Source organism: Phoca vitulina, unplaced genomic scaffold, assembly GCF_004348235.1.
Source record: "Phoca vitulina isolate PV1807 unplaced genomic scaffold, GSC_HSeal_1.0 scaffold23, whole genome shotgun sequence".
Taxonomy (NCBI): Eukaryota; Metazoa; Chordata; class Mammalia; order Carnivora; family Phocidae; genus Phoca; species Phoca vitulina.
This window is the reverse complement of record NW_022589726.1, coordinates 14428105-14565393: the sequence shown is the minus strand read 5'-3', so window position 1 is coordinate 14565393 and position 137289 is coordinate 14428105. Positions and strand designations below refer to the sequence as shown.

At 50.0% G+C, this 137289-nt stretch overlaps 11 protein-coding genes across 20 annotated transcripts in view; 7 read left to right on the top strand and 4 right to left on the bottom strand.

The window, feature by feature from the left end:
• Positions 1-11526, bottom strand: part of R3HDM2 (R3H domain containing 2) — a 153818-nt gene extending 142292 nt beyond the window's left edge. Inside the window, exon 1 of one of the 4 annotated variants that reach the window (XM_032421010.1) lies at positions 11444-11526. The gene's annotated coding sequence lies outside the window, so the exon portion shown is untranslated. The remainder of the gene's footprint in view (positions 1-11443) is intronic. The other 3 variants (XM_032421012.1, XM_032421011.1, XM_032421014.1) reach the window with 3 other exon arrangements.
• A 2665-nt stretch (positions 11527-14191) lies between these two features.
• INHBC (inhibin subunit beta C) lies at positions 14192-24284 on the top strand. Its single transcript, XM_032421141.1, has 2 exons — positions 14192-14763; positions 22941-24284. Exons 1-2 carry the CDS (start codon positions 14451-14453, stop codon positions 23684-23686), a joined length of 1059 nt encoding a protein of 352 aa, XP_032277032.1. The 5' UTR covers positions 14192-14450; the 3' UTR covers positions 23687-24284.
• A 3846-nt stretch (positions 24285-28130) lies between these two features.
• On the top strand, positions 28131-29901 carry INHBE (inhibin subunit beta E). The gene is given in 3 exon segments (XM_032420944.1): positions 28131-28603; positions 28866-29410; positions 29412-29901. Coding segments are annotated over 3 exon segments (1056 nt in total). The 5' UTR covers positions 28131-28305; the 3' UTR covers positions 29625-29901.
• Positions 29902-32477: 2576 nt separating this feature from the next.
• GLI1 (GLI family zinc finger 1) lies at positions 32478-42623 on the top strand. Its single transcript, XM_032420872.1, is given in 15 exon segments — positions 32478-32555; positions 32802-32931; positions 35722-35845; positions 36075-36167; positions 36438-36633; positions 36899-37043; positions 37388-37477; positions 37568-37705; positions 38037-38090; positions 38092-38187; positions 38748-38912; positions 39221-39451; positions 40058-40325; positions 40736-41481; positions 41483-42623. Coding segments are annotated over 13 exon segments (3318 nt in total). The 5' UTR covers positions 32478-32555; positions 32802-32931; positions 35722-35748; the 3' UTR covers positions 42482-42623.
• A 208-nt stretch (positions 42624-42831) lies between these two features.
• ARHGAP9 (Rho GTPase activating protein 9) lies at positions 42832-50362 on the bottom strand. Of its 2 annotated transcripts, XM_032420705.1 has the most exons (18): positions 50047-50362; positions 49522-49745; positions 48331-48555; positions 48035-48148; positions 47739-47843; positions 47437-47498; positions 47214-47304; positions 46922-47017; positions 46612-46776; positions 46546-46554; positions 46280-46421; positions 46068-46175; positions 45633-45731; positions 45129-45206; positions 44932-44985; positions 44544-44678; positions 43727-43832; positions 42837-43125 (listed from the first exon to the last, which is right to left on the bottom strand). In XM_032420705.1, the coding sequence occupies exons 1-18, from the start codon at positions 50360-50362 to the stop codon at positions 42954-42956; spliced, it is 2301 nt and encodes a 766-aa protein (XP_032276596.1). In that variant the 3' UTR covers positions 42837-42953. The 2 variants fall into 2 exon arrangements, with proteins under 2 accessions (XP_032276598.1, XP_032276596.1); XM_032420707.1 differs by lacking the exon at positions 46546-46554 and having other exon boundaries at positions 42832-43125; positions 46678-46776.
• Positions 50363-53572: 3210 nt separating this feature from the next.
• MARS1 (methionyl-tRNA synthetase 1) lies at positions 53573-70111 on the top strand. Its single transcript, XM_032420440.1, has 21 exons — positions 53573-53743; positions 54459-54549; positions 54711-54789; positions 54868-55002; positions 55345-55420; positions 55669-55841; positions 56016-56122; positions 58136-58252; positions 58395-58598; positions 59381-59582; positions 61681-61755; positions 66018-66188; positions 66357-66452; positions 66583-66700; positions 67090-67303; positions 68133-68264; positions 68380-68484; positions 68560-68746; positions 69379-69450; positions 69703-69795; positions 69895-70111. The coding sequence occupies exons 1-21, from the start codon at positions 53635-53637 to the stop codon at positions 70039-70041; spliced, it is 2703 nt and encodes a 900-aa protein (XP_032276331.1). The 5' UTR covers positions 53573-53634; the 3' UTR covers positions 70042-70111.
• On the bottom strand, positions 70062-74554 carry DDIT3 (DNA damage inducible transcript 3). The gene is made up of 4 exons (XM_032420444.1): positions 74404-74554; positions 71613-71660; positions 70731-70888; positions 70062-70640 (listed from the first exon to the last, which is right to left on the bottom strand). Exons 3-4 carry the CDS (start codon positions 70866-70868, stop codon positions 70272-70274), a joined length of 507 nt encoding a protein of 168 aa, XP_032276335.1. The 5' UTR covers positions 70869-70888; positions 71613-71660; positions 74404-74554; the 3' UTR covers positions 70062-70271.
• A 2029-nt stretch (positions 74555-76583) lies between these two features.
• MBD6 (methyl-CpG binding domain protein 6) lies at positions 76584-83949 on the top strand. Its single transcript, XM_032420439.1, is given in 14 exon segments — positions 76584-76752; positions 77798-77861; positions 78037-78173; positions 78476-78578; positions 78709-78871; positions 79097-80149; positions 80330-80916; positions 80918-80992; positions 81272-81425; positions 81610-81779; positions 81908-82321; positions 82428-82480; positions 82700-82763; positions 82908-83949. Coding segments are annotated over 12 exon segments (3024 nt in total). The 5' UTR covers positions 76584-76752; positions 77798-77861; positions 78037-78060; the 3' UTR covers positions 82983-83949.
• An 84-nt stretch (positions 83950-84033) lies between these two features.
• Positions 84034-98582, bottom strand: DCTN2 (dynactin subunit 2). 3 transcript variants are annotated; one of them, XM_032420441.1, is made up of 16 exons: positions 98299-98493; positions 97307-97375; positions 93551-93559; positions 91083-91088; positions 88620-88716; positions 88384-88445; positions 87963-88061; positions 87334-87494; positions 86989-87139; positions 86588-86653; positions 86336-86374; positions 86079-86156; positions 85920-85991; positions 85589-85691; positions 85386-85477; positions 84034-84487 (listed from the first exon to the last, which is right to left on the bottom strand). In XM_032420441.1, the coding sequence occupies exons 1-16, from the start codon at positions 98332-98334 to the stop codon at positions 84401-84403; spliced, it is 1227 nt and encodes a 408-aa protein (XP_032276332.1). In that variant the 5' UTR covers positions 98335-98493; the 3' UTR covers positions 84034-84400. The 3 variants fall into 3 exon arrangements, with proteins under 3 accessions (XP_032276332.1, XP_032276333.1, XP_032276334.1); XM_032420442.1 differs by lacking the exon at positions 93551-93559 and having other exon boundaries at positions 98299-98492; XM_032420443.1 differs by lacking the exons at positions 91083-91088; positions 93551-93559 and having other exon boundaries at positions 98299-98582.
• Positions 98583-101481: 2899 nt separating this feature from the next.
• Positions 101482-131403, top strand: KIF5A (kinesin family member 5A). 4 transcript variants are annotated; one of them, XM_032420493.1, is made up of 31 exons: positions 101482-101871; positions 113782-113869; positions 113980-114053; positions 114462-114566; positions 114808-114856; positions 115465-115520; positions 115763-115850; positions 116131-116255; positions 116757-116861; positions 116991-117139; positions 117244-117392; positions 117717-117892; positions 118829-118897; positions 119288-119494; positions 119799-119945; positions 120499-120687; positions 121055-121172; positions 121528-121592; positions 121703-121812; positions 122174-122275; positions 122814-122874; positions 123112-123183; positions 123341-123445; positions 123971-123991; positions 126041-126257; positions 126370-126405; positions 126516-126669; positions 126978-127060; positions 127470-127497; positions 127963-128077; positions 129142-131403. In XM_032420493.1, the coding sequence occupies exons 1-30, from the start codon at positions 101743-101745 to the stop codon at positions 128039-128041; spliced, it is 3156 nt and encodes a 1051-aa protein (XP_032276384.1). In that variant the 5' UTR covers positions 101482-101742; the 3' UTR covers positions 128042-128077; positions 129142-131403. The 4 variants fall into 4 exon arrangements, with proteins under 4 accessions (XP_032276384.1, XP_032276385.1, XP_032276382.1 ...); XM_032420491.1 differs by lacking the exon at positions 123971-123991 and having other exon boundaries at positions 101650-101871; XM_032420492.1 differs by lacking the exon at positions 126370-126405 and having other exon boundaries at positions 101650-101871.
• Positions 131404-134119: 2716 nt separating this feature from the next.
• Positions 134120-137289, top strand: part of PIP4K2C (phosphatidylinositol-5-phosphate 4-kinase type 2 gamma) — an 11865-nt gene continuing 8695 nt past the window's right edge. Inside the window, exons 1-2 of the mRNA XM_032420571.1 lie at positions 134120-134419; positions 136983-137080. Coding sequence (XP_032276462.1) covers positions 134246-134419; positions 136983-137080 — 272 coding nt within the window. The 5' untranslated portion in view covers positions 134120-134245. The remainder of the gene's footprint in view (positions 134420-136982; positions 137081-137289) is intronic.

Sequence of the window (137289 nt, the reverse complement as noted above, 5' to 3'; positions counted from 1 at the left end):
GTGAGTCCCTATAATTATTATTTTTTTCTTTTTTTCCTTCTCCCCCTCCCTGTAATTCTTATCTTTTTTTAAATTTTTTTAAAGATTTATTTATTTGAGAGAGAGAAAGAGAGGCAGAGCACAGAGGGAGAGGGAGAAGCAGACTCTCCACTGAGCAGAAAGCCCGATATGGGACTCAATCCTAGGACCCTGAGATCATGACCTGAGTCAAAGGCAGACACATAACTGACTGAGCCACCCAGGTGTCCCCTCCCTGTAATTCTGCACTGAAAATCTATCATCTTTTCAGGGGGCCTCATTTGGCAGAATGCCCTTATTGTGGGCATTGAGCAAAACACAAGTCAACAATAAAGGACAAAATGAAAGAGAAAACAGAATTTTGTGGCCTAGAACACATAATGGACCTGAATAGATCCTATGTCTGGATCCAGCCAGTCCACTAAGTTGAAAAGACAACTGCCATTTCCCAACCAAGAGACAGAAAAGCAGTTATGAAAGCAATGTTAATTCCAAAGGAAAAAAAGGAAGAAAATAGAGCACACAGAAATAAAGCGGCGTTTTCTCATAGCCAACATTAACTTCAATGCTGTTGTGTTATTTAACAGCACTGGAGAACATTATTTAGAGACTAGTAATTTGATCACGTTTAATACAGACAGTCCTTCTATGAGATAGGCTATGCTTACTGACTGTGGCCACCAAGCTGGCATAAATAAAACTCAGGTACATGGAAAGTATGCTCATTAATATCTGCAGATACCTCTTTGTCCCTCTTCTGTATTATTAAGATTTTTTTTTTTATTCATTTGAGAGAGAGAGAGAGAGAGAGAGCATGTGAGAGCATGAGCAGGGGGGAGGGCCAGAGAGAGAGAGGGAGGAGCAGACTCCCTGCTGAGCAGGGAAGGCCGATGTGGGGCTTGCTCCCAGGATCCTGGGATCACGACCTGAGCCAAAGGCAGCCACTTAACTGACAGAGCCATCCAGGTGCCCCCCTCTTCTGTATTATTAGCTAAATACAGGTGGAGTAAAATACTGAAGCTAGCTTAAGAATACATTAAATGGAGCTTCAGTCTCAAGTGTCCACATTTTTTTTTTTTTAAGATTTTATTTATTTATTTGAGAGAGACAGAGATAGTGAGAGAGAGCATGAGTGGGGAAGAGAGGGAGAAGCAGACTCCGGCAGAGTAGGGAACCTGACGCGGGACTCAATCCCAGGACCCTGAGATCATGACCTGAACCGAAGGCAGATGAACATTTTAAATTTTAAATCAATAGATGTATCAAAAAGTATTACTGTACCTAACCTTTAGAGATACCTCCAAAAGTAAGTTTTCCTCTACCCTAAAAGGAAGCAGACCATCAACTCCATTCTACATATGAAGACACTGATTCAGTGCAATTATTGAGATTAAACTCAGGAAAGCATCAGAGAACTTCAAACAGGGTTAAAAATTCAGAGTTTTAAACAGTGGCTTTGATTTTACTTCTCATAAAGCCTATACAGAAATCAAACAAATCTGTATTCTTTCAATAGTCCTATCTTGCTGATCAAATATACATAATTTTTCAGCCATTACATTCATTCAAAAAGAAACAAAAAATATTTCTGCACTACCATAAAGGGAAAATACTGCAAGTATAAAACCCTATTTTGACTTCATAATCAAAAATACTGACAGGATGGAGAGTAAAACACAAAGAATAAATTTTAAACCAAGTAACTCTGAAGGGAAAATAAAAAGATTAGAAAGGGGTATAAGTAATATAAGGTTGAAGATACTATGATAATAGGAAAGGTAACACTTTGATGGTACAATCAAGAAGGGTAAAAATTTAGTTCAGGGTTTCAGTTACTGGCCTTAGTATAGCTCTGGTCCAAATCAAGACTCAAACAATGATCTCTCTTGGGTATGGCATTAGCTAGGAGAGGCAAAACTGGCAAAATCACAATCTAGAACATACCCCTCTAGAACATATGCCTCAAATCATCTAGTTTCTTTCTTTCCTTCTCTTCCTTACAGTTAGTAGAGGAGTAAGACAAAAATCACATGTTTTAGAGAGCTCTTTTGGCACAGGAGAGATCACGATCCTAGCAAATTTAACTTCAGTGTGAGCAGAAACTCAGAATGGAATATGAAGAGAGAAATATGATAGGGTAAAGACAAAGGGGAACCCAGCTTTGTGGAAACTGGTTCAAAACAGACAGAAAAAATAAGAGGTTTAGGATGCCTTGAAAGGGATCCAGAACATGATACCCAAACCAGTGAAGGTTTTTGTTTTTGTTGTTTTGGGGAACAGAGGCATTCAGAGGAAACAATGGTTTATCCAAGGCAGCAAGGTGAGAGAACAGGGAGGGTGAAAGAACAAGTAATTTATCTGTAGCTGATGCCTAAGCCTGAAAGCAAAGGAAAGACAGCAAAATATAAGGCAGGTGAGGTTAAAACACCCAGGTTAAAACAAATCAAAACAAAACAAAACAAAAACAACCTTTGTACTGGGAGCAAAAAGAAGACATTAAAAGGTTATAAGCAGGGGCACCTGGGTGGCTCAGTCGTTAAGCGTCTGCCTTCAGCTCAGGTCATGGTCCCAGGGTCCTGGGATCGAGCCCCACATCGGGCTTCCTGCTCCGCGGGAAGCCTGCTTCTCCCTCTCCCACTCCCCCTGCTTGTGTTCCCTCTCTTGCTGTGTCTCTCTCTGTCAAATAAATAAATAAATAAATAAATAAATCTTTAAAAAAAAAAAAGGTTATAAGCAGCAGAAAAATAATAGATTTTAGTCTTCTTTTGGCTGAAGGGTACAGAACTAAATGAAAGATTAGAAGGAGCAAGACTAGGATAGGAAGGCCAGTTAAAGCCCATCACAGTTACCCAGATGAGAGAGGATGGTCTCCTGAACTAAGAAAGTGGCCATGCTGATGGAGAGAAATGCAAAGATTCAGGACAGACTAAAGAGGTAAGTGTCTACGTAACTTATAATTACTGGGTGTTAAAGAGTAAGGACTCGGGGGCGCCTGGGTGGCTCAGTCGTTAAGCGTCTGCCTTCAGCTCAGGTCATGATCCCAGGGTCCTGGGATCGAGCCCCGCATCGGGCTCCCTGCTCTGCGGGAAGCCTGCTTCTCCCTCTCCCACTCCCCCTGCTTGTGTTCCCTCTCTAGCTGTCTCTCTCTCTGTCAAATAAATAAATAAAATAAAATTTAAAAGAAAAAAAAAAGAGTAAGGACTCGAGTTTAACATCGAGGTTTCTTGGCTTATGCACCTAGGTGGTATCATTAACAGAAAAAAGAACTCAGAAGAAAAAATTGCCATGGAAAAATTATTTTTGCTTTAGTCATGCTGAATCTGGGATGCTAGGTAACAATCAAATGGAGATATTGAAGAGACCACTGAAGAAATGAGCCTAGAGCTCAGGTGAGAGATCAGAACTGGAGACACAGATTCACAAGTTGTCAGCTTATAGTAATAGATGCTAAGTGAAGCCATCAGAGTGTATGAGACTGACTGTGTAGAGCAAGGTTTTTCTAAATGTCATCCAAGACAACTGACCAGAGACATCAGAAACACTTGTAATGTTTGTTAAAATACAAACCCCATTCCAAACCTACTAAATCAAAATCTCTGGAGGTAAGACCCAAGAATCCACATTTCATTCATTCATTCAACAAATGTGTACTGAGTGACTATTCTAGGCCCTAGGAATACAGCAGTTATAAAATAAGTAAGGTCCCTGTTCTCATAAGGCTTCTAGGTGTGAACCAGACTACAGACAAAAAAACAAACAAGGTAACTTAAGATAGTGGTAAGTGCTGTGGAGATAATGAAACAGAAGAATGTGATAAAGCACAAAGGGGAGGTTAATTACTTTGTATAGGTGGTCAGGGAAGATCTATGGAGGAAGCATCTGAGCTGAGATTTGAAAAATAAGAAGAGGTAAGGCAGGTGAAGATCTGGGAGAATAACATTTCACGCAGAAGGAATTTGAAGTACAAGCGCCCTGGGGACCTTAACTGTAAGAACAGTTAAGTGTAATACAAGTTAGGTCAGAGAAGCTAGCAGGGGCCAGATCCGGAAGGCTTTTGTAAGCCTTAACAAATTCTCCAAGAGATGCTTATGCCATTTAAGTTTAAGAATGAGAGATAGCCAAAATTCAACAGAAATCTTAAGGAAAACACACACTAAGAGGTGAGAAGGAGAAAAAGAGCCAGGAATGCAAGTGGAAAAGAAATTAGTGTCACTGAAACATTTCAAGAGAGGGGTCAACAGTGACAAATGCTGCAGAAAAACTGAATAAAATAAGGATAAAAAGGATGAACAAGGTCTACCATGTTCTTCCCATTGATTTTGATGGCTGCGGGGAGCTGCCTCCACCAATAGCATTAGAAACACTAAGTGCCCACTTCTTGTGTGGGTATACATTCACCTGCTACCTACCCATAGCACACTGTTTCCTGGACATTATCAGCTGGTTACTGTCCTAGATTTTCTTCTTCCCTTTTCGCACAGTCACAAAGGAAGAGTAAGTAAAAAGAACAATTTGTGAGTATAGGGAGAAAATGTATTTCAAATGTATTCATTATTAAATTTCAATTGTCACTGCCTTGATTACTTTCCTCCTAATTCTCTGTTACGAAGCTTATAGAAGCTTTCACAAATCTAATCCACCTAGTTCTCCAAGGGACAAAGAATTACCTGATGCCCATAATGCTGCTCACATGCCAAAACCATGCATAAATTCTTACAAATGACATTTGCAACAAAAACACTGCCCCCACAAAAAATATGAACCACATACTTGGAAAAATTTTTTTTTTTTTTTTTTTGAAAATTTGGTCTTTTAATATAAATGTTGACACCACTTTAAGGTCCAATGAGCTTCTAGGAAAGAGAAAGTGCTTTGCAGATATGAATATGGTTTTGATCATTAGTAATAATAAACACTGCAACACAAATATTATCAACATGAAATATACCAAAAGCATCCATACAAGGAAGATAACAAAGTGGCAAAGGAAACTAGTTAATGAACTTAAAACAGTCTATATTCTGTACATCAGACAAGAACTATATAGAAGACTAGTAATGGTTGGGGCACCTGGGTAGTTCAGTCACCTGAGCATCCGCCTTCGGTTCACCGAGCCCCGCATCAGGCTCCCTGCTCTGCAGGAAGCCTGCTTCTCCCTCTCCCACTCCCCCTGCTTGTTTTCCCTCTCTCGCTGTGTCTCTGTCAAATAAATAAATAAAATCTTAAAAAAAAAAAGACTAATAACAGGAGCAAAATTATCTCCAAAAAATCTAGATAGAAGTTGACCAAAACCTGACCAGCTTTTTTTCTCCCACTACAGATTCACAATTAACAAATGCCAACTAGAAATAAACTGAGTTCTTTTAAAACCTGCTAATGCTTCATTTATTCTTATATTCTAGTTCTATAGGATAAGGACTTAAGCTGAGATCTTTCAGAACCTCTAGGTAATTGTATGGGTACCACACTATAGTTTTTACTTGCTTGTAAAAGATTTTGAGATACTCAATAGAAAAAAAAAAAAAGCTGTAAAACATACTATTAACACCTATAGAAAAATGGAAGAATCAGAACACTGGTCTCAGGGGAGAGACCTTACAGGAACACCACCAAGTGTCATTATTTTCCCCAAGAAAATACCCAAAAATGACTGCAAATTGTATCCCAGGAAAAATCGAAGTCTTTGACAATTTAGAAAAGTCAGAGTGTCAACAAGTAAGCAAGCAATCAAAGGGAATGAAAGATTCTTGATGCTTTTGTGGTTAACAAACTGAGGAATAGAATAAAATGAGTCCTTTAAAAACACCAGAAGTGTTTTCACTATTAGGAGACATGACTACCTGAGGCTTTTGCACCTTTTCTCTCATCTCTAATTGGAGTTCCCAATTTGAGAAGTTCTTTTTTTTTTAAAGCACAGGAAGGCACTCTGGGAAACTTACTGTCAGACCTAGAAAGCTGAAACAGCTTTCCCAGTATAGGCTCAAACAACCGAACAACTCACAAGAGACCCTGCAGAAAATCAAAAGAACACCTGGATTTAGTAAGCATCCCAGAATCTTTCCTATCATACTTCCCAAGTGAAAATGATGAAATCACCAGAGTATTGTAATTAAGAGCTTTTAACATCAATTTTTTTTTAAGATTTTATTTCTTTCAGAGAGAGAGCACGAGCAAGCATGGAGGTGGGGTGGGGGAGAGCAGACTCCCCGCTGAGCAGGGAGCCCAACATGGGGCTCGATCCCAGGACCCTGGAATCATGACCTGAGCTGAAGGCAGACATTTAACCAACTGAGCCACCCAGGCACCCCAACATCAATTTTAAGTGTTGGCGAAAACAGATATATGCTAAGGAAATCTAAGGGAACTCAAAAAGGAGTTAAAACAGATCAAGGTTAAGAAATCTTTCCTATCGGGGCGCCTGGGTGGCTCAGTCGTTAAGCGTCTGCCTTTGGCTCAGGTCATGATCCCAGGGTCCTGGGATCGAGCCCCGCATCGGGCTCCCTGCTCCGCGGGAAGCCTGCTTCTCCCTCTCCCACTCCCCCTGCTTGCTCCCTCTCTCGCTGTGTCTCTGTCAAATAAATAAATAAAATCTTTAAAAAAAAAAGAAATCTTTCCTATCTCTGTTTTCAGAAATGAAGTCAAAGTTAGTAAGGAATGACAGAGTAACTTCATTGGAAAGATGGGACACGTGCTACACTGCTAACCTAGCAAGCATGGGGGCACCTGGGTGGCTCAGTTGGTTAAGTGTCTGCCTTCAGCTCAGGTCATGATCCTGGAGTCTTGGGATCGAGCCCCACACCAGGGTCCCTGCTCAGGGGGGAGTCTGCTTCTCCCTCTGCCCCTCACCCCACTCATGCTCTCTTTCTTGCTCTTGCTCTCGTTCTCTCACTCAAATAAATAAATAAAATCTTTACAACAAAAATAAATAAATAAACAAACTAGCAACCATGGTAAGAACAAAAGTTAACCAACCACTGAAAGACTATTAAGTTAAATGTTTTCTACACAGAGAGTAAGGATACAGCTGGAGGAAAATACTGAGGCCACCGTGTATGAAGAAGGTCTCTAAAATTAGACCCAACTGTATTCATGCATACACATTCAAGCCATGAGTCCAGTTATTTTTCCTACTTGTAAATTGGCAGCACGTTCCACACAAGGACACTCAGAGTCCCTTATCCAGTCTTACAAGGAAGCACAGAAAAACCTTTAAAAAAAAAAAAAAAAAAAAAAACAGCATACACAGTTTCACAAAATTCTCTCCTCTGCACTTCCTGGGATCATGCAACCAAAATGCAACACTTTTTAACCCTTCCTCAAAATATGCTTTTTCCTGAAAACTTTCCTTGAGTTCATGAAGAGATCTGGCACAGGAATAAGCACTGCATCATTCAGAAATCATTACCTACACTGAAACATTGTCAGTACTCAGTATTATCTATCAGAGCTGAGAACATGGTATAGAGATGTTTAAGTATCTCTAGAGTATGAGAAAGACTTCCTAGAAACTTTGTGAAAGGATTTAAAAGAGGACAACAGAAGTTTAATAGAAATATTTATCAAGCTACCTATATTATGTCAAATTATTCACAAAATAAGAACTACTAATCTATTTCTGATGCTGTTACTTCTTTACCCTAATATCAGAACCACATCCAGTCCAAACAGATAGAAGATCCCCAATTCTTCCACCCTCCCACAAACTGTTCTCTCATAGGCCTGGCAGCTTTCAATGTCCTGACAAAGGTTTAAGCAAAAACTTTAGGCTTTGCCACCAGCATTCCCACAAAATGTTAAAACCCCTATCTCACCCCCTTTGCCTTCCTAAGCTGGAGAACAGTGGCCAGGACTGCCACAAAGAGAAACCTCATCTAGGCCACTCTAGCCAGAAGGTCAACAAAGGTAACAAATGCGCCAACCAAGAAATGAGAAAGGAAAAAATAAATGAGGGATAATCCACAGAATTCAGGAGGCCTGCTCCTTTTCTCCTCAGACTTAATATAGAATTTAGTTGCTAAAAATGCCCCCCCAAAATGGATTTATGAAAAAAAGGATCAGATGTTCCCCAGAACGAACCACTCCATCATTGTTAGAGAAAGCTATTCTCATAGTTTTTGAGCTCAACTGGCTCCACATGAATGGGGGAAAAAATATAACCCATAGAGCCCACACTGTAAATATTAATATCTTCAGTCTACTGAAAAATTCAAAGGGGAACCAGCCTGTTCAGTGCCTTGGGGCCAAAGAGGTAAGGATGGTAACTCTCATCAGGGAAGTGAACACACATCAAGGGAGGAACCTAAAGCGGGAGGTAAAAATTCTAGTCACATGAGATCTTAATATAATCTTCCTCTAGGACCACCAACACCAAAGATCCCCTATGCTTCATCCTCTCTGCCTTCGAAGTGCTTTCATTCAATGATCTGAAAGCACAGGACTTCTGTCAAAAAGAGAAATGTGGCAAGAAATGACAGAAAAAGAATCTCAAATTCTTCCAATGAGTACCTCACAAAATCCTAGTGAAAATTCATTCCACACCTCCAAGGACAACCCATCATGATCAAAAATTCATGACAAGGAGAAAACCGTTGAGCACCCAATGCATGGTAAGTTCTATGCTAAGTGCTGAGGACACAGCAATTAACAAAACAAGACTATTTACTCTCATTAAGCTTACTTTCTAGTGGGGGACACCAAACATAAGTACGTTATAGGTTGCTAAAGAGTAAGGAGAAAAATAAAGCAGAAAAGTAGGATAGAGAATTATGTAAAGGGTGGGGGGGTCTGCAATTTAAATAACCAAGGAAATGTCACGTTTGAGTGACATTTGAATAAAGAACTGAAGGAGGTGAGGGGACAAAGTTATGCGGCTTTATAATGAAAAAGTGATCCAGGAAGATCTTGGGAGTAAATGCATAGCCCCCGAGGCAAGCAAAAGTGAGCCTGGTGTGCTCAAGGAAGGGCCAGGAAATCACAGGAGTATATTGGGGAGGAAAGGATGTTACAGGTCTAGGGCTTTAAAGGCAATTGTAAAGTCTTTGGTTTTTATTCTGAAAAAGCAAGGAAGCTATTTCCCCTTCAGACTCCTTTTTTCCATTAAAAAATATCAGGCACCCTATTTTTACATACGCGAATTTTTTAATTTTTGTTTTAAATTGTGGGGATTGGGGTGCCTGGGTGGCTCAGTCAGTTAAGTGTCTGCCTTAGGCTCAGGTCATGATCTCAGGGTCCTGGGATGGAGCCCCACATTGCATGAGCCCCGCATTGCACTGGGCTCCCTGCTCAGCGGAGAGTCTGCTTCTCTCTCTCTCTCTCTCCCTCCCTCTGCTCCTCCCCCTGGCTTGTGCTCTCTCTCTCTCTCAAATAAATAAAATCTTTAAAATAAATAAATAAACAAATCGTGGAGATTTATAATATAGATCTTACAGTGGACACAAAGACAGCTGGAACTGTAACTCTGAAATTTAACTTTTGCTGACAGTTCATCAGACATTGCAGAAAGATTCTCTGTCCCCTCAACCCTATGGAGAACAGCAATGAGGGAAGAAAAATACAACTAAAAAGTGAACTGAATTAACCTAACCTACCACTTGGCACCCCTATTTAACTCATTTTTTTTTTAAGATTTTATGTATTTATTTGAGAGAGAGATTAAGAAACAGCATGAGAGGGGAGAGGGTCAGAGGGAGAAGCAGGCTCCCCGCAGAGCCGGGAGCCTGAAGTGGGACTCGATCCCAGGACTCCGGGATCATGACCTGAGCCAAAGGCAGTCGCTTAACCAACTGAACCACCCAGGCACCCTATTTAAGTCATTTTTGTTTTGAAGGCTCCAGAAAGAGAAAAAAAGGAAATACTGGAGAAAGGAAATGGAAGAAAAAAAAAATGCATGAGAAAGAAAGAGGAGCCACTAACAACTAATTCAAGTGCCAATTTGACCATCCAAAAATACAATAAAATGCTAGGAATGTGTGATATTCTGGAAGTAGAACTGTCACCTCCTTCTTCCCCAGTCTCCATGTGCCCACCAACATCAGACAGAACTCAGGCTTCTCTATTTCAGTTAAGTCTATTTGAAAAAAAATTTATACAAGAACATTCATCCAACTGGGATCTGAATTTAAATTTTCCCACACCAACAAAAACACTGACTCGGAAAGCTATCTGAGTCCCCATGTTCATAGCAGCATTACTGACATTGGCAAAGTCAGGAAAACAACCTTAATGTCCATGGATGAATGAATGGATAAAGTTGTATATATGTATGTATATATGTATATATATATATAATGGAATATTGGCCATAAAAAATGAGGAAATTCTACCATTTGTGACAAACATGGATAGGCCTCGAAGGCATGTAAGTCAAAGAAAGACAGTGTACGATCTCACTTAATGTGGAATCTAAAAAGACAAACGAAAAAAACAAAACACCAAGCTCATAGAAAAAGAGATCAGACTTGTGGCTACCAGAGGCAGAGGGTAAGATGAGGGGGAATTGGAGGAAGGCGGTCAAAAGGCACAATTTTGTTATATGTAGTAGGGATGTAATGTACAACATGATGACTATGGTTGCCACTGCTATGAGATTTATAGGAAAAGCTGTTAATAAAGTAAATCCTAAGAGTTCTCGTCACAAGGAAAAAAATTTTTTTTCTCTTTCCTTTTTTTTATTGTATCTATACAAGAATGGTGGATGTTAGCTGAACCTATTTCTATTTCAACAATCATTTTACAATATACGTAAATCAAACCATCATGCTATGCTGTGTGCCTTAAACATAAACAGTAACGTATGTCAATTATTTCTCAATAAACCTGGAAAACATGTCTCATCATTATCCAAGAACAATTCACTGAGTGAATAATTATTCTGTGGAGTCACCAAAATCAGTAAGAGTTTTAAGAGGCTCAAGAGTGAGTTACGAGCCTAAAGTAGGCCCAACTTTTAAGCTCCAGAAACATCTCCCTCTATGTTCCAACTCGGATCCCTGTCCTCTAATAACTCGGATACCGGCATGATTTGAAACGCTTCAACACCTTTCCCTCCCATTTTTCCAATGCTCGAAGGAAAACGGAAACCCAAGAAACACATGGAGCTAGTCACCCCCAAGCACTACAAGGGCGCAACAGTTTTTAGGTCCCACCGCACAGGCCACAGGTGGCGCCAGCCCCCCGCCCTCTGCCCCGCGCCCCCCATTCCCCCGCTTCTCGCCTGCGCTCCCCGCGCACACTCGGGGCGTCTCGGGCCTCGGGGCCGTCCTTCACGGTGGGTTCCGGCCCTGCCCCACCGCCCCCAGGCCCGGGTAGCTCCAGCGCGGGGAACCCAGGCCAGGGGGGCCTCCGCCCGCCAGCCCGCGCGGCCGCCACGCCCCCTCCCCACGGGCTGCCCGCGCCGCCCGCCCCCTCGGCCGGGAGGTGGCCTCACCTCACGCGGGCCGTAGCGGGGAGGGCGCCCGCGTCTCCGCCCGCCGCCCGGGCCCACGGCCGCTCGGCTGCGGCTCGGCCCCGACGGCCGGCGGCGGCGCGCTTCTGGGGGCGGGCTCTTCTCGGCGGGGGTTTCCCCAGGGCCCAGGGCGGGGGAGCAGGGGGGATTGGGGCGGGGGAGGGGAAAGGGGCTTGGGAAGGAAGGGGGAGAGGGGGAGAAAAGGGGGGAACCAAACCCGGAAAGGGAGAAAAGGGGGGAGGGGGAGAATCAGAAGGGAAGAAAGGCCCAGAGTCCGCCCCCCGCTGCGGCCTGCGCGCTACGTCACCACGTCCGGCGTAATCGTCAGCGCGTCCTGCGCCCCGCGCGTCCCTGCTTCCTCTGTGCCTCTCTCCACTGCTGCAGACGCCCGCTACCTAGTCACCCACTCGCCCCGGCTAGCCACACGCTGTCCTCCCCGGCACACACGCACACGCCAGCGCCCTCGCTCGCTCCCTCCGCGTTACCTGTGTCTCGAGTCAGCAGTCCAGATCCACTGCGATCCTCAGTCCTCAAGTCCATGAAGCCTGTCAGATTCACCCAGGATTTAATTATTGTAAAGTAATTTAAGTCTACAGAGCACTTTCAAAATAGCCTTTCACTTAGGACAGTAACTCCTGCAATAAATATTTGTAGTATAAATGGACAAAGATCATGTAGTAGGTGGATATCCGTTTTTTTCAGATGTAAAAATTTAATTCTATAAAAAGGTTTAAGTCCATCTTATTAAAATCACTTACCACCCCCTTCCAAGATACAGTTCTTTTCCTTAAGAGTCATTTGAGTTTGCAACCTCCCCCATTCTGTCCGTTCTAGGCAGAATCAATTTAAGTTATTGATCAGATGGACTTGGATCATTTACTGACCAACTCCCTCAAAGAAGAACTGTAGTCTTACATTGATAGAATTTGGCTATTAAATATTTACTATGTTGCAAGAACTGCAGTAGGCAAAAAAATAAATAAATAATTACAGTACAATGTAAGTGCTATAAATAGAGATATGTTCAATGTGCTGTGGAAACAAGGAGCAATTGGTTGTTAGAGGTAAGGGAGATGGAGTAAGCTACAGAGAAGTTATGTGCTTTGTGCCTTAAACATATATGGTGATGTCTGGTTAATTTTCAATAAAACGGGCAAAATTCCCACACCTTTAAACACTTATATAATAGATCAGGCACTGTGTGCAATGCTAGGAATATAAGGTAAGCAACAAAGATGACTGGCTAAGTGACTGCACTGCAGACAGAGATTAGGGGCATGGCATCTAGGAAAGAAGAGCCCAGAAGGGCAAATATTGGTGGAAATATTTGGCCCACAAACAAACCTGCATAGCAGAAATAATAAATTTTTGTTAAGAACTTGCTCTGTGCCAGCCACTGTAAGCGCTTTACAAAATTATTTAAATCTCAAAACTCTGAAATAATCATTACAGATCTATAATCCCATATTCGAAGTCAATAGGGCCAGACATGTTTCAGAATTCAGAAAATTTCAAGTTTTAGAAAGGTAAAATGATACACATATTGTATATTATGTAATACCCCCAGGGGCATCCCATAATCAAATAATTGATATTTCTGGAGTAAAAATGTATAGTAGTCTCAGTACATTTTTTTAAAAGATCATAGATAACCTCCCCTCTGTTCAGTTCACCATATGAGTTACAAAAAAAAAAAAAAAAGTGTATTATGGGGGTCTTTTGGATTTTGGAATCATGGGTAATCATGTTTCCCATTTCTCCAATGAAGAAATGAAAGCAAGAAAGTTCAAGTAACTTGCCTAGAGTCACACAGCTAATAAAAGGAAGAGACAGAATTTTGACCAAGGTCGTCTGGTTTAAAAACTTATCCTCCTGGGATGCCTGGGTGGCTCAATTGGTTAAGCGCCCACCTTCGGCTCAGGTCATGATCCCAGGGTCCTGGGATGGAGTCCCACATCAGGCTCCTTGCTCAGCGGGGAGCTTGCTTCTCCCTCTGCCTGCTTCTCCCCCTGCTTGTGCTTTCCCCCCCCCCCCCGACAAATAAATAAAATCTTAAAAATAAATAAATAAAAAATTAAAATAAAAACCCATCCTCCTAACTCCACCCACCATTCCTGCCAGGTAAATCCCTACTGTGGGAGCACAGGCCCTTCCCTGAAGAGCCACTGGTGAGGAACTTTGGAGAACCAGGGATTCTGAGAAATCTCAAAATTCCCTTTCCTAAATAGAAGAATCCCCAAAGGGTGAGCAAATCTAGCTCTCAAGCCCCTTTCCCACCTTCAGACTTGCCCCTGCAGATACAGAAGACCTGGCTAGAACACTTCCCCTCCTTTCCCTTAGCCTTCATACTGGCTAGTTTTGAGCCCAGTGGGGTGGGGATGGGGGGGTAGCTAACAAAGGAATCTGCATTACAAGCCTCAGGAAGGGAGGAAGGGGGCAGTGGGGCTTTGAGAAGTACCTGGCAAAGGAAAATGAAACTCTTGTTATCTGCATGACAATGACATAAAGTGCCCTGCCAAGGACCCCTCTTATTTGAGAGTCACTTTTTAACGCTCTGTCTTAAAACCTCTCGTCTCTCCCTTTTCCTCCAGGCTTCCCAGCAAGGCCTTTGATCTGAAGAGGAATTTCATCTCTAACCTTTGTCCCCAGGTCTGGCAGCTTCCATGGGTAACCCACTGTCTCCCAGCACTGGCCCAGGGACATTTCTTTCCCCAAACTAAACAACCTCCCCTCACATCCCCCACTCTGTACTTTCACTGACTGTGTGTTGGAGGCTTCTGCCAAGTTCTACCTGTAACTGGCTTCATCTCTCAAGTCAGATGTTTGGCGGCTCTATCCCCTGCAACAAGGAGCCATGCCAGCTGGACACACTCTCCTTCCAGGGCCCCTGGCGGCCAGGTTGGAGGTGAGGCTGCAGCTGCTGAGATCCTGAGCCCCAGTTTTATGGCTCTGTCTCAACCGTATCACTGAAAGAGGGCCTCCTCCAGCAATGATCTCCTCATTACTCCTGGCCTTCCTATTCCTGGCTCCAGCCCCAGTGGCCATTCCCAGAGCTGACAGCCAGTGTCTGGCATGTGGAGGACCCGCCGTGGACCTGGATCGTCAGCGGGAGCTGCTTCTTGACCTGGCCAAGAGAAGCATCTTGGACAAACTGCACCTCAGCCAGCGTCCAACACTGAACCGGCCTGTGTCCAGAGCTGCTCTGAGGACTGCGATGCAGCGCCTCCGTGGGCCCCCGCAGGGGATGCTTCCAGAGGCTGACGGGGAACAGGAATATGAGATCATCAGCTTTGCTGACACAGGTGGGGTCCTGTTCTATAGATCTTCCCCCAAGGATGGAAAAGTCTCCTCCCCAGCCTAAGCCCTGACTCCCTCCCCCAAACCCTCCCAACTCTTGCTTGCCATGGCCTGTAATCTAATCCCAGGCTCCCACACCCTACCCCACCCCCTGCTCCCTCTTATTTAAACTTGACCATTGGGCAGCTGGGAAGTGGGTAGATTTCACTTCTTTTGAGACTGGCTGCCCGCATGTCCTCTGGCTCCCACAAACTTCCACAGGCTGTGGCATGAGCTCATCCACTTCCTGGGCCTGGACCCTGAGGCTGGGAGCTGGGGCGTCTGTCCGTTCTCTGGCCCCTGTCTCCCCCAACAGCCAGATGCCTCATCTGAGTAAAAAGGGGAAAAGTAAAACACCAGGACTACAATACTCCTCCAGCCTACCCTTGCTCCCTCATCTTAATACCTTGGGTCCTCACATCAGAACAGGGTCAAAATGGGACTCAGAAAAGTAGACAAAGGATAGAAGATGGAGGAGAAGGAAGAGTTACGTCCAGAGAGGAAAAAGGAGTTGGAGAATTTAGTGGGTAGCTGGAGAGACAGTCAAGAATTTGGAGACGGGACCCTAGAAACAACACAAAGTGATCTCTTTGGCCTCTGAGCTTCTTGCGAGCTCTTCCTTGGGTCTGGAAGGTCCTTCCCATTCCTGGCCCCTTTCCCCTGGTTAGCACCTACTCCCCTCCGCCTTCAAGACCCAGGACTTCCATCCTCAAAAAACCCACCCTGACCTGAGGGTGAGGGGCTCCCTCTCTGGTGGCTCCCCTACCCTTACTCTGAACCTGAACTCTGTGTGGAATTGCCTATTTCCAGGTTTTCTGTGAAGTCTGTCTTCCCGTAAATGTCGACCCCTTGAGGTCAGGGACTGTCATTTAGTCCTCATGTTATCACCAGAAGTTAGTGTATAGTAGAAATAACTAACACTTACATCATATTTACATTATTCTAAGTTTTTTACATACACTAACTCCTTGAGATCCTTGCAACAATCCAGTGAGGCAAGTACTATTGTTATCCTCATTTTAAAGATACTGAAACTGTGGGGTGCCTGGGTGGCTCAGTCAGTTAAGCATCCAACTCTTGATTTTGGCTCAGGTCATGATCTCAGAGTCATGAGATTAAACCCAGAGTTTCGAGCTCAGTGGGGAGTCTGCTTAGGGATTCTCTCCCTCTGCCTCCCCACCCTCAGGTACACTCTCTCTCTCAAAATAAATAAATAAATCTTAAAAAAAAAAAAAAGATACTGAAACTGAGGCACAAAGAGGTTAATTGGGGCACCTGGCTGGCTCAATTGGTAGAACATGAAACTCTTTTTCTTTCTTTCTTTCTTTTTTTCAAGATTTTATTTATTTATTTGACAGAGAGAGACACAGCGAGAGAGGGAACATAAGCAGGGGAGTTGGGAGAGGGAGAAGCAGGCTTCCCACGGAGCAGGGAGCCCGATGTGGGGCTCCAACCCAGGACCCTGGGATCATGACCTGAGCCGAAGGCAGACGCTTCACGACTGAGCCACCCAGGCACCCCAGAACATGCAACTCTTGATCTCGGGGTCATGAGTTCAAACCCCACATAGAGCAAAAAGCTTACTTTAAAAAAAAAAAAAAGTTGAGTAACTTCTCAAGGTCACGTGACTAGTAAGTGGCGGAGCCAGACAGCCTAGCTCTGGAACCCACGACCTTGACCACTACGCTACTCTGCTTCTCACGAACATACTAGATGCTCAATAAGCATCGGTTGCATTAAACAACCAAACCATGCTGTAAGTCAGTTTGACCACAGTGTAGAATCTCCAGTGATGTATGAGACCCTATTTTAATTCAAAAGGGGTTTCTGCCTATGACTAAAGATTTATTTATTTATTTGAGAGAGAGCAGAGCATATACTTGAGGGGGGATGCAGAGAAGGAGGGAGAGGGAGAGAGAGAACCTTAAGCAGGCTCTATGCCCAGCGCAGAGCCCGATGGAGGGCTTCATCTCATGACCCTGAGATCATGACCTGAGATAAAATCAAGAATCCGACGCTTAACCAACTGAGCCACCCAGGCGCCCCTGCCTAAGATTAAGAACACAAACTCTGCAGCCAGAGAAGCCTGGGTTCAAATCTTTGCTCTGCTGCTAATTACTGTGTGACCTGGGTTGTTAATGGTTTTCTCATTTGTAAAGTGGGGATAATGAGAGGATAGTTGAGAGAATTAAATGAACTAATACAGGTAATGTTCTTAGAAGGTTAAGATAGGAGAGAGCAAGAAATCAAAGACTCAGTTCCTACCCATGAGGGGTGTAGTTGCCGCTTCTGGGAATAAATTAATTAGAAGGTAAGGCAGAATGAAATAATGCTAGAGGAGGGCACAGAGCTTGCTAGGCCAGGGGTTATTCTTTGGGTCCTAGTGAGACAGGGAAGTCTTTCAGAAGACTGCAAATGGACTGGCGTTGTACAATAAGTTTGGCTTCAAGGGGTAGAGAATGGTAAACAACATTCTAAATGGAGGGGAAAATGTGAGTAAAAGTCTGAAGGAGTAAACTGCATTTGGAGTTGAAAAGCAGCTTGGTGTGGATGAGCACACGGTAGACAGATGACCATGAACCATGACTCCTTTGAACACCAAGATTCTGGGTTTTTGTTTTGTTTTTGTTTTTTTTTTTTTTTTCACTTTTGTATCCCTGACACCAGTTCCTGGCAACATTGTGGCAACATGATGCCCACCCGCATTTAGTGTGCCTGCCTCATCTCATTTGATCTTCACAACCACACCATAAAGTAGAGTTTATTATTCCCATTGTATGAAAGCAGAAACTGACACTCAAAGAAGATCATTTACATGGCCAAGGTCATACAGTTTGCAGGGGGCAGAATTCAAACACCGTTCTCTCTGACTTCAAAGTCTATATACTTTCCACATATTTGCTCATCAGTGAATGAGTACAACATTCAGCTGGAGGGGGCCTGATCTGAGGTGACATTTGGAAGTGAGAATGACTGATACCTGGATTCTACCTTTTGCATTTAATATGTTAGCTTGAAGTTTTTATTCCAATTTAAGCTATCATCCATCCACACAATAGTGAAAGCAAGACCTGAGTATGGTTCATGCTGGAGGAAGGAAGAGAGAGCTTGGGACTCTGGGGAAACTGGAGTGGGGGCGTTCAGTGATGTCCTGGAACTGGCTCATACTGGCTCATGAGAACAAATTATGAACATCTCCCAACTCCGCATCCAGTGATGTCACATTAATAGTTTGAAATTGGCCGTGGTGGGAGAATTTATACCACAGAAATTGGCAAACACTACAAATTGGGATTTATTTCCCTCTGGAATCCAGTTGTTAAACATTTACCAGCACACTACTGCCTGTGACCTAAAACTACAAGTAATCTGCCTCCCACACATCGAACATACAATGCTGACACAGGGACAGGATCACAATAATAGATACCCCTGTTCAACATGGGAGACAGGGGAGTGTTGGACACAGAACAGTCACTGATCCATGAAAGTTCTGATATCCAGCCAGGCACATATCTCAGTCTACCCCAAATCCAGAATTCCCTTGGTTAGGGCTTAGTTCTGCTCCCTGGCAGGATTTTTCTCGCCTCTTAAGGAGAGCCCACCAGTGCTCTCCTTGCCTTCTAGATCTACTGTCTCAGCCCTTGGCTCACCCTCTGAGATGTCTTTCCTTTTAAATAGGAAATGACCTGTGTCTGTGGCTGAGCAGTTTTCTCAGCCTGCTTCCTGCCCAAAGAAGTTGGGGGCCCAGAGACCTCTTTTCATTTTGAATCATCTCTGTCCCTTTTAGTCCAAACTGGTGCTGCTTTCACTACTAAAATTCTCTGTAAAACCATGTGGGCCATCTAAATAACAAATTGCAGTCTATTCAGTTAGACAAAAAGGCACTCAATTTTATCAAGACAGACCCATCTTTAGGTTGCAAGTCAGGGTGTTATGGGTTGATATTCCTAAGATTCTTAGAAGCCCTTTTGTCTAGTTGAGAGGATCTATAGAACATCACCTTAAATTTTTTTAGATTTTAACAAAGGTATTAGATCTTTAAAACGGGTCTTACAGTTGACCCTTTATTAAATGTTTTGATCTTAACTCTGAGGCCTATTTTACTGGCAATCCCCTGGATTTGATTTTTGCCCCAAGACCATTTCTTACTTTAAGAATCTTTTGCCAGACAAAGGTGAGGAATGAAAAAATATCTTATTGTTCAATCTAGCAGGTCCTGTTGGAAATATTTTCTCTAAATTCTTTTTTTTTAAGATTTTATTTTTATTTTATTCATGAGAAACAGAGAGAGAGAGAGAGAAGCAGGGGAGAAGCAGGCCCCCCGCAGAGCAGGGAGCCCGAGGTGGGACTCGATCCCAGGACCCTGGGATCACGACCTGAGCCGAAGGCAGACACTTAACTGACTGAGCCACCCAGGCGTCCTTATTTTCTCTAAATTCTGCTTGAAAATTGAACAGTTCCTTTTTTAGTTCATCTCACTCCTGAAATGCCTTATCATAGGCAGCTAAAATAAGCCAACTGGCACTTTCAGCATTCTGCCTGGAAATATCTTTAGCTAAATTCACAACTTTGTTAGATACCATTTCTAGCTTCCAAGTTACCACAGATGATAGCCAATACATAACACAGGTTCCCCTTTCTCCAGCTTCCGAGAGCAATTTCCTCACTGCTCTTCCTACCTCCACTAGCAGTGTCCTCACCATTCTTCCAACCTCTGCCTGCCACCCAGTCCCAAGGCCAAGGCTACATGTTTTAGGTCTTTGTTACAGAGCACCTTACCTCTGTTACTAATTTCTGTTTCAGTTACCTATTAATATAACTAATCAGCGCAAACATAGAGGCTTAAAACAAGAAAATCGGTCATTTCTGTGCTTTGACTGGACTTATCTGGACAGTTCTTTATCTCCATCTGAGGAGTAGCTGAGGGCACAGAGGCAACCGCATTCAGTCAGGAGCTTAGGGGCCGGACCATCTAAGATGGTCTCTGATCCTCAAAGTCTCTCTCCACATGGCTTCTCATCATTCAATAGTCTAGCCCAAGTTTCTTTAAAGCATGCTGGCTGGCTTCCAAAAGGGCAAAGCATCATTGTGTAAGTACTTATCAAGTTTCTGCTTGCACTGTGCATGCCTGTGTCTCATTGGCCAAGTCAAGTCACACAGCCATGCCCGGACAATATGGAAAGGGACTGCACAGAGCCATGAATATTGGGAGGTGTTGTTCACTGGGGGCCAACAATGTAATAGTCTACCACAGCCCCTGCTGGTTATGTGTCTGTGTACCATAACTAGGGTAACTTAAGAGGTTCTAGTGGTAGGGGCGCCAGGGTGGCACAGTTGGTTAAGTGTCTGACTCTTGGTTTCGCCTAAGGTTATAATCTCAGGGTCATGAGATCGAGCCCTGCGTCTGGTTCCACGCTCAGCATGGAGTCTGCTTGGGAGTTTCTCTCCCTCTCCCTCTGCCCCTCCTGCTTGTGCCCTGTCTCTCTCCTTGTCTCTCTTTCTCTCTCTAAAATAAATAAGTAAATCTTTAAAAGACAGAGAGAGATTCTAATGGTGGGGTGCTTAGTGACATAGCGAGATTAGTTGCACCAATCAGACTTTTCATCTAAGATTTGGGAATTGGGACACTGGAAGATCGTATCACTTTAGTTCGGAAGAGCTGATAAAAGATTCTGTAGACTCAGGAGATGGGGCTACCATTTTAGGACCTACGGAAATTAACAAAGAAGCGGAAGAAGTAGATCCGCAGAAAGAAGAATGGAATAGACTTACTTAGAGAGACCAAAATGAGAGACGTCATGTTGACTTTGAGAGCTGTCAAGAGCAGACTTATTCCTGACTTTCCAATTCACATGAAGCCTAGCTGAACTTTATGTTCATTCAACAATTGTTTATTGAGCTTATTATGTACTAGATACTAGAGAGAGTGGTAGACCATGCAGGCATAATCTCTACATTCATGGAGTTTACATTCTAGATGGAGGGGCAGGGGGGGAGGAGAGGAGGGGAGGAGAAGTACATAATAAACAAATGAATGAAAAAACAAGATGACCACGGAGAGTGATAGTAGCTATAAAGACAGTTAAGCAGGACGATGTATTAGATGGAGGTAGAGTTGAAGGCTGCTTTAGATAGGTTAGCCAGAGAAACCTCTACAAGAAGGAGACATTTGAGCTGAATGCCAAAAAGAAGCCAGTCAATCAAAGATCTTGGAAAGACATTTCAGACAGGAGGAAGCACAAGTGCAAAGGCCATGAGGTGAGTCCATGTTTAGTGAGTTCAAGGAACAGAAAAGAGCCAGTATACGTAAAATATAGTCATTAAGTGGCAGAATACCTAATCATACAAGTTTTCTGTGTTAAGGGGTTTAGATTTTATTCAAATAGCAATGGGAAGCCTCTGAAGGGTCTTAAGCTGAAGAGATTAAGCTGATCAGATTTATGTAATAAAATGCACTCTGGCTGATATATAGAGAATGGTTTGGGGGACAAGAGTGGACCACTTGGGAAGCTATTGCTATAATTCGAGAAAAAGATGACTGTGGGTTGAACGAATATATAGTAGAGGAGATGGGGATAAGTGAAATTATTTTATGAATTGGAGGTAGAGTTGGCAGATCTTGCAGATAATTTTATTTTCTTATTTTTTTAAGATTTTATTTATTTATTTTGAGAAAGTGTACACAAGTGGAGGGGAGGGGCAGAGGCAGAGGGAGAGGAGGAATCTCAAGCAGACTCCATGCTGAGCACGGAGCCCGATGCAGGGCTCCATCTCATGACCCTGAGGTCATAACCTGAGCTGAAATCAAAAGTCAGATGCTTAACCAACTGAGCCACCCAGGCGCCCCAAATCTTGCAGATAATTTTAAAGTAGGGGGTGAAGGTAATCAAGGTTTTGGCTTAAGCAATGCATTTATAGGGAATTAGGTTGGAGAAGGAATAGGTTTGGGTTGGGGGGAATAAATCTAGAGTTTATCTTTGAACATGAAAAGTTTGAGATATCACTAGATATCCAAATAGATTATCAGATCAGCAGCTGGAAATACAAGCCTGAGGATTAGGGAGAGGTCAGGGCCAGGGATATGTATTTGGGAGTCATCAGCATACAGATGGAATAGAAAGCCATGGGAATTGATGAGATCCTTCTGGAAAAGAATATATAGAGAGAAAAGAAGGGAGCTCAGGACCTTCAACATAGAGAGGTCAGGCAGAGGAAGAGGAGCTGTCAGCAAGAGACCCAGATAAAGTGACCAGAGTCACAAAAGCCAAGAGAAAGAAATATTTCAAGAAGGAGGGAATGATTAAGTGTGTCAAACACTGCTTAAAGGTCAAGTAAGATGAATATAAAGAGACGAAACCATTGGATTGGGAAATATGGAAAGTGTCGGTGATCCTGACAAGAGCAGTTGCAGTGGAGTGGAAGGAATAGAAACCCAATTAAGGTGTTTCAGTAGGGACAGAGCAGGGATGAAGAGAGAAAATTGGACAAGAGTAATAGTGACAGGGAGACATACATAGACAGAATCATTGTGGTGAGAGACTGGATATGGGGAATGAAGGGTTGCTCATAGGGTTTCTAGAGGTGATAAGGAGGGTAGTGGTGCCCCAATTTTAAGAACAGAAAGAGGGGGTAAATAGGAAGGAAAAGAATGATTTCCACTTGGGAAAAAACTGATTTTAATGTGCCAGCAGGATATTCATGTGACAAAACTAAGCAGTTAGAAATTTAAACCTGAACCTTGTTGATTCCCAAATCTATACATCCAGTCCAGAGGTGCAAAATGGTCTGGACTAGACCTCCAGATTTGGGAATCATCACCATAAAAATTGTGTTGGCTGACCATGAGTGTGGGTAAGAACTCCCTTCAGTGTAGAATAAAAGGAAATGAAGGTCAAAGACAAACTTTGGAGAACTCTTGCATTGAACGGATAGTGGGAGAAAGAAAAGCCAGCAAAAAAAAATCAAGGAAGAATCATAAGAGTTGTGTCATAGAAGCCAAGAAAGAAAAGATTTTCAAGAAAGAAAGGGTGGCCAACAATGCCGAGTGCTGCAGAGGGTTCAAGTATGCCGAGAATAACGAGGTAGCTGGTAGAATTCATACTCAGAAGGCCACGGTGACTGGGGCTTCTTGTGTCCACAGGCCTCTCCAACACCAACCAGACTCGTCTTGATTTCCACTTCTCCTCTGATAGAACTGCTAGTGGCATGGAGATCCAGCAGGCCAGCCTCATGTTCTTTGTACAGATCCCTCCCAATACCACCCGGACTTTGAAGCTGAGGATCCTTGTGCTAGGCTCACGTGACACCAACCTCACCTTGGCCACTCAGCACCTGCTGGAGGTGGATGCCCGTGGCTGGCACCAGCTCTTCCTGGGGCCTGAAGCTCAGGCTGCCTGCAGCCAAGGGCACCTGACCCTGGAACTGGTACCTGAAGGCCACGGAGCCCAGAACTCAATCATACTGGGTGGGGCTGCCCATAGGCCTTTTGTGGCAGCCAAGGTGAAAGTTGGGGGCAAGCACCGGGTTCACCGGCGAGGCATCAACTGCCAGGGTGGGTCCAGGATGTGCTGTCGACAAGAGTTCTTTGTGGACTTCCGTGAGATTGGCTGGCACGACTGGATCATCCAGCCTGAGGGCTATGCAATGAACTTCTGCACAGGGCAGTGCCCAATCCACGTGGCAGGCATGCCTGGCATTGCTGCCTCCTTCCACACTGCAGTGCTCAACCTTCTCAAGGCCAACACAGCTGCAGGTACCGCGGGAGGGGGCTCATGCTGTGTGCCCACGGCCCGGCGCCCCCTCTCTCTGCTCTACTACGACAGGGACAGCAACATTGTCAAGACTGACATACCTGACATGGTGGTCGAGGCCTGTGGGTGTAGTTAGTCCATGTGTGGATGGGCAGCCCAACACGGGGTAGGCAAACATGCCCTCACAGTGGTACCCTTCCTTGAGAGGAGGGAATGACCCCATTACTGCCTCTGTCCAGAAGGAGGGCTCCTTCCTGAGCAACCTATGGAAATTATCCCAACTGTGGCTTGAGGGGATCTTCATCTAAGGAGAGTCACTGTACCGTCCTCATGACCACCAGTCTCTCTCCTAGGGCATAGTCTATCCAGCAAGCCTCACAGGCTCAACTGCCACCCAGGGACTCTGATCCACCTGCAGCCGTGAGCAGTGCCATCTAGTTCCCAGGCAAAGCCACCCATAGCCCACCCTTAATCCATCCCATAACCCACTGTACTTCCCCGCTCTTCCCACTTGATGGCTGTCCGACTTGATGGCATCCCTCCAGGATGAGCTGACCCAGCCCCTTCCCCTGATTTTCTGGATTACCAGAGAGCCCCTTCCTTGGATTCATTGGAGATTAGATCACGGCTGTCCAAAGTTACTCTTCTCTGTATCTTGAGCCCTTTTCTTATTTGCGCTGGTGGGCTGCTAAGGCTCTCTTGGCACACCCTCATCCATTCTTTGTCCTTCTCTGCCCTGTTCTTCCCCCTTAAGGGCTGACTCACCTGAGCTCCTTTGGCCCCTGGCTTCCTGCTGAATTTGACTAAGGGCAGACACAAGCAGGAGATCAAAGGATAGGAGGAGACAGAGGTCAGGATATTTCTTATTCCTGTTCCCTCTGCCTAGGTGCCATGTGTCTGTGTGACTGTGGCGGTGGTCTGTCCCTACAGCTCCTATCTGGCTCCCCCCTGGCCCCAGTTCTTCCCAGGTTCTGACATCACTGCTTCTGCACTAGGGGTTGTGAGGGCTTTCCACTCTTGCTAGTCCCTGGGGGCCTCAACATGCCTCCTTGGTTCCCTTAACCCTGCCTACACCTCCATAAATAAGGTCTTCATTAAGTCTTCTTGGTGATGCAAACACAGACAACTGAATGGTTCTTTCGCCTCTTGCCAGGACCCTGGCTGACACCAAGGATGACACACAGTCTACCTGCCTGGCCCACTTCTGCTCTCTCTCACACAGGCTCCTCAGGGCCGAGCTACTGTGTCTATCCCACACTTCGTGCTTCTTCCTTTCCTAGGCTTCCTCCTCTTCTTTCTTAGGCCTCCTCCTACCCCCCAGAACCATCTTTGCTGGTCTCAGAGCTAATAAAGACTTAGGTTTTATCTGTTCTTCTCCTCCCTCCATACTCACTCCAAGAGATGAGACAGATCATTGCTCAGTCAGCAAGTAGGCTGACATCCTGGGAGCACACATGTGGGGGGAAGCAGAGGCACGGCTCAGAGCTGGCGGCCTTCCCTCACTGACCCCCAGGGCTCCATCCAGGAGACCTGCCTGGAAACTGGAACTGGCCAAGGGCCACTTGCATGGGACAGGGAGAAGGGAAATAAGAAATGGAATGAGGAGGGGGGGGTATTTGCTCTGAGACTGGGTCCTCTCTAGACCTTTGCCCTTCTTTCCCCATCATCTCCTCCCTTTGGTTAGACAGCCCTGAACCATGGGGTCGATATTGTCTGCAGCCCAAGGCCGAGTTTGCGCAAAACTCACGTGTCCTTTGGGTAACGTGATGTCTGTGTTTGCTCAACGTATAACCCCCTCCTCCCAGGGTCTGAGGTCCCTGGAAGAGGAACCCCAGAGGAGAAAGTCTGAAAGGGATCTCCTTAGGAGACCTGCAGATCTGAGCTGTGGGGCTTCCTGAGCAACCCACAGAAGTCATGCCACTTTTGCCTTGAGGAGATCTTCATCTAAGGAGAACATCTAAGGAAGTCTTATGTGCCCCTTCCTTCCCCTTCCACAGTGTCTCCCCTCCCTATAAGCCACCCCTCCCCTAGATCTGACCTCTCTCCCTCCAACTCCAGCTTCAGTCCCCAGGGCCAAGACTAAAGTGAGGTGAAGTAAGGCAGTCCCTTTGGGGGCAAAATTGTAGGGGGTTGCCAAGAAATTCATCCATTGAGGTTAATAAAGCAGCCCATTCCCTGGGAAGCTGGTCAGTGCTAAGCCAATGCAATGTTTTTAAAACAGCAAAATGAACGCGAAAAAAATCCGTGATGAACAAAACAACAAATTTTAAAATAAATACAGAACCGGTATTAACTTCCTTTCTTTTTGGCTCTGCCTTTTGTTAAAAGGGGAAAGAGTGGGTCTGTCTTCTTCCAAACCTTTGCTTCCAGATCCTCTTGGCCCCTAACTCTAGACTGTGTCAGGCTTTTCTCATGTGGGCAAGATAATCACTCGGGCTTCTTCTCCTTTCTTACCCGCCCCCAAGCCTGTCCCTTCCCCCCAGCACCCAACCAGGTTGGTGGTAGGGCGGGCCTGTGAGGCAGATGGCTGGGGTATTTATAACCTGGGAGCACTTCTTGGGGAAAGTGACTAAGATGCTAAGAACATATTTATAGCTGGGTTCTGACGTAAGTGTCAGTGGGGAGGTAGGGCCAGGCCAGGCACAGCAGCAAGAGGGTAGGAAGAGCCGAAAATTGGGGGCACCTGATAGAGAGTAGGGGAGAAGAGGGGTCAGCGACTCCTGCAGCCACTTGGTGCTGCTTCTCTTGACTCTGTCTCCTGGCCCCAACGGGTAAACCCTCTGAGACACCACCATGGGCAGAAACTTCTTTGCAGTTCGATGTTCCAGACCCCAGAGGTAGAGGGCTGTCACTCACCAGCCTCAACCAACAGAGAGGTTGCTCAGAGTGGGGGGACAGAACTGGACAGAGGGGCTTGAATATGTTTCTGCCCGGGGAGAAACGTAGGAAGAACAGAATGGTCTAGAAGTCTCCTAGTCCCTTCTCTCCCCACCCACCGCCGCACAGTGCCCTGAGTTTCTAGGAAGAGCCTGGCGCCCGTCATCAGGTTCCATTGGCACGTGTCAATGCGACAAGGTCTAAAACCAAAGGTAGAAGGGATGTGGGGCCTGAAGACAGCTTCTGCTCTCTGGTAGGGGCGAGAGGGGAGAGCACGGGGACTGGCTTCTGTGTTTTCTGTAGGAGAGGCGGGGTCCCCAGAGTGAGAGGCTGGAAAGCGCTCTGCATCTCCCCATTCCTCTGAGCAGCCCATTCCCTGGGAAGCTGCTCCGCCCTAAGCCCCCTGCCGTCCGGTGGCACTACACCGCCACATGGTGGACACTGGCGGTACTGAGGCCCGGCCCCCGAAGCACCACTTTCAGCCCCTGGTGCCAGACCTAGTAGCCTCTTGACAGTCCCCACTGGCTACATAGGCGGGAGGTTAATAAAACAGAGCCGGGGCACATTTCCAAATCACACTCACTTCCTTCTAGCTTCTTGAAGCAACTGGGGCATAAGGAGAAAGGCTAACATGAAGTCTACCCTTATAAGTTCGAGGTGGAGGGGCCATGGCCCTCCCATTTAGTCAGCAAGGAAGTGTGGTAAGGAGGGCTGGGATTGGAACTGAGGTCACTGCATTCATCTTGCTCTGCTCTTCAAAGTCCTTAGACCTCCCATTTCCCGCCCTCTTTCACAGAGGCCTCGCATCACTTCTAGGATGCCCTGAATTTAGGTAACTCTCACAGTCCCCTTAAAGAGAGCCAGCAGCTGGGTATGGGCCCTCCCAAGTCCCATGCCCTTCTGTCAGCCTTGATGGACTCTGCCCTGCTGTAAGATTGCATCACCGCCACCCCTACCCCTCTGGGTTTCCCCAGACATCGCAGTAATGTGCCCCCCACCCCCACCGTGCTCCAGGCCCCCTCCACGTTGTGCTCCAGTCCAACTGGACTCTGGGCAGCCAGCATAGGCAGGGTCAGGAGGTGACTTCCGTGCCCCATGGCACTGCCACCTTGGCCTGGGCAGGAGGACTCCATTCCTCTCCGCACCCCCCCCACCCCCGTCCCAGCCCTGTTGCTAGGAAGAAAGAGACCAGAGTTCTCCCTCCTGCCCAGAGACCCTGGAGAAATAACCAGTGGAACTCAACAGCTGCCTCATAAGAACTGCTGCAGCAGAGGTGTCTGGGTAAGCTGGAAGGACCAGAGGTATGGGAGGAAATTGCCCTCCCCACCTTGCCTCTATGAGTCCCTCCCCCGAGCCCCAGACCTTGGGGACTGAGCATGTGAAATCATTCTCTTTCTTGCATCATGCATGTCCACATTGCCCCCCCCACCCCCTTACACCTACCTCAAACTCAGTGACCAGGCCAGATGGTGAAACCCGAGCTCCCGGGGAGGGTGGGGGGGACCTCCACCCCCCTCAGGGCCCTGATCGGCAGCACAGCCGGCCAATCCTGGGGCTCAGAGGGTAGGTCTGCTGGCTGACCACTAAGTGGGGGAGCCCCAGGTTTCGGCTCTAAAGAGGCCCAAGTCGGTAACCAGCCATGAGCTGTGAGGGTCAAACTGGCAGACTGCGCTAAACACAGCCACCCATTGGACCATCCGCATACTGCCTTCATGAGTCCCGGGCCATAGAAGACAGGTGGCTCTACCCTTGGCTGAGGGTAGGTGTGGCACGGCGGTCTGCTGCTCTGCCCTCATTGGCTTCCCCGCAATCAGATCAACAGAAGGAGCAACTGCCATCTGAGGCTCCCGACCCAACCCAGGGCCATTCACCAGGAGCATGGGGCTCCCTGACATCCAGCCCCAGCTGGTGCTGCTGTGGGCACTGGTGTGGGCACAGGGGGCAGGGGCTGCATGTCCCTCCTGCGGAGGCCCCACGCCGGCGCCCCAGGCAGAACGAGCTCTGGTCCTGGAGCTAGCCAAGCAGCAGATCTTGGAGGGGCTGCACCTGACCAGTCGTCCCAGAATAACTCACCCTCCACCCCAGGCGGCGCTGGCCAGAGCCCTCCGGAGACTGCAGCCAGGAAGTGTGGCTCCAGCAAATGGGGAGGAGGTCATCAGCTTTGCTACCACCACAGGTGCGTTAAGAGAGAGGCAGGCAGAGAGCAGACAGGGAGAGGGAGGCGGAAGGGGACACTGACAGAAAAGGCAGACGGAGCAGGGTGTGGGAGGAGGGAGGACAGAAGAGGCAGGGACGGGTTTCGGAGCACGGAGGACACAAGGCAGTCCCCGCGTCTTCTAAAGGAGCTAGGGAGAGCAGCGGGCGGGGCTTGCAGGGGTCTCAGAGGGGAGCTCCATCCCTGCTCACATTCCTCTGTCCCTTCTCCATCTCTCTGGCAGGCCCCTCCACCTCAGCCTGCAGCTCCGTGCTCACCTTCCACCTGTCCACAGCCCAGTCCCACCACCTGTACCACGCTCGCCTCTGGCTGCACGTGTTCCCCACCCTTCCTGGCACTCTTTTCTTGAGGATCTTCCGATGGAGTCCAGGCAGCGGGCACCAAGGGTCGCGCACCCTCCTGGCGGAGCACCAGACCACAGCCCCGGGCTGGCACGCCCTCACTCTGCCCTCTAGCGGCTTGAGGGGTGAGGAGTCCCCTGTCCTGAAACTCCAGCTGAACTGCAGACTCCTAGAAGGCAACACCACCTCTGCCCAACAGCCTCGGCAGCTCCTGGACACGGCGGGAGACCAGCGGCCCTTCCTGGAGCTTAAGATCCGGCCCAGTGAGCCTGGAGCCGGCCGGGCCAGGAGGAGGACCCCCACCTGTGAGCCTGAGACCCCCTTATGTTGCCGGCGAGACCATTATGTGGACTTCCAGGAACTGGGATGGCGGGACTGGATCCTGCAGCCCGAGGGGTACCAGCTAAATTACTGCAGCGGACAGTGCCCCCCCCCACCTGGCTGGCAGCCCCGGCATTGCTGCCTCCTTCCATTCGGCTGTCTTCAGCCTCCTCAAGGCCAACAACCCTTGGCCCTTGGGTACTTCCTGCTGTGTCCCTACTGCCCGAAGGCCTCTGTCTCTCCTCTACCTGGACCGGGATGGCAATGTGGTCAAGACAGATGTGCCCGATATGGTGGTGGAGGCCTGTGGCTGCAGCTAGCGAGAGGACCTGGGGATTTGGAGTAAAGAGATCAGTTGGGGGTTCCCAGGCAAAGGGCATCTGTGGTGGGAGACATTGCCTGATCCACACCCCCACCTAATGGGTGGGGTGGCAGGATGACCGGGGTGACCCCTAGGGGACCCAAATGGGCACTTGTCCATCCAGACTCTTGCCTATTCCAGGCTGGTTGATGTGTGGGGAGATGGGGAAAGTGTGTTCTCTAAAGGAGTCTCCCCAGAAAGCTTGATTTCTGACCTAAGCCCCCTGAGAAGGTGGCAGAGGTGAGGGAGGGGTGAAGGGAGGGAAGGAGAAGGCAGAGAAAAATTACTTAGTCTCTCGCAAGAAGAGAAAGTCCTCAAGTGAGGGAAGCAGGCTTGGGACAGGGGAACCAGGCTGGCCCAGGGTAGGAACTGTGGAAGAGCTTTCAGGGAGGGTCAAGAAGGAGATGGGCAAGGGGCTAAGAGGAGGTGGTTAGGAGAGCCCCGGAAATGGGAGCCGGGAGAGAGGGGTACTGAGCCTAGGAAGTTCCCTGGTTTTTCCCAGTGTGGGGGACAGGACCCACCGGGGAGACTAATGTTTATCCTTTCCTTAAAAAAATGAGGGGGAAAATCAACAAGTATGAGTTATAAAGAAGGGCTGGGGTGATAGTCCAGAGGGATAGTTTGCAAGGTGAGGTCTGGGGACCCCTGGGAGGTCCCTGAGACCATTTCAGGAGTGTTCACAGGATCAAAACTATTTTCATAATAATACTAAGATGGTATTTGCCTTTTTGATTTTCATTATCTCAAAAGTATACAGTGGAGTTTTCCAGAGGCTATGTGGCATGTGATTACATCATTTTTCTGACATCATTGTTAATGGGATATGTGCCTGTGTATTCTTGTGTTACAGAATTCTTCAGTTTTAACTTCTAATATAGTAAATTAACATGAACCACATAAACAAAAATTCAATAAATTTCAAGAGTATAAATGCGGGGTGACGGGGTGGCTCAGTGGGTAGAGCATACGACTCTTAATCTCAGGGTTGTGAGTTCAAGCCCCACATTGGGCGGGGAGCCTATTTAAAAAAGAAAAAAAGAGGGGCGCCTGGGCGACTCAGTCGGTTAAGCATCTGCCTTCGGCTCAGGTCATGATCCCGGGGTCCTGGGATCAAGCCCTGCATCCCACTGGGCTCCCTGCTCAGTGGTGAGTCTGCTTCTCCCTCTGCTCCTCCCCCTTCTTGTGCTCTCTCACTCTCTCTCAAATAAATAAATAAAATCTTAAAAAAAAAAAAAGAGGGTAAAGGGGTCTTGAAGTCAAAATGTTGGAGAATCACTAATCTAGAGACCCGGGTGAGGGGGAAAAAGGAGTGTGCTCTAAAAGAGCTTCTCTGAAAGAAAGGACCACTGACTGGTCTTGCCTGACCCTCTGGGTATAACTGGTGTCTGGGCCAAAGTCATATGGGGGAGGGAGGGTCAAATAGAACTCCTTATCTGTCCCCCCACAGTCACTACCTATATTTGTAGGGCCTCAGACCTCTTTCTAGTTTCACCTTTTCCCCTTGACCCTCAGTCTGAACAGTTAACCTACTAACTCTCCAGGCCTGAGGAGGTGGTTCTTGGAAGCAGAGCTAGGATGTGGGAGGTCTGTCTGAGGGGTGACGGGAAAGGACGGGGCTCCTTTTCCTCACCACGTTTTCTCCCCTTTCTCATAAAGAAAGGTCAGACAGACTAAAACAGCTGCCCCTTCCCCTGCATCCTGTCACTATAGCAACACGAATCCGAAGGGACAAGACACTCCCCTCTCAGACACTACTGTTCTGCACTAGCAGCCTCTTCTAGTGTGCCTTTCCGTTTCTTTGGGCTCATACAACCCCCCCCCCCCGGGCTCCTAACTGGGCTTTGGTGGGGGGACCTGTCAAGCCTCCTACTCTCAGCTCCCCCGTCTTCTCCGCTTCCAGACGCCGAGAGAGTGTCATGTTGCAGAAAGGCCAGCAGAGGGAGCAGACAGCCTGGAATTGCAGAAAGCGGGCAGCACAGAGGTGCGGAGGTGCCCGCAGTCTCCAGAACTTGGAGATGAAGTAGAGCGGGGGTTCTCCGCGGAACAGTGTTTCGGTCACGTCCCGGGGTACCTTAGTAACCTTGTGAACAGCATACTCTGCACCCAGAGCCTCAGCCACTGCTCCTCTCTTTTATGCTCTATAGACCCTTCACTTCTAAGCCAACTGTGTTCCAGTCTTGTTTGCACCAAACCCCAAATCTGTACTGACCCCTTCATGTTCCATTGAAAGAGTGAGGCCAGCAGATAAACTACAGGATGGCCGAATGCTCAGTTAGCACCAACCAAAGTCGACGACGCTACCTCCAATATTATCTTTCTCGGATGAACTTTTTCGTCGCCCCCCCACCTCCCAATATATTTCTTAGTTTTTTCTGGCTCGGGGGGGTGGGGGGGAGGGCTCTTCGTGGGCAGCCGATCCAAGGATCCATGCCGGGATTTATTGCCCACCACCAGCAGCGTGTTCGGGGGGGGGGAGGCAGTATAGGGTCCCTCAAGGGAGGGGGAGGATCCTGGGGGTCCTGGGGGTGCAATAAGCCCGGCACCCCCTCTCTTGCTTTCAGCTACCCCGCCTCATCCTCCAGAACGGCAAGAGGGAGGGAAGTAGAAGGGAGGTGAGAGGCGAGCGGGAAGAGCGGCGGCGCGCCAGCTGCTTGAGCGAGAAAAAGTTTTTGCAAAAGGGAAAAAAAAAGTTTGCGCTTCTCGCGGGTGGTCCCGGCTCGCGGCCCGGCGGGCTGGGCCGGCGGGAGGGCTGGCGGCCAGGTTAGGGGGGGTGGGAGTGGCACTGAGGCTGCGCTGCCGTGGCCCTGTCCGCCCCCCCTCCCCACCGCACACCCCCCAGCCCAGACTCCGGCCCTGGACCGCGCATCCCAAGCCTTGCGCCCAGAAGGAGGTGAGAAGGGGGGCAGGCGGGGGACCACCTGGGAGCAGTGGGGGAGGGGGCCCGAGGGGATGCCCTGCTTGCGAGGGACTCTGCCCAGCCAAAAGGGAGACCTGGGGCACAGAGGCAAAAAAGGGGTGGGAGAGCCTGGGGTGAGATATAGAAAGTTTGAAGAATTTTTTCGTTTGTATCTCCCTTTCTCTGTATCTTTTTTTTTTTTTTTTTTTCCTTCTGACAGTCTCTGTGTCTCTGTCTCAGGCAACCGTGGATCTCTTTGTCTGTCTCCGCCTCTCCCATATATTAGAAACATCTCACTTTCATGAGGTTGGGATGAAGAGGCTGGAGGGCCGGCTAGCTGGAGGTCTGCGTGGTAGAGAGGGAACTCCAGGTGTGTCCTGAGCGCCGGCAGGAGGACGTCAGTGTTTCTGGAAGGAGGGAACAGCTAAGGAGAGAGCCCTAGGTGGGGTGGAGATGGGTGTGTGTGAGGCGACAAAACCGGCGCGGGACGGCTCGGCTTGAACCCCTGACCTGTCTTGTGACAGATGTGCTTGCTGGTGCATGCGTTCTGGGGAAAAGGAGTGCCTTCTGTTTTAGGAAGGGGGCGGGAGGGCCCAGCGTCTCGTTTAGGCCCTGGAAAGACTTCTCAAGGAATAGGGACTCCTGAGTCCCCAAGGGCTGTGGTCAGGGGGCTTAGGAGGAGCCGAGGAGACCTTGTCTTGACCCTCTGACCTCGGGACCACCAGGACAGCTGGGCCAGCCGCAGGGAGACCCCTACTGGGACTGGGCGGGACCACTGGCCACGGCCTGCCTATGTATCCCGGTTGGAACCCCCTCCCCAACGGGAGCTGGGGGCCGAGGCCCCTCCTCTGGCTCAGACCACCCTGCCTGCCCTTGCTCCCCGCTCTGAAGCCTCTTTCAGGCCCGGTGACCCCGAAACAATCCGCCCTGGGCAGCTAGCTTTGGGGACAGGATTAGGGAAAGGGGATCCCATAGTGACTGGGGACTTAAGGTTTTGGGGGCTGGAGAACTGGGGTCTTCATAGGATAGGTCTTTACTGTCCAGTGGAAGGAGAAGGCGGGGCAATTTCCCGGGGGAGTTGTAAGGGCCGGAATTAGGGTGGTTTTCCCTATGGGGGCGGGGTCCGGAGACACCCCCCCCCTCAATTATCTGCACGGCATCCCCAACCAGGCGGTACAGACCCCGCCCTTGACGTCACTAAGGGGTTCCCGGGGGTCTGGAGGGGTTAACCCTTGGGAAGCCAGCTGTGATAATCAGGAACCTAAGGTGTCCTGACCCCTTCCCTCCGCCCATGCACACCTTATTTTATTTACCCAGTCACTTTCTGTCCCTGTAGTTTCTGGATTCTTCTTTCTTTTCCACCCCGCCACGGGGACCCCCACGCTCCAACAGTGCCCCCCGCCCCCCGGGCGCCACTGCCAGCTTTCTGGATGAACTGAGGGGAGGAGGGAAGAATGTGTCCCGCCTCCCAACTACACCCCCCCCCCCCCGCCCTCCCTCCACCGCGGCTCGCTCTACTGGGCTCCCGGGGCGGGAGGGGGAAGCGGAGCCGTCTGCAGCCAGAGCCTGCGGCGGCGACTTGGGTGGGCCGAGGAGGCACGGGGGCGGGGAAGGCGGGACTGGGAGAAGGGGGGCGGGGCCTACTCCTGGGAGTTGGGGAGCGGGGGTGCGAGGGGGACTCTGGAAAATAGGGAGACACAGAAGATGATTCAGGACTCCAGCAGGGCAACCCTAGAGCTCCCTGCCCCATCCTGCGCTCTCATCCACACTCCAGAAAAACTTAACCGAAGCTGGAAAAGTTGGCGAAATTTTCCTGTCACTAGTGTGAAGGGGAGACGTGGGTGGGCTGTAGCACGCGTGGGCGAGGAGGGATGTCGCCCCATTTCCATCGCGGCTCCCCTGCGGCTGGGCAGTGGCACGGGAAGATGACTGAGTAGGCACGTTTGGGGGAGTCTCTTTAGTGTTTGGGGGGTCGTTTGCGAGCCCCTGCCTCCTTCTCCTGGGTGAGTCATAGAGGAAGGAGGCGGGAGAAGTGTCCCCCCATCCAGCTGCCAGCCAGCTGTGCCCCCCCCCACACACACACACAAAGTGCCAAGGTCGAGTTGGGAGGTCTTGGATGCGGGATCCAGCTCTCCGCTGGGAAAGGAGGAGTTAGGAAGGGTACAATCCAGGCTGCGGGGCTTGGGCTGGGTCATGGGGTCCGGGTTCCGCTCCCCATCTTACCCCGCCCTCACCCAAAATCCCAGCATCCCGGGATCACCCACCGCGCCGGCCGGCCCGCTCCCGGTCGTTCTCCACCCTACCCCGCCCCACCCCACCCTCGGTCCCGGGAGACCGGAAAACCCGGGGTGGAACAAAAACTGGAGTTTGAGGAGAAAAGCGGACAGCCGAACCCTCTCCCTCACAGCTCTTCTCTAATGGATAATGACTTTGTTTTTTCATTCTCTCAAAGCCTTCTCTTACAGTCCTTTCCTGCTCCCCCAAAAGAGACCAAGTGAGGTGGGCGCCCAGATTCAGACTACCCCAGGATAACACCAGTTTCCACTCTTTGTACTCAACAGGCCCGGGAGGCTCCGCTCAGAAACCTTATCCCCTTCTATACACAGTTTTCTGCCTTAGAAAAAGGCAGATCGTCTGTGCTCCCTCCTGGCCCCACCAGCCTCTCCGTCTGGGCTGTGGCGAGAGCTCCCTCTGCTGGATACTGGAGAGATTGTAGACGGCCTGTCGCTGGGCAGGAACAAATGAAGGCAAAGGGGCTCAGCATGAGTTCCCCCATCCCACCCCTCAAAGCTGGCCCATGGTCAGAGCAAGAAGAAATAGAGGGCCATGGCATAAAATCACTTGAGGCTCATACAGGCGCAATTAGTCCATAACACTCCCTCCTAAACACACACACACACACACACACACACACACACACACACACACACGAGAGCTTAGACCACCCAGGCAAAGATCCCACTCAGTTCCCACAAAGATCCTCAAGACAGCCTCTGCCTCTTTGGGACGCCTTTCCTTACCCCCCTGGCTGAGTGATGCTCATTTCACTTTGATCTCCCGTGGCAGATGTCTTAGAGGTTCTACACCTGAATTAGTTATCTGACTTTCCTTATTTCCCTCCTGCCTTTATAACTTGCACATCTCCCTTCCCCTCCTGCAGTGTCCCCACACTCTCCTCTGAGACACCATGTTCAACCCGATGACCCCGCCGCCAGTCAGTAGCTATGGCGAGCCCTGCTGTCTCCGGCCCCTCCCCAGTCAGGCCCCCAGCATGGGGACAGAAGGTCAGTGCAAATACCAGTCTCCAGGCCTTGAGGCCTGGCGGCTCTCTCAGCCAGCCCCAGGGATCCTTCTTCCATCTCCTACCCCATGCCAGTCTCTAATCCACAGAAGATTCGAGGCTCTATGTCGTATAGGCTTGGGATATGGGATCAAGCCTCTCCCGGGGTTTCAAGGTGAGGCCTTATGTGCCCCCCATTCCCATTCCCCATTCTGGCTATCTCTCTTTTCTAGGACTGCCTGGTCTGCCCTTCTGCCACCAGGCCAACCTCATGTCTGGCCCCCACAGTTATGGGCCAGCTAGAGAGACCAACAGCTGCACCGAGGGTGAGGCCTCAGGCAACATCTCTTCCCTTTCTGCCTCTCTGGGACTTGCTCTAAAAGAGAAAGTTGCGGGGGGAAGGCAGGGGATCTCACTTGGGAGAGGAAATGCTTGGAGATCGGAGCCAGGGGTCAGAGCATGATCAGGTCACAGATGGGGTCAGTAGGGCAAAGCAGTCAAGTGTCATTGTTTTGTTGAGAGTCAGGACCCATGGGTTGGGTGGAGGGAGACATCCCCCCATTTACCATAGCTGTCTCCCCTGTTTCCTGCCCCAGCCCCACTCTTCCCTCCTCCCCGAGGTTCAGTCAAGTTGACCAAGAAGCGGGCACTCTCCATCTCGCCTCTGTCAGACGCCAGCCTGGATCTGCAGACAGTTATCCGCACCTCACCCAGCTCCCTTGTGGCCTTCATCAACTCACGCTGTGCATCTCCCGGGGGCTCCTATGGTCACCTCTCCATCGGCACCATGAGGTGCAGAGAGCCTTGGGCTAAGAGGCCCCTAAAGACCCTACCAAACCCCACTAAAAGCCTCAAGCCTTCCAAAGCACCTGACTCTATTTGAATCCTTATCATTTCAAAGGTGTTGAAGCCCTCTTCGGGTGCTTCCCTGGGCCTGCCTCAACCCCATCCCATACCGTTTTTCAGAGACACTCCAAAATAGCCCAAGGACTCCTGAAATTCTTTCAGATGATAGTCCTAAGTAACTGCCTCTCCTCCTCCTCCTCCCCCTCCTCAGCCCCTCTCTGGGATTCCCACCCCAGATGAATCACCAAAAAGGGACCTCGCCTTCCTTCGGGGTCCAGCCCTGTGGTCCCCATGACCCCACTCCAGGTGGGATGATGCCGCATCCTCAGTCCCGAGGACCCCTCCCAGCTTGCCAGGTGAGAGTCATCATATTGCTGCCCAATTTCCCTCAGCTCAGGGAGGGTGGGTGGTGGACTCTATGGGGAAAGGTGAAGGAAGGACAGGGGATCGAAAAGTTCTCGGTAGGAGAAACATAAAGGGGTATGGTTGCTGGGGTTCACTCCTTGGGGCTGAATCAGCCTCTTCCAAATGAGATCCCGCCTTTTGCCCCTCCCAGTGCAGTCTGAGGAGGAAGTCTCTTCCAAACCCAGGGGTTCCAGCTGCTTGGGTGGGGGCACTCAGGGCAGGAAGACCTGGCTGGGCTCCCTCTTCCTTCTGCCCACTTCTACCTTCATCACCCTCACCTCTTCCCTTGGGGAAGCTGAAGTCTGAGCTGGACCTACTGGTTAGCAAGTGCCCAGAGGAGCCCTTGGAGGGCGATATGTCCAGCCCCAACTCCACAGGCACACAGGTAAGGGGGGGCGACTTTAACTCTGAAACCTGAGCTAAATAAACAAAAGCTGTCACCCCAGTAACCCTAGGATTGCCTCCTCTGCCCTAGGATCCCCTGCTGGGGATGTTGGATGGGCGGGAGGACCTGGAGAGAGAGGAGAAGCCTGAGCCTGAGTCTGTGTATGAGACTGACTGCCGCTGGGATGGCTGTAGCCAGGAATTTGACTCCCAGGAGCAGCTGGTGCACGTGAGCCCCAGGGGGTAACAGGAATGCTGGCTGGATCTTGTAGGACATTCTGGCGGGACTTTGTGTTGTTAGGCTAAGGGCAGGAGGTCCCAGGATACCGAGGTCAGAGGTTGAGTGGCCAGTTGGGTCGGCAGAAACTCAGGAGCTATAGCTTTGTTTTAGAAACGTGGGAGAACGGAGGTGCGGGCTATGATGTTCTTTCTGTGACTTCTTCCCCCATGAGGTGGAGCCTTGGAGGGATATGGTGGGGTGGGGAGGTTCCAGGGAAGGTCTGTTTTGGGACTTGGGGGCAGAAGGGAACCTCAGAGAGCCTCTGTATCTCCTCCTTCAGCACATCAACAGTGAGCACATCCATGGGGAGCGGAAGGAGTTCGTGTGCCATTGGGGGGGGCTGCTCCAGGGAGCTGAGGCCCTTCAAGGCCCAGTACATGCTGGTGGTGCACATGCGCAGACACACGGGGGAGAAGCCACACAAGTGCACGGTGAGGCCCCCACTTCCCAAGCTCAGGGTCCTTCCCTAAATTGGGGCTCCCCACCAAGAGCTCATATGACTTTCATGGAGCCTAGGCACTTTGCCGCCATAAACAAATACTTAAAATTGTATCTTAGGACTGGGTTAGTATAAAGATGAACATATTGATGTTGTGTATTAGAACACTTTCTTGGACCTAAAAGCTATTTTTCCCTTGCTTTAAGAAACTAAGACATTTCTGTGGGCCCCAGGCACTGTGCCTGCTACTCTGCCTAATGGAGAAGCTCGGTGTCAAGGACATAAGACACTCCCAGAATGACCCCATCCTAAGCCAGTCTAAGATTCCCATGCAGGGAGATCTGCTCTGGCTTGACGGGGAGATGCTCGCTGCCGCACCCCCTCCGGCTTCCAGTTTGCCGAGCTCTTGCCTGCCCTCGTCCCTGAATTTTCGGAATTGCCCTCCCATCTTGAGTTATAGTCTCTGATGTATGTCCCCTTTGAGATTTACAGTTCTTCTAATCTCCATGTCCTTCTGTCTGAGAGCTATCTTTTGACCCCAACATCCCCTAGTTTGAGGGGTGCCGGAAGTCATACTCACGCCTCGAAAATCTGAAGACTCACCTGCGGTCACACACGGGTGAGAAGCCGTACATGTGTGAGCACGAGGGCTGCAGCAAAGCCTTCAGCAATGCCAGTGACCGAGCCAAGCACCAGAATCGGACCCACTCCAATGAGGTGAATGCCCCACCTAAGGGACCCTCCCCACTTGAGAAGCCAGCTACTGGGCAGATTCCCCCATAAGAAATCCCTTAGCCCAGCACCCATTCCACAGAGGTGAGTCCCCGTCCCCCACCTCATTCACCTGGATAAAGTCTTTCTGAAACCAAGAACTTCCACATAACCACCCCACCAGCTACCTCTAACCAGCCAAAGGGCCAACCTAAATAGACCCATTCGGCCTGGAGGGGACCTCTTCTTCCCATGCCTTCTGCACTCTCCCGCTTTGATTCCTTTGCCTGATGTCTTCACTGTCCACCCAACAGAAGCCGTATGTTTGTAAGCTCCCTGGCTGCACCAAACGCTACACAGATCCCAGCTCGCTCCGGAAACACGTCAAGACAGTGCATGGTCCTGATGCCCATGTGACCAAGCGGCACCGAGGAGACGGCCCCCTGCCCAGGGCACCGTCCCTGTCCACAGTGGAGCCCAAGAGGGAGCGGGATGGAGGCCCCATCAGGGAGGAGAGCAGACTGACCGTGCCGGAGGGGGCCGTGGTGAGCTGGCCCAGGCGACTCCTGCCTCCATGCCCCGGCCTGCCCTGCCCACATCCTTCCAGTCCCCTCCCAACTCTTCCGTGTCCTCCTCTGTAAATCACTCTTCTGTGGAAGTCCTCCAGTCTCTTACCCCAGTGGTGCTCCTTGGGTTACCCCAAATCAAGAGATTTTCGCATAATTAATTATTGAATTGGTTCAACAAACTCTTATATGGGGCTTAGCATATTATTCTAATTTATGTATAGTTTACATGTACAATTCACATTAGTATGAGTATAATTTCATGTACTCCTCACAACAGCTTCAAGGAAAAGGAACTTCCTCTCCACATTTTCAGATGACGAAACTCAGGCATATAGACAAATGGTCCAAGGTCACCGAACTAAGTGCAAATTTGAGCCCAGGCAGTCTGTGCTCCAACCTAGGCTCTTCTCATCAACATCTCTCCAGTTTGCCCCCTCCCCTCACCCGCTCAGCCCTCCCTACACCTGTAAGCTTCCCCTCGGTCCGCGCAGTCACTGAGACACAGGCCTGAGCCACTCACCAAGTTCAGGGAACTGGGGGGCGGGGGGGAGGGGCCGCCCTCAGCCCTCATGTTCCCCGCAGAAGCCACAGCCCAGCCCTGGGGCCCAGTCGTCCTGCAGCAGCGACCACTCCCCAGCAGGCAGTGCGGCCAATACAGATAGTGGTGTGGAAATGACTGGAAATGCAGGCGGCAGCACTGAGGACCTGTCCAGCTTGGATGAGGGGCCTTGCATTGCTGGCACTGGTCTGTCCACTCTTCGACGCCTTGAGAACCTCAGACTGGACCAGCTACATCAACTTCGGCCGATGGGGCCTCGGGGCCTCAAACTGCCCAGCCTGACCCATACTGGTAAGACCTGGGTGTGGAGGTAGTCGCTGGGCTGAGATTTGGACCTTCTCTGAAGTTGGAAGGAGGACTTCCCTCCTCAGGGTTGCCCTATAGCACCTTTGTACAATTAGCAAAAGGTCCCCCTTCCTCAGACACTTTCCTTCCATCCATCAGGTAATTGTGATACACAAAGTATGACGTGAATGCTGCTCCCTAGGGCTGTGCAGTGTACACCCTATACAACTGTTCACAGTGGTTCTGAATCCCTGGTGACGCAGACGTAGAAAGGACATGGGTCGTACTAGGGTCTGAGTCGTCAGAGTTAAGGAGCCTGTCCCTGGGATTCCAGGACAAGGCCGTCCCATGGGGGAGGCAGGGTGAGATTCAGAGGGCTCCCTGACCACCCTGCTTTTTCTCCTTATCCCTTGTAGGCACCCCTGTGTCCCGCCGCCTGGGCCCCCCAGTTTCTCTTGACCGCCGCAGCAGCAGCTCCAGCAGCGTCAGTTCAGCCTATACCGTCAGCCGCCGCTCCTCCCTGGCCTCCCCTTACCCCCCTGGCTCCCCGCCCGAGAACGGGGCATCCTCTCTGCCCGGCCTCACCCCTGCCCAGCACTACCTGCTCCGGGCAAGATATGCTTCAGCTAGGGCAGGTGGTACCCCACCCACGGCAGCACCCAGCCTGGATCGGATGGGGAGCCTTCCTGCACCTCCCTGGAGAAGCCGAGCTGAGTATCCAGGATACAACCCCAGCGTAGGGGTCACCCGGAGGGCCAGTGACCCGGCCCGGGCTGTTGACCGCCCTGCCCCAGCCAGAGTCCAGCGGTTCAAGAGCTTGGGCTGTGTCCACACGCCCCCCACCATGGCAGGGGGAGGACGGAACTTCGATCCCCAACTCCCAACCGCTGTCTACTCACCACAGCCCCCCAGCATCACTGAGAATGTCGCCATGGATACCAGAGGGCTGCCCGAGGAGCCAGAAGGTGGGACCTCCATGATAGGCAGTGGCCTAAACCCCTATATGGACTTCCCATCCACTGATACTTTGGGATATGGGGGACCTGAGGGGGCAGCGGCTGAACCTTATGGAGCTAGGGGTCCAGGCTCCCTGCCTCTTGGGCCTGGTCCACCTACCAATTATGGGCCAAACCCCTGTCCCCAGCAGGTCTCCTATCCTGAACCCCCCCCCTGAACCATGGGCTGAGTTCCCTTCCCACTCCGGGCTGTACCCAGGCCCCAAGGCTCCAGCTGGAGTCTACAGTCAGTGTCCTCGTCTTGAACATTACGGACAAGTGCAGGTCAAGCCAGAACAGGGGTGTCCAGTGGGTTCTGATTCCACAGGACTGGCGCCCTGCCTCAATGCTCACCCCAGTGATGGGCCTCCTCGCCCACAGCCTCTGTTCTCCCACTACCCCCAGCCTCCCCCTCCCCAATATCCCCAGTCAGGTGCCTATACCCAGCCACCCCCTGATTATCTTCCTTCAGAGCCCAGGCCTGGCCTGGATTTTGATTCCCCCACTCACTCCACAGGGCAACTCAAGGCTCAGCTGGTGTGTAATTATGTTCAGTCTCAACAGGAACTGCTCTGGGAGGGTGGGGGCAGGGGAGATCCCCCAGTCCAGGAACCTCTCTACCAGAGTCCCAAGTTTCTAGGGGGTTCCCAGGTTAGCCCAAGCCCTGCCAAGGGTCCAATGGCCACATATGGACCTGGCTTTGCACCTAACTTGCCCAATCACAAGTCGGGCTCCTATCCCGCCCCTCCACCCTGCCATGAAAATTTTGCAGTGGGGGCAAACAAGGCCCCCCATAGGGCAACAGCACCACCCCGACTTCTGCCCCCACTGCCCACTTGCTATGGGACCCTCAAGGCAGGGAGCACCAACCCCAGTTGTGGTCATCCTGAGGTGGGCAGGCTGGGAGGGGGTCCTGCCTTGTACGCTCCTCCTGAAGGGCAGGTGTGCAACCCTCTGGACTCTCTTGACCTTGACAACACTCAGCTGGACTTTGTGGCTATTCTGGATGAGGCCCAGGGGCTGAGTCCTCCCCCTTCTCATGATCAGGGGGACAGCTCTGAACACACCCCACCTCCCTCTGGGCCCCCGAACATGGCTGTGGGCAACATGAGTATCTTACTGGGATCCCTGCCTGGGGAGACACAATTCCTCAACTCTAGCACCTGAAGAGTGAGGAATCCCAGGAATCACAGATCCATTTCCTAAGGGGTTTCCATTCCGTCAGAGAAGTTGGGATGAGGAGCCATAGCCCCCTGGGATGCCCCAGGGATGGGAGGTATGGGTTGGGGCTGTATACCTTCTGTATATGTTTTGGGGAGGAATTTGATAATGACACTGTTTCTGGATAATAAAGGAACTGCATCAGAAAGCGCCCTGCTTTACACTTTACTATCTTGGGGGGGGTGGTGATGACAGGGAACAAGAAGAGAAGTAAAGGTTAATCCACCTACTTCCCTTTTTTGGAAGGCTCCCCCACCCCATCCCAACCCCTCAGGTCAGACTCACAAAGACAGTCATCTGGGAGACACAGGATTTAATGGGATGTCCTCAAAACAGAACATCCACTATCCCCACCACCACCAAAGGGTAGCTAACAGAGATCAGTGGAAACATGTTTTTGTCTTCTTCCTTGCCCCAGTCAGGGGAAAAGGCTGGTGAAGTCAGTGAGCATGAGTTGGACTAGCTGCCCAGGGTAGAGAGCATGGGCGGCTGGGTCAGATGTCTCCTGCTCTGGCCGAAATAGGGTTGGCCCAAACACAATTCCCAGGTTGTGCGGGGTCATGCGGTTCTTATCTGAGTGTGCTATCACCCTGTGGGCAAAGATCAAGAGAAGGGGCTATAATGCAGCAGCTTCCCCACTTCAAATAAATCTAACCCTTCAAAGGGATGAGCAGCAAAGAGTTCACTTTGGGACCCCTCCATGTGGTTGGTGGCTGAAGGAAACCAAGCAGAGAGCCGCAAGGGGCATGAAGATGGGACCAGTAGAGACACCTTCAGGATACAAGTTGGAAAATACAACCCAGGAGATGCCTGCCTCTTCCCAGCCCCTAGAGTCCTCTTTTTTCACAGATTAGGCGACTCGAATTCAAATGGCTCTCCTCTCTCAGAAGCCACTGCCCAGGCCCAGCTCAGCCACGGAAGCCATGAGCACGGTCCCAACAGGAGACAAAGAGGCCGGGGGAAGGGAGCGGTGAGATGGCCCTCATTTCTCTCACAGCATCCCTGGGCATCTCTTGATCCCCATTTTCCCACTTGATGCCCTGCCCGGGGGTTGCCTGTTTCCTCCATCTGCCCACTAAACAGGTGAGAAACCTAGGTGTCCCCTACCTTCACTGCTTCTGAACACAGTCCCCGCTGCATGCCCCACTCCACCCTCCCTCCGCGTACACAGAGATGTTCAGTCGTCCTGACCTGCATAAATGTTCCAGGAGGTACCGCAGAGTGTCACGGTTGGGCTTGGGCATCGAGCCTATTAATTCTCGTATCTGAGAGAGGCGCTGCTCTGATTCAGAGACTGCTAGAGAGAAAAAGTGAAGGGAAGGGCATGGGGGGTGAGGCTATGGAAGGTGCTAGGGAAGGGTGGGTAAACTTGCTACTCTTTCCCACGCCCACAGAAGACACCATTAATGTACCACAGCTTTCTTTTCCGCTGAGCCTAACTGCAGCTTTATTATTATTATTTTTTTAAGATTTTATTTTTAAAGGGTGCCTGGGTGGCTCAGTCGTTAAGCGTCTGCCTTCAGCTCAGGTCATGATCCCAGGATCCTGGGATGGAGCCCCGAATCGGGCTCCCTGCTCAGTGGGAAGCCTGCTTCTCCCTCTCCCACTCCCCCTACTTGTGTTCCCTCTCTCACTGTCTCTCTCTCTGTCAAAACGTAAATAAAATCTTTAATTGTCACAAACTTAAAAAAAAAAAGATTTTATTTTTAAGTAATCTCTACACCCAACATGAGGCTCAAAGTCACAACCCTGAGATCAAGAGTCAAATGTTCTACCGACTGAGCCAGCCAGGAGCCCCCGCAACTGCAGCTTTAGAATTCTTTTTAAGTCAGCCCTCTAAACATTCACACACACACACAAATAATAACTGGAGTTGGCACAGGAGTTGAAAGTCGTTTTCCATCTCTGTGCTCAGTTTGGAATAGAAGGGTGTAAGGGAAACTCTATTCTTTACCCTTCACGCCCCACCCCCATACCAAGGGTATTGCCCAAAGTTCTCATCCCTTACCAAGGGCAGCACGAAAATGGGGCAGCAGCATTGGGGGCACCAGAGGCTGGGGTAGCTCCCTGAGAAAAAGCTTCAGGGCTCCAGTGACCACGTGAATATCATCCCACTCAGCACTGTCCAAATCTAATCGGCCTTCTGGGAGGAGAAGGAGGTATAGAGGGGCTCAGGGCTCATGAAGGGCCAGAGAGATCCAGAGACTGAGAGGTCAGGAGTTTGGGAGAAGATCCAGTTAAGGCAGACCACAGAAATACCTAGGAGATCCACAGGGGGGCAAGGCAGCAGAGGTGGGGATGGGGACAACCCACCCAGGGGCAGGACACAGGGATCCAGAAGGAGTAGGGAGGATGTCAGATGTTTTAAGGGTCTGAGGGGCCTTCCACGAAAGTACCTTGTCCTGGCTGTTCTGGGAACACGTACCTCCCATCGGAGGTGACCGCCCGCTCTGCAACATGGATGAGAAGAGATCAAGAGCTAAGCCATTTAGTTCTAGCCAGACCTCCCCATTCTGCCAGCTTCCTGAGAAACTGCCTGTGGTTCCGAGGCATGAAATTCCTAGTACCACCACAAGCCCACAAACCTTCTCACCTCTGTCCACCAGAAAGCGAAGTTTCTGGACCACCGCCAGGTTCCCGCTCACCCGGTAAATGCCATCCACATCTAGACCTGGGAGATGAGGCAGAGAGCAAATAAGGATTCCTGCTCTAAGTTATTATTTTTTTTAAAGATTTTATTTATTCGAGACACAGAGATACAGAGAGAGAGAGAGAAAGCATGAGCAAGGGCAGAGGGAGAGGGAGAGGGAGAAGCAGGCTCCTCGCTGAGCCAGGAGCCCGATGTGGGGCTCGATCCCAGGACCCTGGGATCATGACCTGAGCTGAAGGCAGACGCTTAACCATCTGAGCCACCCAGGTGCCCCTCCTGCTCTAAATTAAATAAGGATTCCTGCTGAAACCTGTGTAAGGTGAGGACTGGTGAGAGATGCAAGGGTGGAGAGGAATAAGGCAGAAGGAAGACTAGGGTGGAGGAGGTGGGGAATTCTAGGCCTTGGCCCATTGGAAGGGGAGGTTGTGGGGTCTCTGGAAAAGTGACCTCTCTTATCCACAGCAGCAATGCAGAGCCGCACAAAGCTGGGCACGGTGTCCCCTTCTCTCTGGCACAGTGATTCCAACTGGCAGCCAAACACCTGGTCTGGAGAGGCACAGAGTGAGGTGGGAGGCCAGTGGGAGCCTCACCCATGGAAGCTCTTAGCACGGGTTTTCACCCCAAAGTTGGGCTGGCCCTCCTGGCTGCCTTTTCTAGCCCCCCCCCCCCCCCCGCAAGGAGGTGCACCCTTCCTCCCCTAAAATTAAGCAGTAGAGGAGCAGAAGATCGCTGATCTAGTTCTGGGACGTTCTACTGTGAGTCTCACTGAAGTTTTCTCATCCACGAAGCGGGCTGATGCCCAGATGAGGAATATAAACGTGCTTGCAAAACTACTACAGCAGGTACGGAGGAGAAGGGTGCCCCTGGCCCAGCCCACCTCACCTCGGAGCAGCCCACGCTCCTGCAGGCTTTGCAAGGGTGGTCTCTTTGCGATAAGCCGCTTTAGTTTGCTCCGGACGCGGTTCTGCTCCGTTCCTTCGGGACACCGACCTGTAGAAGCAGGTGGAATGAGGGCCCGAGAGCGCCGCGGGGAAGGAGCCCACCGAGCCGGGACACGCGCCCCCGGCCCCGCCCACCCGAGGCCCGCCCCTCACTGGAGCTCCGGCGGCCGCTGATCCGCAACAGTGGCTTGGACACCGGCTCCGACTCCTCTTCGTCGTCCTCCCCGCCGCTCAGCTCCTCCAGCTCTGCCGGCCCCGAACCTGACTGACGCAGTTCCAGGGGGTTCTCTCGATCCTAGACCCGGAAGGGCGAGGTGGGCCGAGTCGGAGATTGGAAGAGAGGAGAGAGAAATCTGCGCCCCCCAGTTCGACGCAAGGAGGCCCTAGCCGGCTGCTGGGGTCCCACGTACCAGCCCCACCCCAGGGCCCTACACTGAGACCACTCTGCCCCCTACTACCCCCGAATCCTACTGTTCCTTCCCCACTCCCTCTGTCCCACCCGGGCCGAGCCTCTCCCCGGACTCTGCCCCACCATCTCCCACCCATCTCACCAGGCGTTCGATGACCGCCCGCAGCGCGCGGTGCCAGGCTCGCAACTCGGACTCCTGGTCTGATTGCAGCAGGAACTCGTGGCCAGGGACCGTGCGGATCTGAGGGACCAGCGGAGAAAGGGCTTGCTTGAGTCAGCGGGGAGGAGCACAAAAAGCTGGGAGGCCGAGCGGAAGACCTGTGCGGGAAACCCGGAGCGCACCTTCAGGTCGGGTGGAGCTTTGGGTACGCGCAGGAGGCACTCACGTGCAGGACGTTGCGGCGGCTGGACAGGTGGCGGCCGTGGGCCAGGGCGGCTCCGCGCAGGTCCACGCTGCTTTCGGGTCGGCTACCCGCTGGTCCCTGGCAATTGGGAGAAACTGAGGCCCTGTTCCCCTCGTTGCCTCCCTCCCACCCGGGGGACTGCGAGGACACGGGAAGCTGTGCTTCTTCCTCTACTCCCCCCTCTCCCACCTCCGCCCCACAGCTGGCCTGAGGCTGTAGGAATCGGGCCCGAACCCTTTCCCGCACGCCCCCTCCCCCCCTCCCTCACACTCACCCAGATTGAGGAGGGCGCGGCGGGCGGTGGCTCCCGGTAGAACACCAAGCTGTTACCTGCTAATACCACCCAAGAGGGGCTCCAGTTCTTCCTGCGGGGGCGGAGGGGGCAGTGGTAGTAGGGCAGAGGTCAGTTAGAATCACGTGGGGAGGGCGCTCTTCCCGCACTCGGCTCCAGGGAATCCAGCCGCCCAAGCCCCTGCGGTATTCCCGGGTCCTGTCACCTGAGCTTCCGCCCCCCCAGGGCGATCTTGGTCACGTTGAGCAGGCCCGACTTTTCCACCTCCTGGGGAGTGGAGCGAGGGGTATTAGTAAGCCACCCAGCGCCCCGCACAGCCCCCACGGATTTCCCAAGGGGGGGGTCGTGTCCCAGGAGTGAGGTCCTTTACGATTGGGCGGGTGGCGGAGGCTGCGTAAGAGAGGATACCCAGAGAACACTCAGAAAGAGGAAGACGTTTCTAAAGGAGCAGGAATTGGGGGGTGGGGCAGTGAGGTTTTTGCCTGCACAAGGAAGTGGGTTACTTACATGGGGGTCATCCAGGACCTGCGGCAGAGGTCGAGAGGGCTCCAAGGCTAAAGGCTGGTCCGAGGGGTGGAGCTGGGAGGTGCGCTGGCCGAGGTAGGGTGAACCCTGGGAGGGAGGGAATCGGAGAAACAGGTGGAGGAAACGTCAACTTCGGAGTCCCGGCTATAGGGGGAAGAGGGGTGCGGATGTGGGTGAGAGGCAGGGGGTGTGATGGGTTACAAATGAATGTCTTGCATAAAAGAGTGTAGTAAAAAGATGACTTTTCCTGCATGTGATCAGGAGGGGGAGGCTCTCACCTGGGGGCCCAGCAGTTCCAGGGTCGCCGTATCAGATTCTGAGCCCTTTGCCCGAGGTTGCAGGACACCACTGTCCCTATTCCGGGTCTGCGTCCCCTCCATGGAGCCAGGGTTCTGGGGGGTGGGGTGGGGTGAGGAGTAAAGCTACGGCCAGATGCCACCTCAACCCGCTCTCAACACCCTTCTCAACAATTTTCTGATGGCAGCCCCTGAGAGAAAACACGCCACTTTGGGGTTCAGTAGGGGAAAGGAGGAGGTGGAGGGGACACAGGAAGAGGCAGGAGGGAAAGTCTCACCATCTCCCGCACACGAGTGCGGCGCGGGGGCTTCCAGGACTTGCAGCCAGTCAGCGAATTTATGTAGAAGCAGCGTCCGGAGTTAGGGTCCAAGTGCTGCTCCCAGGAGTCCAGCCTCTGCAGTGGGGGGCACGCAGGGCTTGGGGGAGGAGACCGGGGACAGCGGCGAAGGTCCACTAGGTTGCAGTACACGGGGTGCTCTGACATGAGGGGCTGGGGTCTTGCCTGCCAGGAAAGGGGGAAGAAAAAGGTAGTTATCCTGCCTGTGTCCCTCCCCAATCTTCTCTCCACCTAACCACCTCCTCCTCTCTCCCCCACTGTTTTCTCACCCCCAGCTCCTGGCTGGGGTGACCCAGGTACTGGGGAAGAAACCCCAGTCCCCAGCTGGGTGTTTTTTTTTTTTTTTACTCCCTCCCTCAGTCTTCTTTGCTTTTCTCCTCCTCACTTCCTGTTGCCAACTTCCCTCCTCCCCCACCCCGCCCCTACCCCAGGGCCTCAGAAAGGGGAACTGGCTTTTTGTGTGTGTGTGGAGGGGGGGGTGGTTGAGGGGAGCGCCCCACCCTCACATTCTCCAGAGTGAAAGGGAAGAGAGGGAGAGGGGTCAGGGAACCCTACTAGGGAAGTCTGAAAGAGGAGGGGCCATTTTAATCCACCAGCAAGTAAGAGAGAGGGGAGGAGCTGAGTCTTCAAGAAGAGCAAGGGAGTTACATCTCTAAGTGGGACTTGTTGGTGACCTGAGCTGGTAAGATGGGACACAGGAAAAAACCCTGCCCTGGGCCAGGAGTCAGGAGAAAGAAAGAAAAACATAGCTCCTTGGCTTTTTCTCAGTCCCTCTGTCATCTGCCAGGTTCCATGTATCCTCAGGATCTTTGCTACTTGCTATCCCTCAGCTAGAATTCCTTCTCATTTCCTAGTTTGGTTCCCGGCTATTTCTTCCTCCTCCTCATTCGGATCAACTACATATCATTTCCTGGGAGATGTCTTCCCAGATTATCTCCATCACTCTCTACATTTATGCTTCTTGGTAGCACTTACCAGTACCAACAGTTACTTGTTTATGTGTTTGTCACCCCCATGGGAATCCCTTGAGGGCAGAGATTCTGTCTGCCTGGTCTGCCATTGTGCCTAGAACAGGGCCCAGCAGTAAATAGCCGTTTACTCTTTACTCTGCTTAGAAGGGCTGTGACTCACCGTGTTGGCCCTGGCCTCTGGCAGTAAGTCTTCCTGAGAGAAGGATCTGCCACTTGTTCCTTCCTGGAAGGGTTTCAGGACGGTAGGCCTCAGATTGGTAACACTGACGCTTCTACACATTTTGGGGGGAAGAGGAGGAGGCTGCTTAGAGGCGGTCTGGGTCCTGCCTGGGGGTTCCTGGGACAGGTGCAACTCCTCCATGGAGCCATGAAACAACTTTGGCCCTGGAAACAGAGAAACGGGAAGAGTGGGGGCAGGTGCTCAGAGGGGTGATCTTGGCTGGATCCCTCATCCTGGGGACACATAAGGAAGACAAGAGCAGGGCAGGTTGTGGAAAAGTACATGAGACCTAGAAAGCGTAAGAGTAGGAGGAGAGGCAATGGGGACACTGTGATGGGGATGACGAGTAGGCTGATCAGAGGGAAATAAGAGAAGGGGGTCAGCAGACGCTTTGAGGGAGAAAGATCCTTCCAATAATTCCTAGAAGCCAGGGAGGGGAGGTAGGAAGGTGAAGGGAGTACTCACCAGGTGTCCAGAAGGATTGGCGGGGGGTGATGGTGGTTGGGCTCTGGGAAGGGATAGATTCCTCTGTCATGTAGGCAGCTGGGACAAAGATGGGCCGAGAAGTGGGGGGTGCTCCCAGGTGCCTTGCCAGCCACCAGTCTGAGTTGGTCTTTCGAAGCAGTAGAAACCTGTCCCCTTCAGCCAGGGACACTTGCCGGCCATCTGTCCCAGTGTAAGTGAAGGCATAGAGGGCACAGAGCTGGGATCCCCGAGAAGGGTTTTGGGGCCCCAGCCCAAGGCTCGCCCGGGTACTTGACCACCACCGGCCTGACAGCATTGTAGTCAGTACCGTCACCTGTGGGAAAAAGGGGTGTTGGAGATCCAGCAAAGGACGCGACTGGCTGCTTCCAAGCAGAGAGACATGGTTTTAAGAACAGCGTAGGGAGATAGGGAGAAACGTAAGGACAGGAACCTCAGAATGAGAGCAGAGGGTAAAGCAGAGAGCCTGGGTTGGGGGTCATCTACAGGTTTAGGGGACTGAGAACTCCCGGGTGACGTGACTGGTAAGGAAGTATATAAGTAAGGTGAGAGAGGATGTGGTCAGCAGAGCTATGAGGCCAGCAGAGGTATGAGGCCAACAGGGCAGGAAACCAGGGGAGATAGGCTAGCCTGGTGATTTTCCTCCAAGTACCTTCTGGGGCCCATCAGAAAATCCACGGGCAGGAGGAGCAGGTCCTGGGTGGTGGTAGGACTTTTGAGCTGGACACAGGAGGATGAAGAGAGAGAATCAGGTCAGAGACAGAACACAGGCAAAGAGACAGGAATTAATGACAAAGATAAAAAAAAGTTTGTGACCTTTATTAAATATACACAGGCACCAATGTTTCCGTTACCAATAGCCTCAGACCTAGAGCTGCGTGCTTCCTGTGCAGACTCTGAGAGACACAGAGAGAGAAACCGGAGCCAGAGAAATAGTAAGACCAAAGTAGAGAGAAAGAGAAAGTGGCTGGGAGAAACACAAAGGGGTTCCAAGTTAGAAGAAGAGGTGAAAATACCACCATCCTCTCAATCCAGGATGTGTTTGGGGAGCTGAGAGGCCTTGAAACAATACTCTGTACATAGTCTGTGGGGCGGAGTCCTACATCAGTGTGCGGGTTCCTTCATTCATGCTCTTAACAGGGATTGGCTGAGCACCTCCTGTGTGAAAGGAACAGTGTTAGGCCCTGGGGATAAGAGAGGGGAAGGAGATAGACACAGCCCTCGTGGAGCTTAAGGACAGATCTTAACTAATGACACAATACATTTATTAATTACAATCGAATCAGGACTCTGAACAAGTATTACAGGGTGCTATGACAGCATATGGGGGTGGATGGGGGACTGACGTTGGCTTTTCCTTGGTGGAAGATGGGAACTGAATTCCCCTGTCGATTTCCAGGGCTTTAAAACACACACTGACTGATGCTTCCTCCTTACCTAATCACTCTTGTTTTGCCCTTCTCTCAGTTTCCCCACTGCACAATGTGAGGCTCTGGGTCTGACTTTGGAGAGGTAGGATAGGGACTGCCCCTCCCCCTTGGTGACACCCGAGAGCCAGCGCTCCTGCCCTGACACATGATCTGAGGGCGGATTCCCAGTCCTGGGATTTGGCCTCAGTGATCTTCTTCCTCAGTGGGCTCCACTTTCATTCAACATGTGGAGGACCCTACCCCTCAACTATTCCCTCCCACCTCCACAGTAGTCCCCAACTTCATCCCATTCATTCATCATTCATTCATTCATTCATTGTCCTCAGAGTCAAGTCCAAAATTTACAGTATGGTTTACAGAGACTTTCTCCCTTGAGCCTAGCCTTTTCATGCTCCCTACCACAAACTCCATATTCTCACCACACACTAATTCCTCAGATTCCTAAAATGCACTGAGGTCTCTGGTCCTTTGCATATATTTTTTTTCCCCTCTGCCTGAGACACTTCCTCACCAATCTTCACTGGCTAACTCTTACTTATCATTCTGATCTCAGCTGAAAGGTCATTTGCACAAGAAGACCTCTCTTAACCACTTAGAATTGGGTCAGGGCCCTACTAGGAGCTCCCACAGCAAGTTTTACATTGCCCATTATGACTTCCATGAAACTTTAAAGATTAGTTTATTTTCTGACTTCCGAGGAAGTCTGTGAGCTCTGCCAAAGCAGAAGCCTATATCTGTTTTGTTGGTAATTGTATCTTCAATGCCTCGTATAGTGTGTGGCACAAAGTAACCTCTCCGTGCCTCAGTTTCCTCATCTATAAAACAAGAATGAGAGAACCAAGCTCGTTGTTTGTTTGCATTTTGTTAAATAACCATTTTCTTTTCTTTTTTTTTAAATAACCATTTTCTTATAGCTCACAATTTTATGCGACAGAAATTCGGATAGGGCTCAGCTGGGTGATTCTTCTCTCCCAGTGGCATTGGCTATTCACTTAGTGATATTCAGCAGGCAGATGGGTTGGTCTGGAGAGCTTCACTCACATACCTGACACCTTGATGGGAATGACCGGAATGCTGGGATCAGCTGGAGCTGTCAGCCAGAGTGTCAACATGGGACCTCTCCAGCATGGCAGTCTCAAGGTAGTGAGACTTCTTACATGGCTGCTCAGAGCTACCTGTGTTCCAAGAAGCCTGGGCAGAAGCTGCAAGGCCTCACTTCAAAAGGCCCAGATCCCCCAGAGGGTTTTTTGAGAGTTAATTAATATATATGTTAAAGTACTTAGAACAGTGCATAACTCATAAGTACTATTAGTTATTATTCTTTTTAAGTTTATTTAAGTTTATTTATTTAAGTAATCTTTACACCCATCATAGGGCTGGAACTCATGACCCCAAGATCAACAGTCCTGTGCTCATCTGACTGAGCCAGCCAGGCGCCCCACGTATTAATTATTCTTAAAGGGATGCAAAAATGAATAAGAAGCCTTCCTTTCTCAATTACTGATATGTACCTCCTCGTAAATAAACACTTACTGCCAAACTCTCAGCCTTCTTACTTCCCTTCAATCTGACTTTGTCGCTACACATGCTCCCTCACCTTCAGTGACACTGTCTAGCAGCAAGACTGGTATTAAATCAATATTTAATAGTCACATGCTTTTTTATTAATAGGATATCTACATTAATTTCCATTGTGTCACTAAAGTAAGTTCATCGTAACTCTCAGCTGTATAATTCCTATTCTTGTGAACCCGAATCGAGAGTCGGCCTTTGGTGGTAGTCCCTGTCATGACAATGCCACCTCAGCAAGACTAGAGAAGGCCTTGGTTTCCGTCACCGCCGCCCCGCGGCGGCAGAAGAGTCAAGTGCAGTGCGCCGGACTCTACACGGAATCGCTTCCTCCAGCCCCGCCACCAAAAAAGTGCCACTCTAAGCACAGCCTCTGCGGCCTCTCCATCTCGATGATATCCTTTTCCTGTTTCCTGATGTTGCATGATGGGAGAAATAGTCTACTTTCCGCGAGCGGTGCCCAGGGAATGATCTAGTTCAGAACTCCATTTCCCGGCATGCATCGCGGCGGACGCTCAGCCCACGGGCAGGAGGCCGGTTCCGGTTGCATCAGCGTGGGATCCACGGCGAAATGAGACTGTTCGTGAGCGAGGGCGCCCCGGGGAGCCTGCCCGTGCTGGCCGCGGCGGGCAGGGCCCAGGGCAGAGCGGAGCTGCTTATCAGCACCGTAGGCCCCGAAGGTACTCGGGCTGGTGCTGGTGGGCGGTGGATGAGGGGGCCGGGGCGGAAAAACACGCCCGACATCCATCCCGCAGTTGTCTTCCCCAAACCCCCGCCGTCCATCACGCAGTCCCGTCCACCTCCTCCCCCATTATTCTTGGTCAGCCCATCCCTTTTCTCCCCGTCACATCTTCCCGTATCCCGCCTCACTCCAGTGAACCTCTAGTTCCTTTCCAACTTTCTCCCACACCCTTCAGGCTCCTCCCACCCCCATACTATCTCTAGTTATTCATCACCACCTCCAGGCACCCCTTTGTTGTTTTCAGGAAACCCTACTCTCCTCTCCTAAAACAGACGCACATTCACTCCTTTCGGTTTACCTCTTCTTCCCAGCCATCTGTTTGGGTGCCTCTTAAAAGTAGTTCTGTCAGTTCTCCCAGTTCCTTAGATCACCCTGTTACTCTCGGTTGTTTCAGTATTTGGCTGCTGCATTGTCCCAGTACCACCACCACCACCCCTCTGCAATGCCCATCTGTTGCTTCCAACTGGTGGTCTCAGCTGAACACCTGCTAGTCTGTCCAGCGCATTCTGGACCCACCCCCTTGCATCGGTCCTACCCAGAAATCTTTCCAGTGTCTTCTCTTTTTCCCTGAACACTGTGAAGTTGTCCTTCTAAGTTAACAAAGTTTTTTTTCTTTTCCTTGTCTTTTCACTCCTTTTCCTCTTCCGCATCAGAGTGTGTGGTCCCGTTCCTGACCCGGCCTAAGGTCCCTGTCTTGCAACTGGATAGTGGCAACTACCTCTTCTCCACTAGTGCAATCTGCCGGTCAGTATTGGTCCTGAAGGCAGGGAGGTGGCTGAATAAAATCAGGGTTTACTGTCTGCGGTGTGGTTTACTTTGCAACCACTACTTCACTGTGGGGTAAGAAATAGGCTAGACAGATGGGCCCCTCTAATTCCACCTTCTGTTGCTCTCTCCTTGGGCAGATACTTCTTTCTGTTATCTGGCTGGGAGCAAGATGACCTCAGCAACCAGTGGCTGGAATGGGAAGCTACGGAGCTGCAGGTGGGCCTGAGACATGGGGGATGGCAGGCAGGCCCTTGCTCTGTATGGCCATCCTGACCTGTGTCCCCCACATTTTAGCCAGCTTTGTCTGCTGCCCTGTACTATTTAGTGGTCCAAGGCAAAAAGGGGGAAGATGTTCTTGGCCCAGTCCGGAGAGCCCTGACTCACATTGACCAAAGCTTGAGTCGTCGGAGCTGTCCTTTCCTGGCTGGGGTGAGTTGGACTCTGAAATGGGGATCAGAGAAAATTGTATGATATAAGAACCAAGAGGAAGGCTATACTCAGAGTGCAAAACCCAACACTGCCACTTGCTAGCAGTATAATCTTGAAAAATCACCAGATTCTAATCTTCCAAGTTTTTTCATTTTTGAAGTGGGGTAATATTAGTAGCCACCTTAATGGGTTATTGTGAGGATTAAGTGAGGTAACTTAAAGTGCTTGACAAAGTGTTTAACTCGTAGTAAGTGTTTAGGAAATGTTTGAAATTATTGTATGCAGTGGGAAGAAACATAGTATTTTACCTGTGGACCTTTTTCTTTTCTTTCTTCAACGAAGGAGACGGAATCTCTAGCTGATGTTGTTTTGTGGGGAGCTCTATACCCATTACTTCAAGACCCAGCCTACCTCCCTGGTGAGAACTGTGCATGTCACTTCATCCCCAAACCCAGCCCAGGAGCTTGGTGGAGGAATTACAGAATAGGCAATACAAAATTGAGGGTCCGCTTTGAAGTGTAGCATGACCGGGCAGTTACAGCATAAAGATGGCTGAGGGAACTGGGGAAGGTAACTGGAGAGACTTCATGAAGAAAGGAAGGAGATCCATTCTTGCCTTGCCCATTCCAGGTCTTGCTAATTCCCTCTTTTCTCCCATGCCCACAGAGGAATTGGGTGCCCTGCACAGCTGGTTCCAGACCCTGAGTTCTCAGGAGCCATGTCAGAGAGCTGCAGAGACTGTGCTGAAGCAGCAGGGTGTCCTGGCCCTCCGGCCCTACCTCCAGAAGCAGCCCCAGCCTGGCTCCGTTGAGGGGAGGGCTGTCAGCAATGAGCCTGAGGTTTGGAACAGAGCAGCAGGGTCCCCATAGAGCCTCAGTACCTGGGGGTGGGGGGGTGCTTGGAGAGGGACTTCGAGCATGGCCATTAACTCTTTCAGTTGTTGGAGAGCAAGGAAAATTTCTTTAGTCTCTGGGCCTCCTCACCTGGTGAGGAATCGTGTCTGCCCTTCACAGGAGGAGGAATTGGCCACTCTGTCTGAGGAGGAGATCGCCATGGCTGTAACTGCTTGGGAGAAGGGCCTGGAAAGCTTGCCCCCACTTCGGCCACAGCAGAATCCTGTGTGAGTAGGCACTGATGAGTGGGCTTTGTTTTGGTTTGTTTTGCTTTGTTTTTTTAGGTAGGCTCCACACCAGCGTGGAGTCCAACACAGGGCTTAAACTCATGGCCCTGAGATCGAGACCTGAGCTGATATCAAGAGTCAGATGCTTGGGGTGCCTGGGTGGCTCAGTCGTTAAGTGTCTGCCTTCGGCTCGGGTCATGATCCCAGGGTCCTGGGATTGAGCCCCGCATCGGGCTCCTCCTTGCTCGGTGGGATGCCTGCTTCTCCCTCTTCCACTCCCCCTGCTTGAGTTCCCTCTTTCACTGTCTCTCTTTCTCTCTCTGTCAAATAAATAAATAAATAAATAAATAATCTTTAAAAGAGTCAGATGCTTAAGCGACTGAGCCACCCATGCGCCCTGGGGCTTGGTTCCTTAAGTGGGAGTTATTGATAGTGCCAGTGTCTGTCTGACAGGTCACCTTCACTCACCTCTTTAATTTCCGTCTTTTCCTTTGGCACTTTGTACCTCTCACCACACTGATCCCAGACACCAGTTATATAATAGAATGCAACCCCCCGAGGGTAGAACCCCCGGCATACTCCCCTTTATGTCTGCCGTGGTAGGAAGCACACTTCCAATGAAGGGAGAAGTCACAGAGCGCCATGTGAGCGCCACACAGTGTGCTACAAAGTGCTTAGGGGCTCAGGATACAAGGATGACAGGTGGAAGGCTGGTCGTTGGTGAAGGAAGGCTTTCCTGAAGGAGCTGATTTCTCACCTGGGTTTCAGAAAAAATTACGGTGTTTAGTTATAGGGAGCAAAGTCGATGAATGCAGGAGAAATCAGTGAGCTCTCTTTTAAGGAATTGAGCTGGAAAATGTTCCAGGAAGTAGTTGGAACCTTTAACTGGAATTTACATTAGCAGCTGGGAAGAAGGGGTAAGTTAACAAGAAGAATCATTTGAGTCTTTATTTTTTTTGTTTTTAAGATTTAATTTATTTATTTGACAGAGAGAGAGAGACATCGAGAAAGGGAACACAAGCAGGGGGAGTGGGAGAGGGAGAAGCAGGCTTCCCGCTGAGCGGGGAGCCTGATGTGGGGCTCGATCCCAGGACCCTGGGATCATGACCTGAGCCGAAGGCAGACGCTTAACCGACTGAGCCACCCAGGTGCCCTTCATTTGAGTCTTTGTTAACAGTAGGAACCATGGGAATCTGAGCTCTCAGGATGGCCAAGGTTGAAGGACACAGTAAAGGATGGGAGTGAGTGATTATAGGTTGAGAATGGTTGGAAAGATCAAAGGAGCCCTGGTGAGGGGTCAGTACCAAGGATGTGTGCAGCCGAGCTGTCGGGTGCGAAGCACAAAAAGAGCAGAGTGGCTCGAGTGACTTGAGACCGCAGATTGAGTGGCATAACTAGGCACGTGCCTGGGAAAGATACTGGGGAGCGTGGCTAGGAAGGCGGTAGCTGATGCCTGCGGGCTTGAGTAGGACCACAGAGAGAGTACCACTGTGGGCTGGGGTCGGGGGGGAGTCCGGGGGTATGGAAGGACTTGAGTGGCAGGCTGTGAGTACTTGAAGCAATGACTGGAGGTCATGCTTCCAGCTAGGAAGAAGAGAAGAGGGCAGTGCTGGGAAAGGGTGCTTGGGTGGCATTGGGAGTCTGGGGGGCGTGGTGGTTGGACAGAACCAGGAAGAGTTTTGTCAATACCCAGGAACTGGGAGCCTGAGAATGAGCTGGTGGAAAAGAATCAGTCGTGATCATAAAGTGAGACAGAGGTCAGTGTGGAATGCAGCTCCGTCAGAGCAGTACCTGGCCTTGCTCACTGTGGCAGGCCCTGTACTTTAAACTGTAGGGGGTCTCATGGCTTTTAGGGGAGTTCATGATCCTGTGGTTCCATGTGAGGAAAGACTTCAGATGTACCTGAGTCTGTGACAGTAGAACAGGTCTGTGTCTGGGTGTTCTGTGCACTGTTGGTCCCTCTTGACCCTTGCTTCTCCTCCATGGACCGTTGTCTTTCTCTTTCCCTACCAGGCTGCCTGTGGCTGGGGAAAGGAATGTGCTCATCACCAGCGCCCTCCCTTATGTCAACAATGTCCCACACCTTGGAAACCTCATTGGTTGCGTGCTCAGTGCTGACGTCTTTGCCAGGTGGAGCCAGCTGCTGGGGGAGGACCTTCTGAGGGAGCGGTGGGCCCAAGGGAACAGAATGCCTCAAGGGTGGAGGCTGGGGGGATCCCCGGGACATGGGAGGGGCCGAGGGGGCCCCTGAGATCACCATATCCCCTTCCAGGTACTCCCGCCTCCGCCAGTGGAACACCCTCTATCTGTGTGGGACAGATGAGTACGGTACAGCAACAGAGACCAAGGCTATGGAGGAGGGTCTGACCCCCCAGGAGATCTGTGACAAGTACCATGCCATCCATGCTGACATCTACCGCTGGTTTAATATCTCATTTGATATTTTTGGTCGTACCACTACTCCACAGCAGACCAAGTAGGTTTCCTCTAATCAGTCAGGAATGGGGGTTGAACGCTGGGGCTGGGGGCAGTGAGAATGTCCTGGAGACAGAAGGAACCAAAAGTGTTGTCTAGGCATCCACCCCCCCACCCCCCGGAACTTAGGATCTGAATATTGCCCTGAAATGGATCCCAAGCATGGGGATTCCTAGAGGTGGAAGGCTGCCCAGGGGCTGAAGGATCGGCAAGGCAGGGAAGAGACAGGACTTAGGCTCATGGGAAGTATCTGCCTGCCCTCTGCCACCACCCTGCTCTTCCCTGGCTGCTCTGGAGTTCCAAGGACATTCCCACGCACTCCCATGCAGGTGTATAGCAAATATACTCATTCTTCTCTGCTTGGTATTCATCCTTAATAAAAACTATATAACGGGCAGGCTGTCAGCTTAATAGTGTTAAGCAGTTTCGCAGTTGGACTGATTAATTTTGATTCTGGGACATATTAAAAAAGTACAGTCCTGTCCTTTTAGAGATTTTTGTTAGCACAGTGTACAGAACTGTTAAATTTGTATTTGACAAACATAAATTCCAGAGTGTTGAGGGAAGAGATTGTGTGGGGGAGTTGGGGAGTGTGTATGAGGGGTCTGGGTCGTGAGACTCCCTAAAGATGACTAGATGGCCGTGGCCTTGGGGGGCCTTCTGCCTGGTTTCTGCGGCACTGGGACTGATGTGGGGCCTGGATGGAGTGACGGGAGGGAGGGGCACCACCTCCTCTGACCTCCTCTGACCTGGCCCTCCCCTGTGCCTGACTCACCTTGCCAGAATCACGCAGGACATCTTCCGGCGGTTGTTGACTCGAGGTTTTGTGCTGCAAGATACTGTGGAGCAGCTGCGGTGTGAACGCTGCGCCCGCTTCCTGGCTGACCGCTTTGTGGAGGGCGTGTGTCCCTTCTGTGGCTACGAGGAGGCCCGGGGTGACCAGTGTGACAAGTGCGGCAAGCTCATCAATGCCACTGAGCTCAAGGTGAGAGCAGCGTCTCATGGAAGAAGAGGAAGGAGGGAAGGAGGAAGGAAACAGTCTCTATTGTTCACGGACTCGCAGGCTGGTCCCATTCAGGATTTTTATTTTAGCATTCAGGACCTTTCCCCAGTGCCTCTTTTTTTTCTTTTTTTTTTTTTTTTAAGATTTTACTTATTTATTTGAAAGAGAGAGAGCAGGGGGAGGGAGAGGGAGAAGCAGACTCCCCGCTAAGCAGGGAGCCCAAGGTGGGGCTCCATCCCAGGACCCCGGGATCATGACCTGAGCCGAAGGCAGCTATTTCACCGACTGAGCCCCCCAGGTGCCCCTCACCAGTGCTTCTTTTACCCCATCTCATCGTTCAGTCCATTGGATGCTTACGGAGCATTTACCACGTGCCTAGCATCGTGCTAGGAAATGGGCAAGATGAGGGCCTGCTTCCCTACCTTTGCTCCTGCTTCAGACCACCTGATCTGCATTTGTTTATTAGTTCTTTTTTTCTTCCGTAAACACGCCTCCTCTTCTGTGTTTATTCTTTGGCTAACTTACTCGTTCATTTATACAACACATGTGTTTTGAGTCCTTATGATAGGGGTAGTCACTGGGGATGTAGCAGTGAATAAGACAGATCTTTCTGTAGTGTGGGGAGGAGACCAACCCTGAAGCCAAGAGCATCCATACAGGATAAACTGCCGGGACGCTGGGACGGTGGCTTCTGGGGAAAGATTTTAGCCGGGTGATTAGGGAAGGCTTGTCAGAGGAGCTGACACGTGACCTGAGAGTTTAACTGAAGAATGAGAAGGAGCAAGCCGGGCAATGAGAGGCTGAGAGCGTTCCACGCAGAAGGAGCAGGAAGTGCAAAGGTGCAAGGCAGCAAGCAGTTGGCTGGGCAGAGGGAGGAGGCCAGTCTAGCCGTAGCACAGTGAGAGGGAGGCTGGATTGAGATGAGGTCAGAGAGGTCGGCGGTGACCGATGCCCGGGGCCTGGTGCGCCGCTGTGGCAGCTGGATGGTAGGCTGCTCCGTGGAAAATGGACGGGAGGGAAGCAAGAGAGAAGGTGGGGAGACCAGTTTGGAGGCCAGAGTGGTAGCTCAGAGACGGGATAATAGGTTGGCCTGGGTTAGTAACAGCAGGAATGCGGAGGGAAAAAGGATTTGAAATAGATTTCGGAGGCAAACTCCATAGAACTGAACAGGTGAATTCGGGGTGAGGGGACGTCAAGAAAACGAAGACTTGTAAGTTTTTGGCTTGAGCCGCTGGGGTAGACAGCAGCACCATCTACGAATGTGGGCAGGCTTGGGTGAAGGACAGGCACCGTGGTGGAGTGCGGGGGTGCTGGGTTTGTTCAGCTTGTGGAGCCTGTCAGACACCCGCGTGGAGGCGGTAGGTGAGCGGTTGGAGGTAGGCTTGTAGAGCTCAGGACAGAGGTCCTGAGAGAGAGCCCGTCGCTCCGCTTCAGAAGCCCAGGCACCTGGCTGGCTCAGTCGGTAGAACTGGCGCCTCTTGATCTCAGGGTCGGTCATGAGTGAGTTCAAGCCTCGCGGGGCGTGGAGCCTATTCAAAAGAGAAAGGACTCAAAAGCCCAGATCAGAACTCACTGGGAAGCTTTCATTGGCCACCCCCCCCCCAACTGTTGAGTCCTCTCGCCATCACCCGCCAGTATTAGAGTCAGTGTGTGCCGTGAAAATAAGTATTTCTTGATGTTTTGCTTTGGAAAGGTGTGCACTTGTTTCTCAGGGGACCCGCTCTCCCTAACATGATTGTAATTTCTTCAGGGAGAGGAAATGTGTGTCTTGGCTCCTTCCTCCCCTCATGCAGCTGTGTACAGTGCTCTTTACTTAGCCTGCACTCAGAGAATGCTTTTTCCTATTCTTTGCAGTGATAGGACAGAGTCGTGAAACTCTGAGTAACAAATGTTATGCTCTGTGGACCTGAGTCTTCAAGTTCACAGAAGGCCCAAGTAAGCATGAAGCTCAGTAAGATGGCAGACTGGGGAGCTCATTCCTCCGTGCGTCTCCCCTTGCCTGCACAGCTCCCCCTGGCCTCAAGTCCTGATCCTATGTCATCACCGTGGGTCACCCTTTCCCTTGAATTTCCCTTCACAGAAACCTCAGTGTAAAGTATGCCGGTCGTGCCCTGTGGTGAAATCCTCTCGGCACCTGTTCCTGGACCTGCCTAAGGTAAGTGGGCCTTTGCCTCAAGCTAGTCTGCACGGCCTCTTCGGCCCCCTCTGCCTCAGCCACAGATCTGTACCAAGCCATGCTCAAGTGTTTTTAATTTCCCTTTTAAAAACACACAGGCTTTTTTTTTTTAAAGAATTTTTTAATTTATTCATTTGAGAGAGAGAGAGCAGGAGTAGTGGGGAGAGGCAGAGGGAGAGGGAGAAGCAGACTCCCCACTGAGCAGGGAGCCCGACATGGGGCTCGATCCCAGGATCTGGAGATCATTACCTGAGCTGAAGGCAGATGCTTAACCATCTGAGCCACCCAGGCGCCCCCAAAAATACACAGGCTTATTGTAAAAAAGACATAACAGATTAAAGGGGACAAAGTGCAAGGCCCAGGCCCATTCCCCAGAGGTATTGAGGCTCATTTTCCTTTGTGTCTATTCAGAAATAACATGCATATGAAAGTATTTTCATGTCTTTTTTCTTTTTCCTAATACAGATTAGATCATGGCATTCACACTGTTTTGCACTCTACTCTCTTTCTTTTACTTTATAATGTGTCTTGACTGGATTTTCCGCATTAGTAGATTGGCCTCCTTTTTAACTTTGGAAATAATTTCAAGTTCACCAAAAGCTGCAAGAATAAACAGTTGCTAGATCAAAGAACCTCATGTACCCATTATCTAGGTTCACTAGTTGTTAAGGTTTTGCTCTATTTATTTTAGCATATTCTTGCTCTTTCCACATATGCACATGCGTACATAGCCTCTTTAATCTCTCTCTTTTTTTTTATTTGTTTAGAGAGAGGAGCGTGCACGCACACAGTGGGGAGGGGCAGAGAGAGGGGAAAGAGAGTCTTAAGCAGACTCCGCTGAGCATGGAGCCCGATGCAGGGCTTGATCCCATGATCCCGAGATCACCTGAGCCGGATGCTTAACCAACTGCCACCCAGGCGCCCCTGTATTCTCTTTACTCTTAAATACTTAATTGTGTTTCTTAAGGAAAAAAAGACATTCTTGCATAGCCATAGTAAACAACTTGAAGAAATTTAACATTGATATAGTTGTCTGATCTACCGTCCACATTTCAGTTTTGTCAGTTATCCCAATAATACCTTTTATGGGGTTATTTTTCCTTTAGTACAGAATCTAGCTCAGGGTCATGTATTGCATTTAGTTTTTCTGTCTAGTTTCCTTTAATCTGAAAAAGTTCCTCAGCCTTTCTTTATCTTTTAACAGTGTTTAAGACTGCGGTCCCTGCCCCCCCCCCCCCACCTCCCCCCAGTAGAATATTCCTTATTTTGGATTTGTTGGCTGTTTCCTCATGATTAAATTCAGGTTATGCATCCTTAGTTGGAATACTGCATAAATGATATGTGTCCTTTCCAGAGGTACATGATGGCCATTTCCCCCTCATTGGTGATGTTAATTTTGTCTAGTTGAGGTGTTACTTGTTTCTTCTACTATACAATTAACATTTTCCCCCTTACAACTTATAAGCAGTCTATGGGAGTATATTTTTAAAACATACAAATACCTTGCTCATCATTAAAATGTGCCATAGATTTAGCATCCATTTAATCGTTTTTTTTTTTTTTTTTTAAGATTTTATTTATTGAGAGAGAGTGAGCAAGCACAAGCAGGGGGATGGCAGAGGGAGAGGTAGAAGCAGACTCCCCACTGAGAGGGGAGCCCAGTGCGGGACTCGATCCCAGAACCCCGGGATCATGACCTGAGCCGAAGGCAGACGCTTAAGGAACTGAGCCACCCAGGCGCCCCTTAGTTAATCATTCTTATCCTGAACCACTTTTCATGAAGCTTTTCCAACTCTCCAACCCCTTCTCCTTTGCTCATTTATTAGTTATTAGGTATCCATTATCAGTGTGGGCTCATGGATTCCTATTGTTTTCAGTGGTTTGTAATTCATTCCTGTCATGAATTATTTTCATGTTTACATTGTCCCTTATTTGGCCAGCGGGAGCCTCTTTAAGACCGTTTCTCTGTGTTTTTGACATCTTCCACCTTTTGCTAAGTGCTTCCTTATTTTCTGGCATAACAAGATATCTAGGTTCATTTGTTCCAGCGTCAGAATCAACCATTTCTCCACAAAGCCCTGGTTCATTTTAGTGGAGAACAGTATTAGAGACCCACATTGAGGTGTGCTCATTGCAACTGGGGTGTCTTTGCTTCTAGGCCCTTCCCGCAAAAAGAGTTAGGCATTCATTTGAAGTTCACACTGACACCTGCGATTCCAGTCCATCCCTACAGGGGTCTTCCCCACCTTCCCTTATTTCATGTTTGTTTCTCCCTTCTAACACAGTAAGTGCCCTGGCTTCTGACCTTTACTCATTTGCTCAATCCTACGGTACACCTAAAAATAATTTCAGAATTGCTTCACCCATACCACTGCAAAAAGCCCTGCTAAAAAGAGTTTGGGGTTTGTTGGCAGCCTTGTCCCTCCCCCCAGCTGAGGCTATATAATCAGATAATGTGTTCAGAATTGTTTTAGCTTAGCTTTTGCCCCCCTTCACTGTGGTTTTGTTACTGAAATAAGTTAGTAAGTTTGGTTCATTTGCTTTTAGTTTTTTTTCCTCTCCTTGTCCTTGTTAATTTTATTTTTTGAAGAAGGAGAACATCAGTCTGCTTTTAAAAATCAAAACCATACAAAAAGGTATACTCAGAGAAGTGTCATTCCCTTTCCTGTTCATGCCACCTTGTTCTCCCATCTCCTATTGCTAATCAACTTTGTTTTCGGTTTTATTCTTAATGTGTTTATTTTTGTAAACATATATATCAAGATAAGCAGGTGTGTGTGTATGTTTTCTTATTTCCTCTTCTCATTCAAAATACAGCATTCTGGGTGTATACTCTTTTGCGTTTTGTTTTTTTCACCTTACAGTACATTCTGGAAATCACTCCATATCAGTTCATAGGTATCCTTATTTGGTCAGTTTTTAACAGCTGCATAGTACTCCATTTAGTGTAGGTACTATAGTTCATTCAACCTGTTTCCTAGGATTACCATTTAGGTAGTTTCCAGTAAATTGTGATTATAAATAATGCTGCAGCAAATAACCTTGTGCTTATGAATTTTTGTACTGTTGGAAGTGTATCTTCAGGTTAAATTCCTTAAAAGTGATTACTTGCATATGTAGTTTATTGCCAGATTTTCCTCAGTAGGTGTTGTTTTGTTTTGCCTTCCTTCCAGCATTGTGTGTACCTGTTTCCCCATAGCCTCAGTGGTAGAGCTGTTGTCAGGCTTCAGAAGCTATGGTATTTATGTGTGTAAATCACATGAGCCATTCCTTCCAACAGATTTATCTTTGTTTTTCTGCTTATAAAAGTGAAATAAGCTTGTTTCTAAAATCTCAGGTAGAAATATGGTATAAAAGTAGATGTTCCACATAATTCAATCTGAGAATAAAGCACTGATACATATATTTCTTCACAATTTTTTGAGTTTCTGTTCATCTGTATGTTATTACTTATTTTTATAATGATAGGATTATATGATACATTTTGTGGTTTGCTTTACTTAATAAACGTATCTTGGAGATCTTTACATGTCCAGTACATACAGATCTAACTCACTCTTTAATGGCCTTATAAGTATTTAATTGTATTGATACACCATATTTCTTTAAACTCTGCTGAACCATGGGAGTTGGTTGCAATTTTTTTGCTATGATGAGCATGTACTTCCTTATATACACATCCATGCACTTTTGTGTATTTTGTTTTTTGTTTTTTTTTTTTTAGATTTTATTTGTCAGAGAGAGCACAAGCAGGGGGATGAGAAGGCAGAGGGAGAAGCAGGGTCCCCGCTGAGCAGGGAGCCCGATGCAGGGCTCGATCCCAGGACCCTGAGCTGAGGCAGTTGCTTAAGCGACTGAGCCACGTGGGTGTCCTATTTTTGTCTATTTCTATTGCAGAAATTCCTAGCAGTGGAATTGCTATGTCAAAGTCATGAGTCTTTTTATTTTTTTTTTAAAGATTTTATTTATTTGACAGAGCACAGTCAGGGGGAGCGGCAGGCAGAGGGAGAAGCAGGCTCCCTGCTGAGCAGGGAGCCCGATGGGGGGCTCAATCCCAGGACCCCGGGATCACGCCCTGAACCAGAGGCAGATGCTTAACCGACTGAGCCACCCAGGCGCCCCAGTCACGAGTCTTTTAATTATATACTGCCAAACTACTCCAAAGAGGTTGTACATATTTATCCTTCTGCGAACCATGTATGAGACTGTCCTAAATCAGCTCTCTTTCTCTGCTATCTCAGCTGGAAGAACGACTGGAGGAATGGTTGGGGAAGACATTGCCTGGCAGTGACTGGACACCCAATGCCCGGTTCATTATTCGTTCTTGGCTTCGGGATGGCCTCAAGCCACGCTGCATAACCCGAGATCTCAAATGGGGAACCCCTGTGCCCTTAGAAGGCTTTGAGGACAAGGTAAAAACCCTATGCTTTATTCATATGTCATTATTCTGCCTTTGGGTTGAGACCCTGAGCTAATAGAATAGACTCTTGATTATGTCTTGCTTCATTTGGAGGCTGGGTTGGTGAGGTCCTCCCAGTGTTCCTTCCTCCTAGTCTGTCTCCTTCCCCCTGGCCCCCCAGGTATTCTATGTCTGGTTTGATGCCACCATTGGCTACTTGTCCATCACAGCCAACTACACAGACCAGTGGGAGAGATGGTGGAAGAACCCAGAACAAGTGAGCAGTTCTTGGTTAGCCTTTCTGTTGGGAGGGTGCGTGCGTTGGGGTGGTTAGGGTTGGGTATCTGATCTTCCTTGGGCCTTTGAAGAAGATCTCAGGACCTTTGTTTCCCAACTGTATTCTGTAGGTGAACCTGTATCAGTTCATGGCCAAAGACAATGTTCCCTTCCACGGCTTAGTTTTTCCTTGTTCAGCTTTAGGAGCTGAGGACAACTATACCTTGGTCAACCACCTCATTGCTACAGGTACCCTGGAAGACTGAAGATGGGGAAGTTCCTAGGGAAAGAGGGCTGAGGCAGTATTTGGAAGAAGATCCTGGAGAGGTGCTAGATCTTGAGTTAGGAGTTGAAATGAAATAGGAAGTAATTAGAACATGAGAACTCAACCCCGAAGAAGGGAACAAGAGCCTAAGAAAGCAAAAGCCTGAAGCTAAAATTTTGTAATGGGTAGAAGCAAAGGGCAAAAAGGCTAAAATGGAGAGGAAGAAATCCCCAAATTCTTTGCAGGCCCACTACTCAAGGAGAAGTGTTGCTGGACACCCATAGTTGAGGTTGAGGGGAGAGGAAGAGTTAGTGGGTCAGAGAGGGAAATGTGTGATTTGAGCACATGGTTCTCATTCTACTTCTCTGTCCAGAGTACCTGAATTATGAGGATGGGAAATTCTCCAAGAGCCGGGGCGTGGGAGTGTTTGGTGACATGGCCCAGGACACAGGGATCCCTGCTGACATCTGGCGCTTCTATCTGCTCTACATTCGGCCTGAGGGCCAGGACAGTGCCTTCTCCTGGACAGACATGTTGCTCAAGAATAATTCTGAATTGCTTAACAATCTGGGCAACTTCATCAATAGGTAGGACTTGGGCAGGCGGTCAGGGTTGGCAGATGAGCTGGGGGCGGGGCGGGGTGGAGGCTAGCTCTGCTCCACTAGGTGGGAGATGGAAGAGACGGCGGCACCAAGAAGGCAGGAATGAGCAGGAGCTGTGAGGGATAGGGAGGACAATGTGGAAAGTGGATTTCTATCAATTGGTACCTGATCCTAGAACATAGTAGGATATGTTTGCTTGGGTGAAGTCAGTTGTACAGGTGTGTTTTAGCAAAGTTGGTCACAAAATGAATTTTTGCAAATTGGTTTCTTATTAATGTTCTTTATAGAATTGGAAATGTATTCTCTCCTAGCAAAAAAGTTACTTGCAGACCATTAGACAAGTTTGGCTGAAGAAAGGGATTATTTTAGTGTAGGGGTAGGAGACGTTTACTGTACTTTGGGGAGTTTTTGTTACTTTAGGCTCGCACTCCATTACTGATCTCCGTCTCAGCTCTTCTGCAGTCTAAAGAAGTATTCTCCGTGGCTCCCCACCCTTTCAGTTTTGGTTGTCAACTGCATTTCACAGATTGTCTGTATTAGAGTACTGGATAGCAAGTTACATATATTTCGACTTGATCGTTCTTTATATTGATTTCTTAAAAATAAAATGCATGTTGCTTAACTTTATCAGGTTTCTTATTCTTAGGGGAGAAAGAGAGAAGAAAGAATTTGTTAAGCTTTGCCTTCTAGCTTGAGGGAGCCAGGAGGTGTCAGTTCTGAGAGAAAGAATTAGGAGAGTCAGGCCAAATTTCTAGAAGGGGACTGGGCAATAATTCCTCTTTTCTCTTCCCTCTCTTTCCTTACTACCATCAAGAGCTGGGATGTTTGTGTCTAAGTTTTTTGGGGGTTACGTGCCCGAGATGGTGCTTACTTCTGATGATCGGCGCCTGCTGGCCCATGTCACCCTGGAACTCCAGCACTATCACCAGCTGCTGGAGAAGGTTCGGTAAGCAATCTTGCACTGAGATGGGTCTCATCTCAGTGATCTCTCCTGGCATGTTGAGAACCCCATACTCGTCCCTCTGGGACTTTACACCTTGGCCCACCCCCTCCCTTCCCAGGATCCGGGAGGCCCTACGCAGTATCCTCACCATCTCTCGCCATGGCAACCAGTACATTCAGGTGAATGAGCCTTGGAAGCGGATTAAAGGCAGCGAGGCTGACAGGTAAGTTTGGCTACAGGAATAAAGTGGCGGTGGGCCATGTCCTCCTGGAAAGTCTGACTGTCTCTTCTTCCCCAGGCAGCGGGCCGGGACAGTGACAGGCCTGGCAGTGAATATCGCTGCCTTGCTGTCCGTCATGCTGCAGCCTTACATGCCCACGGTCAGCGCCACCATCCAGGCCCAATTGCAGTTGCCACCTCTGGCTTGCAGCGTCCTGCTCACAAACTTCCTGTGCACCTTACCAGCCGGACACCAGATTGGCACGGTAGGTCTGAGGGCTGGACGGGCCGGCCTCAGCATCCCTGCCCTTGCCATGCAGCCTTTGGGGTGAGGTCAGAGAACTTGGACATAGGACTCTCACAGCTGTTCTCTGAACCCCTACCCCACTCCTCCCCACTGTGCGCTTAGGCTTGTTTCTGATAGGAAGTCCTTGGTGTTCACTCACAAGCTCAGTGTCATCTAGCCCATATGCCATCATCACTCTTCATGCCAGAACCCAAGACCTGGCATGTAAAACTAACTGGTCTACAGTAGACGTTTGAAGAAACACCACGGTCCCTTGGTCTCCATAATGCCGACAGGCAGTGAGCAGGGAGAATACAGGATAGCCATTTCCTCTTTGACACAAGAGGATAAAGTAAGTTCACCTCTGTAGCCTTGTGTCAGCCTAGCATCCTTAAAATAGTTAAATAGTCTTGGACCTTATTAATACTTTGGCCTTTCAGAGTGAGTGCCAGTGCTTTATCTGGATTCTTTACTGAAATCGGCAGTACATTTGTCTCTTCTAAAACATGTAGAGTTCCTGAATGTCAGTGACTGGGGATAGAGGGGCCCTCTGCACAGTCTGGCAGGGTTTCTCCCTCGTCAGGGCATGATTATGGAATTCTTTCTTCACAGGTCAGTCCCTTATTCCAAAAACTGGAAAATGACCAGATTGAAAGTTTGAGGCAGCGCTTTGGTGGGGACCAGGTGAGAAAGCTAGACTGTGCTGTCACCCAGCAAGAGCCACAGTGTCCTCTCCTCGGTGTCCCTAAGTAGTTCTCACTCAGTACTCTCTCCATCTTCCAGTCCTGCTCCTTCCTTCCTTTGAGTTGTTCTTCCCTGTCCTAGCAGCAGGAGCCCTTGGAGTGAAAGGTCATCACCGTCCCCCGACTGTGAGGTGACACTCGGGGCCGGGGGCATATTTACAGAGCAGGTGGTAACTCTGTTGTCCTTCTCCAGGCCAGAGCACCCCCCACACCAGCAGTTGTAGGGGCTGTGGCAGCAGCGACCCCACAGCAGGTACAAGTGCTGATGGACGAGGTGACAAAACAGGTACGCAGCGGAAGCCCCGGGGGAGAGTGGAAAAGCCGAATCCCAAATAGGCTCTTTCTGGTCTCACTGCTGTTCTTCCCCCACCTGCTCTGCTCTTAGGGCAACACTGTCCGAGAACTGAAGGCGCAAAAGGCAGACAAGAACCAGGTTGCCGCCGAGGTGGCTAAGCTCTTGGATCTGAAGAAACAGTTGGCTCTAGCTGAGGGGAAACCCCTTGAAACCCCTAAAGGCAAGAAGAAAAAGTGAAAGTGAGAAACTGGCTCATAGAAAGTGACTTTAATGGATACGACAGTAATAAATAAATGTACAATCTCTATATACATGCTGAGACCCTTTCCTGTTGTCTACCCCGAGCTTCCCCCACTCCTGACTAGATGGGGTTGAGGGTCACATCACTGGCACTGGAGGAGATGGTCGGCAGCCACTTTTGTGAATGGGAGGTAGTGGCCCGAGGGGGAAGCGATGGTCCCAACTGTTCATGCTTGGTGCAGATTAACCATTCGGTCAATGAGAGCTCGGCGAGTCGCTTCTACTTCCCTGGTCAGGCGCTCGATTTCCTGCTTGAGCCGTTCATTCTCTTCAGCTAGCTGTGCCACTTTCCTCTCATTCTCTTGTTCTTTCTCCTTCATGCGTTGCTTTCCAGCCCCAGCTGGGGACTGGCCACTCTGTTTCCGTTTCCTGGGTCTTCTGTGGTCTTCCTCTTCTTCCTCCTGAGCCAGGGAGCTCTGACTGGAATCTGGAGAGCAAGGGCTCTGGGAGGTGTTCGTGACCTCTGCTGGTCCTGGCTCCTCAGTCAGCCAACCCAGAGAGGCAGGGTCAAGAGTGGTGAAGGTTTTTGATTCTTCCTTCAAGGGAATGAGGAAAGATAGGGTGGATATTAGTTGAGAAGGGAAGGGCAGTTACCCCCCCCCCAGCTTTAGGCATAGCATTCTCACCTCCTTGTTTCCAGGGGGTGAAACATAGGTACCCCCATTTTCATCTGAGGACAGCACCTCTTGCAGGTCCTCATACCAGGCTTCCAGCTCCCAGCTGGACAGTGTCCCGAAGGAAAAAGGCAATGACTCAGCTGCCATATCTGCAGTTGGATCAGGCTCTGGAAAAGGGACATACTCAGGATGGGGGGTCAGGGGTGGGAGCGGAACAACTCCACAAAGCAGTCAGATCATCTATACAGGTTGGCAAACTGGCCTGGTACCTGTTTGCAGATAAAGTTTTATTGGAACATAACTACATTCGTTTATTTACATACTGTTTACGGCTGCTTTCATGCTGTAAGAGTGGAGACCTCAGCATCCAAAATATTTACTGTTTGGCCCTTTAAAATGTATCAATTGGTCTATACTAATCTTCCCTCTTTGCTGCTTTTGCCTGGCATTTGAAGAAGCATGGGTCTAGAATATACATTCTTAAGGGATCCTGGTAAAAGTCCTCAGCCTCTCTTGAGGAACTCTGTTGGTAGTTTCCAGGGGGCAATTATCAGACCATCTTGTGTTCCTTTCCCCTCTGTGTGGGCAGGCCTTTGGGTGAGTCTAACCTTGATGGGGACTGAGGTCTGGTAAGACCAACCAATTATCTTTGTTGGGGCTGACTGCTCACTCATCCAGCTTTCAATTAGGACATGCTCTAAGAATAGTGATTTGGTCACCCAGTTAGGGGCAGGCCAGGAAGATGGATGTGGCCTGTCAGGAAAGGCTGCTCAGATTGAAACCCTCCTCTCCTGTCTTCTCTAGGTGTTTTCATAACTTATTAGGACCCCAGTACAAGGACCCTAAGCAGCATCTCGGAACTGGTTTTGGGAAAGGGATGGTGAAGTTTACCTGCTCTCAGGTGTGGTGATGTATGAAGATACACTTCCTTCTGGAACACTGTGGGGATCAAAGATAGATGTTAGCCATTTTTGGAAGGGAGGCGGGCAGCTCCTTTTATCTCCAGCCTCCTGTTGGTCTTTCCTCATTTCCTGTCTTATAGGGTGTGGACAGTCAATGGTCCCTGCAGCCATTTCCAAGGACAGTGGAGAGCCTGACCTTTATTTATTTATTTATTTTTTAAAGATTTTATTTATTTGACAGAGAGACACAGTGAGAGAGGGAACACAAGCAGGGGGAGTGGGAGAGGGAGAAGCAGGCTTCCCGCTGAGCAGGGAGCCCGATGCGGGGCTCGATCCCAGGACCCTGGGATCATGACCTGAGCCGAAGTCAGATGCTTAACGAATGAGCCACCCAGGCGCCCCCTGACCTTTATTTTTAGTTGCTGACATTTGTGGTCCCAATTACATAATCGAAAAGTCATGACCAACTCCACTTTCTCTAAATTCAAGGTAGGCCTCAAACCTGCCAGGGTAAGGACTGGACTACAGGGAAGGCAACAAATCAAGTGGTATTTTCCTTTTTTTTTTTTAAATTTTGAGTGTCATCAAGGATCTTTTTTTTTTTATTTTTTTATTTTTTAAGATTTTATTTATTTATTTGAGAGAGAGAGAGAGAGAGAGCACATGAGAGGGGGAGGGTCAGAGGGAGAAGCAGACTCCCTGCTGAGCAGGGAGCCCGATGCGGGACTCGATCCCAGGACTCTAGGATCATGACCTGAGCCGAAGGCAGTCGCTTAACCAACTGAGCCACCCAGGCGCCCCCAAGTGGTATTTTCCTAATTCCATTCACACACTGACATCCTCTAAGTGCACATTTCCAGTCTTGATCTCTCCTGGGACCTCCAACTGGGTTATCTAATTGCTTACTAGGATCACCTTTTGGATGTCTAAAAGGCATCTTAGACTTCATATGTCTAAAGACAAATTCTGCTCATCTTCCCCTTCCATGGTCTTCCCCATCTCAGTAAATGGCAACTCTACTTGCTTAAGCCAAAAGCCTTAGTATTGTCCTTGATTCCTCTCTCACACCCCACAATTCAAACCACCAGCTACATTTTTAAACTCATTCTTCAAAAACCCAGTTGCATGGTTTTCAGTCTAGATCAAGTTACTACCCTCTCTGTTGGATTACCCAGTTTCTGCTCTTGCCACCCCTCCCCAAGTCTGTTCACAACAAACAGCCAGAGTGAGCCTTTAAAAACTTAAGTCAGGTCCTGTCATTCTGTTCAAAACCCTTCAATGACTTCCAATTTCACAAATATTAAAGGCTAAGGTCCTTAAAATGGCTTAGCAGACCTCGCACAATCTACTCCTTTCCTGCCCTGATTTCTCATTGACCACTCTCCCTCTTAAGTCCAGCCAGCTGGCCTCCTGTTTCCATGTTCCCACCTTAGGACCTCTGTTCTTGTTCCTTCTCCTGGAAAGCTCTTCCTTCCACATATCTGCAGGGCTTACTCCCTTGCCTCTTTCTAGATCTCTCCTTTAAATGTCACCTCAGTGAAAGAATCCCTAGCCACCCAAGGTAAAACTGTAACCCTCACCCTGAGCATTCGCTACCCTTCCATGCTTTGGTTTTCTCCACGGCACTTTTGTATTTGTTCACGTGCACCTTTTCCCACTGAAATGTAAGCTCTGTGAGAGCAGAGATTTTCTTGTTCAGGGATGTATCCTGGGCCTAAAATGCATGGCACATAGTGCGTGCGTGATAAGTAATTTGTTAGGAATGAATGGGTAAGTTCTCACCAGTCTCTTACAGGGAAGGGAGGAGGAAGCCCAGAGGCAGAGCAGCAGCTGCCTATCCCCGGGGACTGGAGATGCAATATCGCCCAGAGTGTTTCTCTTCAGGGCTGTCCTCCCTGAGGAACCCTCCTTGCCTTCCAGTGGGTGGGACGCTGCTTTCATCAGCAGTGGCGCCCCAGGCCAGAGGGCTGCAGAGCCAAACAGGGGGCTGGCCTGATGCAATGGTTACACACACACATAATTAGTTGGAGACAGGACAGGGGCAAAGAGGCAGGGACCTATCTCAGGGGAAGGACCATACACTGGGGAGACCCCAAATGGCTTCCCACACTTAAGAGATCCAGGATGCTCTCTTGTACAGGAGGCCCAGGGACCTCTGGGGGAATGGGAAAACCCATCTCCGCTCCCCAGCCATCGGCACCCCTCCTCCCAAAGTCTTGAGTCAGTCTCCTTAAGGTTCTCTTCTCCGTTAGGGTGTGGAATGGCTGTCCTGTGGAGGATCCAGGAGCCCCAGCTACCGACGTGGCCACTCTGGCCCTGAGACGCTGGGGCTGAGACAGGATTGGGGGTGGGGTAGGGGTAGTGGCGTTCGCTGATGGTGAAGCGGCGGCAGTGGCGTGAGCCATGGTCCCCTAGGCGTCTCGGCGTGGGGGAGTGTCCTGCTGCCCCGCCTCCCACCGGACAGGCCCAACGAGGCGGCCTGGGGTCAGAAACGGAAAAGAATAAATCTCCCGAGGGCATCCGGACCCCCTGGCCCAACGGCACAGAGCCAGGCCCATGCTCCGGGCAGGGGTGGGGTGACGTTATCGTCCGAAGGAAGAGAGCCCTGTGAGCACCACTCCTGAATAAACGATACTCCCCATCCCTCCCTCGGACTGTCACTGACTTCATCGGGGAAGGGGTGGGGCCACATGCTAAAAAGCAGATGCCCTAACTTTGAGGGGACAACCAGCGTTCCCGAGGATAGGAGGGTAAAAAGTAGATGGGGGATCAGTACTCGCCTCTCTCCTCAGGTTCCGGCTCTGATTTTGGTTCTGTGGCTGCCACCCGCTCATCTTCAACATGATATGCTCTGGGCCTTAGACTCAAGCCTCTGACCTCGGTAGCTCGGAGCACTGATCTTTTAATAAGGCCTTGCCCTCCTCTCGGGGGCGGGCCCAGAAGCTTACCAATCAGAATGCGGCACGCCGGCTCTGGCCCCGCCTCATCCTTTACATCCGCCACTCAGAAGCTTCCGCGGCACCGCCCCCATCGTTCCCTCCCACTTGGAGGTAGACGTCGTGTTGGACCCGGAAGTGGCTTTGGGTCACGAGGCTTCGCGGAGGAGGTGAGTGAGTCATGCGCGCGCGCGGAGGGGAGAGCTGGAGGGGGAGGGGAGGAAAGGGGGGCGGGGATGATGCAATGTTTGGCAACCGGTGTCCCCGCGCGCACGCGCAGGGGACTACTAGGGCGGTGGGAGGTGCGGGGGGTGGTGGTGGCGGAGAGGAGAGGAGAGGGCGGGGCGCCAGCGCCAGGCTCCCAACGGCCCCAACGGCTATCAACCGTGGCTGCCCCTAGGCTGCCTGCGAAGCCTCGGTGCAGCTTGTCTTCCTCAGGAGCTCTTATTTCGCCCACCTGGCATTAGCCCCCGTTGCACCTTCTCCATAAGGGACTCCCATTTTACTTGGTTCCCTCCCAATTAATGGGCACAAGGTGTTTTAAACCAATCTCTTTTGAAAGTTTGCATCCAGCAACAGGACTGCCTAATGTCTTCTCGAGTATTCTTAAAAAGATCTTCTCTTTTAGCTCCCCTAATTCCCCCAGAAGGGGCCGAGGAACTTGAATACTTTTGATGGTCATTTTCAGCTCCTCGCAGGAAAGCACCCTAAACTTTTATCTTGGTGAAGTTTCTGATGAGCCCTCAGCATGCCAGAATTCATGTCCTTTGCCCAGTGGACGCGATTCGCTCTGTTTCCCCACTCATCATTGCCCCCCACGGTGCTCTGGTGCTCTTCACCAAAAGATCAAGGCCCGCCCTTTTCGCTGTACCGGACGCGCAAGTCCTGTGACTCCCTGCTGTGAGGAGCCGTGCACAAGCCTCCTGCCTCCTAGGTGCTTGGGCGACAGTAGAACCTCGTTGCCTGGGACATTGGGTGCACTTGAGCGCACAACTGCCGTGGACGGGTTGTCAGGAGCCCAGATTCTAGCCTCAACTGTCCCTCACTTGCCCAGGGATCCCTAGGCCAGCCACCTAATCTCTCTGTGCCTCAACTGTTCTTGTTTGTAAATAAAAGCTAATGAGTTGTAAAGATAAAATGAGAGAACTATAACTTGGAGGCAGTTAAACAAAAGTGAAAAGCACCACTTAAAATGCAAAGTATTTTTCTTGTGCCATTAGGTAGAAAAAAGATGCCATGTGGCGGCCGGTTATATATACTGTCATACCCTCGTGGGGGCAGCCAGAGTTAAGGAGAATCTGTCACAAGGTCGGTTGTGGCTGGAAGGCAGGTTTAGGTGGTGGTGTGACAGTGACAGGTCCTTGGCCAGGCCTGCTCCGTTGCTCCAGACCTCCATTTCCCCTTCTGTAAATGGGGGTAGGGGGTGGGTTGGACCAGATGGTCTCTCCTGGCCCAAAGACTTGACCAGGTTGTCAGTGACAGGCAAAGGTCATGTGACTTGACAGGCTGAGGTCGTGTTGTGACATGTTGACCTGGGGAGGCGGGTCAAGTCCCAGCACACTACCCGGGAAGCCTTTGGGGCGGGGCGGGGCAAGTCGCGACTTTCATCTTTTGGGGCCGGCCCCTCCCGGACCTGGCATTCCTGGCTCCCCCAACAGATTGTGGCTTTGGAAGGGGCCCCTCCCCGGGGAGGGCTGGGATTGGCCACCAGTGGCCTGGGAAGAGGCTCAGATCCTTCCGCGGAGGGCGGGGGGGGCCGCGTGGGGTGTTTGTTCTCTTGGGGATTAATGGGGGGTTGTGGGGGAGGGGTAGGCGCGCTCCCGCATGCGCACTGCGGTCCCTCCTGTTGGCTCGTCGTTGTCCGCTGGGCGGGGGCCCGGCCCCGCCCCTCTCCCGTCCGGGCAGCGGCGGCGGCAGCGGCGGCTGCGGCGGTGGCGGCGGCAGCGACGGCGGCGGCGGCAGCAGCCTGCGCGGTGCCTTCTGGGAACGGAATCCCCAGGGCTGCCCCTGGCCCCCATGGCGCATGCGCGGGAGGCCGCTCGGTGATCCGCGGCGGCGGCGGCGGCGCTTCCTGCTAGGACCGGCCGGGGCCGTACCGGAGGCTCGGGCTCCACCGACCCTCCTCCCACTCCCTCCCACTCACCCTCTGGGCCGCGACTGCGCAGGGCGGGGCCGGCCGAACCATGGGCCGCGGTGAGTGCAGGGCCCGGCCCCCCCACCCCGCCCCTCCCCCTCCCCTCCCCTCCCCTCCGGTCCCTACCCTCTGCCCCCTCCGCGTCCTCTCGGCCCCTTTCCCTGGCCCCATCCCCACTCCCCCGCCCTCACCTGCCCCCACCGTTTCTCCCTCTCACTGCTTGACTTTTGCCTTCTTCACCTCCTTCCCCTCAGTGCTTCGCCCACCCTCCGCCCGCCCTCTCCCCAAGTTCCTTCCTACTTCGTGCGCCTTCCCCTCCTCCCCAGGCTGAGGGAAGCAGGCTGGGTGACAGGGCGCCTTGTTATGAGAGGGAAAGTTTAGAAGCCGCCAGTGTGGGGTGGGAGCGATGGTGAGATTGGAGAGGATACTTGCAGGTTTGGAGGGTGGGGGGGCGTCCCCACATATCAGAGGAGAATCCCTCTTGGAGCCAATTTGAAGCCAGTGGGGTAGGAGGTGCTGAATCCCCTTGCCTGAGGCTTGGGGGAAGATCAGGAGCTTCTCAGGATTCTGGGAGAAGACAGAGCTATGATTCCAACCTTTCTTAAGAAGATCCAAATCAACTAGATCAGTGATTGTCTAATGGAGCAGGCATGGGGGGGTTCTGTTGGTACCACCCCAGCGGACAGTTGGGCAATTGCCTGGTGACCTGTGGGGCAATCTGTACTTTTTATATGATCTTCCTGGGGGTAGGGAACAGCAGGGGGCCAGACTCTCTGGGAAACTTCCTAGTGGCCTGGCATTATGGGAATTTGCCCATACTCCAGGATGAAGTCTTCTGTCTCTGATGGGACAAAGGGGCCTTGCCCTTTATGTCTAGGGATTGGGCTCTGATTCCTTGGTCCCTGGGAGTTGAGGCTTTGCTCCTCTGGTTCCTAGGGCCTGTACATGGAAAGGATGGTTGTGGACTCAGCCAGCAGATCCCTGAGATCTGTGTGTGCACTTACCTGTAGGGTTAAGGATCTTTCCCTTGAGAGTGTCCTGGGGTTTGGTGCTTTTCTGAGTTGGGCAGATTTCCGACAGTCCCTTCTCTCTCCTGTGTTGCAGGTGTGGGCTAAGCCGGAGGCCCCGGCTTTAGACTGGACCCCACAATGTTTGCAGAGATGTTCAGGTAGCCACAGCGGGACGGCAGAGAGTTCTTCATTTTCTCTCCCAGCTCTCAGGGTTTCTCCATGCCCCTGAGTTCTTTTGGGTCTCCCCACAATCTTTGCCTTCCTGGAATACTCCCTCAGGTACCCAGTGCAGTTTAATCCTCCTAATGCCCACATGGATGTCTGTGTTATCAGGCACGTGGGAGCTGATTACACACAATGAATGGGGGCAATGAGAGCAGTGGAGCAGACAGAGCTGGGGGCCCTGTGGCCACATCTGTCCCCATCGGCTGGCAGCGCTGTGTTCGAGAGGGTGCTGTGCTCTATATCAGGTATGGATCCTCAGGGTTCCCAGAGCTCTGTCCCCAGCCGTTCAGTGCCTGAGTTTTCTCTCCCGCCTCTCCTCTCAGCGCCCAGATCTCTGATAGCCTATTGCTCTCCTCTGTTCTTCCTTCCTCGGCCTTTTTGCTCTCTGTATCTCTGGCCCTTTAAATCTGTTCTCCCTCTTTCTCTTTCCACATCCTTTACTCTCTGTCCTTCCTAGGAAGGTCTTTGACTAAGGAACTGTCCTTTAGGCACGTCTCCTGATTCAGTGTCAACTAACTCCGTGCTCTCTGACCCTGTGCTCTCCCAGCCCAAGTGGCACAGAGCTGTCTTCCTTGGAGCAAACCCGGAGCTACCTCCTCAGCGATGGGACCTGCAAGTGCGGTCTGGAGTGTCCACTCAATGTCCCCAAGGTCAGAGTGGTGAGGGGTGCCAGAGAATACAGGGATGAGCCAAGAGACCTAATACAAGTCACTGACCGTGGTAGCGCTTCTCCCAGATGCCACTCTCTCAGGGTCCCTGTCCGTGACTCCCGCCTTACAGGTTTTCAACTTTGACCCTTTGGCCCCGGTGACCCCGGGTGGGGCTGGGGTGGGGCCCGCATCAGAGGAGGACATGACCAAGCTGTGCAACCACCGGCGGAAAGCCGTTGCCATGGCAACTCTGTACCGCAGCATGGAGACCACCTGCTCACACTCTTCTCCTGGTGAGTCTTCTCCGCTTTACCGACAACTGAGGAAAACTTAAGGGCCTGGAAGAGGGATGGTGGGAGGAGCTCTATGAGAGGGAGCAAGGACACGGGTGGAGGAGGGAGCTGCTTGAGGAGAGGGAGGCACGGGGAGGTTGGGAGTTTGTGGGAGATGGGATGGAGAAGACGAAAGTTGTTGGAAGGGGAGCCGCACGCTGACCCTTAATCTCTCATTTATTGCAGGAGAGGGAGCGAGCCCCCAAATGTTCCACACTGTGTCCCCAGGGCCCCCCTCTGCCCGCCCTCCCTGTCGAGTCCCTCCTACAACTCCACTTAATGGGGGACCTGGCTCCCTTCCCCCAGAACCACCCTCAGTTCCACAGGCCTTCCCCCCTCTAGCAGGCCCTGGGGGGCTCTTCCCACCACCAAGGCTTCCTGACCCCGTCCCCTCTGGAGGCAGCAGCAGTCCCTGTTTCCTCCCAAGGGGCAACGCCCCCTCTCCAGCCCCACCCCCTCCGCCCGCTATCAGCCTCAACGCTCCCTCCTACAACTGGGGAGCTGCCCTCCGCTCCAGCCTGGTGCCCCCTGACCTGGGCTCTTCTCCAGCCCCCCATGCCTCCTCCTCACCACCTTCAGACCCTTCTCTCTTCCACTGTAGTGATGCCTTAACGCCCCCTCCTCTGCCCCCAAGCAATAATCTCCCCGGTCCCCCTGGCCCCCCTGGTCCTGCCACTCAGCCACCAGTGTCTTCAGCCACTATGCACCTGCCCCTGGTCTTGGGACCCCTAGGAGGGGCCCCCACGGTGGAGGGGCCCGGGGCACCCCCCTTCCTTGCTAGCAGCCTACTCTCTGCAGCGGCCAAGGCACAGCACCCCCTGCTCCCCCCTCCCAGCACTTTACAGGGCCGAAGGCCCCGTGCCCAGACACCCTCGGCTCCCCACTCCTCATCACCCCGGCCCTCTCAGCGTCGTCCCCGCAGACCCCCAACTGTACTGCGATTGCTAGAAGGGGGAGGTCCTCAAGCCCCTAGACGGAGCCGTCCTCGGGCCCCTGCTCCCGTCCCCCAACCTTTTCCTCTCCCTGAACCATCCCAGCCGATTCTCCCTTCTGTGCTGTCCCTGCTGGGACTCCCCACCCCTGGCCCTTCCCACTCCGATGGAAGCTTTAACCTTTTGGGGTCAGATGCACACCTTCCTCCTCCCCCAGCCCTCTCCTCAGGGAGCCCTCCCCAGCCCAGGCGCCCTATTCCGCCCTCCCTCCCGGGGGCCACCAGTGGCGGCCTCAGCAGTGTGCCAGGTACGTGAGCGTGAGCGTGCAAGAGCTCTTCCTCCTCCCGGTGGAAAAAGGCAGCCAAGGCGTTTAGGGGAGTTTAGAGAGCTCTTCGGTGGTTTTCCGGGTTGGAGGCATGAAGGTTGGGTTCTTTGGATGCTGGGAGAAAGGTCCTCCCTTGAGCTGAATTTCTCTTTTCCTTTGCAGGTGCCCCTGCCCCACCAGCTGCCTCCAAAGCCCCCCTGGTCCCCAGCCCTGTGCTTCAAAGCCCATCTGAAGGGCTCGGGATGGGGGCGGGCCCAGCCTGCCCTCTGCCTCCCCTGGCTGGTGGGGAGGCTTTCCCTTTCCCCAGTCCTGAGCAGGGCCTGGCGCTGAGTGGAGCCGGCTTCCCGGGGATGCTAGGGGCCTTGCCTCTCCCTCTGAGTCTGGGGCAGCCCCCACCTTCTCCACTGCTCAGCCACGGTTTATTTGGCGTGCTGGCTGGGGGAGGGGGACAACCTCCCCCCGAGCCCCTGCTACCCCCACCGGGAGGACCTGGCCCTCCCCTGGCCCCAGGCGAGCCTGAAGGGCCTTCGCTTTTGGTGGCTTCCCTGCTTCCACCGCCCCCCTCAGACCTTCTTCCACCCCCTTCTGCACCTCCTAGCAACCTCCTTGCCTCTTTCCTGCCCCTGTTGGCCCTGGGCCCCACAGCTGGGGATGGGGAGGGATCTGCAGAGGGAGCTGGGGGTCCAAGTGGGGAGACATTTTCAGGTTTGGGAGACCTGCCCCCCCTACTGTTCCCCCCACTTTCAGCCCCCCCCCACCCTCATAGCTTTAAATTCTGCGCTGCTGGCTGCCAGCCTGGATCCCCCCTCGGGGACACCCCCCCAGGTGAGGACAGGGGGTGAGTGGGTGGGACAGAACAAGAGGTGGAATCAGGGATGGGAGCTGGGAATCAAAGGCTTTCAGTTTCATGCCTGAGCTCTTCCTCAGGGCCTTTGGGGAGGGCTTACTTCTTGGCTGGGGGTAGGATGGCTGCAAGAACTGGGTCTGTATTTAATAAGCGTGGCCTACTTCACGTGAGGCTTCAGTGAGATTGTATGTGTGAAAGTACTCTACGTTTATGAAATATTTCACACACACAGTGTTATAACCATTCTTTCTCTTTAGCCCTGTGTCCTGAGTGCCCCCCAACCTGGACCACCTACCTCCAGTGTCACCACGGCAACTACTGACCCGGGGGCCTCCTCTCTGGGCAAGGCCCCCTCCAACTCAGGGAGACCCCCCCAACTCCTTAGCCCTCTGCTGAGTGCCAGCCTGCTGGGTGAGTCTGAGGGAAAGCTGGTGTGAAAGAGGAAAAAAAAAAGGAAGCAGTAAAAATTGGGAGTAGAGGCTAGATGACTTGGGGAAGAGTCTTTGACCCTGGGGTTAAGCCTAAGAGATAAATAGGGTCTACTCAGCCTAACCGGTTTGCGGAGGGAGACTCCTGACCTTCCAACTCCTCACAGGTGATCTGTCTTCGCTGACCAGCAGCCCTGGAGCCCTCCCCAGCCTGCTGCAGCCTCCTGGCCCTCTTCTCTCTGGCCAGCTGGGGCTGCAGCTCCTCCCTGGGGGGGGAGCTCCTCCACCCCTCTCAGAGGCTTCTAGTCCCCTAGCCTGCCTGCTACAGAGTCTCCAGGTGACGGTGTGTGTTGGGGGTGGGGGGTGTCAGGGACAGAATTTTTTCCCAAACTGGAAGTAGATTTTTTTGAGTTACAGTAGCAGAGGAACCATATTTGGGACTAAGATTTTATTTTTTGCCTGCAGATTCCTCCAGAGCAGCCAGAAGCCCCTTGTCTGCCCCCTCAGAGCCCCACCTCAGCCCTGGAACCGGAGCCTGCCCGGCCTCCCCTCAGTGCCTTAGCCCCACCCCACGGTTCTCCCGACCCCCCAGTCCCTGAGCTGCTCACTGGGAGGGGGTCAGGGAAACGGGGCCGGAGGGGAGGAGGGGGACTTAGGGGCATTAATGGTGAGGCCAGGCCAGGCCGGGGCCGAAAGCCTGGCAGCCGGCGGGAGCCTGGCCGACTGGCCCTCAAGTGGGGGGCACGTGGTGGCTTCAATGGACAAATGGAACGGTCCCCAAGAAGGACCCACCACTGGCAGCATAATGGGGAGCTGGCTGAAGGGGGTGTTGAGCCCAAGGATCCATCCCCTCCTGGACCCCATTCTGAGGACCTTAAGGTGAGTGCAGGGTGATGGAGGTTTGGGCTGAAGGGCTCTGAGGAAAGGCTGGGAACACGGTTCCTTTCCCTGACTTTTCCTACACATACAGTCGGTGTTTTCCCAGGTGCCCCCAGGGGTAGTCAGAAAGTCTCGTCGTGGCCGGAGGAGAAAATACAAGTGAGTGTTGGGCCTACCACAGTCCTGGCCTTTCCCCACTTCTTGATGGTTTATAGAAATGTCTAGAGTGGCCTGACTTTCAAAAAGGCACAAACTTATTTAAATATGTATAAGAATATTATGCCTTTATGATCCAAAAGTAGAAAGTTTCCCATCCAAACTCTGAACTTCACCTCGTGCTTGGGGAAGTATTCCTGATCATCCGTGCCCTTATTGCAGCCCTACCCGGAACAGCAATAGCTCCCGCCAGGATGTTACCTTGGACCCCAGCCCTACAACCCGCGTAAGTGTGTGTCAGGGTTGGGGGGGGGGGGTTGTCAGGGATGAGGCAGGAGGAGAAGAGGATTAGAGGGAGTGGGGAGAAAATAAAAAGACTTCCCAATACCTAGCTGTCTGATCACTTCTTTCAACTTCCCCTCCTGTATAGGCGGCTGTCCCTCTGCCTCCCCGGGCCCGCCCTGGCCGTCCTGCCAAAAACAAGAGGAGGAAACTGGCCCCTTAGCAGCCATACCTGGAGCTGGATCTGACCCTGATTGGGGAGAGCTGAGTGCTGAGCCTTGGGAGCCCCTGCCAGCCACCTGCACCTGTGGACAGTGGGTGGGGGCACTACTCCCCACTCAGAGCACAAATGCAAGCCCTTCCCCTACAATCCCATCCTGAGCCATTGCAGGGGGTAGGGAAGCTCACCCCCTCCCCCCCAAAGCCATGTCACTGAAAAGGCCTGGGGGGGTGGTATATGGCCCTCTCCCCACCAGGCTAAGGGGAACACCCCCTTCCCCAGGTCTTTTATTTGTTTAAGTTATTTTTGCACAAATGACTCTTTTATATTTAATTCGACTTCATTGCCTCCCTTCTTGAAGCCAGCAGGCTCAGTTTACAAACCTGTGAGCTACTGTTGGCTGCTGCCCTCCTTCCCGGTGAAAGGTACAAAGCAATAAGCATCATGCATTCCCCCCTCACCCCTCCAACACCCCTCTGCCTCTGGCTCAGGTTGCTCAAAGCACAGATCCCCTCTTACCCCTGTCCCCAGGTTTGAAACACATAGCCTCATTTCAAGGTGTAGCCAGCTTCCCTCTACTTTCCTCTGGGATCTAAAAGGGGGTAAGGGGGCACAGAGAGCCCACTGGGCCTCTCCTCCCACACACACTACACTGCCCCTTCTCCCCCATCGAAACGCTCAGAGACGTTGTGATGATGCGACTGAGGATTATGCAACGTGGTCCAACCGGAGCGGCCAGCACGACCCGCTGTCCAGGGGCTGCCTCCTGCCTTTTCTTTTGTAAAGACAAGACCCTTGGGAGTTTTAATTCTGTTTTGTACTTGCCCTGTGGGGCCTCCACTGCTTTTCTATGGGAGACACTCTTAATTTAACAGATGAGAATATTTTGAAACTCTGGCTCTGACTCTGTACTCATTTTTTCCTTAATTCTTTGGTAGAAGAGCAGGTTACAGTTTAAATCCTCTTGCAGCAGAGAGGGGCTGAGGCTGCCTGTTAGGCTGTGAAGGTCCGTCTCAGTGCTGCCTCTTCCCCAGGAAACACAGCAGGGGCCACACAGAGGACAACAGCATTTAATGGTCAGAAACAGTTGTACAGTACTGCAGCCAGCCCCGGGAGCTGTGCTGGAGGACAGGACCCAATCCTTCCCCGCCCCAGGCAAAGCAGTACTGGACGGGAACTGGCGTGTGGTGGGGCCCACGTCCCCGGGGCCTGAGGGGAGACCACCATCTACTGTCTCCCAGCTACCACTCTGTATTCCTCAGAGGAGGGGTGTAAACCCCACATGCAAGAAGAACCCCTTTGCCCCCAGTGTCAAATGGTATGGGGATGCGAGGGTTATAATTAAGGGGAAACCCTATGTAAGCTGTTAACAGAGTTCAAAGGGGTAGGGATTACCCCTGTTCTCCATCTCCTAAAGGTGCTCACTTTCCCAGCTTCTTCATCCGTTCGTCAATGTTGGCAAAGTTCCCCTCAACTGTGGACAGGTTCTCACGCATGGTAGTCTGCACCTAGAAAGTCACAGAGATGTTTTACTAGGCCCAGGCGCTTGCTTGGGTGAGCACCTGAGAAATGCTCTAAGAGAAGAGAATGGAAGCACAGCTTATGGGACCCAGAGCGGGCAGGTTAGAGTAGCAGTTTTCAGAGTATCCTTGGAGTACGACAGACCTAGTTTAGGGACTGCCAAGCAGGCAGGACTCAACCAGAACCATTCTTTTGATCTGTTTTATATAATGAGGAACAGGTAAAATTTTACTGAAATGAGAGTTTTACTGGCTCAAAAGTTTAGAAAACTGCTCTAGAGGCAGAACATACTAACACTTTATATATTTTTTCATTTATCTTGATGGTCCTGTGGTGTTGGTCTCTCAGCTATAATTCTGCCCCCAGCACTGAAAACAGTGCCTCCAAGAGAAACCGAGGACCATGTGCTGGGCTCTGCTAAGAGTGAAGGGGAAGCTCGCTGCCCAGCGTCAGAAAACAAGCAGCACAGCGAGGCTGGAGCCCGCTGTTCATTTCAGAGTCCGTATTCCTCCCAATGTGCCGTGCTCTGGATATAAGCACATCTGGCTGAGGACCCAGGGAGGGGAAAGCTAAGCCGAGACTATAGAAGAACAGGGTAGGTATTCTAGGAAAAACTGAGGTTCACTGGACTCCCTAACAATTCTCCCACAGTATTTCACCTAATCCATACAATCCTGAGAAAGGTATAATTTTCCAGATGGTAAGATGGAGGTTCACAGTTTAAGTTGTCGAAGGTCCCACAACTACTGAAAAACAGTGGAGACTCGAGCCAAGCCCTTGCCGCATCATGCTACTACCCGGGCCAAGGCAGAACCCACTGAGACAAAGCTGGAGAAGCTGGTCTGCTAGAGAAGGGAGGCAGCAGACCAATAAAGGGGCACACACCTGGGTCAAGAGGGTGGTGTTGTCCTTGAGGGAGCTAGCAATCATCTGCTGTGTGGTATCCAAGTGGGTCAGGAGCTGACCGAACTGCATGGCTACGAAAGAAGGTAGGAAAGGCATGGGGGACATTAGAATCCAAGAGGGAAGGAAACAAAAGCTGCCCGCCTTCCCATTCCTCTTAGCTCGCCTGGCAGCTGGCCTCCCACCTTGCTCATGCAGCTGCTTAATGGTGACGAGTCTCTGCACCAGCTCAGGAAGGGTGGAGGCAACGGGGCTCCAGCGCTGGACGGTCTCATAGAGCTGGTGCACCTGGGGGGACAGGACAGGGCCCGGAGGGGATGGCCGAGCCAAGTACACACGGAGCCCGCGCTAGGGTGGGGCAGGCGAGAAGCACCGCCCTATCTCAGCTGGTAAGAGCTCACGAAGACAGCATCTGGGATTCGATGCTCTCAGGCTTTGGTGAGGCCACCAGAATGACTTGGAGAACACGAGGGAACAGGAAAGGGTATAAAGATGGGGGGAAGGGCGCTTCCTGACCTTGCTTTGTGTATCTGCATCTTCTACAGAAGCTTTATGCTTGGCAATCTCATTCACCTTTCCCAGGACACTCTGGAAACAGATTTTAAGGTTGATAGGGCACCCAGGGCTTCCAAAGTCCCAAGCTACCTGTAATCCAGTTTGCCCTCCACCTAATACCTGTAGCCGAGCCTCCACTTGGTCCAAAACTGCAAGGTCCAGGGCGTTCACCTTTGCTTGCAACAGTTCTACAGTCTCCTGGGGGTGGGGGTTGGGACAAGCTTCACGAAGGGGAAAGGATCAGACTAGGAAGAGGCCACCCAGTATTCCACTGGAGGTGATTAATATATAGCTATGGACCCTAAAAGAGTTCTCCAAACAAACCCAACCTCAATATCCCCTCTGTAATCCAAAAATCTGGTTCCTCTTATACTCACCATAAGACAGGCTCCCTGTAGACCTGCTGAAAGGGGATTCTGGTGGGGAAAAGGAGGAAAGAAATCAGTGGTTCTTGGATCTCCACCTGATTACTACCTTCTCCCATCCTTTCTGGTTCTAGCTGGTGACCCACTGGCTGATCTGATAACTGAAGACCTTCCCACCCTCCCAGGGTTCTGTGGAATGCTATGGGTGTTAGGGATGAGGGTGCAGGATCCAAGGGTCAGACTAAGTAGAGGAGAGCACCTGACCTGAGCATCCTGATCACAGCGTACAGTTGCTTCCAGCTCTGTTAGGCGCTTCTCAAGTTCTGCAACCTAGGGTGAGGAAGGAAGTGAGATTCGCCATCTGCCTCCCTGCTGCTACAGCGGGCACTAAGATCCTGCTCTTCTCTGCTTGTCTGCTTGCCATTCCCCTCGCTCCTCCTCTCCACTCTGCCAAGGGACTACTTTCTCTGGAACACATCCCTAATCGCACTCTTAAAATCTTAACTGAGAGTAGATGGGTGAGGGAAACATGGAGAACGAGACATCAAGAGGAATCAGAAGCATCCCCAGCACCCTCTCCTGAGATCTGATCCCTTGGAGGGAGGGAGGAGAGTCTTCAGGGCCACGTCACCCTAGCCCCCCAACCTTCCTACATACATACTTACTTTGGCAGCTTGAGAGAACTTGTCCTGCTCAGGCCGAGAATGTAGTTCGTAAGTGACAAGGCTACTATCTACGGGAGTCCCGCCGGTGGTCCTTCCCCCTGAACCAGTTCCTTTGCTGTTTTTGGTTGCTTCCAGCTGCAGCAGCAGGCGCCTGGGCCAGGACACCGAGTGATAAGATCAGGACTTGAAGGATGCGGGCCAGCCCAGCCACTCTCTCATTTCTGCCTCACACTCAGCACTAAGGAACAACTAGGCTACCTCTCCCCTTAGTATCCTGGCCAGTACCTGGCTGAGGCTCCCTACGCCCCAGTCAGCAATGATTTCCCAACAAAGCAGGGCACCCACTTAGCCAGAGCTCCATCAGGGTCAGTAAGGTTGATGGCTGCATCTGGTCCCAGCAGCTTCTCCAGGTGGGAAGCAAACAGCTGCTGCTTCAGGGCTGCCAACTGTTTAGCCAATACCACGGGGGTCAGCTTCTCTTCAGTGGCTGACTCCTTCACTGCTGTCTGGTATGAAAAGAAGTAGACAATGAGGGGTGGCAAGGGGGAATCAAGACCAGAAAAAAGGGGGCGCCTGGGTGGCTCAGTCGTTAAGCGTCTGCCTTCAGCTCAGGTCATGATCCCAGGGTTCTGGGATCGAGCCCCACGTCCGGCTCCCTCCTCGGTGGGGAGTCTGCTTCTCCCTCTGCCCCTTCCCTTGTTCATGCTCTCTCGTGTGCTTTCTCTCTCAAATAAAATCTTAAAAAAAAAAAAGACCAGAAAAAAGGATCAAGGCCCTTAAGAATGGCTGTGGCTGGAAGTTACTGGATGGTTCTTACCCACCTGTGGCACTGAATGTAGATTTATTTATATTCCTAAACCTAGGAACCTCAGCTCCCTTACCCAGGAGCCTCAGGAACCTTTCTCCTCCTGCTGTGAGGTCCTCCTCTGCTATGTAAGTCAGAGCACAAAGGGGAGAAGGGAGTTTATAGTTACCTTGATTTTCTCAACTTCAGTCGTCAGCTCTTGGACCTCATGCAATAGTCGCTGGTACTTTTGCTGGGGTGTCTCCTTCACTCCCAGGCCCTCTCCAAGCTAGAGAGCAAGTACACACAGTGAAGTTACACCTCTCGGTACAGGGAGCCTTCTCAAGAATTTAACCAAACCCGGAGCCTAAGTTGTAAGGGCTTCCTGTCCAACTCAGAATCCACAACACCGTTACAGAAAAACTGGAGGTAGCTGGAGGCCTGCAGACTCTCCGGAGCAAACAGCAGGGGGACTAAGCATCCTCACTTGTACCCTGCTGGGATTCTCAGGACTCCCAAGGAGAGAAAAACTCAGAAGCCTGACTGTATCCCTTGATGTCCCTCCTAACTAGGATCACTGCACCATTCCCATCAACACACACACAACAAACCATCTCATATTCTCCAGATTCATATCCTGTTCTCTTGGTTTTTCCAATACGATCTGAGAAATCTGCCAAGAAAAGAAGATGGAATTGAGGGCGTGATCGAGGCCCGGGGCAGTCATGGTCTCAGGTGACTGTCAGGGCTACCATGAAAGATCTCCATGAAGGACCCTTTCCCCGAAGCAAGTCACTACGGTCTGATGATAGGCCTCCCCCTCAACCAGTTTACAGCCCAGTCTCACCAAGGCCCTTTGTCCCCACTCTCTTGTCTTTGAACTTGTCATAGGCAGCATTGGGATTGACAATGATGTGCTCCACACTTGTGCTCGTCAGCTCCTCCTGCAGGAATAGGTAGTTCAGGCCAGAGGCAGATTCATTCTCACCCTAGACTTCCCCGACCCCACAAAATCCCCAAACCACTAGAGGAGACTGGGCCCTATGTTCCCAAGGGAAGAGAAGGGCAGCTCCATTCCAAGCTGCTGACCCAAGCTCAACCTAGGAAACGGAAGCTTCCTGGTAAATTTGGAGTGTCAGTTGTATAAATATTAACACCCTGATTCAAGGAACACAGGTAGCATAACCTCCCCGCCCACTGTGTACATAAGCCTCCCCCTCCCCCCACCCCACCCACCGGGGCCCTCCCAGTTACCTGGCACACACCATGCACTCAGGGCAAGAAACCAACCTACCTGTTTGAACCTCCCCCTCCCAAAGGTCAATTTCCTTGCTGCTGAGGAAGGACATGTCAAGCTAACCTCCCATCCTTGCTGGGGGGAAAGAGGAAGGGTGGCAGACAGTCCAGCTGCTAACTCTGAGGGTGAATATGCTGCTGAAGGGAAGATACCAGCTCTGAGATACAAAAGCGAGGCTGGGAGAGGGCCTGACCAGCAGTCCTTTGTTCAAGGCTGCCATGAGGCTGGGGAGTTCAGGGTATAGAGAGAAGAGGCAAGAGATTACTGTATTATTTTTTAAGGGACGTCTTAAAAGCAATAACAGAAGTACTACCTGCTTGCCAAGAGGACCCACGGGTGAGGGCCACGCCTACATCCTGACATGGAGGTAGCCCAGCAGCTTCTCAAAGAGAAGCTGCAGCACCCGCCTCTTCTCCCTGAGCCCTCTGTTCTTGTCTCAAGCACTGAAACTCTCCCATTAGCAGGGAGCATGGCAAAGAAAGTGATAAAGAAAGTTCACCCTAGAAACAGTAGTGGAGAGGTTCCCTCCTTACTAGATACTGACTGGCTGTTCAGATTCCAACAACTACACCAAGACCGGGCACTTTGGACTAACACATCTCCTTCCCTGGTCAGCAGTCCGACAGCTCTCACTACATTCCTGAAGGAGGGGGGAGGAGACCCAGGAGTCCTGTGCTATTGGGGACGACAGCTCCAACTTCCACAGGAAGCAGGCAAACTGAGTCTTCTTTCGTTTAACAACCGTTCTCAACCCTGCCTGCGCATTTGTGTCACTTACAAAATGTAAATTTAAAAAAAATTAAAATTAAAAAAAAAAAAAGGAGAAAAAGAGGCCTGGGTTCTCCTCTGTAGATTCTGATTTCATTATCATTCTGGGGTAGGGCCAGGAGAGTAGGCCAGTTGAAAAGCTACCCAGCTGATTCTAACGTGCGCCAGGACTGGACAGAGAGTCTCTGCCTGAATGTGGGTATTGGGGGTGGTAGGGGATGATAATGGAGAGGCATCATGAAGAGCAGCAGAAGCTCCATCCTTCATCTCTGGTCTGCTATTAGAGATGGAATCAGTTGAGTGGCAGCTTTAAAAATAGGGAAAGGAGGGAGTAAGGAGAAAACATCAACTTTGACATTTACCTCTTCTTCAGGGAAGTGCTGAGCAGAGAGGCAAGAGCTAAAGATTAAGGGAAAACAAAAGGGCTCAACGTCCTATATGCAAGGGCAAAGAGACAACTGAGCCCCAAATTATTATCTCTTTAATCTTCTCTGAAATGTATGGCCAGAGCACCCACAGGCCAAATAACTGTGTGGCGTCTGGCCTCTACAAAGTGTTTGTCTGAGAAGGACTCCTGACCAGGAGAGACAACCACCTTCTAAGTTCACAATCAAGAGTATGCCACTCCTCCCTGTGATTGCCCCAGTCAAGGCCAATGAAGTAGAAATCCATTTTTAAAAGATCCTCTTAAAAAGACAAATGGGAAGCACAGTCTATAGACCAAGGAAGGAAATTAATCATGGCTGCCATCTGTTAAGCCCTCATTATGGGCCAGGCACAATGCTGATGAGAACGTACTTTCCTACACACTTTCCTAAGCAGGGAAGGGGTCGGCTGAGTAGAAAAGGGTCAACATACAGAATGTGGGCCTCAGAGGTCCTGGACAGTGACAGGAATGAACAGTGCTTTCATCTCACTATTCCCACTTAGGACCACGCCTTGGTCAGGAGAGCTGCCTGACACTGGCGTCCCCTCCAAGTCTCTCCAAGGATGTGGTCCCAGACACCCAGATGGCTGACACCCTTCTGTCCTCCAGCGGCACCCACTCCACCAGTGCCTCAGAAATCTGGGGGCATGGGCTGGGGACAGTGTCATTACAGTGATTCGGAAGATGGGAAAAGGCTGTCGGCTGGGGGTGGGGCTGGATAGAGGGATTAAAGATTTAGCAGAGACAAAAGGACAGAGAAACAACTGCCCATCACAGCACACCCCATTAAAAAGCAGATGAAAGGTCAGGCTTCTTACCAGCTCCTTGTGGTTTTCCCCAGAGGTGAGAAAATCAAAAGAGTTAAAAGGAAAGGGAGTGGGGAAATGGGGGTGAGGGAGGGGAAAAAAAAGACAAAATTGTTATTAGCAAATTATCACATGCACTATATGATAGCTTCAAACACACTGCACCATAGGGCCCAGGGGAGCCTAGCAAAATTTGGGGGCCAAGAAATTTCAGCTGGAGTCACTACAAGAAGAACTTGGGACCCTTTCCTCTCTGGTGGTGAGAATGTCATGAAGCTCTGTCATTAGAAGCAGTGTAAGATTATCTGAGAACTAGTGAGATGCTGCAAGCCAGTGGGGGCATGGAACAGCAAAGTGGGGGCGGGGGGACAGGCAGAATGTGAAGCAGAGGCTGTGGGGATTCTAAGGACGTGGAGCTGACTAAGGGTCCGTAATTCTCAAGGGGGGCCTTCATGGTTCAAGTCTCGCTGTCTCTTGGTTTCTCTAGTCTTGAAGAATGAGACATCTGGATGGCGGAATCGGTCACAATGAGGGTGCCCGCATGGGTGGTTTGATACGACTTTAGGTTAAGCAGAACAAAATATGTCAGGAGATAGTGAAGTACCCGTTCTCATTCTCTGCTGCCAGAGGAGAGGCAGGGCACGTCCTCGCCCCTCAGATAGGCCAGTGTGTTTGTATCCATCTTGATTAGTTGGTAACTCACCCCCAGCACCGAGGGAACCAGAGCAATTCTGCCAGGATGTGCGAGCACAAAGAATCCAGAGGACACCAAGATTCACAGCTACCAGCCCATGTGCAGAAAATGTTTCTTCCACCCTCTGCTCACAAGATTCAGAGGTTAGAGGGTGGACAAGGGGGGAAAGGTGAGAGAACTTCAAAGAGGCCTTCTTTTAGTCCAGCCACAGAGATAAGCCTCTCCCTTCTAGGCAAGATGGGTAAGGAACTGCCAGGAGGGGAAATCTAGCTGTATGCCCTGCCTCTCCAGGAGCTCTACTGATGGGCACGTAGAATCGTGGAAGGTTGAAGATGGTTATGTATATATGACGATGCATGGTGGGACAAAGACAAGTGCTTCCTGCCCCAGAGAGTTCAGCTAGACACACCTGAGCCTCAACCTCTCCGTCCCCTGTCTGATGCCAGGGTCCAGCTAAGCCAGGACTCCTGTTTCAGCTCACAGTCAAGGCAGATCCAGACCCTGTGGTCTACGGTGGGATGTCTCTGCACAGAGGGAGTGTAAGTACTCACAGGTGCACACATGCAAACACACAAGGGGAGGCACACACACACCACCTTTCTCTTACTTGCCCTGCCAAGCTAAAACCAGCTTGGGAGAAACTCAAGGAGAGAGAGAACAATGAGCTGTAAGTTCAAGTTCAAATCATGAGGAACAAGCAGAATGCGGGAGGATAGAAAATCAAAGAAAAGGAAAAATGGTATATTAGTTTGTAAATAGTATATACCACCTTCAGGTCTGTCCTTTGGGTGCACTGTGGGATGATGAGTTTTTAGGCATAATTCCTATAACCTAGAGTTTTAACAGTCACCATGGAAACAGTCCATTCAGCCACCTCGATTGGAAAATTCTAAGTGCCCTGATCTCAGGTACCAGCTTACCTGGTACATGACTCCCAGTCCCTCTCACTAGTGGACCCCCTGACTCCCCAGGGCTGTTTGGCTAAATGGCTGTGCCTCAGAGGGCAAGACCTGAGGTTCTAGATCAGACAGGGAAAGAGGCCACTGCTGCTCTCTGAGCCTGTTCAGGCTCTTTGCCAACACTGCAGCCAGAGGGACTTCAGAACCATGATGACAAGGAAGTTGGAGAGTGCTGTAGAATAAAACTGTCCAGGATGGATCAACATAATGCTGACCATCCACCCATTTCTAAAGGAGGGGTACAGAAACAGAAAGACTCATGGAAACACAAATAACCCACATTACTACCTTAAAATTACATACAACGCTCCTTTCCCATCCCATTTACCTTTGTCTAAAGGCTTAGCACAGGGAACATTAAAATGAGTTTTCCCCAGGGATAGTCTACACATAGCTAAGAAGTGAGGACTGTGACTATCCCCCTTGTTCTCTACCCTTGTCTAGAATGGCTAACAGTTACTTCTTTTCTCTTAACTTCATTTCCGTCTAAGGAGGAGAAAGCCAACCCCTTCTAACTTCAGCCCCTAAATGCCTCATATGCAAAAGCAGTCCTAGCCTCCATGTTTCTATTCCATCCTCCACTGGACAGTTTTATTCTGCAGACCTCACAAGGGAAAGAGACAATGATTCATGGATCAGAGTTGTACTTCCAAACCTTGATTAATGATTTTTGAACACAAGGCCAGCAGGCCCCTTAGTGACCCAGCTAGGGACTCGATACAATTTAAAATGATTAGCTACAACAATAGTACAGTGACAAGAGCATTGCATGCGAGATGGCAGATGAAAAAAAAAACATGCAGAAAAGAAGCATCGAATGGTCTTACTTGTGCAAACTAGTGTCCAGGCAAGGTGGTGAGGAGGGAGGATGGGGGAAGCATTAGGAAAAACTCAGGTAAGTTCCAGAGTGCCAACAGTCAGTGAACACAATCAAGCAAACTCTAGGATATCTCAAACTATAAGGAAGAGAACGTACTGTTTCTCATCTCAGGCTGGTGGAGTGTCCAGCAGTATCTCCCCTTTGGAGAACAAGCCTCTGCCAGGACCCTGTCAAACTGTGGCTATAGGTCATTTCTTCCCCTTTCCCATGGCATTGGAGATGGATAAGGCATCAAGGGAAAAAAACTATATCCTGTTTCTAGTGAGATTTTCTGAATTTACTCTCCTTGTTCCAGCAGTTCAAAAGCCAGGAGCACAATGCCTCACAGACCCAAGGTAGACTGTGGGTCCAGCAGGGAGGAAATTCCAGTCGGGAATTAGCTTTCCTGATGAGACATTTTAAGAAAAGTCTCCAGGGGCGCCTGGGTGCATCAGTCGTTAGGCGTCTGCCTTCAGCTCAGGTCATGATCCCAGGGTCCTGGGATCGAGCCCCGCATCGGGCTCCCTCTCCCACTCCCCCTGCTTGTGTTCCCTCTCTCACCGTCTCTCTCTCTGTCAAATAAATAAATAAATAATCTTAAAAAAAAGAAAAGTCTCCAAACAAGCCCATCGTCCAAATCAACCTAGGAGTGTCTGACATGCAGAGACGAGATTCTCCTACATTGAAGAGGAAAGGGCTAGCCTGTGCAGCCGTCTGGCCCATTTATTTTATAATATTTTACTTCCTGCTAAAATTGTTTTAAAGGAATAGTAGGAAAATCAGGATCATCTTTAGCAAAACTAAAACCTTTTATACTACTCTCCTCCCCCCTCTTCTCCACTATGGGAATTGCAATACTTTTATGTTTAAATTAAACTAGCAATTACAATCTTTTTTTTTTTTTTTTAAAGATTTTATTTATTTATGTGAGAGAGAGAGAATGAGAGAGAGAGCATGAGAGCGGGGAGGCTCAGAGGGAGAAGCAGACTCTCTGCCGAGCAGGGAGCCTGACGTGGGACTCAATCCTGGGACTCCAGGATCATGACCTGAGCTGAAGGCAGTCGCTTAACCAACTGAGCCACCCAGGCGCCCGCAATTACAATCTTTAAGGGCTATGAGAGGACATTATTTCCTTCAGCAGCTCAATTTTTTCCACAGTGGAGCAATCAGAGGAAGGAGGTTAAAAGAGTGAGGGTCAACACACTTTGATTATTCCTTTAAATAAAAACCTGGAGATCCCCCAAAAGGTTCCATTAGAAGCTGGTCATATTGGTTGTCTTCAGGGAAGGGATCTGAGTGGTGGCAGGCAGGGGTGGGAAGAGACTTTTGTTCTATGTGCATATATTATCTATTTTAAAAATGAATCCGATTAAAGTTGAAAATAATCTGGAGACTAAGGCAGAACATTCTGTTGTCAGGGGTTAAGAAGGTGACTGAAAACCTCATGGTTCAGCCACAGTACTGGTGATGTGCACTGTCATCGGGCTAGGTCTTGGGAAGGCAGGTGAGAGATAGGCAGCTAGTGAGAATCCAGGCCTCACAGACATGAGGTTTCTGGACTAAGTACAACCCACTTCTCTTCAAGTTGCACATTTACATCAATATTAAGAGCAGTAACAGAACCGTTACCCAGCTGACTTCCCGAAGGCTGCCCTCCTAAGGCCCACAGGGACACCCAGAGGCCAGAGACATTAGCTGACATCAGTAAACATCTCAGCACATCCACCCCTTCCTGAAGCAACTGAAGGTCTCCCCATCCTACTCACTCCTGCCTAGTGATGAAGACTCATTTAGCTGAGCCTTAGGTGACGGAGGCAACTCGACTCTTCTTGTAGTTACCATCCAGCTCCTATGCACTACTATACCATCATCCTGGGCAGTATGCTGCAGGAAATGAATACTTCTGGTATCCCTCCCTATCAGCCGCCCCACTAGGTACTACTGAAATAGGCTGCTCAGGCTCCGTGGGGAGAAACAGCCAATCAGGGCTGCACATTCAGGTGCTTCCATGCCTGTCACCTTCTTCTTAAGAAATGTCTCAGTTCTTTCAAAAGGAAAACTATAATGTATTTTTTGTTTTGGAAAGGGGATTGCTGTGATACTGCCCATTCATATCATAGTCAGTGACAAATGGACAAACTTCCATTTATTATCTCACCATGAAGCCGTGATACTTTATAGGCTGAGGCCTAGGCCCAAGTTGAACAGTCTCTGAAATGGGTTAGAGGACTGAAGTCCTCAGCTTATACACTCCTGCTCTGTGAGGTCAAAGACAGCTTCCTAATAACATACATCTTGGAGTGACAGGTGCACACCCAGGTCCTGGAGCAATGACAACATCAGCGTTATCTCCAGATATTCAAGCTTGGGGGACAGACTGACATGCCAGCAAGTACAGAAGCCACAAGGAACACACCACTGAGAGAGGAGACAGGGAAGGTGTTCCCACAAAGTAGGAACCACTTCCACATGGGGGAAATCAAATAAGGAATAAGTGAGTACGCCAAGCCATACATTAGAAGCCAGCAGCCAGCATTCTCCAGGACTAACCAGCCCCACAGACAGAGCCACGGACTTACAAACAAACATACGGAGCCTGCTTCATCAATGTGACCTTAGCCCAGCTCTCTTTGGAATAGAACCTAAACCACATCTTGTAAAAAATGCTAATAGAGGGGCGCCTGGATGGCTCAGTCGGTTAAGCATCTGCCTTTGGCTCAGGTCATGATCCCAGAGTCCTGGGATCGAGCCCCGCATCGGCCTCCCTGCTCAGCGGGAAGCCTGCTTCTCCCTCTCCCACTCCCCCTGCTTGTATTCCTTCTCTCGCTGTCTCTCTCTCTCAAATAAATAAAGAATCTTAAAAAAATGCTAATAGACCATTGTTCCCCTTGGTACTTATACACAAGTTTTTACTATGTTGATTTCCATTCACTCCATTTTGTTTAGTCCATGTTTCCTATCCTATATGTATCCTAACTCCACCACCATTAGTCTGGGGCATCCTTAAAGGCAGGGACATTTCTTCCTCTGCATTGCACAAAACCAACACAGAATGAATACATTCAATTAACAGTGCTAAGTGGTTCCCCTCATGGTTAAAATGTGTCCACAGCTAATTTCTTCCTTAGAGTTCTACTTAGATCTGAAAGTACTAAGGGACTCTCCTTTGCTGCTAGAAAATATTTATGTTCTTCCTCAAATTTGTTTTACTCTGACCAGATCCCTTATCTTTCTAAAATCACATCATTTTCTCACTCCTTGCTCAATGGATACTAGGTGTTCAGGAAAAGGACTATTCCTCTATACTTCAAAATCTAGCTCTTGGTAGGATACTAATGAAAATGTATCAAGTGAAATATTTTATGAAATCAAAGGCCTAGTTCCTAACCTCAAGTAGTTTATAAGTGCTCAGGCTTCATGATTCATTACCGTAGACTAGCACCCAGGGGCCTACCTAAATCACTAGTCCCAAACTAAACTGTTTTGAGATACTTCAACTTTTATTTAAAAGACCCAAGGATCAGGTCTTGTTAGTTGTGATTCCACCAACATGGCTCTCCGTCCTGGCATTGTTCACTGGTGGCTGTAAGCCTGCAACCTACATACCTCCCAGGCTGGGTTGGCATACCCACTTATTGCTGTGGCTTGCCAGAAAAGGGAAAGGGTCTGCCTGGGGGAGAGAGGTCAGGGTCCATAAGAGTCCTGAAGCAGCACATAGTCTTACCGCATCAAACTCGGCTTGATCATCCTCGGGTAGGTCGCTGGTTTCATAAACATCTGGCTCGTTCCTGGCCTGCAGACAGAAGTAGTGACCACCCCACCTCATTACCCAGCATCCACCAATACCCCTGGACCCACTCCATTTGAATAAGCTAACAGAGAAGGCAGGCTGTGAGGCCAGGATTCTGTCCCTTCTCTTCCACCTGCCCACTGAACTGTATGTCAGTTCCCATGTCTTAGAGGGGTGGGGATGACAGGAGGCACAACTGGGACCTCATGGTAAGTGGTGAAAGTAAGTGATGACAAAGATGTGACCCTGAATATGAATGGGGGCGGGCTCTTGGCAATCATTATGTCCAAAGTAGGAGAGAGCTATCTTCGAATTAGGCCCTGTACACCATTACCCTGGCACAAAGGTTGAGAGTGACTCAGGACCTTAGTATCCAAGGTCCTGTGACCCAACCCCCACCCTTGAGAATGTAGGCAGGGCAGCACAAAAGGAGGGTACAGGCTGGCATGTGCGGGGGGGGCGTGGGGGGGGTCCCAGAGGGCAGAGTTCTCTATCTGGCACTAGAAGGGTTCTGTCACGGTAACCTTTTCTTTGGCAGGGTGAAGGCCATCACCAAGTGGCCTGGTATGTGTGTTTGGGGTGGGGATGGTGGGGGGAGGGGCCTTATGGGGAGATTTGGGGAGACACGGGTGATGCTGACACGGATGGTAGAAACACTCGGGCACAAGTGGTAAGCCCCCAGAGACGATTTTTGGGCGGAGAAACCGGCCACTGCCGGAAAAGGGGCCTGGTAAGCCATTCCGCGGCCGGGCCAAGTCGGGTCGGAAGAGTTCGGAGGGTACTGTGGCCCGCCGGGGAGCCAGAGGCTGGAGCCCTGGGGCGGAGGAAGGGCTGCAGGCGGGAGGGGTCACGGGTTAGTGTCTGTTGGGGGTCCTTAGTAGGTCGGGGGTGCGGTCCTGGGGAGCCGGGGTTGGCCCTGTACTCACAATGCCGGGAAGGTCGGCGTATTTAGGGTCCGCCATGGCGGCGGCGAGGCGGGGTTGGGGGACCGGGGCCTCGGTGAGCCGGGGCCGGTGTTCGGGTAGGGGAGAGGCTGGGTCCGGGTCCCGGGCTAAGGCGGCGGCAAAGGGAGCGGCGGAGGAGGCGGAGGAGCAGGAAGTCTCGCGACAGGAATCGTACAGGAGAGAGAAGGGTAAGGCAAAAGTCGCGAGAACAGCCCGCTACCACACCCCTGGAGAGGCCGGGATTGGCGAGAATACGGCCAGGGAATGAGGTAATGGCGGGGGGACGCCGCCTGGGATTGTGGGATGTGTAGTCTTGGACCACTCGGGTTTGGACGGAGAACGACAATAACGCGCCTTGGGAGTTATTTCACACGACTTATTTTATTTCATTTTTACATCAAGTCTATGAAAAAATATTTTATAATTCCTGTTTTTCAGATGAATACGTTTGGGCTTCCAGAAATTAAATGACTAGATAAAAATAATACATCCTGTCATGCTGTGGCACAGAAAGGACTTCAAAAACAATAATAGCAAGTAAAATTTTGTAAGGGCTTAGTCATGTTAGGAATGAAAATATTAAGTAATCTTCTCGAGTTAGAGCTATCAGATAAAGTACAGGACACCTAGTTAAATTTGAATTTCAGATAAACAACTAATAGTTTTTTGTTTGTTTGTTTTTAGTGTAAGTATGCCCCATATTATATTTGGGACATACTAAGACACACACACACACACACACACACACACACACATTATTAGTTTTATTTGAAATTCAAATTTAATGGGACATCCTGTTTTTGTTTTTCAAATCTGGAATTTTATTTCAAGCTCATAAATAGGTAAGTGGTGGCTGTATGTCTGTTGGAACACCCTCTGTGCTCTTAACCACTTCCCTAATAGTTTTCAGCCTTCTGAATTTCACAGCTCAATAAAATTAAAACAACAGCAACCCTGGGGCGCCTGCCTTCAGCTCAGGTCTTGATCCCAGGACCCTGGGATCTAGCCCCAGGTGGGTCTCCCTGCTCCCTGCCTGCTTCTCCCCATGCTTTCTTTCTCTCTCAAATAAATAAAATCTTTAAAAAAATAGAACAATAGCAATCCTTTCTGAGGATGGACATAGTACTGCTACCTTTTAATTTTGTCAACTAAGTGCATTAGAAAAAGAAAGCCTACTGTTTACTATAGCCATCATTTCTTACTAGAAAAGTAGGAAGGACATACTCTCAAGAATGAAAGACAGTCCCTTGAAACTGAATAAATCTAGCTTTATGAAAAACTTGCCGCATTGTGTGTGGGTGTTTTTTTTGGGGGGTGGGCATACCCAGCAAACTTTTTTCCTGACCTTCCATAGACAAGCTTTTTTTTTAAAGCAGTTTTTTTTTTTTAAGATTTTATTTATTTATTTGACAGAGAGAGACAGCGAGAGAGGGAACACAAGCAGGGGGAGTGGGAGAGGGAGAAGCAGGCTCCCCACAGAGCAGGGAGCCCGATGCGGGGCTTGATCCCAGGACCCTGGGATCATGACCTGAGCCGAAGGCAGACACTTAACAACTGAGCCACCCAGGCGCCCCCCCCTTTTTTTTTTTAGACAAGCATTTTTGAAACTCCATTAAGGCTGCCACCCTGGAGCCCCTAGGGGCCTGAGTTTGGGATGTTTTCCATAATGTTTCCTGAGCTTGCAGGATGCTGCAACACTTAGAAATAGTGCCAGACCAAGTGACTGAAGAGATGCTTGTGTTCCGGAGTTTGGAACTCATTGTCATTCTATGCATACTCTCCTGGCTCCTCTCCAAACCTCTACCCCTCTTTCTACAGAGTCCTACTGCCTTCCTATCCAGTTTCTTATGCTGGACCCATTTCCTTCAGTTTCCTTAAGACTCAAGGTGGGTGAGAGGTATAAGCCCAATGTGCGGAAGCCCTCATCTGAGTTCTGAGTGGTTACTTCTTGTCTGGCCAGGCCATCATTCTCTCATTCTTGCCTCATAGTGTCCAAGTGACCTTAGACAATTGCTAAGCAGAACCTCCATCCCCTCCTCCCGTTTTCCATCACCATGCTCCTTCCCTTGGCCTAGAGCCTCAACTCCTGCAGTCTAACTCTCTGTTGGCCAGCAGAGGCCTATGACGTGGAGAGAAATCAATTTGGCCCGCTTCTAGGTGGTTCTGCCCAGGGGCTGCAGCAGGAGTCTGACCTGAGGGGAGGAAGGACAAAGAATCTCTAAGGCTTGGCTTTTTTTTTTTTTTCTTTTTTTTTTTTTTTTTGCTAAGGAAGGGGGAGAAACAAAGCCCTGAGAAAGGGGCTGGGGTGTTGGGACTCTATCCAGTGGTAACTTGGACAGGAAACACTTACGTAGGCGCTGAAACCTGTCTGAAACCTAAATGCAGATGTCTGCCCTATTGGTTCTCTCTCAAAGCCCCTGTGGCCTTCCCCATCCCCATGATTACTCCCCCTTCACTGTTTTCTGACTCCTTTTCTCTTGCAAAAGCTTCTCCTGCCCACCTGCATCCCAGCCCCAACCTATGAGGCAAAAATGAGAATTTTATCCGTTTCTGAATTCTGATAGCCCAGAATCAGAGTTTGCCTTCCTTCACATTGGGGACCTGGTGTGTATACTGGGGAGAGAGCGCACCTTTGGACGTAGAAGGGGAAGGGACTAGCCTCTCCCCTGACACTGCTGTCTGAAAAATGGAACCTGGACACCCACCCCCACAGGGGTACTGGCAGCCGCCCTTGAAAGCTGAGTGGGTTGGGAATCTGTGTGAGGGGGTTGGGGACGGGGAATGAGAAGTGTGCTCTCAGTTTGGAGAGGATGGTGACAGGGGCGGGCCGGGGCGGGGGTGGGGGAGGAGGGTGTCCCGGAATAAAAGGGGTGGAAACGCCGTCGACTCTCTTCCCTACCCCGGCGACAGGCCCACCTCAGGCCCCTTATCCCTTCCAGAGGGGTGGAGTCCGAGGGAAGGACAGGCAGGCCTGGGAGGTGGGGCGGTGGGATGCGGCGAGGGACTTGGGTGGGGAAGGGGTGAGGGCGAGGTTACCTAGGAGCGTCAGGGGTGGGGGAGGAGGCGAGAGGAACGGAAAGGTGCCCCCTCGCGTGGACGCCCAGCCGGAGGCCCCCCGCGGAGGAAGCCCCGCCCGCCCCGCGGCCGCCGCCCCGCCCAGGCCCGCAGCGCGGCGCTGCAGCGCGAGGGGCGGAGAGGCAGAGCGCCGGGAGAGGACCAGACGCCCAGGTCGCCCGCATCCCCGTGCCGCAGGAGCGAGCACGCGCGCCCCGGCCCTGCTCTCCAGCCTTCGCCCGGGCGCCCCACCTGCTTTCTCGGCTCCAGAGACCGAGCACCTGTCCTCCGCCTCGGCCCCAGCTGAGCACCCCTCCTCCGGAGCGCACACCGCCCCTGCAGCCCGAGAAGTGCCCGTCGCCGGCGACCACCATGGCGGAGACCAACAACGAATGTAGCATCAAGGTGCTCTGCCGATTTCGGCCCCTGAACCAGGCAGAGATTCTGCGGGGAGACAAGTTCATCCCCATTTTCCAAGGGGACGACAGCGTCGTTATTGGGGTGAGTGTCGCCCCGGGAGGGAATTTCGGGTAGGGGTCCGCAAGATGAATCTCCCCCGCCCCCGCCGAGTCTTCGCCCCGGGCTGTCACTCTGCGCCCCCTCCCCGTCGCTCAGCCTCCATCCTCCTCGCCGCAGCCCCTCCCCTCCCCTGCATCAGGATGGCTGGGTGTGGCCTGGCCAAGCGGGCGGCCAGGTCTCCGCAGAGTGGGAGGGGGCTACTTCCTCGCAGTCAGGGGACCCATTCTCCCCTTTGCTGCTCGCTGCAGCGTCCCCACCCCTTAGAGCCAGTCCCGTGTTTTTCTGATGTTTTCCCTCTCCCCTAGGGAAAGCGCATCTTCCCTTTGTTATTGGCTCAGATCTCCACCCCCACCTCCCAGGAAGGGAGGGGGTAGACTAGTGGATGGGCTAGATGGGAGGTGGGCAGTCCAGGGTCTTTGCGAGTGGAGGTATGAATGAGAGTGGGCTCTAAGACCGAGCCCTCCATCAGCCCCTGAAGTAGTTACAGCCTAGACTTGGGCTGAGGGCACAGGTCTGATGAAGGGTTTTCTGAGAAAGAAATACATTGATGCCACACCCAGTTTGGGAAGGGGGCTCTGGGGTCCTAAGGGAATGTCTGCCTTTCCCTCCCAGGTACAGTAGGAAGAGGATTTCAGACACCCCAGTTCCCACTAACAAATAAAAATAACCAGATCCTGAGGTCTTAATAAGTACTTGCTTATTCATCCTTTCTCTTGATGATCCAGTAAAAAAGTAGCAAGCTGTTTCTACCTCATCATGACAGCTCTACCCATGGAGGAGATCTTATTAAGAAGGAGAACTAATATTTACTACGGGTTTGTTACTCAACATGTATTATTTAATCCTCAAAACAACACTCTGAAGTAGGTACCAATATTTCCATTTTACAGATGAGGAAATTGAGGCCCAAAGAAGTTGAATGACTTTCTCAAGGTCACCCTGTTAATTCATGGATCTGAACCTAAATCTCCAACTCCAAAGCTCATGGCTTTTCCTCTATATCACACTGCCTCTGCAGATTTCTCTTCTCGACCTTTATTTGTCATGGCCCAAAGGGAATTCCTAGGGAATTCTTCACCCACCCCTCCTTTACCAGGTTGGTAGGGAGTGTTAGGCTATGGGGTGAAAGGATCTGGGATCAAGTCCTGTAGGGCTTGAGGGGTCCTGGGCCAGGAAACTGTAGCCAACCTGAGAAGGGAGGGGCACATATGACAGCTGTCCTCAAGGTCAGGGACACTGTTTATATATCTTTGGTCCACAGTGCTTGGCCCAAGGCATGCTTATTAAACGAATGAAGGAAAGATGGGAAGGGAGCGTGGGCCCTCTGAATCAGTGAGAATGGGACTTTGAGTAAACATGCCTTAGGAAGAGCCTGCTTACATGTCCCGTCCCCAGGGGCCCCAGTCTGTCACCATGCTGAGCTCTCACCCACTGAACTCAAATGGGTGCTTCTGCCTTGTGTGTGTGCTTACATATGTGTATGTTCACCATATCGAGAGGGCCCCTGTCTCTCTTGGCCTCAAGGACCTTAGGCCTTACAGTCTGGTCAGTGTGGCCAGGCTAAAATAATCGGTCCTGGGGGCTCCTCTCCAAGTAGTCTGGACAACAGGCATTAGCTGTGAGAGTTGGAGCTTGAGGTTTCCCTGAGACATGAAGGCTGAGAAATAGGAGGGAGGTGGTCATAGGGGTGCATATCCACAAAAGGCTTCTACTTTGAAGCCTAGCTTCCTTGGTTTAGTTCTTTCAGGTAAGTCTGAACAAACTCCTTTAGGTTCTCGGGCCATCCTAGTGTGGCGGGCATGTGGCATGGGGTGATGTTGGGAGAAGGAGTGGTGGTATTGATCTGTCGAATTTGCAAAACAGGAAAGACACTGTAGAAGGGGGAGAGAGGCAGAGAGGCCCAGGGCCCCCTGCCAATTCAGATTCTATCTTAGTTCCACAGCTGGTCTTCCCTTGCCTATTTTGCCTGATATTTGCAGGGCTACACCTTTGTCTCACTGTGTATCTTCCTTTGCCCCAGCCCTTCCTGTCAATCTCTCCAGCTGAGATAGATGCTTATGGGGGGCCATTTTGTCTCAGGCAGCGTCCTTGGAGCTTGCCTTCCCAGCCTGACTGTTCATTGCTCATTTGGAAGGAGGAGGGCTCTGGTAGAAGGGATTTGGAGGCAACCCTCAAGGGTCCCACCAAGGGAAGGAAATCTCCTACCCCCTCTCCTCTTTCCTCCTCTCACTCCCTTTGGGGCCCAGCATCTGAGGAATTAGTGGAGGAAGCCGCTTCAGGAAGGTGAGGGAAGAGGGAAGGGGGAGACAATAGTGTCTCCAAACCCAGCCCCTGCTCCTTTCTCTGGTGGCTCTCCTCTCTGCCTCTGCGGCACTGCGGCTGCCTCAGGGCTTCAGAGTCTCAGATGCTCGTGGGCTTTTTCTGCCTGGCAGAGGGTAGGAGAATAAGCTGGAAAGACAGCTCTTTCAGCCTCATCCCTCCCTGACGCCCCTGACTTCTCCCAGGAATCTGGAGGATGGGGCTTAGCCAAAGTTAATGGCCTGAGTCATAGTAGAAGGGTGTCTGGGTCACTGTCTGTGGGCTGTGTACCTTGTTTTGCTCTTTATGTCACTCAGAATCCAGTGTGACTTTTTCACTGGATGCATTTAAGTGTCCCTCGGCCCTGGTCTCGGTGGGCAGAGTGTCCCGGTGCCTGCTGTCTGGGCCGCTGCCTCTATACCAGACGTGGGAGGGATGACAGTGAGGGAAGACCCATACATTCTGCTCCTCTCTCCCTATTCCTCTCCCTCATTCATTCAAGTGTCTATCATATTCTTTCTCCCTCAGATCTCCTAGTTGGCTAGCAGGTTCTTAAGCAGCAGAAATCCAGCACTATCCAGTACCTCATTTGGAAAAGCTAGGTTGGGATCTGCAGGATTACTGAATCAGAGTCAATATTGTTTAGGGTGGCCCAGGATTCCTTTGATATCTGAAGAGGGGGAGCAGGTCTCCCTTTCGCTTTGGGGGAGTCTCATAAAAGAAAATGGAGAGGGGAGGTAATGTTCACCGTGGCCAGTGTCTCTTCAGCATTACCATGGCAACAATCCCCAGGGGTGTCACCATGGAAATCAGGCCTGGTGCTCAGAAGTTCAGCTTCTACCAAGTGCTTTACTGAGGGTGGAAAAGGTTGGTCATCTTGGGACCCCTGATCTTAGGCCCTCTCATTAGCTTTAGTCAGTTCACATAATGGAAAACTACCAAAAGGTGCTGGGAGACACAAAGCACCCGTTTGAGTTCAGTGGGCGAGAGCTCAGCATGGTGACAGACTGGGGCCCTTGGGGATGGGACATGTAAGCAAGAGACAACAAGGAGGCTTGGGTGGGTTTAGGGAGAACGGAGCCCTGGGCTGTGGGATTCTGAAAGGGAGCTCTCTGGAGAAGGCTGTGAGGGGTGCTTAGATTGCTGTGGCGGGGGTGGGGAGTGGATCTCAGGGGGTGTTCCTCAAAGGTGGAGCATCTCCCTGAGTGTTGCTAATGAAACCATTCTTCCAGTCTCCGACACTGGCATGGTGAGGGGGTTCCTGGGAGAGGATAGGTGGGAGAATCTCATACTTCTGAAGATAGGGTTGAGGTTGGAAAAAGGGAGTGATGCAGGGCTTCAGTTCTGTCTGGAAACATTTGGGGAAATGTCCAAATGGGGGTGGGGGTCACGTGGGGAAGGGGAAGGAAAAGCCATGAAGAGGATCTGACGCCGTGTTCAGTATTCAGACGCTTCAGTTCTTGGATGACTGGCACTATCAGTCTGGATTCAGATTGCTTGGGTTTGAGACCATGTGCTACCGTTTCTCAGCTGTGTGTCTGTGGGCAAGCTACCTTACCTCTCTGAACCTCAGTCTCCACATTTATAAAATGGAATAATAATAGTACCTTCTAGGATTGCTGTGAGCATTAAATGAGGTAATGCATATACATTGCTTAGAACAGTGCAGGCACATAATAAACTCCTGATAAGAGTTAGATGTTATTATTTTTTTTATATATGCTGTGTCCCCACAAGCTAGCCTTTGACACACTGGGAAGTAGTTAACCTTTCCCCTTCTTACTAGTTGTTTCATCCCAACATCCAGGTCTCTAATATCTTCTTGCTCTCTTCCTCCATCAATATCTGTGTTTTTGACAAATACTTATGAAGGACATCCTGTGGGCCAAGGACTGTGCTTGATGTTGGGGATTTACAGAGAATCCCTGCCTTCAAGAAACTCTTGGTCTACATGGTGATCCAGTCTGTAGAGTGGTCTGGGCAGATATCTGAGAGGGGGCATCAGAAACGGCTTTAAAAAAAAAAAAAAATCAGTAGCTTTTGCAAACTCTACACACTCAGATTCTGGTAAGAAACCTCCCACAGCATACGATAGTCCAACTCAAAGTAATTGTGTGTCAGGAGAAATAAATAAATAATGGTGATGTTTCCCATGTGAGTAGTCTAGAGGCAGAAAAAAGTAGAAAACTACTGGTCTAGTTATTCTCATCAAAAGATCTGACAAACAAATTCATCTTGAGTATAATCAATGGAAAATTACAAAGAAATTTACAATTTAACAGAAATAAAAATCTTAAGATAAAATAATGAACTAGACTTGGGATTTAAGGGCCTAGTATAGAGTAGGGAAGTGGTAGCAGGCCTTTCAAGAACCTCTGAAATTATAATGTGTCTGTGGCTTTCCATGCTCACGAGTTTACTAAGTGAACCCATTTTTAGTTCTTGGATATCTTTTACCTTCACAGTACTGAGAACACCACCCTTATACTCTCTCTGGTCTCTTTCTTCTTCCCAGCGCAGGCTGCAGAAAAGGGGTTCCTCAGGTAGCAATTGCCTTCAGCACTTGGAGAGCGCCCTCCATTTTAATGCATCCACAGCCTTCTCTGGAATCCTATAACTGGGAATGTTTGTGAGAGAGAGAGAGAGGAGGAGGGAGACAGAGGGAAAGGCAGAGAATGTGTTGGTGCTCATGTTCCCAGAAGGGAAGAAGGGAGGGGCAAAGTTGGCTTGAGAGTTCTATTTAATCCCCTTTGGCTGCATTCCTGGCTTCAAGAAGCATAGATAGACATTGGTGGAGAAGAGGCTAGAGTCATTGGGCTGAGATAGACATGTTTTGTTTGTTTCTGTTTCTTGGCCACTGGATAGGAGCAACACTGAGTTCGATTACAATTCAAGAATCAAGTTTCAACAAAAGATAAATTAATTAAATTAAAAAAGAAAGGTATTACCACTGAGGAGGACAGGCATTAATGCTACTTTAAAGCTGTTTTCTTCTAACACTGTATGATTTTATTCTGTGTAATAAGGATATTATTCTTTATAATGAAGTGTAATGATGAACCATTCAGATAAAAAGGATGAAAAATTCACAAAGCCCTATGAGTACCCCATAAACTCACTCAAACCTTTAAAAAAAAGTAGATTTTAAAAAAATAATATTAAACATAGTCTGATTACAACATTAAAATGTTTTAATTGTTGACAAAATTAAAAACAAAGAGAAGCATATACAAGAAACTAAAAATCACTCAAAATCCCACCACCCCAAGAAAAACACTGTTAACAATTTAATGTATTTGTTTCCAGTGAGTTTTTGCTGCATATACACATATGTTAATTTTAATAAAAGTGTATCATAAACTATATATTGTTTTGTAACTCAGCTCTTTCACTAACATAATACCATGACTATTTTACCATTACTAAATATTTTACATAATTTTATGTATTTTTAAAAGTGTTTAATTTTTACATAAATCTTAACATGCACATGTGACAAAATTCAAATGATATAAAAATGTATACAATGAAAAGTAAACCTCTTTCCTACCTTTCTTTTCTAGCCACCCAGTTCCCCTTTCAGAAGGCAACCTTTTTACCAGTTTCTTATGGGTCTTTCTAAAAGCATACTATACATTTATAAGCAATTACATATATATGCGCATATACTTAAAAAAATTTTTTTTTTATTTGTTTTAAGCAATCTCTATACCCAATGTGGGCTTGAACTCACAATCCCGAGATCAAGAGTCGCAAGCTCTACTGATTGAGCCAGCCAGGTGCCTGGCATATACTTTTTTTTTTAAAGAAGAATGGTAGCATAGTATACATACTATTCTGTACCTTGCTTTTTTTTTTTTTTTTTTAAGATTTTATTTATTTATTTGAGAGCGTGAGAGAGAGAGAGAGACAGAGCATGAGGCGGGGAGGGTCAGAAGGAGAAGCAGACTCCCCGCTGAGCAGAGAGCCCGATTGGGGCAGGAGGACCCTGGGATCACGACCTGAGCTGAAGGCAGACGCTCAACTGACTGAGCCACCCACGCGCTCCAGCTTTTTTTTTTTTTTTTTAACTTAACAATGAGTCTAGGAGATTCTTCCTTATCAGCACATAAAGATATATCTCATTCTATTTTTTTTAAAGATTTATTTATTTATTTATTTGACAGAGAGAGACACAGCGAGAGAGGGAACACAAGCAGGGGGAGTTGGAGAGGGAGAAGCAGGCTTCCCGCTGAGCAGGGAGCCTGATGCGGGGCTCGATCCCAGGACCCTGGGATCATGACCTGAGCTGAAGGCAGACGCTTAATGACTGAGCCACCCAGGCACCCCATATCTCATTCTATTTAACAACTGTATAGTTTGTTGTAGGGTTATGCCATAATTTATTTAACCAGGTCCCTATTAATGGACTTTTAGGATTATCCTAATAAGTTGCTATTACAAACAATTGAATGACCTGTATATATATAAATACTGCATATGTCTATAGGATACATTTTTAGAAGTTGAGGTCCTAAAGTATATGCACTTAAAAATTTAAGAACTGGTTCCAAACTGCTTCTCATAGAGTTGCCCCTGGTCTGTATGTGCCCTCTCCAATGCAATGCATTGTCAAAATATTTTATTTTGTCCACTTTGATAGATTAAAATGGTATTTCATAGTTTTAATGTGCATTTCTCTTATTAATAATGAGGTTGTGCATCAACCAGCCATTTTTAAGAGCCATTATAACGTCATTTTATGATGTTATATTTTATGAGAGCACTTATTGAGGTATAGTTTACATACACTGAGTGCACAAATCTTATGCAAATGGTTTGATGAATTTTATAACACACTTTGACACCCATGTAACCACTACCCAGATAGAAATCTAGAGTATTTCTATCACCCCTGAAAGCTCCTTCTTGCCCCTGCCTGTCAGTATCGCTCCCAGGCATCCACTATTGTGACTTCTATCACTAGCTAAATTTTGTCCTTTCTTGAACTTCATACAAAGGGAATAATACAGTATGTGCTCCCTTGTGTTTGAGTTTTTTTACTAACACACTTTTGAGATTTATTGATGTTCTATTATGACATCATTTTATTTTATTTTATTTTATTTATTTTATTTTAAGTAGGTTCCATGCCTACTTGGAGCCCAGTGCAGGGCTTGATCTCACGACCCTGAGATTGAGACCTGAGCTGAAATCAAGAGTTAGACATGTAACCGACTGAGCCACCAGGCACCTCTATTATGACATCATTTTAAACAGCAACAAAGAATAAAAATATACACACGCCATTATTTAATCAATTCCTTATGTTAACCAGTCCCCTAAATATTATTCTTTTCAGTTGTTTTCAATTTCTTGTTATTATAAGACGGTGTGATAATAAACATTCTTGTAACTAAATATTTGCCAAAAATATTTTCATGGTATAAATTCTTAGAAGTAGAACATCTGAGTCATTGGATATGTGCAATTCATGACTTTTGATTATGTATTTCTGAATTGCCCCCATAAAAGTTGTATGGACTTACTGTCCTACTAGAAAAGGATGAAGGTGCTTATTTCAAGGAAAGTATACCTCCTTGAACCCTTATCTACACTGGGTATTCCAATTAAGTTTGTCTTTCAATTCGATAAGTGAGTAACGACATTACTGTTTTAGTTTGAATTTGTATTTATTTTTCTGTTGTTAGTACCTAGATCTTGTCCATTTTTTTCTCTTGAGGCTTATCTTTTTTGTTACTAATTTATGAGAGTTCTTTATATAATAAGAATATTAATATCTTTGAAAAACTTAAAATTTTCTTTTTTAAAAAATATGCATTTTCATTTTAGAGAAGTTTCTTTTCTTTATGTTTATTTATTTATTTAAGTAATCTCTACACCCAGTGTAGGGCTTAAACTCACGACCCCGAGATCAAGAGTTGCATGCTCTTCCAACTAAACCAGCCAGGTGCCCTTAATTTTAGAAAAGTTTTCAATCTAAAAAAAAAGAAGAGAAACTCCTAAAATTCCACTGTCCAAGGATAACCACTATTAACATGTTTTTTTGTTAAAGATTTTATTTATTTATTTGAGAGAGAGACAGAGAGAGCATGAGCAGAGGGAGGGGCAGAGGGAGAGGGACAAGCAGATTCCCTGCTGAGCACAGAACCCAACACCTGGGGCTCGACACATGGGGCTTGAGGACCCTGAGATCATGACCTGAGCTGAAGTCAGACACTTAACCGACTGAGCCACCCAGGTACCCCTTACCATGTTTTTCTAAGCAAGGTGTACATCTATACATATACATTTTTTTTTTTTTTACAGAAATGGAATCATCCTTTACATACTTTTTATTTGTTTTTTACACTGCATACTATTTTATGTATTTATTTTTTGCATACTATTTTTTGATTAACAGTATTTTGTGTATACCTTGTCTTGTGATTACATATTTTTCTATAACATCACCTATAATATTTTACATTTTTAATTTAAAAGCAGTATGTTGTCACTGTAAAACATTTAAATATCACACACAAAAAATGTTGCAAGCCTGTTACTCTGCTCTCTGGTGATAACCACCATTAGTAGGTGTGCATGTGGTCTTCCATGTCTTTTTTCTAAGGCTGTTCTGTACATATGCTTTAAAAAATATATAATCACGGGGCACCTGGGTGGCTCAGTTGGTTAAGTGGCTGCTTTCGGCTCACGTCATGATCCCAGGGTCCTGGGATCGAGCCCAACATCGGGCTCCCTGTTCAGCGGGGAGCCTGCTTCTCCCTCTCCCTCTGCCTGCCTCTCTGCCTACTTGTGCTCTCTCTCTACCTGTCAAATAAATAAATAAAATCTTAAAATATATATATATAATCACATTACACACACTGTTTTTATTTTTTCACTCAATTGAACTTGAACATGTCAGTATATGTAAACCAACCTCACTCATTTTAATGGGAGTAGAATATGGAGGTATCATAATCAACATCTTATTGACGGATGTTTGAATTGTTTCTGGTTTTACTTTAATACAAACTGCTGCACTGAACATCCTTCTACATAAATCTTTTTTGTTTTGTTTTGTTTTTATTTTTTAATTTTTTATTTTTTAATTTTTTTATTGTTATGTTAATCCCCATACATTACATCATTAGTTTTAGATATAGTGTTCCATGATTCATTGTTTGTGCATAACACCCAGTGCTCCATGCAGAACGTGCCCCCTTCTACATAAATCTTTAAGTGCTTAAGTAAGTGTTGTAAAATGAATTCCTAGCACTGGAATCCCCAATATAGAGTACAAACAGTATGGACATTTAAATATTTAATAGAATTGTCCTCCAGAAAGGCTCGATCAGTTTACAGCACTCCCTTCATTGTAGAGAGCATCTTCACAACCTATTTCTCTTTGTGGATTCTGGTTTGGGGGCTTCAGAGGCTTTTGCCAAAGAGAGATCAGATAAATATTTCAGGTAGATTTTTGTTTTCCCATAAGCCAGACTTTTCAAATCTTTTAAATATTAAAAAATCTACTTATTAGTTTTCCTTTATGCAAAGAAGTAAAAAGAAAGAAACAAAATAATACACTACTGTCCCACTCTCTGTGACATTAAGATGTAAAAAAATTTAAAAATATAATACTTGTACATGGTTTAAAAATATAAACAATCCAGGGGCGCTCGGGTGGCTCAGTTGCTTAAGCGACTGCCTTCGGCTCAGGTCATGATCCTGGAGTCCCGGGATCAAGTTCTGCTTTGGGCTCCCTGCTCAGCAGGGAGTCTGCTTCTCCCTCTGACCCTCCCCCCTCTCATGTGCTCTCTCTCTCTCTCTCTCTCTCTCTTTCAAATAAATAAATGAATAAAATCTTTAAAATGTATATATATATAAACAATCCAGGAGCACCTGACTGGCTCAGTTGGAAAAGCATGCAACTCTTGATTTCGGGGCTGTGAGGTCGAGCCCCACATTGGGTGTAGAGATTACTAAAAAAATAAAATAAAATAAAACTTTAAAAAATATATATGTAAGTAATCCAGGATACAAAGTGTCAAATAAAAGACTTGTCTCTCCTCAAAGTAACCACTGTTAACATTTTTGTATAATTCCTCTAGAAAAAAATTCTCTGTATAGATGGAATATTGTGAATATTCCTAGAGCCACTATCTCCAGTTCTGGCCAATAAAAGTTTTATGACTTTCCTTAATTAGTTAAAACATGTCTCCCGAACTCTGGTGACCATAGATTTAGAGCTTTACATTTCAGATGGATAAAGATGGGCTCTGCAGTAAAACAATGTGACAACTAAGTCATAGGCTTTTTTTTTTTTTTAAAGATTTTATTTATTTATTAGAGAGAGAGAATGAGAGAGAGAGAGAGAGAGAGAGAGCATGAGAGGGGGGAGGGTCAGAGGGAGAAGCAGACTCCCTGCTGAGCAGGGAGCCCAATGTAGGACTCGATCCGGGGACTCCAGGATCATGACCTGAGACGAAGGCAGTCGCTTAAGCAACTGAGCCACCCAGACGCCCCTAAGTCATAGGCTCTTTTATACTGAATGGCAGGAAAACACGACTGAGAAATTTGTCACTTGTGATGGAGAACAAGCATAGTCTCATTTAATCTTACCAGACATCTTCCCTTTAGTATGATTAGATAGTGAATATATTCTTTGTTTGGCTCCCCAGGTTGTAAATATTTTGTATCTTTAACATCTTATCAGCGCACATGATTTGTAACATATAACCTAAATGAAACAAAATACTTGTAGGTCAGTGATTTGTTTCAGTTTCTCTTTACTTAAAGTTGATTCCTTAAAAGGAAACCCATGTTTCTGATTTCATATATTTCTTTCACAGAGAGAGCTTGTGTTAATGTTTGTAGAACAGCTCAGCAGCTTGGTATATGTATATTTCATTTACGTAATGGGGAACATACTAAACATATGTCCCTAACTTGGCATCTTTCACTTAGTGCAAGATCCTTCCATATCAGGACATATGGATCTATTGAGGAAGTTATTTTTAAACCTAGAGGTAGATTTTTAATGTGTTTAAAGATTTTATTTATTTATTTGTCAGAGAGAGAGAGAGAGCAAGAGCACAAGCAGGGGGAACGGCAGGCAGAGGGAGAAGCAGGCTCCCCGCTTGAGAAAGGAGCCTGATGTGGGGCTCCATCCCAGGACCCTGGTATCATGACCTGAACTGAAGGCAGACGCTTCACCAACTGAGCCACCCAGGCATCCCTAGATTTTTAATGTTAATGAATTGTTTTGTACTCTCCATGGCCTGTGGCCCTACTGTCTTTTCCCGTTCCGTTTCCCAGGGAGGGGGCTGGAGTGGTGGAATGCTAAATTATCACACCAAGGCTGAGATCCCCTCACACAATCTCACGCTGTGACACTTCTCAATGGCACTCCCTAGCGCATGGGAACAGCTCCTGGTGTCAGTACTAACTTTTGCTCCTCCTTCTCTAGTTCCCCTCATCCCCTCAGATCATCCGTGGATGCAGATGGCTGAAAAACCAGGTGCCTTCTCAGGCTAATGGAAGGGGGCTGCGGTATTTCTTCTCCTTCACATCCTGACTGCCAATGTCTGCCATGTTTTATTCCCATTCTAGGGGAAGCCATATGTCTTTGACCGTGTGTTCCCCCCAAACACGACTCAGGAGCAAGTTTATCATGCATGTGCCATGCAGATTGTCAAAGGTAATCTGTATTATCTTTGTAAGATGTATTTTTAGAATGTATGTTTTCAGGTTCCCCATTCCTTATCCCACTTCTTTCCACCAGTGCTCTTTCTCTGCTGTCTCTTCCAGATGTCCTTGCTGGCTACAATGGCACCATTTTTGCTTATGGACAGACATCCTCAGGGAAAACACATACCATGGAGGTGAGGGTTCTGACTTTCATGAGGGGTGAGAAGCTGAGAGTGTAAATGAGAGGCCAAGGAATCTCAGTGGGGCAAGATCTAAGAATCAAGCTTTCTTGGTCTGGAGGATGAACCGAGGGGCAGGAGTGTAGTGGAACTTTAGTGAAATCCCTCCAGCCTGCTACAGTTTTCTATCCTTTCCACTACTCCAGTTTTCTTCTTTTGATCTGGAAAAGCAGCTGCATTAATAGTCCAAAAGGCCACTCAATTCTCTCATCGTTCCAGTAAGAGGTAGACATGGCAGTGACTGCCTCCAACCTCAAGATGGTCTTCTTATCCACTATGACCTTTGTGTTCACCTGCATACCTCTTGAGTTGTCTCATTCTTTCTGAGTCCCAGCCTCATTCTGGAATACCCTTCCTCCCCAGGGAAAGCTGCATGACCCCCAGCTGATGGGAATCATTCCTCGAATTGCCCGAGACATCTTCAACCACATCTACTCCATGGATGAGAACCTTGAGTTCCACATCAAGGTGATCACGGCATGACAGCTGGGATCCTCAGATGGGGCCTGGGAGGGGAAGAGCTAGTATGAGCCCACTGAGGACCTGGGCACCCCAACTTATTTTCCTGCTCTGGTTACCACAGTTCTTCTCTGCCAAGATATTCTCTTCTGCTCTTTCTCTCCTACTACTACCATTTGAGCAGGTCACATTCACTTGAGATCCCTGGGTCAGATTTAAGACAGGCCCTCTTCACTTTCTCCCTGACCAGGTTTCTTACTTTGAGATTTACTTGGACAAAATTCGTGACCTTCTGGATGGTGAGTGATGTTTAACCCCATTGGGCAGTGGGGGTGTGAGGAGGGCAAGGAAAAGAAGGCTCACATTGCTTTTGGCAAGAGATGCAGAGGACACACACACTCATACCCATGTCCCTTGCCCCCATTCACCAAAATTCCCAAAAGCGAAAAGGGTCAGAAGATGAGCTTCAAGATCCAGGCCTATATAGTAACAGCCTGAGGCCAGTTGGAACCTTGAGGCTAGAATCCTGGAGGAGGAGAAACTGGCTTTCAGTGTGTGCTGGAAGTTTAAGCTTCATGGGGAAGTCTTTCTCCTTTTTCATTTTTAAAAAAATTTTTTCAATTTATATATTTACTTACTTGAGAGAGAGAACGCATGAATGGTGGTGGGGGGGGTGGGAGGAGCAGGGGGTGAGGGAGAAGCAGACTCTGCACTGAGTGCCGAGCCCGACGCGGGGCTCAATTTCACGACTGTGAGATCATGTCCTGAGGCGGACTCTTAACTGACTGGGCCACCCAGGTGCCCCTCTCCTTTTTTCACATAGAAGAGACTACTGTCTCAGTGGGCTACAGGATGCGAGTTGGGGTGGAGGTACTAGCCTTGCTTACCCTGCATTGTCTTGATTCAGTGACCAAGACAAATCTGTCTGTGCATGAGGACAAGAATCGGGTGCCATTTGTCAAGGTGAGAGTGGGGATGGGGCACCTGGGTGGGGGTCACCTCATTGAGATTTGAGGTGTGGCAGGAGGGAAGACCAGAGACCCAGAAATTGGAGGGCAGATGTCTTGGAGGAATGAGATGTGCCAAGGGGCCGGGGAGAGTCTGAGGGCTTGGATAGACAGTTTTGAAAAGTTGTCTGGTCAGCGTGCAGGTAATAAAATCTGCAGATCGACGTTTATGGGTCACTGTCCATTCGCCCCCTGCAGGGTTGTACCGAACGCTTTGTGTCCAGCCCAGAGGAGATTTTAGATGTGATTGACGAGGGGAAATCAAATCGTCATGTGGCTGTCACCAGTGAGTGGGGATCTAAGGGGCTCTTGAGTCTGGGAGTCTGCTGCTTGTCTGCGTCCTCTGGGGCTGAGGGACTGGAAGTGAGCAAGGGCAGACTGTGTCCTCCAGAAGAAGAGGCTCCTCTCGGGTGTGCGACCCAGCTGCCTGGGAGACGCAGTGTCGGGGCTAGTCCTGGCAGGTGCCCTTTCTCCCCGGGTCAGCCAGCGGTCAGTGGAGGCTGGGGGCTGAGGGCCTCGGCTCTGTAGGTGTCAGTACAGGGACCGCCTTTCCCTTTGTCCTGCAGACATGAACGAACACAGCTCTCGAAGCCACAGCATCTTCCTCATCAACATCAAGCAGGAGAACATGGAGACCGAGCAGAAGCTCAGTGGGAAGCTGTATCTAGTGGACCTGGCAGGGAGCGAGAAGGTTGGGCACTTGGGGGTGGGGTGGGTAGGGAAGGAGGTCGGGGGGGGGGGACTTTTTTAAATCAAAATAACTCTTTGATTGAGATATAATTCACATACCACAAAGTTCACCATTTTGAAATATACAGTTCCATGGGCTTTAGGATACTTGGAAGGTTGTGCACCCATCACTACTAATTCTAGAACATTTTCATCACCTGTTAGCAGTCACTCCCTATTTCTCCCTCCCCTAGCCCCTGGCAACCACTAATCTACTTTTTGTCTCTGTGGATTTGCCTTTTCTGGACATTTCATATAAATGGGATAGTATAATACGGGGGCGGGAGGGGGTGGCTTTTGTCAAGAGGGCTTAGGGTAACAGAGGAAGGGCCTTGTCTGTTCTCTTCCCCGGTCCCCTCCCCTCCTTGAACTGAATCCCCCTGAGTAGAGAAGAGGCCATGAGAGCCCTCTCTCCCCCTGCAGCTCTCATGACACACTCACTCATCCCTTAATGCTCTGGTAGGTCAGCAAGACCGGAGCAGAGGGAGCCGTGCTGGATGAGGCAAAGAATATCAACAAGTCACTGTCAGCCCTTGGGAACGTCATCTCTGCACTGGCTGAGGGCACAGTGAGTGTTCCTTAGACCCCGTCCCATCATGCCCGATGCATGGGGTGCGCGACCCCTAGTCAGCACCACTCTCCTTTCTGATTCCCTTGTTGAATATTTTTCTGATTCGTGGTCTCCCTCCTCCCCCAGAAAAGCTACGTTCCATATCGTGACAGCAAAATGACACGGATTCTCCAGGACTCTCTGGGAGGAAACTGCCGGACAACTATGTTCATCTGCTGCTCACCATCCAGCTACAATGACGCAGAGACCAAGTCCACCCTGATGTTCGGGCAGCGGTCAGTGGCAGGGTCCCTACTCCTGGGCCAGCCCCTGTTGCTTTCTCCCCTCCGTGTCACGCAAGCCTTCATGGAGGTCTCATCTCCTTGTTCTCCTCACCCAGGGCAAAGACCATAAAGAACACTGCCTCAGTGAATCTGGAGTTGACTGCTGAGCAGTGGAAGAAGAAATATGAGAAGGAGAAGGAGAAGACAAAGGCTCAGAAGGAGACGATCACCAAGCTAGAGGCTGAGCTCAGCCGGTGGCGCAATGGTTAGAGAGGGTTCCACTGGGCGTGAGAGGCGGCTGGAGGAGGAGGCTGAGGGGACCAGTGGGGCCCTGTCTGGGGCAGGGCTTCAGGGCAGGCCAACCTCCCCAGAGGGCTGCGTTTCTGGAGGGGTGCAGTCGAGTGGTGTGAGGGAAGTGGAGAGGGGGCTGACCACCCTTATCCCATCCCCCAGAAAAGGTTGAACGTGCACTTGGCAACAGAGATGGAGACCTGCCCGGAGGTCTTGGCATTGAGGAGTGAGGGAGGAAGGACTCCTGGATGCAGCTCTCTCTTCTCCCATCGCTCACCTTGTTCTGCCTCTTGGCCAGGAGAGAATGTGCCTGAGACGGAGCGCCTGGCTGGGGACGATGCAGCCCTGGGAGCTGACCTCTGTGAGGAGACCCCTGTGAATGACAACTCATCCATTGTGGTGCGCATCGCACCTGAGGAGCGGCAGAAATACGAGGAGGAGATCCGCCGCCTCTATAAGCAGCTCGATGACAAGGTGAGGACACCCAGGGCACAGAGGGGAGGCTGGTGGGATGAGAAGTGAGGGATTAAGGAATTCGCTTGTACTGCCTTTTTTTTAATTTTAAAAGGGACAAATGCTCATTATTGAACATGTGGAAGATAGCACTGAGTAACGTTTAGAATTGTTGGATCACAATATCATACACCTGAAACTAGTAAAACACTGTATGTTAGCTCTACTGGAATTAAAATTAAACTTAATAAAAAATTATATCATTAAGAAATTTAGAAGATAAATAAGAACATATTGAAGAAAATGTAAGTCATCCGTCATCCCACCATTCATAAATACTACTATTAACATCCTGCTTTTCTCCATACATAGAACATGCAGTTGAGATACACTGTATACGTAATTTTGCATCTGATTTCTTCATTCTGCATTGCATAAGGAGCAGTTTCCTACTTTGTTAACAATTCCTTACAAAAGTATTTTTTAAATGGCTGCCTAACAGTCCATTTGTCAAAATGTATCGAACCATTTGTTTGTTACTTCTAGTCTTCTAGGGCTTCTAGTCTTCTTTGTTTTTAGTAGCTTGTTCTTGCTCTTGTAAGTAATTCTGAAAGCACTGTCTTTGCCTCTGAGGCCCAAGACTTTGCTTTTGAAAGATTTGATTAGAATGGAGCACTAAAGTGAGATTTCTAGGTTAGAGGACATGTACTTTAACCTAAAGGCTTTTGCTGTGTATTATCAAGGTTATACCACCTTCCAGGGAGAAAGGAATTTGAAAGTGAGGGCAGGAGTGAGGCAAGAGACTGAGGGCAAAGCTTCTTTTTAGGATATGGGGTTTCTAACTCAAAGTCTGAACTGTCTGGATTTTTGTCAGGATCCTATCTCTGCCCCCACCCTCATAAGTCCAGACTGGGTGGAGCTTCCCTTCACTCCATCTTTCCCCTTTGCCTCCAACAGGACGATGAGATCAACCAGCAGAGCCAGCTCATAGAGAAGCTTAAGCAGCAGATGCTGGACCAGGAAGAGGTAATGGGAAGGAGGACAAGACATGAGAGGAGAGCGGTGTGTTCCCTAAAAGGCATAAAAGACCGTTTACAACCAGATAGAAGAAGGGCTTAGTCTTCTGCGTCGGGCTTGGTCACCCCCCCAAAACTATCGAAGTCTGGGGACTTAACTGGGGCTTTGTGTAAAACACAGATTTGGAGTCTGGGTGTTTCTTCCTTCTGTGAAACCTACAGCCCACTTCCTCTTGACTCTTGCTTTGACCCTTGCCCCTCTCCTGGAGCTCTGCCCTCCAGGCTTAGGGTGCCAGAAAGGCCCCGTCTGGGGCAGTGTTCTCGGCTTCCCCAGACCAGGGGGCCATAGAGGCGGTCACTGGCAGCAGACCCCCTCATGTGCCTTGCCTCTTCCTCCAAGCTGCTGGTATCCACTCGAGGAGACAACGAGAAGGTCCAGCGGGAGCTGAGCCACCTGCAGTCAGAGAACGATGCTGCTAAGGAGGAGGTGAAGGAGGTGCTGCAGGCCTTGGAGGAGCTGGCCGTGAACTACGACCAGAAGTCCCAGGAAGTGGAGGAGAAGAGCCAGCAGAACCAGCTTCTGGTGGATGAGCTGTCTCAGAAGGTGGTGAGTGGCTGACCGGGGTTCAGGAACCCCCTGGCCTCCAGAACATCCTCCATGTCCCAAGGGACCTCTGCGCCCGGGGGGCTGCATCACACTCGTACCTTTGCCCTGCTGTGCAGTGTGCCAGGGGACCCTCTCCCGCCCTGTCACCACCCTTCGCCCTCCTGACCCCTGTCTCTCCCAGACCCTTGGGCAGGGCCTGTGTTCTCTCTAGCAGCCCTCGGGGTCATATAAGGCAGAGGCTCTGCGCAGGCTAGGGAGGGGGGTGGGCAGATGGCAGCGAGATGACGTGAGGGGCTGTCCCCAGGCCACCATGCTGGCTTTGGAGTCTGAGTTGCAGCGGCTACAAGAGGTCAGTGGACACCAGCGGAAGCGAATTGCGGAGGTGCTGAATGGGCTGATGAAGGACCTGAGTGAGTTCAGTGTCATCGTGGGCAACGGGGAGATTAAGCTGGTGAGTGGGGCTGGGGGCAGCAGGTCATTCTTGCTCTGGGCACTGGTGGGAGAGGCAGGGGAGCACCACCCAGGCCCTCAGGGATACTGAGGAAGGTGGGCCAAAGAGCCAGGAAATACGCCTTTAAACTAGACCCGGGAAAACAAGTAGAATTTGCATAGCCTCAGCTGTAAATACACCTTCTAGAGGGTACCGAATAAGAGGCCATGGAGATGTGCATGTAGCTGGCGTTAGAGGTGAGGCACAGAGCTGGGAACAAGATACGCAAATCCGTAGCGGAGACCATTGGGCTGATCAAGCAGATCAGTGTGACTCCAAATCACATTGCCTTATAAGATGGAAGAGGGCAACTGTCGGAATTGGATCTTTAAGTGCAGGGAGAAGGATTTAGTGTGAAATGCCAAGTGATAGCAGCTAAAAGTTGTTTGGAAGATACGTGTGCCACCCAAGTCTGTGTGTGTGTGGGTGTACGCGGGGACGGGCAGAATGCACGGGAATGGGAAAGCTTCCCTGCAGCCGAGAAGCACCTCTTCCTGCCCTCTCCCACCCGCAGCCAGTGGAGATCAGCGGGGCCATCGAGGAGGAGTTCACGGTGGCCCGACTCTATATCAGCAAAATCAAGTCAGAAGTCAAGTCTGTGGTCAAGCGCTGCCGGCAGTTAGAGAACCTGCAGGTTGAGTGTCATCGCAAGATGGAGGTGACAGGGCGGGAGCTCTCATCCTGCCAGCTGCTCATCTCCCAGGTGAGCGCCGGGCCCTGAGAGTCTTGGCGTGCCGTGGGAAGGAGGATGATTCTGCGGCTATGGGATAAGACTCCCAGCACCTGCCGTCATGTCAAGGGCCTAGGGTCAACCACAGTCCAGGACAGAAGAGCCTGGGCTAGCCGGGGATGGTCGAGGCCAGGGAAGGGAAGGTTCAGAGGGGATACCACCCTCGGAGCTGATGGGGTCTAAAGGAAGGGTCTCCAAAGAAATGGCCTCTGGCCCTGTGTCTTCAGGCCGGCACAGCAGACGGGGAGGGCCTGGGAAGAAAGCTGCAGAGGTCAGTGTCGCCCAGCTGTGTCCTTGACTCCATCCTTCTTCTTCCGCTCACTAACCCTTCCCCCACTAGCATGAGGCCAAGATCCGCTCGCTTACAGAATATATGCAGAGTGTGGAACTAAAGAAGCGGCACCTGGAAGAGTCCTATGACTCCCTGAGCGATGAGCTGGCCAAGCTGCAAGCCCAGGGTGAGGCCTTCTTCAACCTCTAAACCGCGCGACCTGGGATCTGAGATCCTGGAGGGGGGCGGGGAGGAAAAGCCACAAACATCAAATAGACCTTCTAACAGCACGCTCCTCCCATGCATTAGACTGAGGTCGTAGAAGCTTTGGCCTGTAGCTTATTGTACACAAGCCATGAACCCTCCGTGGATCTCTTTCCCTGTCATATCAAATCGCACTGTCCTAACCCAGAAGAATATCCCTGAGGGCCCACACTGGGTCCATGTCCCCTGCCCTACTTGCAGCTCTGGTCGAAAAGTGAAGTTCTTTCCGGAGGAGGTAGGTGCGATGTAAGCCACGCTCCCCTTCCTCTTTCCCTCAGAAACTGTGCACGAAGTGGCCCTGAAGGACAAGGAGCCAGACACACAGGATGCAGATGACGTAAAGGCGAGTGGGGAAGGGGCGGGGCATAGACGGGGCCCAGCACGGCCGCGCCGGCCCTCTCCCAGCTGGTGCCTGGGAGTCTGGCTTTGAGCGTGGGGTGGGGCTGTTCGCAGAAGGCCGTGGAGGTGCAGATGGAGAGTCACAGGGAGGCCCATCACCGGCAGCTGGCCCGGCTCCGGGATGAGATCAACGAGAAGCAGAAGACCATCGATGAGCTCAAAGAGTAAGAGTCCCCTGGGTGGCTCCGGCCTCCACGGCTCCCTCTTGGCCCGGGGTCTGGTTTGTTCACTTCCATGGGCCACTCCCCCTGACCATGCCACAGCTTTGTAGCCCAGCTCCAGGAGGCACGGGAGTGAGGACTAGTTCTTCTCCTTGAGCTCTTATGATTGGGTAGCCCATGGCTTCTCACTCTGTCGTGGAAACTGTGGCCTGCATCTGCCTCCAATAATTCGAAAGTAGATGCATCCATCAGTCCTGACCAGACCCACTTGTACCAGAAGGAAAACGTTTGCAGGGCTGGTCTTCCCTTTCCCCCCTCATTAATAACCTTTTTGTTCTCTCCAACACCTCCTCGCCGTCTGCAGCTTGAATCAGAAGCTGCAGTTAGAGTTAGAGAAGCTTCAGGCTGACTACGAGAAGCTGAAGAACGAAGAACACGAGAAGAGCAGCAAACTCCAGGAGCTGACGTGAGTGATGGCCCAGACCGCTACTCACGCACACCCGCAAAGGCAGGGAACGGTGCAGGTGGGAAAAGGGTGGCCGCAGGAAGCAGATGCCTCAGACGAGTCATAGGATGCAGTGGGGAAGGGCCAAAGAAAAAGGAGAGACAGAGACGTTCAGAAATAGTGAATATTAGTGAATAGTGAATATTAGCTGCCCTGGCCTAGAAAGATGTCTGTGATGTTCTGTTAAGGGTGAAAAGCAGGCTACAAAACAGTATGAATGGTATGATCCCATACAATTTTTGTGGGATATCCCTGCATAGAAGTAAGAGTCTGGGAAGACTGACACCAGAATGTTATGTTGGTTTGATCTGTCAGCAGTAGAATTATGGGCTTTTTATGAAACTCATCTTACTTTTTTTTTCTTCTCTAATTTCTGCATAGCAAACATGAGAAACTTGTATAATAAGTAATAATAAAGTCTAGATCGAAGGAATGGAGAGGGAGGAGAGAGGGAGGGAGGACAGTCCTGAGGGACTCTTGTGTTTCCTTCTCGCCCCAGATTTCTGTACGAGCGACATGAACAGTCCAAGCAGGACCTCAAGGGTCTGGAGGAGACAGTTGTGAGTGGTTTCCCTCTGTGCCAAGTTAACAGGGTGAGGTGGGGGCTTCATGTCTTCCCCTGACTTCTCCATGAGCCCATTCCTTACACAGCATCAGTCTGTGGCATAATCAGAACACATCTTTTCCTAAAGGATGAGTGATTCACCTGCCCAAGTAGATTGACGCTTCCTATAATTTTGGGGTGAAAATACTGACCTGGTATTTGGCTACCCACAATGTGTCATCATTCTTTCCAGGCCCGGGAACTCCAGACCCTCCACAACCTTCGCAAGCTGTTCGTTCAAGACGTCACGACTCGAGTCAAGAAAGTGAGTGCCATCCTTGGAATCTTCCCAGCCCCCGTACTGTCCCCTGCCCGCAGGTTTCTCTAACCCCTGTGGCCTCCAGTGGAGATGGCTTGGCCTGGTGTGGGTGAGACCTTTTTGGCCTGGGACAGCCACATCTTTCCCCCCCGTCTTTCATCAGAGTGCAGAAATGGAGCCCGAGGACAGTGGGGGGATTCACTCCCAAAAGCAGAAGATTTCCTTTCTTGAGAACAACCTGGAACAGCTTACAAAGGTTCACAAACAGGTAAGAGTAGGGGAAGGGGTGAAAAGAACTCTTGAGGCTAGGTGCCTAGGAGACCCAAATCCTCCGAGGTCCCTTGGATTTAGGAAATCTGCTTTTGCATGTTTTCCTTACTTTTCCCTTTACTTTTCCTATGAATCCCTTCTTTATCCATGTTTGGTTCCACTTTTACCCTGTTCTTTGTTCCATGCCTGTTCTCCCTTCTCAAAGCTCCCAACTGCCTCTGCTCAAAGTGAAATCCCCCAGGCCTATGGATTTGGAGGGAGAGGTTGAAACTGGTAGAGGTTTCAGAGGCACGGGGCTGTTAACTACACAGGAGGGATACTGGTCAGAGGCAAGGAGAAGCCAGGGATGTTGGGCTTCCTCTCACGGAGAGAACTCCATCTGCATAGGCCTGGGGCAGGCATGCAGGCTAATTAAAGGATGTCCTCCAGATGGCGCAACCAGCCCCTGGGTGGGCCTGGTTGAAACTCCTGTGTATTAAGTTGCTGCCTCTCTGTCCCCCTCCTTGCTGCTGCGGCTCCTTAGGTGGATGACTGGGTTTCAAAGGTATGGGGTGGGGAGCTAGAAGGGGCAGTCCAAAGGAGTCAGGACAGGAAATGTTTGGTGCGTACAGAGCAGGAGCACCCTCGCTAGCGCCAAATATCTGAGCCTTGAAGACGTGCCACAGTGTGTCAACCGGCTCTTCTAACTGATTCGTGCAATAAACCCTAATCTATACTTTATTCCCTTTCTTTGAAACCCACCTGAACATTTGATCTAGACTCATATTCTCACTAAACCGGAGCTTAAATTTCTCAGTGCAATGCCCAGCATATTTAGAAATACTTGGCACATCTTTTTTTTTTTTCTTTTTAACATATATAATTAAAAAAAAAATCCCAGAACTGTGGCCCAATGATAATCTGCAGGGTATATTTATTTTATTTGGGCCCGCAGAGGGCTGTACTATCATCTTTCCCCCTTTGCTTATTATACAGCAGTATAACAATGTAACAACATTCCGGAAAAGTTGAAAGTCCAGGGAAGAAACATTTGTAATCAGTTCTGCCATCCTATGTTCCTTTCTCTGTGTTCACTTTCCTTCTCTGTCCAAATGCATGCCGTATTGCTTGTTTTTTCCCAATATTTTTATTGTGGTAAAATACACATAAAATTTGCCACCAGAACAATCTTTAAGTTCAGTGGTATTAAATGCATTCATACGGTTGTGCAACACCCCCACCGTCCTTCCCCATCCCTGTCATCTTATAAAACCGCACCTCTACCCCCACTTCCCAGTAACTCCATTCCCCTCCCTCCCAGCCCCTGGCAACCACCATTCTTCTTTTGTTCTCTATGATTTTGACTCCTCGAAGTACTTCCTATAAGTGGAATCCTGCAGGATTTGTCCTTTTGTGGCTGGCTTATTACACTCAAGCATCATGCCCTCCAGGCTTATCCACAGTGTCGGATGTGTCAGGAAACCACAGGCTGTTTCCTTTTTCCTCACTGAAGCCGCTGCCTCTCTCTGCTCAAAGTCCCAAAGACCAAAAACAACTCACCTAGATGACGGAGGCCTCCTCACAATGTCCTACCTCAGCAGACACAAGACTAGAAAGGGAAATGAGAGAGATGTAGAAACTTCTCAATTCACAGACTCTTAAATAGCCAGGCCTTCAGCCCTAGTCTTAATTAAGCTGAACTCTTGTCACAGCCAACCAGTGTTTATAATCTTTAAATTGTCCAAAGTAGAAGGGGCACAGATGTATTTCCAAGCTCTGCCCTTTCTCCCCGGGTTCCCTGCTCTACCAGCTTACCTGGTATCTTCCAAGGCCGGCTCCTGCAGGCTGGAGCCACCCCGCCCCGTTTTTGTATGAAATCCTGTAAAAAGATCAGGAAGTCTTCTCTGGCTGCAAGGTGGTTGCTACCACTCTCTCTACCTTAAATTAAATGGGGGAGGGACAGCCCAGGAAGTCCTTGAATGTGAAGCTAATGAGCACAAATGTTTGTGAGCCCTCAAACATTTTCTTTCCTTCCTATGGGGTGCTGTGTGAATGTGTGCGGGTGGGGGGTGAGGGGGGGCTCCCATGTTTCAGCTTCTGCTCCTGCTCTCCACTGCACCTAACCTGCCCTCAAAACCATATGCACCTTCCAGACTGCCACTGCGCTCTTGCTGTCCCGCCCTGTGCATGCCTACAAAGCCATCTCTGGGTGCGGGGTGCCTCATCCCCACGGTTGCCCTGGGGCTGTTGGTCTGGCACAAGCTGTGAGGTATTGGGGGGTGGGTATCGAGGCCAGGAAAAGACTGGGACAGGGCACTGTCCCAAGAGTTCTGGGCTACGGTGGACCTGGCACGTTTTGCTACTCAGAAAACGATGTGACTTTTTCATGCCTGACCACTGTTTGCTCCGGGAGAAGGAAAAAACAGGCCAGAAGAGCAGTTAGGTAAAGGGAACGAGGCCTTTCGAGGAAAGAGTGCTGTCTCCATCTTCCCTGACTTGATTTTTCTTTATTCTCTCTCCCTGCCCCGCACCCCCATGCTCCACCGCTCCACCGCTGGCTCTCTCTTGGGTCTCCGGCTTTGCCTTGGCCTCTTCCCTCGGGCTTACCCCACAGCTGGTACGTGACAATGCAGATCTGCGTTGTGAGCTTCCTAAATTGGAAAAACGACTTAGGGCTACGGCTGAGAGAGTTAAGGCCCTGGAGGGTGCACTGAAGGAGGCCAAGGAAGGAGCCATGAAGGACAAGCGCCGGTACCAGCAGGAGGTGGACCGCATCAAGGAGGCCGTTCGGTACAAGAGCTCCGGCAAGCGGGGCCATTCTGCTCAGATTGGTGAGTGGTTCTGGGTGGCAGCAGACGAGGTGGGATTACCTCTGGGGGAGATCAGCACGTTCCTAAGTGTCAAGCAACTAGATGATTGCTTTTTCTCCTACCTCCACCCCAGGATCACCCCACTGCCATCCCCCCAAAACGTATAAAAGTGAGTGATGTTATGAGCGGCTCGGTTCAGCTCCAGCTCCGTGACTTCCAGGACCGGGGCAACTGCAGGGAAACGGCCTCCTCACGGTCATTTTCCTTGCTTTACCACAGCCAAACCCGTCCGGCCCGGCCACTACCCAGCATCTTCACCCACCAACCCCTATGGCACCCGGAGCCCTGAGTGCATCAGTTACACCAACAACCTCTTCCAGAACTACCAGAACTTGTACCTGCAAGCTGCGCCCAGCTCCACGTCAGACATGTAGTGAGTGGCCCCGGGCGTGGGCTGGGCTCCCAACCCAAGGCTCTCTGCTCTCTGTAAGGCATAAGTTGGGTCAGCCGCTGGCTGACACTTAATTCCTTTCCTAAGTAGCTTCATCTCAAACCCTTTCTCAACTTCACACCTACGGTTAGAAGGTGGGCACTGCCCTCTCAGCCTGTGGCCCCGTTTGTTGTCCTCTGTTCTCTGGGGACGGGAGGGGTGTACGGCTCCATCCCCACTGGGATTATGGGTCCTTAGCATATCGGAGAGCGGGTGCCAGAGGCAGCATCTCTCTTCTCTGCTCCATCCAGCTTTGCAAACTCCTGTACCAGCAGCGGGGCCACATCTTCCAGCGGGCCCCTGGCTTCCTACCAGAAGGCCAACATGGACAATGGTGAGTGAAAAAGATGGGTGACCAGCCTTTGGGATCCCCAGGGCAAGTTGAAAAGTAGAAGAAAAGTAAGTGACCCTGTGCCTACAGCTTGAACGCTGCCCATCCCTTCAGGATCTTGGAGTCTTAGAAGTGGATTCCTCCTATTGCCGTGCTTGTCCCCACCCTCCCCTGCCTTCCCCTTTCTCCTTTCCTTTAGCAGGGGTCAGGGAGAACTTTCTCAAACAAAATGATCAGGCAGCTTGGGGGAGTTGCAAATACAGAGCCACAGACCCAGGTGGCAGCTATACTCCAAAGTCTTACCTTTTTCTCTAAGGGGTCAGGATGAGAGAGGGTTTGGGGAGATGGCTTCTAACACCCCGTCTCCTTTTTCCTTCTCCTAATCCTGTGTTCTCAATGATGATGTCTTCAGGAAATGCCACAGATATCAATGACAACAGGTACACCCATCCCCATTGCTCTTGAGTTCTCTGGGTGGGACCAGAAGAAATGGTTAAATTTCCCTCGTGCCCTACTTAGAGGTTCTCTGGAGCCTGCAGGGAAAGGAGGAGGAAATGAGAACCATTCTCATCATCACCGGGTTGTCCCGAGGATCCACTCATCCCCTGCCTCTTGGTACAGAGAGCACATCCCCTCCTCCAATCCCACCTGTGGCTTCTCCCCACTCCATCATGGGGGCTGGGGGAGTGCCATGGCCATCTGATGACCTGGCTTTCTCTCCTTCCTTTGGGAACTCTGTGACCTTGGGCGAGTCAGCTCCATCTCTCCAGCCTTGGTTTTCCTTGTATTCCTGTAAATCCTGAATAGTCCCTGCCTTTTGTTGTCTCACAGGGATGCTATGAGAGCAAAGTGACAGGGATGTTTTCCTCTATTCGGAGCTGACAATGCTGGGTCTGTTCTTCTAGGAGTGACCTGCCTTGCGGCTATGAGGCTGAGGACCAGACCAAGCTTTTCCCTCTCCACCAAGAGACGGCAGCCAGCTAATCTCCCTCACGGACTGCCGCATACCTGCACTTTCAGGTAGCTTCAGGCTGCTTCCTCTGACCAGCCTCCGGTTGCCTCCTGTCTGGCCCTCAGCCTCTTTGTTTCTCCTGCTTTTTTTCATCATCTCAAAACTTTTACTATATAGTCGTCCCTCAGCTCCTGCTTTCCCTGCCTGGGGGATAGGTCCCTCCTGGCCCCCAGGCTCCAGACACTGACCTCCCTTCCCCCGCTGATGCTTGCCTTTTGGCCAAAGTAGTAACCACAGTACTGCTTTTCAGCCACTAGGGGTCACTGCCACATGTCAAAAAGAGTGAGCAGGGGTGATGTCCGTCTAGAGCCACAACCGGCCCCCCGGAATGTAGTCGATATTAGGAGACCTTGAGAGATCATCTCAACCCCGTCTGCCTCCACCCTAAAAGAATTTTGGATGGATAGGTATTTTCTGAACCAAGATACCTCCAGTAAAGGAGGTGTTGGCTTCATTCCTGTACCTGTGTCGCATACATCTCCGATCTGTGTAGGTCACCAATAAGCTTTAGGAAATGCCCCAGGAGGTCTGACTTGTTGTCTCTAATACTGCAGCGTCAGCACTCCCCTGCCACCTTGCTCAGTGGAGGTAGTAAATAGCTGTGTTCCCCCTCTTAGCCCCCTCGTTCCACCTCTGTCCCCAGGTCCTCTCTTCCAGCAGCTCAGACACCTTCCCGGTGCTTGTGTGTCACCAGGCTTCTCACTTGCTTTAGGGCCCAGAACTGGACACTTGGAGCCTGTTTTATCGTCCCCTTTGGATCTCTGGAGAACTAGAAATGAGAGGAATAGGGCCAGTCACTTGCCGGGCTGCGTCCATGCCAAGCCCTCTCTGGGGGCTTTCCAGGATAGTAGGCCAGGCACACACAGGCAGAAGGGCGTGAGGAGCAAAGGAGGGATGGGGAAGAAAGAGGAAGGCCTGGGGCAGAGAAGCAGGCCCTGGGGGAGTGGTGTCCGGTTGTTGGCATTAAAGGAACAAGACCGTAAGTCGAAGTTTGTACAAATGCCACCCTGTTCCTGTTGAGTGGCTGGGCTGCAAGGTGGTTCCTCACAACCTCTTTCTCTTTCTTCCCCAGTTTCTAAGAGGGACTGAGGCCTCTCCTCTCAGCATGCTGCAAACCTGTGGTCTCTGATACTAACAACTCCCTCCCAACCCTCGTTGTTCAACTGTACTGTTTGATGTCTTCTCTTACTCTGTATCTCTTTGTACTCTGTATCTATATATCAAAAGCTGCTGCTATGTCTCTCTCCTCTCTGTCTTACTCTCTAAGTATCTAATGATGTATTTAGCAATTTCTAAGCATAGTATACTCACTCTCCTCATTTGGGGCAATAGGGAGGAGGGTGAGTGTTTCTTCTTTCAAACACGCGTCTCTCACACTGAGTGGTGTTAGTCATGGAGATGATAAAAGGAAAAATGGGAGCTAGAGGGCCGTAATCCTTCACACACACACACACACACACACACACACGCACACACACACACGCACACACGCACACACACACACACAAAGCCTTAAGCAGAAGAATGTCTTAGCGTCAGAAGAAGACACAGAAATAGACTCTCCCCCTCCTTTTTCGCCGACAGCACAGGGGAGGGTAACCTGGAAGGACTGCTACCTGACACGTAGAATTTTCTTCATATACCCCTCAACTGAACCACCCTCCCTTTTTGTACGTTTTGCCTTCCTCTTCCTGTCCCCTGACCCCCTGCCCCAATGACCAAGGACATGGATTGTTCAAGGGACCATTTCCCTTTCTCCTCAAAACTCCTTTTGATATTCTCTGTCCCAGAACTCATGAACAGAACCTAGAGTTGCTTTAAAATATTTGGAAAACTTGAGGAGGCAGACCCTTCCCAACAGTCTGTCAATGGCTGCTCATATGTCCGGTGATAGTTACAGGCACGTGTAGTCAGCGAATTGCTTCTTTGGGTTTGGGGGTGAACAGGCTGGGAAATTCCAAGTATTTTTTGCCACAGTGATGAGCTGGATTCCTTTCTCTGTCCCATATTGGGCTGCATGTTCTTCTCATGTCCACCTTTTGGTTTGGGACCTTCCAGTTCATTGGCAAAATATCTCTCTCAAGATGCCTTCCTTTCAGGCTAGAGCCTGACTTTTCCCCATGATGCATAAAAAAATTTTTTTTGTTTGACAGAATTCCTTTGATAATGTCCCCATCTGGTTTTAAGTGCACTTTGAAGAAATGGGCAGAGCAGATTTTCCAGACTGGGGAGGGGGTGGTGAGGGGGGAGTTCTCTCCCCCCAACACTGCTCCATGTAATTGATAGGACTGTTATTTTGGTTTCAGACATCCTTTCCTTCCACATGGTGCTAAGGTGGTTTTCTAGGTAACTACAGGGATGGAGAGTGGAGGTCAAAATCAAGAAAGTCCAAATCAAGAAAGTCTGGTGTCCAGATACCCAGTCTTACGTAGGATGGAAGAACAGGATCCCCCAGCAGCAGGGCAACCATTACCTAGCTTCTAAGGCAGGAAAGAAAGCTTGGGGGGAGTGCCAGCTTATAAATATAGGCTGTATTGGCCTGGGACTCCTTCAAGGGAAAAAGTTCCTTCTTCCTTTACCTGTTGGGCCCCTCTTAGCAATTATGGAAAAATGCAGGGAAAAATCTACCATAAGGGTGTAGAGTAAATCCAAGGCAGCGATATTCAAACATTTTTAAAAATAAATCTTATATAGAACCTGATATAAAAAATAACCCAAAGTGACGCAGACCTGGGCAGTTTACATTTTCTTTATTTGGTGGAAAATGCTTCCTTAGTGGAGGAGCTCTTGAATGGTCCTAAGAGTTCAGAACCTAAGGGTTCTGTAGTTTGCAAACCACTCCTCTGAGGGAAAGGGGTTCAGCTTGGCTCCCCTGCCCCAAGCCCCTAACTCAGAGCAGAGAAGGAAAGGCCCAATGGGAGAAGAAGGAAGATGCCTGTGCACCTGTGGACTTGAGCTAATATTTGCCAACAGGGCAGCTGAGAAGCCAGTGGGCTTTATGTAATCTTGCCACCAAATAATTCTTTTAAAACGCACAAGAAAACTTGAAGGTGTCGGGCAGACGAGGAGAGAGATGTAAGGGGAATCTAATTCACTTACATAAATAAGAACACGCACGCAGGACCTTCACCAGAAGCTTCACTCTACGTCCCCCCCCCACCCCAGCATCCCTTTCCAGAGAGCCAGGGTCACCACAAGGGACACCTGGCCTGCCCACTCCCATCTGCCAAAATGTTGCATGCCAGTGTGGAAGACAAACCAAGCCGCACAAACCCCAGTGTGTATTTACTTGATGTACATAGATACCTTGAAAATAAAATAAATTCAATGATGACTCCGTGGTGTTGTAAATCTTTATCCCTTCCTGGTCCCACTCCCTTACTTGCATGTAATGGCATTTGACAGCGTGGTATATATCCTTCCAGATGTTTTTCTATATATTTACACATATTTGTTTGTTTTCCCCACTTGAAAATATATTCTGGAGATCTTTTCATGTCATTATACATAGACTTACCTCATTAAAATAGGGGCACCTGGGAGGCTCAGTTGATTAAGCATCCGATTCTTGATTTTGGCTCAGGTCATGATCTCAGGTTTGTGGGATTGAGCCTGTGTTGTGCTGCACTCAGCATGGAGTCTGCTTAAGAGAGTCTCTCCCTCTGCGCCCCTGCCTCCCCGCTCGCATACTCTCTCACTCTCTCTAAAAATAAATGAGTCTTAAAAAAAAGAAGTACCTCATTAAAATATAGATACAATTTTTCATAAACTTATCCTATAATTTTTTCAACCATTCCACTACTGGAGGACATCAATCTAGTTTGTTTGTAGTTTTTAACAAAAAATGGTATCCCATTCTCTTCATTTTTTCCCCCAGACCATCACCTCAGTCCCAGTGTCAATTCTGTCCCTCTCCAGTGGGACTCCATTCCTCCTTTGCCAACAGCTCGGTTCTCTTGTCCCAAGATCATCTACCACATTCACCCTTCTAACCCCTATTTTATTTTATTTTATTTTATTTTGTAAGTAAGCAAGCTGTATGCCCAATGTGGGGCGTGAACTCACGACCTGGAGATCAAGAGGCGCATGCTCTACCAACTGAGCCAGCCAAGCACCCCCATCCCCATTTTATTTTATTTTATTTTTATTTTTTTAAGATTTTTTAAAAATTTATTTATTTGACAGAGAGAGAGACAGCAAGAGAGGGAACACAAGCAGGTGGAGTGGGAGAGGGAGAAGCAGGCTTCCCGCTGAGCAGAGAGCCTGATGCGGGGCTCGATCCCAGGACCCTGGGATCATGACCCGAGCCGAAGGCAGACGCCCAACAACGGAGCCACCCAGGCGCCCCCCCATCCCCACTTTAGAGCATACCCCTACGTGTCCTCTCTGCTCATACCTTGGAGCTTCTGAGATGAATGGAGAAAAATGCATGACTGAAACACTGGGGCAACTGAAAGCCTAGGAAGCTAACTGGCCCTTCGGTGCTGCTCACAGCTCCTGTGTATCCCTACTGGGTTTCCTCGCTTGCTTCCTAGAGCAGCTGGTCAACACTCCATTCCCTTCTCACCTCCTCTGTTAGGCAAACAATTAAGGCAATTGATCGTGAAATTCTTCATCTGCCCTCTATCCCTACACACTTACCTATATCTGCACCGATCCTTTCCTTTCTTCCTCGTAACAAGTGATAAATCTCTCTTCTCTGGATAAAGCAAGTCCCTTCTAGATCCTTCATTCTTGAGATACTTACATAGACCCAATATATACAATATCTAAAAGTGTGGCAGACGGGCAGGTTATATCTTGTGATTTCTCCCCTTCTCCTTGTAAGGTCTCCCTGAAAAGTGTGTTACTTTTACTTTTTAAAGTAATCTCTACGCTCAACTTGGGGCCCAAACTCACAATCCTGAGATCAAGAGTCACATGCTCTACTGACTGAGCCAGCCAAGTGTGCCCTGAAAAGTGTGTATTTTTACTGTGCTTCTCTATAAGTGACTCCCCATCTTGTTTTCTTACAGCCAGATTTCCTGACAAAGTCCCAAGCTTCCCCTCCCCACTTCTTCATCTCCCATTCATTCCTCAGCCCACCTTGAACTGGCTCTTGTTCTGCTGAAACTGCTTTCTGAAGGTCACTGGTTGCCAAATACAATGGGCACTTCTCCATCCTTGTCTTGCTTCACCTCTCCATGACATGTGACACTGCTCTCCACTCCTTTCTGGAAACTCCTTGGTCTGTGACCCTGCTCTCCTGGTTCCTTTTACCTCTCAGTCGTCTCCCACTAGCCTCTTAAATGCTGGTCTATACCAGGGTTCTTGCTTTCTCTGGAAGGTGCCATCCACTTCACCAGATTCCATAACAATTACTCAATCTGTATCCCCAGCCCAGACTATTCTGGGCTCTGGGCTCATATGTTCAATTGCCCTCAGGTACCTCAAACACATTCCAAACTGAACTTTTCACCAAACTGCCTCTTTTCATGTCACCACCACCATGTCTCCTCACCTTAGCCAGAAGCCTGGGATTCAATCTCAAGGTCTCCCTTTCCCTCAAGTCCCACATCCACTAAGAATTTTCCAAACTGACATCAAACTCTACCTTTAGATGTCATTCCCTTCTTTCCATCCCAACAGCCACTGTTTTAGTTAACCACCTCGTGCCTACACTTTCGGAATACTCGAGTCACCCTCCAGAATGATGCCTGAGTGGTTCTCGTAAAAGCCCATTTAATCCATCGAAACCACTTAAAGGATCTCCTACTTCGTAAAGAAATACTTTTGGGTGAGCCTCAGGCGAGAGGTTACTCCCAGAAACTGGGCAAAACCGGAAGGCAACTACTTTGTAGCAAAAGAGCCGCCGACCTGTGAGTGAACGAGGCCAGCCCAGGCCGCTTCCCCACCGCCTCGGTCGCAGGTCCGGGCCCGGCGGACCGCCCGCAGCCCGCAGGGAACGCGGCTTCCGTGCGCCCGCCCCTGCGCCAGGTGAGCCCACCCACCGCGCGGGCGTTGGGGCGGGCGGGCGCCAGGGGGCGGAGCCAGCCCCGCACCGCCCTGCTGCGCGCCTGCGGGCCAGCCTCCGGTCACGTGACGGCGGCCCAGGTGAGCACCGCTTCCGGAGTCGGAAGCCTGCTTCGCCGCGGGCTCCGGCTTCCACTCCGGCGGGTGCACGGGAGAGGGAGACTATGGCGTCCTCCTCTGTCCCGCCGGCTACCGTACCGGCGGCGACAGCGGCCCCGGGCCCGGGTTTCGGCTTCGCCTCTAAAACCAAGAAGAAGCATTTCGTGCAGCAGAAGGTGAAGGTGTTCCGGGCGGCCGACCCGCTGGTGGGCGTGTTCCTGTGGGGCGTAGCCCACTCGGTGAGACCCGGCACTAGCCCCCCCCAGAAGCCCTGTCCGAACCCCGCTGCTCTGGCTCCTCCGGGTGTCCCTGTTTCCAGGCTTCCGCCTCCGGAGCCCCTCGCGCGGCCACTTCCCCCCGCGGCTGTCCTGGTCCCTGCCCACCAAACCTTAGGTGTTCCCCGGCGTATCTTCTCGCCCTAGACGTTGTTGTTGTTTCTTTTTTGAAATGTAGACTTTGTTTCCCCCTCTGCCCTCTATTCCACCACTCTAGTTCCGCCTTCTCCACCTCAAATCCAGCTCGCTGCCTCCTTCCTGCCAGGTCCAGCCTCAGCCGCAGGCCACGGAGACCGGCCGGGACCCGGCTTCGGCTGGAAGGACATTAGGGGGAGGAGTGGCTGTTCAGGGTTGGGTGGTGGTGAGGTGTCCGGTGAGAGTTTGTGTGTGGAAGGGGAGCAGGGAAGGTAGCTAAATGAGGGGGATAGTTCACTTTCCTTTCTAGCTGCTGTCCTTGATTTTGGAACCTTGGCTTTGGGGAAAAGCTCCAGGCTTTCCTGGACTTTCTAATCCTGCTTGTCTCTTCCTTTCCCTTCCAGAGGTACAGCATTTCAGAGAAGCTACCCACACTGAGCCCCATTAAGCCTTATGTATGGTATATGCCTTTGCTCTTAACTGCATCCCCATTGCTGGCTGGAGTGATGGTGTTTGGTGTAAGTGGGGGGCTCGTCTTTGACCAAAGAGATGGCGCTGCCGCTCTGGTCCTGGGGACACTATGATGGTTAACTTTAGAAACAGGTAGAGGGGTATGGCCTGGGAATCAGGAGGAGGCCAAAGAGGCCAGTGCATCTGTTTTCCTTCACTCAGGTGAAGGAAGCACAGCTATTGCTCCTCCTTCCTCAAATTTGGAGTGGGAGGGATGTAGTGATCTTGGCTGTAACAGGCAATATTTTATAAATCAATTTCCTCAAGTCGTTATAGTCACGGCAGGGTTGTAGAGATGGACGAGGGTGAGGAAGAATACAATTTTTTGTCCCCTTCTTAATTTGTGGTTTAGAATGTCGTTGGGTGTCTGTATTTGTATTTGTGGTTCTGTGGACCGCTCCCAGAGTATCTATGCTAAGGCACTTGGTATGGGCAAAGCTGATGGAGGTAGAGCTGCCTCTCATGTGTACTTTCCAGGTGACCCATCCATCCCTTTGGGAAGCTGAACAGGGAGGATTTTTCTTTGGTAAGGGTTGAGGGAGTTACACATGAGAGCTGCCTCAGCTTCCCTAGGTATATATACTTTAGCTCCAACGCCCCACCGTGCAGCCAACCCACATTTACTTCAAGTGTCTAGAATGGAGAATTCCTTGAACATATGTCTTAGTGATGATTCAGCCTGCTTGACAGCAGGTGGTGAGGAGGGGGCATGAAGAACTATAGCTGAATTTTAGGCTGGGAATCTCAAGTGGCTTTTTTTTTCCTGGAAGAATATGTTCTGTCCTCCTTTTCTACTGAGAATGAGAGGAGCACGGTTTCACTGCAATCTGTGGGATTTAGGTTAGACTGCACTTCATAACCTCTGTTGAATGATCAAATAAAGGTAGGCAAGACACCCATTTATTCAGTTAAGAAACACCTCAGGACCCCTTGTGCCAAACATTATGCTAGCTAGGCACCTGAGAGACACAGACAGCTACAACTGGTCCTTGCCCTCGAAGAGCTCACAGTGTAGGTGGGGAACTTACATAAACTACCCATTAGAGTCGTATGTTAAGTGCGCTATTAAAGGTGGGTGAGCGGTACTGTGACAACACTGGGGAGAAAACACATCTCCTGGGATTTCTTCGTACAGGAACTCCCTTTCCACCCAGAATTAGCAGATGGCTGATTCTGGGGGCCAAGGAGAGCTTGTGTTGCTTGCATCCTTTGGGCCGTGGGTTGGCTTGACTTTAGGAACAGACAGCTAATGAACTCATACCCTCTGCCTGCCTGCATGCATTCCCTCTGAAATCAGCTGCTCTTCTTTTACTTTACATCCAGGCAGTGGGGATCTACTAGAGAGACCTGGGTCAGGGTGGTCTGGAAGGCCTGGTCCTGTTTGTAAGGACATGCCTCCTGCAGGATGTGGACATCTCATTCTTGTTGCTGTGGACTCCTCAGAGTCCCATTAACTCTCTTGTCTACTTCAGGAAAAAAAAAAAAAATGCCTTTTGTTTTGTTTTTAATGGAGCATAGAACTGTTTGTCTTGAGTGTTTTGAGTCTGCTGAGGGTATTTTTTTTCTTTAGAACTTCTCACAGCTTTAAAAATAACCCTGAGCTGCTCACAGAGTTTGCCTAATATAAAATGACTGGTGCGAGCATGCAGTTCCCCGGGGGTGGAGTGTGAGGGGCTGTGTGTGGGGGCTGCTTACTGCAGTCCTTGTTGGGAGCAGAAGAGGTTGGATGCTTTTTCTCACCTCTGGCAAGTAGATGCATAACCAGTGTTCTTAAAGGAACGAGGTTTGAGTTGCCCTTTTCTGACTCTTGCCCAGACACAGTGTAGAAGTAGCTCTCCACACCACTCCTCACTGGCTCCCTGTTCTTGTTTCGGCTTATCAGATCAATGAGCTCAGCCAGGTGCCTCCCCCCGTGATGCTGCTGCCAGACGACTTTAAGGCTAGCTCCAAGATCAAGGTCAACAATCACCTTTTCCACAGGTATGTGGAGATCCCTGCTCTTCTCCTGTCAACCTTCCTAGAAGAAAATAATACATAATTTTAAGAGTTAAGATTCAGTGAATTGAAGGTTTTAGATTGGGAAGGCAATTTACAAGCTCTGTGTTCTAACCCCCTTCCCAGTGCAGAAATTCAGTATCGTGCAAAGAAACCATTAAAATAACTTCCAGTGTTCTCTATACCCTTATATA

Bases quoted from the DNA above. Each gene is read 5' to 3' on its own strand.
- INHBC (XM_032421141.1), top strand. From the start codon at position 14,451: ATGATCTCCTCATTACTCCTGGCCTTCCTATTCCTGGCTCCAGCCCCA. The intron at 14,764-22,940 runs GTGGGGTCCTGT...TTGTGTCCACAG, and splicing joins CATCAGCTTTGCTGACACAG to GCCTCTCCAACACCAACCAG.
- ARHGAP9 (XM_032420705.1), bottom strand. From the start codon at position 50,362: ATGCTGTCAGGCCGGTGGTGGTCAAGTACCCGGGCGAGCCTTGGGCTG. The intron at 47,018-47,213 runs GTGAGTGTGAGG...CCCAATTGCCAG, and splicing joins CCGCGCCCTCCTCAATCTGG to GGACCAGCGGGTAGCCGACC. The intron at 45,207-45,632 runs GTCACTTTTCCA...CTCATCTCCCAG, and splicing joins TGCTGCTGTGGATAAGAGAG to GTCTAGATGTGGATGGCATT.
- MARS1 (XM_032420440.1), top strand. From the start codon at position 53,635: ATGAGACTGTTCGTGAGCGAGGGCGCCCCGGGGAGCCTGCCCGTGCTG. The intron at 55,003-55,344 runs GTGAGTTGGACT...TCTTCAACGAAG, and splicing joins GCTGTCCTTTCCTGGCTGGG to GAGACGGAATCTCTAGCTGA. The intron at 55,842-56,015 runs GTTTGGAACAGA...TGCCCTTCACAG, and splicing joins CTGTCAGCAATGAGCCTGAG to GAGGAGGAATTGGCCACTCT.
- DDIT3 (XM_032420444.1), bottom strand. From the start codon at position 70,868: ATGGCAGCTGAGTCATTGCCTTTTTCCTTCGGGACACTGTCCAGCTGG. The intron at 70,641-70,730 runs GTGAGAATGCTA...ATTCCCTTGAAG, and splicing joins CACCCCCTGGAAACAAGGAG to GAAGAATCAAAAACCTTCAC.
- DCTN2 (XM_032420441.1), bottom strand. From the start codon at position 98,334: ATGGCGGACCCTAAATACGCCGACCTTCCCGGCATT. The intron at 87,140-87,333 runs GTGGGTGCCCTG...GTCCTGGCCCAG, and splicing joins CCTGATGGAGCTCTGGCTAA to GCGCCTGCTGCTGCAGCTGG. The intron at 85,992-86,078 runs GTATTAGGTGGA...ATCTGTTTCCAG, and splicing joins AAGTGGAGGCTCGGCTACAG to AGTGTCCTGGGAAAGGTGAA.
- KIF5A (XM_032420493.1), top strand. From the start codon at position 101,743: ATGGCGGAGACCAACAACGAATGTAGCATCAAGGTGCTCTGCCGATTT. The intron at 119,495-119,798 runs GTGAGTGGCTGA...GGCTGTCCCCAG, and splicing joins ATGAGCTGTCTCAGAAGGTG to GCCACCATGCTGGCTTTGGA. The intron at 121,813-122,173 runs GTAAGAGTCCCC...CGCCGTCTGCAG, and splicing joins ACCATCGATGAGCTCAAAGA to CTTGAATCAGAAGCTGCAGT.